The sequence below is a fragment of the Sarcophilus harrisii genome, chromosome 3 (assembly GCF_902635505.1).
Source record: "Sarcophilus harrisii chromosome 3, mSarHar1.11, whole genome shotgun sequence".
NCBI lineage: Eukaryota > Metazoa > Chordata > Mammalia > Dasyuromorphia > Dasyuridae > Sarcophilus > Sarcophilus harrisii.
This window is the reverse complement of record NC_045428.1, coordinates 138209915-138354093: the sequence shown is the minus strand read 5'-3', so window position 1 is coordinate 138354093 and position 144179 is coordinate 138209915. Positions and strand designations below refer to the sequence as shown.

The 144179-nt window shown below is 33.9% G+C and overlaps 1 long non-coding RNA gene across 1 annotated transcript; it reads left to right on the top strand.

The window, feature by feature from the left end:
• The first annotated feature begins 89734 nt into the window (after window positions 1-89734).
• On the top strand, window positions 89735-122217 carry LOC116423015. The gene is made up of 5 exons (XR_004233505.1): window positions 89735-89937; window positions 97962-98021; window positions 116410-116488; window positions 116593-116719; window positions 122064-122217. It is a non-coding gene; the product is annotated as an uncharacterized LOC116423015 (long non-coding RNA).
• The last annotated feature ends 21962 nt before the right edge of the window (window positions 122218-144179 follow it).

The following is a 144179-nucleotide window of genomic DNA, read 5'->3' as shown; positions in this document are numbered from 1 at the left end:
CCTTCTAGTTTCCCTTTTGTTTTTCCTCCTCCTCTCACTTTCCTATCCTGCTCTCTGCTCTTTCTTTCCCTTGACCCCCCTCCTTAATCAAGAGGAAGTTGAGAAATGATGGCACTTTCCAAACAACACTGACTTTATGTCATTTTCCCTCTTGTGCATGTACTCACATTTCAATTTGGGTATATTTAGGGAACAATGCCATTTACCTGAAAGTTAGCTCACCTGTGATTTGTCTTCTGGAGACTGTAAGTTTAAAAAATGGTCTACTAGAATTTATGGATGCATTTTATTTTTCACTTTGCATATATTTGTAAGAGACCAAAATGGCTTATTTTTTCTGTGTATAAGTTTTTAGAAAACATTGCTTCTCTCATACATAGAAAACCTATATTTAAAATATGCCGAGGATGAGTAAGAAAAAATGTTTGATTAAATATTTGAGTGATTTCCAGAGTATAGATTAGTACACTGCCATCAACAAGCATTTGGTAGAAGACATAAGACAGAAATTGCTTGGTTCTCAAATTTCTGTTCTCAAGACTTAAGTAATAAGGTAGCTCTGGACTGTTTCCCCTCCCCCTTTCCTCCTCCTTAAATGTTTTGAGTAATTTAACAGGCCACCTGGAAATCTTCCCCATCATGTGGATTAGATACAGTTATCCCCCCTCATTTTCAGTCATCAGTGGCAATAGGAATTCCCTCTGTCTCAGTTTCCAGCTGTGGTAGAATTTCTTGCAGCCTCTTTGTTTTCTATGTAGATCCACTAAAGTTGCCTAAGACTTTAACTTGTGATTGAATGGGCAGAATCCCAGAAGGCTCTTCACTGGAACGGTCACATTCAGTCAAGCTGGAAATTGTGATTAACCCAGAAGTGCCTACTCTCTGTCCAGATGTTGTTGGAGAAGGGCCAAGTGGACTAAAAAAAAAACAGAATGAAAAATAATCAGCCCAGGAAAAAAATCAGTGAAAGGTTGGTGTGAAATCATCAGCATCAATGAGGCAAAAATAGGCCACCCACTAAACCACATTTCCTCCTTCTTTTCTATATCCACATCACATCACATCCTTTTGTATATTCTCCCTAAGTAGGCAGAGGTATGTAGAGTTTCCTAATCTGGTATTGTTATATCCCTGCTAATTGCCTTTGCCACCTAAGGGAAAAAACAAACAAAAAACCCAAAAGGGCCATTAATCTACAGCCTTTTTTTTTTTTTTTTTTTTTTTTTTACCATGCAAGCAATCCAATGAATCCAATGAAGGTAAAACACGTACAATTCTTCTAAACATATTTCCAGATTCATCATGCTACACAAGAAAAATCAAATCAAAAGATGAAAGGGAAAAATAGAAAAAAAAAACAACAAATAAAAAATACTGTTCTTTAATTTATATTCAGTCTCTATAGTTCTCTCTCTGGATGCGGATGACATTTTACATCTCAAGTCTATTGGAATTGTCTTGGATCATCACACTGCTGAGAAGAACTAAGTCTATCATAGTCGATCACCACACAATCTTGCTGCCACTGTGCAAAATATTTTCCTGGTTCTGCTCACTTTACTCAAAATAAATTCATGTAAGTCTGTCCAGGCTTTTCTGAAATCATTCTGTTGATCATTTCTTATAGAATAATATTCCATTACATTTACATACCATAATTTATTCAACTATTCTCTATTTATAATATTTTTGAGATACAGATCCAGTAGAGACCCTGCTAGATCAAAAGATATGCACAGTTTAATTGTTCTTTGGGCACAGTTTCAAATTGCTTTCCAAAATGGTGGGCTGAATTCATAACTCCATTGATAATGCATTAGTGTTCCAGTTTTCCCACATCCCTTCTAACCTTTATCATTATCTTTTCCTATAATCTTAGCCAATCTGAGAGATATGAAGTATTGTTTTTATTTGCATTTTTCTAATCAATAGGGATTTAGAGCATTTTTTCCTGTGACTAGAAATGACTAATTTCATTGAATGAAAATTATCTATTCATCCTTTGGTCATTTATTATTTGAGGAATTGCTCGTATTCTTCTAAATTTGAGCCAATTCTCTATATATTATAGAAAGAAGGCCTTTATCAGAAACCTTGGATGTAAAACTTTTCCTCTGCTTTCTTCTTTCCTTCTAATCTTGACTGTATTGGTTTTGTTTGTACAAACCTTTTTAAATTTAATGTAATCAAAATTATCCATTTTGCACTTCATAATATTCTTTAGTTTTTCTTTCCTTATAATTTTTTTCTTTCTCCACAGATCTGAGACATAAAATATCTCTCGTTCTTCTAATTTGCTCATAGTATCACACTTTATATCTAAATCATGAACCTATTTTGACCTTATCTTAAGGATGTTAATGTTGGTCAATGTGTAATTTTTCTCTTTCAGTTTTCTCAGCAATTTTTATCAAATAGTGAGTTGTTATATCAGAAACTGGAGTTTTTGAGTTTATCAAATACTGTATTACTATAGTCATTGACTATTGTGTCTTGTGAAGCTAATCTGTTCCACTGATCCACTACTCTATTTCTTAGCTAATACTAAAGAGTTTTGATGACTACTACTTTATAATATAGTTTTAGGTTTGATACAGCTAGGTCACCTTCCTTTGCATTTTTTATGAATTCCCTTGAAATTCTTGACCTTTTGTTATTCCATATGAATTGTTATTTTTTGTAACTCTATAAAGTAATTTCTTAGTAGTTTGTTGAGAGGGATATTTCAACCAACAAACATTCATGAAGTACCGACCACTTGCCAAGCATTATGATATACAAATAGAAAGATTGGAATAATATCTACTTCTTTACATTCTATTAGGGGAATTAACAACCACTTATATAAACATATATGGTATAAATAGTGAATAAAGCAAATCTATGCAAAGTAGTTGAATATATGGTAGCAAATAGATTCCTAGGATTTTAGGAGATCAGGAAAATCTTCATACAGAAATTGGAACCTTTGCTGCATCTTAAAGGAAGAAAAGGACTCTTGAGGCCCAGGTAAAGAAAAAAGGCATTCCATGGGGGATGGCCCAATGTAAAGGAATGGAGAGAAGTGGAGTGCCAGGTATAATAGTACTGGATTGGAACCAGCCTCTAACCTGTGAGTGGCCAGAGCCAAATAAAACAGGTCAGATGCCAGTGAGTTAGGAATCCAGCAGTGGTTTCAGAGGGAACAAAGCAGATTTGCAAATTGAGGTTTCCTTCACATCCCTAATCTTGCCTACGTAGGAAGACTTAATAGAATAAGGGTAGGGCTTATATTCCTGAAAAACCCACAAAAATGTGGAACCCAACATTGTCATCCTTAGGTCTTGAGTGAGCAGTTTCCATGGTTGGCCTGGGTCCTATGGTAACAGTTCCCAAGGTGATTGTGTCAAGTCTTTATCATTGAACCTTGTGATTATTCAGAAGACTCTAGTTTGCTTGTAGCTTTTTCAAGTTGAAGAATTTACCACCAGTGCAGTAGCTAACCTTGATGCCATATTTGTTTTCTTAAAAACAGAAAACATCATGCAGGGGAGCAAGCACACAACCTTGTTTCACTCCTTGCTGACTGGGAAAGTGTGAGAGCATCTTCATTATCCAGAACCCAGGCAAGAATGCCATCACGAAATTGATGTATACAACTTTTCTGGGCAAACAAATTTTTATATAATCTTTCATAAACCCTGATGACTAACAGTATCAAAGTTTTTGATCTGATCTATCAATGTTGTATACAGATCTTTATTATGCCTCTGATATTTCTTTTGGAATTGTCAGGCAACAGATACCATATAAACTATTTCTCAGCCCCTTCTGAAGTGATATTGGTTCTCAGGTAGATGATCATCTTCCAGGTGAAGAATCAGCCTATTAAGAAGGACTCTGGCAACAATCTTGCCAGCAATGATTAACAGAGAGATGGGACATGGGGGACCGTGGTACAGAATTGCCCAACATGGTGTGCATCATCAGACAAGGTGGCTGTGTTTTATGAGCAAAGCCAAATTGAAGTAGCTCAAAAGAAACATGAGATGCTCCAAGTTAGAGTATCAATCTCAAATGTTCATATGGACCATTTGTACCTATCCAGTGAGAGCATTCCAAGCTCCTATTGTTCTGAACAGTCATAGTTGGACACATTGTAACTTGACTTCAACATAGTGATGACATTTTGTTCTTTTTCAAGAATGCAAGACAATCACCACCACACAGAATCAGAGTTAGTGTGGAGGGAACAGGAATATTCTCTTTCGTTTGGTTCACTTAGCAGTTCCAAGCTTGCAAATTGTTATAATGTCAGGAGATTTGATTTATCACTTTCTGCTGCAGCATGTCAGCTGCTTTTGGCTCTCAGGTCCCTGGGAAAAATAGGGAAGCTCCAACAAATCTAAATAGTTATCGATTAATATGAAAATCGTAAATCCCTCAGAGAACACCTGGTGCTGGTCAAAGCAATATATTTTGTCACAAGGTGAGATCATCCAGAGGGTGAGCACAAATAGTTGTTTCACCAAGCTCAGGGCACAGCCTACTTGGCTGGGCTTTAGCTGTGGATAACAGGGTGCCTCCAAATATCTGACAGTAAGTGAAAAAGAAAGCCCATCTGTATTAAAGAGAGGAGATACAATTCGATGAGGCTTAAGGGTAAATTGTGGTCAAATTCTGTAAGGCAATAGGAAACCATTGGAGTTGGTTGGGGTGAGGGGGAGAGGAGGGCAATCACAGGGTTAGATCTGACCCTAGGAAAATTACTTGGGTAGCATTATGTAGAATTCATATTGGAGTAGTGAGAGACTTCAGACAGAACAATCAAGAAGTCATGGCAAGATTTGACAACTGGCTGAATGTGAGTGAGGGAGAGAGGAGAATCATGGTTATGAATTTAGGACACTGGAAGGATAGTAGTATCTTTGATAAAAATAGAAATATAAAAGATAACAAAATTGACAGCAGATTCTGTTGATGTGTTTTCTATTTAAGAGGACATTACAAATGTAAGATTTATTGGCTTATTACTGTTCCTTACTACTTTTTCTTCCCATAAAACTTTAGGTAGTAATATAAATTCATACCATCCTTCTGCCTAATGTCTGCTTTCAAACTGTCATTTCCAAACTATGGATTAAAAGCTGATTTTTCTTGCCACTGCAAACCATTGTAGGAAACAATTATTAGGAAGAACTATTTTCTAAAAGCTAGGATTACCAAGTCTTGTAGGACTTAAACATGTGAAGTGACATCCCAGCTAGTTGATCATGACCCAGGATATTAAATTCATGAACCTTAAATGACCCAATACTGGTTTTTCTCCTACTTGTACGCAATTCATCTATTCTTCTATACACTACCTCTTTTCACTTAGTCTGAGAATTTTATGAGACCCAAAGGGCTTGCTACTTGAATCAGTGTCAAGTAAATTCCCAGACAGGAATCAAAGAATATCAATCCTAAAATCTAGTCCACCCTCTTGTTTTCAAAGATGAGGAAATGAAGGCCCACAGATGTGAAATGATTTGATTTAGATAACACAACTTCTTAATAGCAGAGCTGGGGGAAAAAAAAAAAAAACAACTCTTCCTCATAGTACAGTATATTTTTATCTGAAGGATTGTAAACATTAGAGAATGTGAGTTCACAATTTAATTACATTATATATAGAATCTTTATCCAAAAAATATTGCTTACTTGATAACAAAATGCATTGTTAACATCACTATTTTACATTTTGATACCTGACCCAATTTACCTGTTATTGATCTGGTAGGAAAAAGCTGAGGGAAGAAGGAAAAAAGGATTAGAAAAAAACAGGAAGGGAAGTGTTATGGTTATATTCAGGGCTTATTGTGTGTGCCAAAAGGAAGAACACTTTTTAATAGGAGAAAGTAGATGAGATATTTAGGTTATTAATATTATTTTTATTTTCTTTTGTATCTAAGTGACTCACAATTCAGAATGATGGGTGATCATCAAATTTCATTGGTTTTCACTTCATAGTTTATTATATATTGCTTACCTGAATATAAACCCTGGAAGATGATATCTATTTTACTCTACCCACAATTATACTTCCCTGTCTTTAATTCAGATTTTTTTTTTTGGACTAGGAGAAAGAGGTAGTTCTTTGTTTCAATTGCTATCTAGCTTAATCACTGAATGGATGTGGTCTTAGTCAAAATGAGACCTATTAAAGACCTTAGCTTAAAAAAGCTGAGGACTCCCATATCATCCTGAGTCATCTCCAGGCTTCTTGATCTATATTTGGTTATTGGACGCAAATGACTCAGGAGGGGAAAGTGAGGTACACAATCAGGTACCGTGGGTTGTAAACTTTTAGGGTTAGAAAGGACTGGAGAGATCACTAGCAGATCCTGTTATTTTTAAGATGGTGAAATCTCAACTCAGAGAAATCATTAAGTAAATATTAATTAAGCTTTTACTATGTGCTAGTCATGAAAAGGATACAGGATGCAAAGAAAAAAAAAATAAAAAAAAAAAAAACCATCCTGCTTTTAAACGGCTTATATTCTAATAGTGGAGACAATGCATGTAAATCAGTACCAAAATAAATATAACATTGATGGAAAGTAACCTTGGAGAGACGGGACTAATATCTGGGAAAAGTAGAAAAGGCCTCCTAAAAAAGTTTCATTTCATGAACTAAAGCTTGAAGGAAGCTACCAAAGATTCTATAAGTCTGGGTATGGAGAATTGCTAGGGCAAAGAATCAGAAGTAGTGTCATGATTAAAAAATTGTAGCTAATCAATATGGCTTGATTGTAGAGTATGTGAATTGGATCAAAATGTTTGATCCAATGAATGGATCAAAACTAGAAAGATAGAAAGATAGAAAGTGCTTTCAGGGGCAAAGCACTTTATATTTGATATCAGAATTTATTGGTGGGGGAGCAGTGGCATTGAATGAAATGATATCTATGCTTTAGGAAAAATTACTCTGGTAGCCAAATGTAGTAAAAAGAGATTTAAAATCCTTACAATAATTCAAGGCAGAAGTGATGAAGACTTGAACGAAGATGGTGGCTACTCAAGGGGAGACAAGAGGATGTATTCAAAAGACAGGGCAGCTAGAGAGTGCAGTGGATAGAGACAGGAAAACTTATCTTCCCTAGTTTAAATCTGGCCTCAAACACTTATTAGTTTTGTGACTCTAAGTCAGCCATTTAACCCAATTTGTCTCAGTTTTCTAATTTATAAAATGAGCTGAAGAAAATTATTAAAAAAGCAACAAAACAAAAAACTAGAGTATCTTTGCCAAGAAAATCCCAAATGGGGTCATAAAGAATTAGACAACTGAAAAGGACTTAAAAAATTCAAGAAATATTGTATATATAGAATTAGCAACAATTAACGATTCTGAAGAGAGAGCTGGAGGATGATATGTAGAAGAGATCATTAATTTTGGCAAATAAGATCATTACCTTCAATGTTACCCTCAATGGAGTAATAAGGTTGAAAACCAGATTGAAAAACAAGTGGAGGCACCGATTTTAGAAAACCTTTTCAGTGAATTTGAGGAGAGGAGAGATATGGGACAATAGTTAACATGTAGAATTAATGAGCTATTTTTTGTTGTTTTATTTTTTAAAGCAATAGATGGTTGAGTAGGGTATGTCTTACTGTCATCAGTAATGTCATACATTACTGTAGGAACCAGTAAATAAAGAGAGAATACTGTTTAAAGAGAGAGGGGATGCTGATGATGGAAGGAGAGTGATCTGCTAGATTAAGATGGTAGGAGATAGGATCCAGGGTAGATATAAGGGTTGGCCTGTGGAGCAGAAAGTCCATCTCACCAGAGGCTGGAACAGAGGAAGAGATAATGAAGAATGACATATATATATATATATATATATATATATATATATCTTATTTTAATAGCCTTTTATTTACAGGTTATATGTATGGGTAACTTTACAGCATTGACATTTGCCAAACCTCTTGTTCCAATTTTTCCCCTCCTTTCCCCCACCCCTTCCCCCAGATGGCAGGATGACCAATAGATGTTAAATATATTAAAATATAAATTAGATACACAATAAGTATACATGACCAAACTGTTATTTTGCTATACAAAAAGAATCGGACTCTGAAATATTGTACAATTAATCTGTGAAGGAAATTAAAAATGCAGGTGAGCAAAAATATAGGGATTGGGAATTCAATGTAATGGTTTTTAGTCATCTCCCAGAGTTCTTTCACTGGGCATAGCTGGTTCAGTTTATTACTATTCCATTGGAACTGATTTGGTTCATCTCATTGCTGAGGATGGCCAGGTCCATCAGAATTGGTCATCATATAGTATTGTTGTTGAAGTATATAATGATCTCCTGGCCCTGCTCGGTTCACTCAGCATCAGTTCATGTAAGTCTCTCCAGGCCTTTCTGAAATCATCCTGTTTGTCATTTCTTACCGAACAATAATATTCCATAATATTCATATACCACAATTTATTCAGACATTCTCCAATTGATGGGCATCATCTCAATTTCCAGTTTCTGGCCACTACAAAGAGGGCTGATGAGGAATGATATTGAGAGAATGAGAGATGAGGAAGAATAAAGGAGAGATTGACTAAACATCAAACAATAAGGTAAGTGAACCAGGCTTCTAATGCCATTCATTTCTTTCCTACTCTGTTCTTGCTTTCTTCTTTATCAAAACAAGCTTCAAAGATTTTTCTTATGCTACCTGGATAATCTTAACCTATTCCCCATCTCCCACACATACATGCCTTTATAGGAAGACATGTTTGCCTGCTGTCTTCTATAAAATGCCTTCAAAAGCCAAGCAAAGACATCAGGACTTGACTGCCTAATTAAGAAAAACAAAAGCTTCCTTTAGGGAAAGCTATAAGAAATAAAAAAAAAAAAAATCTCATTAATTAGGTATTAAATTAAAAAAATGCCCCACTCAACCTTCCCCTTGACAAAGACTAAGAAGTTTTAACTTTATGTAAAATAAGATTAATGGAGCAAATGATAGCAAACACAGCTCCCCCCCTCAAGTACCTAGCAATGACTTCAGGGCTCTTTTATTCTAGCTTTATAGCCTTTCATTCCTAACTAACTGATGGAATCAGTCACTTTCTGGCAATTAACAGCAGGAATTATATATAAGCAGTCAGAGATTCCTTTGAGGAACTCTTAATTGCTAATTGCTGGCTGATGCCTGGGGACCTCTGTTAGCTGACAATCCATTTTTAACCCTTGATTTGCTGGTCATTATTCATTCAGTTTTGCCATCTTTGAAACTCCCTTACTCCTCCTCCCCCCCCCCCCATTCAAAATTAACGAAAAAACAATCCCACCAAAAAATCTGGCAAATCAGAATTGTAAGAACAATGTGTACTATGACATAGTCTGTAGGAGTAGTATAATATACCCCAATCACCCAAATGACTATACCTTGTATGATATTGAACATGTGTGTTTTTGCTGATTTTGTTTTGTTTCTATACTGAAAAGAAAAAAAAGATTCATTTTATGTCTGAGACTTTTACTTTTGAAAAATATGCTATTTTGACTATTTTGAAGAATTAATCGAGATATTTCAAAGTATTTTGGTATGTGTATCATTTCTTTAAAAATAATTTAATCTAATAAATATTTCATATAGTAAAAAATAAATTTAATTATACTACTCAATGCACTACCATATTGGCTTTGCAAATGTTAATAACAATAGTCTAGCAGGTTAATGACATTTAGAGGTTGTGCTATGAAAAGGCATTAAAAATCTTTACCTGCAGTGTTATTGAAAATACCTTACTTATTATTATTGACTATCTAATTACATGTGTGTGAATGGCCTGCTCAATGGGGTGCAAGAAATGAGGTCTCTGATGAGAATCTTTATGTGTATATAACAGAAGTATGGTGGGTTCATAATATTATAGTAAATGATAGTTTGAAGAGAAGATTAAATTTAAATTAAAAGAAAATAATTTTCATGGTAAAGTCAAGAGAATTCCAAATACTTATAAATAAATTATAAGGTGATAATTTACAATAAAGAAAAACGTTATTTTGAGTGGAGAGTGATTTCAGGGTAGTAAGAGTAATATCCTCCCTCCCCCCATCACCAACTTTTAAATCTGTTTTAAATTCTACACATTTCTTCTTAATTTTTTGATTTTAGTAGCCTGACAGATTTAGCCTGTTCTATTAAGAACTTCCAGGATATTATGTTGTGAATTGAATTCTTTATCACTTATTTAAGCATTGAAAAAACTAATTGTATTCTCCTTCATTACCATTCCAACATCTCTCCCTTCTTCCCCCAGAATTCACTATATAGGAAGAAGATACAATTAGCTGCTCTTTTATGGCTGGTTAGTTCATTTAGTTAGTGTACAATACTAATAAGACCTGGTTGGTGATTTCAAGCCCTAAGTGCTCTAAGTAGGTTTGGTCTTTTCCTAGAGGTGAAAGTACCCTCAAGCAGTTGTATACTAATGTATGGAGTTGGTCTTGGAGAGAGCAGACTAGGTTGGCACTTAGTTGATAATTACTAAAAAACTTCCTAAAAGTACATTTCATAATGCTGAAAAATTAATGATGTTATTTTTACATGTGACCAACAAGAAATCTATTGGGAATTCTTCAGAACATAAACTCTCTTATTTGTTAACTTCATGACCATTGACTTTCCATGTAGTCATTTTTTTGCTGTAATAATCATACTCAGTGTATTTAAAAAATGAGCTGTTTAGATCCCTCATTTGAGCATAACTTCTAGGAAATTAAGACTCAAGTTTTTGGGAATTACAAAATTATTTAAAGAAAAATGAAAATGGAGATCCTTCAAATGAAGAAAATGACTTGTTTTAAATCTTCCTTCTCAGAAAGACTACTTTAAAACTCTCCTGATATAAGAATTTAACATTCTAAGAAATAGAAGAAAAATGAAAATGTTTTTTGGCATGTGAAAAGTGTTAGGCAATTACAGCATAGACTTTTAACATCTTGGTTAACAGAGATGGTTAAAGCTGACAGTACCTTTAAAATCCGTAGTAAAGCAGGATTCAGTGAATATAATTAGTATTTAAAAAGAGGTGTTGACAAAATGGTTGAAAGTGATGTCTTAAGACAATTTAAAAACTTATATTTCCTTCCTTGTTATATGGAAATCATTACATTTGTTAGGATTTAAACCTTTATGTCAATATTCCAAAACCACTTGCAAGATAGGCTGTGCATGAATTTTGTTAGCATATTGATTGTTGTTGGGTTTTTAAGTGACCAAATAAATAGAACATGAAAGAGCTATATTTTTCAGCTTAGTTATAGGATCATACATTTATAGTTGAAAGAGATTTCAGAAGTCATCTCAGAAATGTAGAGAGATCTTCTCACTTTAGTGATCAGGAAATTGAGAATACTGTGAAATAATTCTGTAAAGATTCTTTGTTGAAAACATATTTTGATAGCGTGTAGGGGTAGGCAGCTCAGGTCAAGTTATGAGGATATTGACAAGTACCTGAAGTGGTAGGTGGGGAACACTCAGAAAAAACAGGACATTCTGAAGACAAACTTTGTCTACCCTACAATTTTGCCCAGAACTTGGCCTGTTACACATTTTAGTCTATAGAAATTGAGGAACACTGCAAGAATAGGTAGAATCAATCTGCTAAAAAGAAAAAAAAAAAATCTTAACTCAATGATTAACTCATTTTTCCACTAAATTAATTGCTGTTTTGCCAAAGTGGTTATTCCGATAACCCCAAGTCTTTGTCTGCTTATCCTGTACTGCAAAAGCAGCGTATTGAATGTGTCAGGAATAAAATCCTAATCAGTTCCTTACTCCCCTAGCTAGTCTTTTTCTAAATCTAGCACCTTATTCATTTCTCCCCCTACATGACTTTTTCAGATGTCATGATAGTGCAGTCATCTCATCTGACAATTCTGTGTTAGGCCTACATTTTATTATTCAGAAGGACTTGTTCCAGGAAGAAAACAAGCCTCTAGGTTTAGGAAGAATAAGGATTGTGGGTATTTGACCATGAGGTCAAGGATGTGCCTTTCTCCATGGAAATGTATGTCCTACAGCTGGGGCTTCTAAAGGTGAGATTTTCTTTTCTTAAAATTTGGCAGTCATTACCTAAAGTGAATTTATACTTCTAATTTACAATTCCTGAGACTTACCTAGTTTATGAGTTTTCCTGCTAACTGCTACTATTAAAAGAAGGGTATAAGACCATTACTGTCATAATTGGTAGAGGTTTTTGATGTGCAAAATTGTATACCTATAAATTTCAAAAAACTGCAAATTGCAATAGAATCTTCCTGGCATGTTCAGCTCTTAGCCACAGCACATTAAGTAGCAATTTCCTTTTGTATTTAATTTCTTTTGAATGTCACAGAGACTATCCTGTGGGTTTTTAGAAGCTTTCAAATTTACAAGTATCTGGGGTTTTTTTTTTTTTTTTTATTGTTTTGTTTTGATGTGTTACTAGCAGGGTTTTATTTTTGAGGTGTTTACAACTCTTGTTTTTGATCTACTAATGTTACAGAATTAATTACATAAGAAATAGAAACATTAGGTCATTTATCCTTTTACCCTGTAAATGAAAGAATTATTCTCAAAGGTATGTATATATTTTTAAACAATGAAAGGAATGTAATTACGTGATTCTTCTATGACTGAAAGTCAGCCATTTATTTTCTGCTTTTCTACTTGTTCAGAACATGATTTTCATAGGTCATCTTTAACTTTGTATGTCCTTATCGCTAATAATAGGTTATGATAATTTGCTCTGGGCCTGGCTCCTGTGAGGTTATCTTAAAGCATTAGCCCCTCAACCTTACGGTTGTATAATTAATATATCAGGATTTAAACTACCAAGCCTCCTTATCATTGGCCACTGGCATCCTTCCCCGACCTGTCCTTTCCCCAACTGATTTGGTATCAGACCTTGATCATACTAAAACCTTTTGACTAGGGGTCAGGGAAATCCTCCTGTAGGGCCCATACTCTGCTGCCCCTTTTTACAAGATGACCTTCTTTTCCCTATCCATGATGTTTTGGGTCTTTATGCTGTTTTTGTATTTTACCTGCTTTTTGCTTACACTGTTCTTATGTGCCTCATTGTCCCTTTAACAAAGGGACAATGCCTCTGGCTTTGTGTAAGATACTCTGAACCCAGCCCCTCCCTACTCCTAACCTTATAAGCAGAGCCAGTAGGGATGGGACAATGGGGGGATATATGGATCTGACTTCATTGAGGTATTACAAGATTGCTTTCAAAGAACCTACTGGAATGAGATACAGATGAATGAAGAGCAGGGAGAGATGAGGAAAGACTAGGTGAGAAAAAGAGAGATATACAGAGAGAAATTGAGATTGAGGGTTGGGACAGGGGAACACTTGGGAAGTTGAGTGATAAGTCTAGAACAAAAAAAAAGGCTTTTTTAGGTAAATGGATTAAATAAAATTTAATCAAATTTACTTTTGTTTTTTTCTGGTTATAGACTCCCCACCTGAACAGATTGGACTCCCTTTCTCCATAGAGAATAGATTTAGATATTGATAAAAGAAGGATTAGTTCTTTTCTTTACTGTTGTAGAAAGGGAAATAGTCTAGGTTACTTGATAACTTATACAACAATTCTAAAATGTTAATTCAAACTGAATTTTTATATAACGCTATTGTTTTCTTGTTCAAATCCAGTTGTTATTGAAATTTTCTTGAGGAAGTGAATCATGCCAGATGAAGTATGCAATGAGGTCAGTAATGACTCTGCCAGTTTGGACACCTCTCTTTCCAAAGGAGAAATGGCTTGAATATTGATTTATCTTAAATCAGATAATCTTTTGTTCCTTTGGCAGTTGAGCCTAAAAACATAGAACACAGAAGTGTTAGTATTAATAATAGTAGTTCTTCTTTGATGCAAAGTACTTCTTCACAACATGCATGTGATCTCATCGAGTTCAAGTATATTTATCAATCCAATTTTAAACCAAGTTACAGAGAAGCAAAATCCTGGTTTGGAACTAGATTCAAATGCTAATTTTGCCACCTATATATATCATAGAGAATAACTATTCTTTGACCTTTTTTTCCCCTTATTTATGACATATGGGGGGCTTGGAATAGATGATCTACATCTTCTAGTTCTAAATCTATGTTCCTATGACTTGTTTACTGTCATATAACTAGTAAATGACAGAACTTGAATTTGAATCCAACTCTTTTAATCCCCAAGGCCAGTGCTTGTTCCAATGAGCCACACTGTCCAATTTCATAGAACTACATATGCCATCCCCAAAACTGAATTTTTAATGTAGCAAGTAAAAGAGAGAATAACAATTTTTCTTTTTTTTTTCTTTTTTTTTTTTTTGGTCAATGCATATTCAACCTTAATAATAGATTCTCCTTTCCCCAAATTAAATTCTCCCTGAATTGTCCTTATTTATTGACATTTTATAACCTATATATGTATATGTGTATACATATATGTACATATATGTATACACATATATTTATATACATATATATGTATATACAAACATACATATATATATTTATACACATACACATACATATATAATCAGCTCTAATCTATCTTCCCACGCAGAAAGTTGTTTTGCTAGTTCTGGAGGAGGAAAAAGTTGAATTTAGTTGATTGAACTGTGTGAGTGTGTTTATATGATACCCAACAGCTGCTTTGCTTTGGCGTCATGTAGACATAGTGAAATAATTTTAAAATATGCTATCAATTCTTCTTTACTTTGTCATGTATAGCACTAGTGTAACAGTTGTTATGAGCAAGAAAATTCATACTCTCCCTATCCCAAAGACCATTCCTTTGGAACAAAGACACTTTCTATGTGTTGAAAGGCTTTTAAGTCTTACAGTTAAGGCAGAATAATGAAAACAGAGATCAGAACAGTTGTTCTATGGATATATTGCCCAAAGAATGTGGTGGGTGAATACTGAAGGAAATTCAATATTCTTGTTGCTAGAGCATATCTTTAAAAAAATACAAATGTGAATTATATCAAAACCAAGTGTCATCTTTCTGAACTCTGAGTGTTTTTAAAAGGAAAAAATATTAAATTTCTCTTGTGAAGTTATTGTCATAAATTCAGAGAATTCTATCCCTTAAGGGGAACTTAATAATCATCTGATGTGATTCTTTTGGTTTACAGATGAGGAAACTGAAGCTAAGAGATTTACTGATTTGTGTAAAATCACTTGGGTAGTTACTAGCAATTCTAGGCTCCAAGGTTTTTTATTCTCAAAGCAATGATTTTCCCATGACTTAAGCTTTCTCTTTCTTTTTCTGTCTTTATTAGTAGCATATACTACTAATTTGATCCATTCAATTTCATTTTTGACTGTTAAGTGCCTACTATGTGCAAGATATTATGCCAGGATACCAAGAAGAAAGACACAATCTTTATATTTACAAAGTTTGTAATCTAATAGTGAAGGTTCAACATATGCAAATAAGTTTTATACACGATATACTATTAGGGGGAAAGGAAAAATCCAGACTTGTATAGAGTATTAAAGGAGGGAGAACTTATTTATAGTTTAAGGAAGCTTAATGAAATAATAATCCTAAGATGAATTTTTTTGTTTAAATTATATTTTATTTTTCCAAATACATGCAAAGATAGTTTTCAACATTCATTTTTGAAAAATCTAGTGTTCCAAATTTTTCTCTCTCTCCACCCAACCCTTCTCATATATAGCAAGCAATCAGATATAGGTTAATAAGCAATTCTTCTAAACGTATTTCTATATTTGTCATGCTACACAAGAAAAATCAGATCAAAAAAAGGAAAAAAAAAACATGAGGAAGAAAAAACAAACAAATAAGTAAGCAAACAACAACAAAATAAAGGAGAAAATACTATGCTTCAATTCACATTCAGTCTCCATAATTCTCTCTCTGGATGCAGAAGGCTCTATGACAAATTTATTAGAATTGTCTTGAATCATCTCTCTGTTGAAAAGAGCCAAATCCATTACAGTTGATCATCACATAATCTTGTTGCTGTGTACAGTGTTCTCTTGAGATGAATATTAAAGGAAGTTAATAATCTCAACAGGCAGAAATGAGAACGAAATGTGTTACAAGTACATGGGATAGCCTCTGTGAATTCACAGAGATGTGGAGGACAGTATGAAAGAAAAATTATTAGTACAGTTTGGTTGGGAGATACAGTGTGTGAAATAATTATGGGAAAGTAGGTAGAATTGATATTTCTATCCTAGAGGCAAAAATGAGTTACAGTTTTTTGAGCAAAGGAAGGTTATATTCAGGCTTACACATTAGGAAAAGTCTTTACACACTTGTGTTGAGGATGAATTGGAGATGGCAGACCCTGAAACTTGAAACACTAATTAAGAGACTCATAATGTTTATAGGGAAAGGTAATGGTGTCTTGAAATAGGTAGGTGGAATTATAAATGAGAAGGATTGAAGTTGTGACGGTATAAATGATAATTTAGAAATGGGAAGACAATGTGATAAAGAGTTTTAGGATTTTGAGCTAATTTGTTGTTTAGTCATTTCAGTTGTTACCCTTTTTTGGGGTTTTTGTGGCAAAAGATGTTTTAATGATTTATTATTTTCTTTTGCAGCTCATTTTAAGAGATTAGAAACTGAGGCAAACATGGTTGAAAGTGACTTGGCCAAGATTACACAACTAGTTAAAGTGTTTGAAATCAAATTTGATTTCATGAAGATGTTTCCCTGAGTCCAAACTTGGTACTCTATCCACTATGCTTCCTAGCTGAGCTGGAGTGATAGGGAAAAAGGTCAATAGAAAAGAGACATAATCTGAAAAAGCAGATTTCTTGACTTTTACCTGCCAGGATCTATAGAAATCTGAGCATCTATGATCCCCTGCTAAAAGGGCAGGTGGGATTCATTTGCTTTTATTTCATTGTTAGAGAAATGAAGGTACCAAGAAACTTCAATAATAGAACTATGAAAATTTTTTTCAGTGAGAAAGTTATGAAATTTTTATGATTGAGCTGGTATTTGATATATGAAAAGTCAATTAAATCTTTACATGGATTAAACATTTGAATACCTTCAATTGATTGACAAATTAATCCTCTTTTTTTCGTCACTTTCTTCCACTAAAAATCTAGAAAAATCTGAAATGGTTTTAGTTGTTTACTTATTGAATTTAGATACTTAATCTAAAACTATATTTCATAGAGTTGGTCAATTAGTGTGTTTTACAAACATTATCCATCACTGCTAAGAGATTGTCAGGAAATCAGAAAAGAAAGTATTAAGATGTTTAAGCCAGATTTATATTTTCAAAGGGGAGAATTGAGATGGCTATCCAGATAATTACAGGGGTAAAAAAGCCCTGAAACCTTTTTCTTTAATTTAGATTTCTGGTAAAGTCAATCCTTCCCTCTACCCCCTTCCCCTTGCTCCTTAGCATCATTTGTAAAATTGTATTTAACCTTAACTTCACTTTGATAATGTGAACATAACTTTTGTGAAACTTTATACATATAAATCATAACCAAATCTGAGAGAAAGAGAGGTATTTTGAAAAAAAAATGATTTTTTAAAGGATAAAAAAATTCAGTATATTTTGTACTGCCTATTTGATTTTTAAAAATCATTATTAACCTGCTTTTTCTTTTGTTTATCATAAAATTCAAGTAGTTGTGGGTTCTATGAGTTTGTAGGTTCAGTGAGTTTATACAATGAATGCTAAGCTATTAGATTCTACTCAAGTGTGAAATGAATAATAGTTTGGTTAGCTGTGTGGCCTCTCCTAGAGCACTTCCAAAATAGGGAAAAAAAGTTAGAATTATGATTTCTATTAAAATATGTTTGGGAGGAATTTGTACAATGCCCAAGTTTTACTGTGAGACAAATGCAACGGAGACAAAGAGGAATTGTTTTTTTCTGTTCTTTTTCTTCTTCTTTTTTTTTTTTTGTACTGAGTTTCACCTTGGAGAATCGTTGCAAAGACATATTGATTGTAATGTATCCAGCACTATAACTGCTATACACCTGTGGTGCTTATTGTTAAAGAATTCAGGGGCCTAGAAAACAAAGAAGAACATTGGAATTGTAATTCACCAGTGGGAATAGGACTCTTCTAAACTTCTAGAAAATTCATCTCTTTCTAAGGGCTGGAAGAGAACACCGTGACTTGCTATTCATTTTATAGGTACACACCTTTCTAAGTGACTGTCAACTCCTCCTCTCTCTTCTATTGTTTGGAATTCCAAATAAATCCTTTTATGTACTACAAAACTTTCATTGATATTACTGACTTACTATTTCAAAGATACATAAAATTATCCATGTTGCTGCTTCCTGCTAATCTAAACTGCTTATTCTTTTGCAGTTTATTCTCTATTCTTTTAAAGGTTTGAAGAAATGGGGTTTATGAACTTGATTTGTTGTATTGTTGAGTATATTAGCTCTCTACATTTCAACATTTCAATTCCCATGTATTTCATTTTGTGCATTTAAAAATTTTATTTGATCTATGGTTTACAAAATTACCAAAGGAATCCTTGGGAAAAGAAAGGTTGAGAACCTTAGTAATTTGTTTTTATGAATTACTTTGGCTGAAAAAAAATATTCCTATAGGTCAACTTTCTTGAAATAAGCCTCTCCATTCTTAGATTCTTAGATAGACTAGTCCTTCGATGATATATATAGTCTGTCTCCATGTTTGATTTTTTCTAGCTTAAAAAGAGCTATCTGATCTTTGCTAACATAGACTTTTAGAACTTTAGAATATCTTTTAGTCCATGAGGCTTTTAAAAGGATTTAATGCCTATTATGTAAGAATATTAGAAATCCTAGAAATATACACCACCTGAATAAAATGCAGAAAAAGAAGAAAAAGCTAATAACCAAACTTGTTCACATTTCTTTAATTGTAATATATTTAAAAAATAGAATAAAATCATTTCAGAGGCATAGTGGAAAGAATTGAACTGAGTCTGGAAGAGGTAGCCAATTCCATTCAACTCTTATTTGTAACATGAAGTGATTATCATTAATCTTTTTGTTTCTCTGGGAATTTTTTAGTACTTTTTTGCACAACATGTTTACATCTGATTTGCTAAAAAGGAATCCATGTACCAAGAGTTTCCAACACCAGTGAAATCATAGGTCTTGCTTTAAAAAAAGTAAAGTTGAAGCAAATCTGTCTTCAAAACTCTCCTGGATATTTTGTGTTAGGTATTTCCCAAGCAAGAGCTTCTTTAGTGTTTTATTTTTAGATCTTTCCAATCAGGGACTTAATAGGAAGGAAACATTTTACTTGAGCTTCCTCTATCTTTGAAGGGTCATTTAAAATTCTATCCCTACAAATGGCTTTGCTGACAAAACTGACTTAAATTATGACTCAGAAATAATGTTTTGGTTTTGTGTGTTATTTTGTTTTTTCTTTCTTTTCTGTTATTCCTTTGATCTAGTGCCATCTAGTGTCTTAACTTTTTTTTTTTTCCAGAGAAGACTATTGAAGAATGATTCATCTTAAGTGCAAAAGATAATTGGTCTTTTTTGTCAAGGGTCAATCACGTGAACAATCTCATTTCTGCATTGGCAAATTAAGTGGTATCACACTTTCATTGTTTTACAATGACTCCAGAAGAAATACAGAGTACGATTCTTTAGTTTGATACACTCTATTTTCACCAGAGCAGATGTAGTTAATTAGTTAAGTGGCTCATCACATTTTGTAGTCTTTAAATTTTCTAGACTACTTCCTTGGCTCTCCACAGATATCTGAAATTCCATCATTAATGTTTCATTTTTTAGCTGAAGATTTTGATTTTTTTTTTTTTTTTGTTTTAGTTGCTACTTTTTTATCTTTAAAGAAGAAGCCCTGCGAAAACATCTTGAAAATGTGCTAATGTAACATTTCTGGTAGGGACTGATATCCTTTCTGCAGGATACTCCCTAATACAGTTCAACAATGCATTCTTAATAGTGTTATTATTATTATTATTAGTCGTAGTAGTGAAATCAGTGAAATGATATAGATTTGTGTGTATTTCACCAAGGCAAATTAAAAAATTTCTCATTGTGTTTTCGTGGCTGAGATGGAATAAGATGGCATATGTGAAAATACAAATACATGGATTTTTGGCTGATTGAATAATTGTGTTAAGTAGAGTGATTACTCTTGGAGCCCATTTGGAGAACAATCTTTGATGCATGTTATATTTGATACATTCAGTGTTTTCCAAAGGACAGAAAGTTGAATATTTGTAAATTGAATTACATTTTTCTATTAATTTCCATTTCATTTTTAGATGTGTTGAAGTAGAAAAGTTTTAGCCATCATAAATTAAAGATAATGCTTAATTTGATCTATATTTTAACAAAAATCCCTCTGGAAGAAGTGACACCTTAAGTTTTTATCCATCATTTATGCTTATTATCAGAGTTTTGGATTCTTTCTAGCCTTATCTCATACTATTTCTCTCTGAATTGTTACCACAATTCCGGAAGGAAAGACAGTTTATCTTAGGGGGAAGGAAAGGAAGGCCATAGTTGTCAATAGTCCTAGAAGGCATTAGCCACTTTCTCTTTCTCTGGCTGTTTGTAGGCTTTAGATAAAAACAGACCTTTTGACTTGTTTAACAAATGGTTAAATTGTGTGTGTTTGAAGAAAGGGGAAAGCAAGAAGGGAATATGTGTCTTTTTGCAACTCTGGAGAGTTAGGCTACATGGGTGATTTCCTTTAAGGGTCTATGTTTTGAATTTCTCTAAGTTGTATGTGTTCCAGCAAGTCTTGCATTTTATCTTTTGAGTACTTCACTATTGTCCTAGAGACACCTGTGACCTCTGATCTTGAATGTCCCTGGTGATAGGACTTGGCACAGACTGTACTTTCCAAGCACATTTTGCTGCTTATTATTCACTAATATAGTTCAACAGTAAACCCTTAATAGTTTTAGGAGTAGTAATAATAGTAATAGTAATTTATGATGTTATCAATATATGATGTAGAGATATAAATACAAAAATATGAGTGATGAAGGGATAGGACTTCATAAACAGATGAAAAAGCTATTAAACATACCAAATACAAGTTTTATCTTCATCCCATTTTTCCTAGGATCAACTCTGAGTCTTAAGACTTAAATAAGAGTAGAAAACTAATGTGAATAATTTTATTAAGCAGGTGATTTCACCCTCTTGTATAGACTGTTAATGAAGAAATATTTCATTGCTCTGCTCTTGGCAGAGTTTTCTAGACAGAAACAAAAAGAGTTTTCTAGAGTTCTGGAAAATTTAAGATCTCTAAAATTAATGTCATTCTACTATGTGGAGCTTCTGTTTTTCTTTTAGAACAAATGTGAGGAATTCAGAGAAACAAAGGAAGATTTGTTACATGGGGAAAACGGATGCAAAAATAAATAAGAACAACCATGAAAACAATATGCATCTCATGATTATAACAATGGAAATGAAAGCATTACTAAAATAAATTGAACGTGCAATAATTGAAGAGCCAATTAAAGTCTAAGAGAACAGATAATAAAATACTTTTGCCTTCTTATAGCAGAAAGGTAGGTGACTACTTGGGATAGAATCCATTGTCAAATGTGATTACTGTCTCAATGTTTTGCTCCTTTTATTTGTTTGTGTTTTGTTTTGTTTTGCTTTTTGGTCTCAATGGAGGCTTTAGTTTATAATTGGGAGAAAGATGAAGTAACTTAAATTTGTTTAAAAGGTGTTGAAAATTATTATTAAAAATCTAATAAGAAGCATTGCTTTCAAAAGCAGTTAATTTGTGGGGGTTCACTTTGAGTCTTCCTTAGATGAGCTTCCTAGATGGGAAAGGTAAGAGAAAATGTTCCTATCTGGTTTTTATCCTGCTTAATAATCTTTATTTCTACTTCAGATGGAGATGATCATGATTTAATATGTATTAAAATTAAATGACATTTATATAGCACTTTTAAAAACATCAAGAAATTTTATATATATATGTTTATTATATTTGAACCTCACAACTACCATGTGAGGTAAGTATCACACATATTATACCTATTCTATGGATGAAGAAATTGAATTAAAGATCAGTTAAATGACTTGCTCAAGTTGACAAAGCTGGTAAATGTCAGAGGCAAGATTCACAACTGGATTTTTCTGCTTTTACCCCAGCATGCTTTCAAGGATATGCCTCCTCCTACTTCTAATATGTATCTCTTAAATAGGAAAAGGTTAGAAGTGATTTTTAAGTGTTGGCTAATTACTCAGAATAGTATAGCTACTGGTTTACCCATAGAGATCTTCAAGTTGAGGCATAACTGTCTTGATAAGTTATTTGTATTGTCATATTTTCATCATATTTTTATGCATCAATAACAACATTTATCCCAACCCACCCATTTGCTTTATGAGCTAGATGTAATGTAATATATAGTTTACAGAAAGCAAATGGAGAAACAAGTATTCTCTCTTAATACAGAAATATTGCTTAGGAACATCTGTGAATTTACCATATTCAGCTGCTCCAGTTAGAACAATAATTCTTTTAACAGTCTAACACCTGTCTCTTATTCTATGTGAGATAAATTGTTAACTTCTTTTAATTCCCAATCCCTTCTCTATCATTTACACGGTTTTATTTCTCTGATGCCCATTTACATGGTCTATTACATTAATTCTTTCATTTAATCTTGAGAACCCCTAAAATTATTAGAAAGCTAATTGCCCAGGAATGGGAGGGTTTTTCTCCATTACAGCATAACTTAGTTAAATGAAATAGTTTGTCTTGGCTTCTTGCTGACACTAGAGAAAATACAAAGGATTCTCTAAAATGAAGAGTTCAATTACTTTCACAGTGCTAATCATCTATCATTATAGAAAAAAACATGAATTCTACATCCTCAAACCATTGCCCAACACACACAGCGGTAGTAACAGAGGCATTACAAGCTCTTGACACCATGGTTCAATGTAGCATGCAGGTAATAACTGAAGAATAAAGTAATTGGATTTACTTGACTATGTCCTTTATTACTTGTTATCAATAATGAACTGTGTTCTATAACTTTCTATTTCTTGACAAGATTTTCTCAGAATTGACATGTGATAGATTTTTCTTGATCTCAGAGATATTTTACAATGTTTTCCATCATATGTAACCTTACCATAGGCAAAAGCATAATTGCCTTTCAATAAAAACAGAATATGAAATTAGTAGGCAACCACTTCCCGAAGAAACTTTCCCACTGCAATAGAACCTCCTTTGTTACAAAGAAGTATAGTAAAGTAAAATGATAAACATGACTCATTTAACATCTGGAATTCATCATCTGTCTAATGAGATGTAGGAACCATCCCTCATGATAAGACCACTGAGGTGACAATTGACCATTGAAATGATCAGAATTTAATCTTTTAGCATTATTATAGCATTATCATTATCATTGTGCAAATTTTTCCTTTTTTTCTGATTTTGACCTATATCAGTTCACATAAGTCTTCCCAAATTTTTGTGAATTCTTTTTTTTTTTTTTAATGATTTCTTATGGCACAAAAATATATCTTTACTAATTTTGTAATACTAGTTTGTTCAATCATTTCTTAATCAAAATACTTTGTAGTTCTTGTTTTTATACACAAAACTATTATAAATTTTGTTGTTTCTCAGGACCACCTCCCATTAACAAACATTTATTTTCTCTCTCTTTTGCCTCTCTGCTCATTGAGGGTCATGATAGGATGGGGGATTGGTAATACAAACTCCTATAAAAATATTCATAGTTAAGTAAAACAAATGTTATATTGGATTTGTTAAAAAAAAATCTTTAAGGATATAGGTAGTATGCATCATCATCTATCTTCTGATTATTGTTGATCATTATGTTGATTAGACCATTATGTTGATTTCAAAGCTGTTTTTCTTCACAATATTATTGTTATTATTTAAATTGTTCTAATTTTACTCTGCATCATATCATATAGTTCCTCCTAGGTTTCTCTGAAATGATCCATTTCTATTGGCTCAAATTATTAGCCATTCTCTAGTAGATGGGCACTTCCTTATTTCCTAGTTTTTTCTACTATAAAAATGTGCTACACTAAATATATTTAAATACAAATGTGGGCTTTTTTCTCTTTCTTTGATCTCCTTGAAGCACAAGCCTAGTAGTATTGGGATTATATCAAAAGGTATGAATAATTTATTGATTTTTTGGCAATTTTTCTTTTCCAGAATGACTGGACCAATTTATAACCTCACAATTATACATCAGGATGCCTCTTAAATTGCCAGTCTGATGAACACGAAGTAGAAACTGAGTTGCTTTAGTTTGTATTTCTCTAATTATTAGTGATTTGAGTACTTTATCATATGATTATACATAGTTTGGATTTCTTCCCTTTCTAACCTCCTATTCAAATCTTTTGACCATTTTTTCATTAGAAAATGGCTATATCTATATATCTGCTACATTTATTCTGTCTTTGGGGCATATGGCTAATAATGGTTTCTTTGAAGCAAAGTGTATTTATAACTTTTCCAGTATAACCTCTATTATTTTTCAGTACAAAAATGACAGTGTATTGCCCTGTCTTTCCACAGTTCTACCAACATTTACCTTTTTTATCCTTTATAATTTTTGCTAATCCAATGCATCTGAGATGAGATCTCAGATGCTTTTAAATTGAAATTTGTCTTATTATTCATGATGTGGGAAATTCTTTCATGTAACTACTGACATTCTTCCTTTGAAAACTACCCAATCATTCTAAGAGTACGCAACAATGACATTGCTAGAAATTTTATAAATAGATGAAATTGTAGCAACTATCACCATTTCTCCAACAAAATATTTTCTATGCATTAAATTGGAGTCTTGGCATTTTGCATTTGGGATTTCCTACTGTATTCCTAGTATGCCATCTGCTGAAGTGGAAATAACAATTAAGGAACAAAGATGAGCAGAATATAACTAAGAAAATAGTAGACACAATTTTGAAAGTGTAGAAGAATAAGATAAATAAAAGAAAGATGCCAAAATATATCAAATAAGGCAAGATTCTAAGAAATTAGGGAAAAAATCTCAGATGCTATTACTCTTTAAAAAAGTTGTTTCAGAGGATACCAATAACTACTAACCTATACTACCTTTCTCATCTTCATAAAACATCTATGGGAATGACTTATATAGGTATAAACAATGTCCTTGATAAAGAAAACACTAATTCACTAATTATACTCTATATAATCCATCACAAAAGATTTGCTGTAAAATTCTACTTTGTTTATTATTTTTATATTAAAATTAAGTAAATTTATTTCACAAAGTCATGATTAGTTAATTTTCTTAATGGATTCTTTTGAGTTAATAAATCTATGAAAATCCATATTACTTGATCACTGAATCCACTCTCTCATTTGATCTAGGATATTGGGAATATTGCCACAATTTTAGGACATTGATGGTTTGACAGAAGGCTATGAATCAGCTCATCCAAATCTTACCTGAGGTATGAATTTCTTTTACAAATTCCTGACATGTATTCATGCAGCCTTTATGAGATAGCCTTCAGGGCCAGAAATCTCATTAACTTCCAAGAAAACCTGTTCCTGTTTTGAAACTTTAGTTGTCAAGAAATGTTCTTCCTAATAATTAGCCAAAATTTGTCTCTTCATAACTTCACTACATCGATCTGAGTTCTAACCTTTAGGGCTAAGGAAAAAATAAGAACAATGAATGCTTCTTTGTTATAACCCTTAAAATAAGGCAACACGCTTCTTCCTCTTCCTAAGTCTTTTCTTCAAGCTAAACACCTCTAGTTTTTTTTTTTTTTTTTTTAATTTCTATGCCTAGCACAAAGTAGGTGCTTAATATTGATTGATTGATTGATTATGACAGTTCAATTTTCTTTACTCTTTTTGTTATCTTGCTCAGGATTTGTTCTAGCTTGTTAATACACCTTATGAAATGTGGTGCTCAGAGGCAGATGTAATTACTTAGATAGGACTTTTCATAGGAACACCATGAATCTGAAGTGAAACATAAGGTCAAATTTGTTTTGGATTCTGTAGTTTGTGGTTTACCCTTTTCTTTTAAGATCCATACTTATCGCTTTCATATGAATGTGTAATTTTCAAAGGGCAAATGTGAGCAAAAAAGACACTATGCAACATCTAATATATTTAGATTGTTAAAAATCTACATTATTCCATTTTCTCTTACATATTCGGTTAAAACTATTTCTCTCCAGTTTTTGAAGAAGGAATTGCATCTGAAGGAAAATGGTGTTTATTTTATGGCAGGAAAATGGTTATTTCAGCGCACCAGCTAATTATATCAAAAACTGAATTAAAAAGATTTTATCAATCAAAGCTTTAGTCAAAAAGTCAATAACTGTTGTTTTGTATTTCTCACGTGTAAAATGTCCTAAACTTTTTTTTGTATTCTATGTGTTATATTTTTTGGAACTTGAACTTTTCTACTGTTATTGGATTTTTATTTCCAATGAAGAATAATTTCTAATACATTTTTTTAATGTCAGGAAGGGTGGTCCTGTCATCTCAGAAAACTTACATGGACAAATGCCGTTTATATTTATAGAGACTAGGCTTATAAATATCAAATGTTTTAAATGACATAACTTCATAATGACATAGCTTTTAATGACATGCTTAAGTTCAAGACAGAATTAATCCTATTTTATGATAGTGTCATTGGTCTTATATTTCTTTTCTTGGCATATAAATTAATAATTTGTAAAAGTTTAAGTTTAGAAAAATTTTCTGTTAATGGGTTCTGTATTTTTATCCCAGTCACTAGAAAAGTCAGAAGTATGGCTTTATTTTGAGAAACTTGATTCTTAGTAGGAAATTCCCTCCCTAAAGTTACTGACCCTTTTATATGCCCCTTAATTAGTCCTGAGCCTCTGTTAGCATAAAAATATCATACACATAGCCAAGTCTTTATGTATTATTAGATTTAAGGTTTTTTTTTCTATTTAATGCATGATGTAATGGAAAACATAATGGTCTTATTCAGAAGATCCAAGTTCATATCACAGCTCTGTTATTTATCAGCTTTGTGATGCAGGGTAAACTCATTTACCTTTTTTAAGGTTCTATTTCATCATCTGTCATATGGAGATAACAACATTTGAATTACTCATTTCCGAGTTCACTTGTTAGGAAATGTCTTTCTAACTATTGTAGGCTAGAGATAATGAAGTAACATAAAACTCTTTGCAAATCTTAAAGCATTGTACAAATGCTGGCTATCAGAAATACTTAATCTGAGATTTCTTTAGTATAGGGAATGGCCAAATGAGGAAATATTCTAAAATATTCTCTATGTTTTCAAGTTGGCACTATTCCTATAATTAATAGTGATAATGTTACCTAAGACAGTGAAAGGTTAAGTCCTTTGTCCAATCACTGTTACAACTAATATATATCAGCAGCAGGACTTGACCTTCAGGTCTTTCATGCTTAGCAGCTCTGGACTGGAGTCAAGAAGACTCATCTTCCTGAATTCAAAACTAGCCTCAGAAATTTACTGACTGTACAAACTTGGGAAAGTCACTTAATTCTGTTTGCCTCGGTTTCTATATCTATAAATAAGCTAAGGAAGAAAATGATTAGCCACTCTAGGATCTTTGCCATGAAAACCTCAAATGGGGTCATGAAGACTTGGATACAACCAAAAAATAACTGAATTGCAAGAAAATAAATTTCTGTACTTGAGTCAGCTACTCCACACTGCCTTCTTTAACCTTTGAAGTAGTATATAAATGTGATAATTCTTTTTTTTTCTCAATAGTATTTTTTCCAATTACATGTAAATTTCAACAGTCGTTTTTGTAAGATTTTGATTTCCAAATTTTTTTCCCTTCCTCCTTTCCCTCCCCTCTCTCTCTTCTCCAGCACAACAAGCAATTAGATATAGATTATGCATGTACAATCATTTTAAGCATTTTTCCATATTAGTCATGTTGTGAAAGAAAAATTAGAACAAAAGGGAAAAACCATGAGAATGAAAAAACAAACAATAGCAACAAAAAGGTGAAAATAAAAAGGTGAAAATAGTACTTTAATCTGCATTCAGTCTTCATACTTGTTTCTTTGGATGCAGATGTCATTTTTCACATGATTCATTTTTAAAGATATCATCACATAGTACAACAGAGTTCTTAATTGTTGTCATATTCAACAACTTTTTTTCCTAGAGTATGTAAAAAAAAGAGAGAATCATCCTAATGCAGGAGACAGAGGGCTGGCTTTGAAGTTCAGAAGACATATATCCCAGCCCCCATCTTTTTTTATATGCTAGCTGGATGACCATGAACAAGCCATATTAGCATGCACCAAGATTTGTCTGGTAGGCCTTCAGATCCTGGGATGAGAATTACAATTGATTTTTCCCTTGAGGGAATTTCCCTGCCAGATTTAGGTTTGTTATGATGTTAAGTTGGCTTCAGGGCAACATTTAGTAGTTATTGATATTCTTTTGAGTGCCCTGCTGAGCAGTGATATAGCTTATGAATTTTTTTTCTTTTGTCTAGGTATCATTCCCTATCCAAGACAGCTTGAAAATGATTTGTTAATGCTTTCAAAAATACATTTCTTTTAGTATAAATGTTCTCTGTATGTACTTAGCTTGGTGTAGTCACTCACTTTTTTGATCTTTTTAAATGTTTTGAAGGTCCAAATGTGGTGGCTTTTCTGTCATTGATAAAAAAAAATCAACAAATGAAGTGTTCTGAGATATGTTGCATTTTCTATTTATTTGTTGTCCTCTTGCCAATTTTCTCTGTATGTGCACTTATGTTTATCTAGGTTAGTAAGACCTGTTACCAATAATAACTAACATTTATACAGCACTTTAAATATTACAAAATGCTTTCTTCCCAATAATTCTATAAGATAGGTGGTCCAAGTCTTATCATATCCATTTGAAAGATGAGGAAATTGAGACTCAAGGATATAGAGTCAGTCAGTCAGGTAGCACTCATTAAGTACCCAGTATATTTCAGGCATTGAATTGGAGATCTACAGAGCCATTGTGCTGATATCATTGTTATAGACCTGTGAAACAGTATACCAGCACTAGGCCAAGAAACTGAATCACTTCCATTTGAATTGTTTTAGGAAGACCCTGAAGATCAACTGGCAAGATAAGGTACCAGATGCTGAGGTTATTTCTTGAGCTAAACGGCAGAGAATTCTAACTCTACTGCAGAGTGCAACCCCAATGGACTGGCCATGTTTTCAAATGTCAAATGTTCATTGCCCTAAAAGACTAGTTGATGAAGAACTTACACAAGGCAAGTTCTCACATAGAGATCAGAAGTGATATAAGGACACTCTCAAGATCTCTCTGAAGAACTTTGCAATTGATTTTAAAACATGGGAAACACTGACAAAGAAGCATGTCAGGTCTACATCAAAGAAAGCATTGTACCTTATGAGCAAAGTAGAATAGTAAAAGCACAAAGAAAATGAGCAAAAGGTTGGCCAAATTATTTTGTCACATTAATCCCAACTTCTATGGGACAGGCAAAAAGGAGATCCAGTGTTTTCTTAGATTGTAATTTGGTTCAAAAGGATCAGTTCTAAAAGGAACAAGACCAAAAGAAGTTGTAACTTTACAAATGACATGTAGTAAGAAGTTCAGGATTCTGGAACAGATTCTTTGACTCAAAATCCACTGCTTCTCTCCCCCCCCTACCCCCAGCCAATGAAGAATTTTGCTTTGGTCAAGAGGGCAAAAAGATGCACAATGATAAAGAAACTATAAGTATTGCAAGGCAAAAACCAAGTTGATTAATAAAAATGGAATCATGATGAGACTAGTAAAAGAAAGCAAGAAAAATCATAAACCTTATAGACAACCTCCCCCCCCCCAAAAAAAAAAACAACAAAAAAACAGAAGCTAAAGCTGTGTATAGCAAGACTTAGACCAAAACAGAACTCAGAAGACAAAGGCCATGTTTTTTTTAAATGTCAGGCAAGAAGAGGAAGTCAAGATATCCCATGAAGAGGCAATTTGAGCTGCTAAGCAGAAGCAGTTTGACTTGTTTTTTAAGCCAGAAAAGACAGGTCTGCCTCTAGCTTCTCATTCTGCTTCCCTTGGTGCAGCTGGGCTTGAATTATTTACACAACAGTCATGGAGAGGTTAAGTCACTCATCTAGATACTCTCTTTATCTGCTTAGGAAAGTATTAAAGTCAGAAGCCTCACTATTTCCAAATATTTGCTTTTATATTCTAATGGCACTTAAACGGAAGTTTCATATATTAAAAACCCAATTATTTGTTAGTGAGTTATTTTCACACCTTTACTTATCTCTAACACCAGCTTTATAAAACTGACAGTTTTGAAAGTAAAAAAGGATGTTTGAAGAAAAACATCCTAAATTACCAGTTGAATGTAGACACAACCTTAAAAATGACTTTAAAAGGAAGAGCAGGTAAAGAATACAAAATGTTATTAAGAAAAGAAATAAAAGAGGGATAATAAAACAAGGTGAGAATAATGGCTAAGAGGCTGTCAGATGAGAACAGGCTAAGAAGATTACCACCTACTATTTGGGGATATGATCAAGTTATGTGTTACAGAGGGAAAAGTTGAATTTACAGGTAAGAGATGGATTCAAATACAGTCTCTTATGCTTACTCAGTGTTCCTCACACAGAACATAGTCTTTTGACACATGGTATTTTCATTTATTGTCCCACATTCCTGGAATACCCTCCCTCTTCATTTGGGACTTTTGGCTTCCCTGACAGGCTTCAAGTTTTCGTTAAAACCCTACTTTCTATAAGAAGATTTTCCCAGAGCTCCTTAATTCTACCCTCAATTTATCCCTGTTTACATCTTATTTGTACATAGCTGTCTGCATATTGTCTTCTCTATTGTACTGTGAGCTACTGAAAAGCAGAAACAATTTTTCCCTCTTTCCTTGTGTTCTCTGCACTTAGCACAAGGCCTTGGCATATTGGTTGTTCTCCTTTCAAAACCTACTAGCAGGTCTGTCAGGTAAAAAACAGAGATTAAAGAAGAGTAAACTTTTTAGATTTTTTCTTGTAATGTAATTTTAAATATTTTGAATGTTTGTTTCAATTTTTAGAATTTTTTGGGTCTTAGTTGGGGATTGATAAGTGACAGAGCAAATAGAGTGTTAGAATTAGTGTCAGGGAATCCCGAGTTCAAATCCTATCTCAGTTTCCTCATTTGAGTTGGAGAAGGAAATGGGAAAGCACTTCAGTATTTTTGCCAAAAAAAACACAGATCACAAAGAGTCAAACCAACTGAAGCAGCTAAATGAACAACAACAAATGAAGTAGAGGCTGATTTGGGAGCAATTTATGAAAATCAGTATTGTAGACACAGATTTCTTTAATTTGGAAGATAATTTTAAAATTATTTAGTCTAAAGTGATAATTTTATAAATTAGAAAACTGAAGATCAATAGAAGTAAATAATTTACTGATGGTAAATCATTAGTTAGTCCTGAGATTGGAGACTTGATTTTCTGAATCTGAGCGTTTCCACTGCATCAGCTCCTACATTTATTAGATTTGTGCCTTGGGCAAATTACTTAACATTCTTGAACTTTAGATTCCTATTTTTTGAAGACTCAATCCTCTGAGACTCTTGAATATCTATTTAATTCATATTCTGCTATGATCTTGAAATAGTCTTGCCAATTATTTAGACCAGAATGCAGCTTAGATCAGTACTATGCTTTCCCCACAATGGATCTAATCTCACTCACTCAGGTAATTTAATTCTCTCCTTCCAATATGATTTATATTAACAAATTTAATCAAATTAAGTTTCACAGATAAAAATTTATGAGTGATTCCCTGGACTTAAAAGAATATTAGTTTGCAGAGATGTAAAAATTTAAAGTGCCATAATAAAAATAATTATCATCTTGAATGTGTGGATCCCTACACTCAAACTGATGATAATAGGCACCTTTCTTATAAATTTGTTCTCAGATCTTGGGACTTACTCTTCCATTAAGTAGAAAAGAAACTATTGAAGCTCCTGGAAATAAAGTATTTAATCTAGTTAACATTGCCTAGTGGAAAAATTCGTGAAAAATATTTCCATTAGAGAATTTTCTATTCAACTTGGGCCAGTATACATACTATTGTTGAGGTCAGGAACCGAATGTTGAGGTGTAGACCACATGTTGAGGTCTACATTTGGGGTACCTAAATGAAATTAGGGTTTAGTTAAGGTCTAGTGGCAGGTTTGGGGTACAGAGAGTCAAACAGAGTTCCCCTGCAACCCCCTTGGATTCGGCGCAAGAATACGGCGGTACATGAGGTCTAGAAGCATCACGGATTCCCAATAAAAGCATTTATTAGCCCAGAGAGCTAGATTAATAAAAGAGGTTTATTATTGAGTTTAGAAGTAGGAGATAGGTGAAAGTAGAGATAAAGAGGGCACTGGACAGAGGGTCCAGTGGACAGAGGGTCCTCACATGGCGACCATGTTTGGAATCTCTGCAAAGAGGGGTTCCCGGTGTGGTCCTTTTAAGGTGGAGACTTAGCTCGAGGGGCTTTGGGGTGTAGCCCCAAAGTTGGCTCAGATCCGGGTGGGGCTGGGATAGGTCCGGGACCTTCTATTGGAATTCAAAGGGACCAGGATTTGTGAGTCAAAGGGTAATTTACATTAGCTAGGAGGGTTGGGAATCAAAGATTGGAATCTTTCCGGCATCACTATCAAATATATGAAGTCTTATTTCATTAAGTGTGACTTATTTCCTTGGTAAGATGGTAGTCAAGTGCCAAACTGCCTGGATATAGGAATAGTTTAAGTGAAGAGGAAAAATATAAAAGAACTGGCTAGTGAGTTTTTTGAAATTTAGTCAATATCCAGGAAAGAAAGCTGGGATCCTAGAAAAGTCACATGACTTCATCAGAAAGAAATTGAACCTTACCAACTTTTATTTCCTTTTATGACAGGGTTACTAAACTGGTAGATCATTAAAATACTAATGATAGAATTTATGTAAATTTCTATCAAAACATTATTATGTCTCATCTTTTTTTTCATGTGTAGAAAAGATGGATTTGTATTACATACAAAGTATGTAAAGATGATTCAGAACTGGTTAAATGCCCGGAATAAAAGACTAAACATTAATTGTTCAATGTCATTTTTAAAGGAGATCTTGAGTGGAATGCACCAGGGATCTGGACCAGGCTTTGTGCCATTTGGCATTTTTTGTCAATGATTTGAATAAAGGCACAGATGGAGTGCTTATCAAATTTGCAGCTGACACAAATCTGGGAGGGAGAACTAAGGAGACCATCAGATACCAGAGAGATCTTTGAAGATATAGTGCTGCAAATATCAAAGATAAGTACTTAATTCAGGAAGTAATAAATACAAAAGCCTAGAGGAAATAAGATGAGACCAACCAGAGGGAATCACCCCACCCAAAATCATGATACTAGGTAGAATCTAGTTTTGGCACAAAAGTCCCAAGATGTAATCTTGAGTAATTAAAGAATACACCATCTAGGATAAAATATCATTGCAAACATAATTCTATAAGTCACAAGCAGAGATTCAAAAGAAAAAAAAAAAGGAAAATCAGATTTTTCACAATAGCTACATGAATAATCCCTCCCCCCCAGCCAAAAAAAGAAAAAGAAAAGATGTTCTTGAGGAAAGACTTGAAAGGGAAATATGTGACTTAAAAGAAAAAAAAAAAACTTTACTCAAGAAAAGTTGCAAGACTTTACCTGAAAACTAAAATAAAAAAAAAAAAAATGAATGAATGAATCTGGTTGGGGAAGACCTTCAGGGTTTCTGGCTAAATAGAAATGACTAGTATTTATATTCAATCTCAGTCAATCAGGATCCCAGATAATGAGCAAATGGGGCTTGACCTAGGATTTGTTGGTGGCAAATGAGAATCAGAGTGGTTTGGGTTTGAGGCCTAGTTCTTAAGGAAGAAATCTAGCCAGAAAACTCCAAGATATTTTGGGAGGGTTCAGAGGTGCAAAAAAGAAAACAAATGTTTTTAGGACATCTGTGGGTAAGGGTATGATACCCAATGTGGACAGAGGAAGAGAAGAAAGGAAGGAAGGAAGGAAGGAAGGAAGGAAGGAAGGAAGGAAGGAAGGAAGGAAGGAAGGAAAGAAGGAAGGAAGAGAAGGAAGGAGGAAGGAAGGAAGGAAGGGAGGGAAGGGAAGGGAAGGGAGAGAGGAAAAAAAAGGAAAGAAAGGAGGGAAGGAGAGAGGAAGGCGTTTTCCAACTGACCAATTGCAGGCCAGCTTTACTTATAGAGGTTGTTGTTTGTCCTTAGAGAATTGACCAAACAGAAACCAATGACTAACTTCATGAAATAAGAACAAAATTTAAATATATATATGTACATATATATATATATATATATTTAAAATAGAATTATAAAATATCTGATATTAAAAAAAAACAGACTACACAGGTAGAGTCAAGATGGCAGAGAGAAGCTAGGACATTGACTAAGATCTTCCCAGTATTCCTCAGGTTCAGTGCTAGATCAAACCTCTGATAGGATTCTGGAGTGACAGATCCCACAATAATTCAAAATTAAAAAAAAAAAATTCTAGCTTAAGATGTCTTGGAAAAACATCAGACAAATGAGACAATATCTGTCTTATTTAAGCAGGATGGAACTCAGCCCAGCATAGGCACAACATGGGGACTCTAGCTAGAGGCTCTTAACCAAAGTACAGAGCCTCAGTGTTAGCCCCTTTATCCTGGCATGGCCAGTGTTGCAGGAAGCCAGATATGAGAACTTCAATACAAGCACAGAAGGCAAATTGCAAGCCCCCAAATCCTGGAAGAATATGTAAAACTAGGCTAGGCCAAACCAGCATAGTAGGAAAGCTAGCTGCACAACTGGCCCTAACAGGAAAGTCACATACAAGTGCCCCTGCAAAAGAAGCTTGAGACAATCTCCCCTGTGTTCTAAGAGCAGAGCTCAACTTTTTAACATGAACAAAAAAAAGCAAAAAGAGCTTTGACCTTAGAAAGCTACTATGGCAACATATCTAGAAGATAGCAATGGCAAAATGCCTACATGTAAAGGGAGTTATGAATTGGTCTCAAGTGCAAAAGGTTCTCTTGAAAGAGCTCAAAAAAGATTTTAAAAATCAAGTAAGTGAGATAATGAGAGATATGCAGGAAAATTATGAAAAAACCCAACAGCTTAGAAAAAAGAAGCACAAAAATTTACTGAAGAAAAGAATTCCTTAAAAACTAATATTGATGAAATGGGAAAAAAAATTCATGGAAGAAAACAACTGTAAAAGTATAATTGGCTAAATGAAAAGGTGGTTTTAAAAAACTAACTGAAGAAAATAATTAATTAGAGTTACAATTGAACAATTGAAAGTGAATGATTCAATGAGACATCAAGAACCAGACAAACAAAATTTTAATAAATGAAAAAAATAGAAGAAAATGTAAAGTAACTTCATTGAAAAACAACCAACTTGGATAATAGATCCAGAAGCAATAATTTAAGAATTATTGGACTATATGAAAGCCATGATAAAAAAAAAAAAAGAGAGAGAGATTGTACAAAATCTTTAAAGAAATCATCTATGAAAACTGCCCTGAAATCTTTAGGATTTTACCAAATAGGGTTCTCAAAGAGATCCTCTAAATCAAAATTCAAGTACTATTCTAGTTAAGTTCCAGAATTATCAAATCAAAGAGAATATATACTGCAGACAGCTGGAATGAAATAATTTAAATAAATTTAAATATCAAAGAACCACAATCAGAATTGCGTAGGAACTACCAGTTTCTACATTAAAGGATTGGAGGGCCTGGAATATGATGATCTGGAAGGCAGAGGCGCTTGGACTACAAGCAAGAAACATTTATTCAGTAAAATTGAGCATTATCTTTCAGAGGGAAAGATGGACATTAACTGAAAGAGAAGATTTCAATCATTTCTAATGAAAAGAGAAAACAGAAAATTTGATCTTCTAATTTAAGATTCAAGAGAAGCATAAAAAGGTAAATAGAAAAGAAAAAAATATGATTTTTAAAAGTTAAACTCTTCATCTCTATATGAGAAGATGATATTTGTAACTCTTGAGAACTATCTTTGTCAGAACAGTTGGGGTATATACAGACAAAAAGTATTAATTTAAGTTGATTTTAATGTGATAATATAAAAAATAAATTATGGGATGGAAAAAGGATTGTACTGGGAGAAGAAGAAAGGGGAGGTAGAATGGATAAATTACATCACAAATGAAGAGGCACAAAAGACCTATTATAGGAGAGGGAAATAAGGTACGGGGGGGTGAACACCATTTGAATCTTAATTTCATTCAATTTGGCTCAAAAAGAGAATAACATACATACTTAGTTCGGTATTGAAATTTGTCTATTTGTCCCCTAAATTGCCCCCTAAAGGGAAGTAGGAGAGAAATTGTCCCCTAAAGGGAATAAGGAGAGAAAAGGGGAAAGAAATGGGGGAGGCTGATAGAAGTGAGGACAGAAGTAGAAGGAGAAAGGGGTAATAAAAGGGAGGCTAATAAACGGGATGACAAATGAGGGAGGTAGGGGTCAGAAGCAAAACATTGGTGAGGAAGAAAAGGATGAAAGGAAAAAAATATGAACAGGAAAAATTAAGAAGGAGAAAAACACAGATTTAATAATTAGTGAATGGGATGACCTTTCCCATACATTAGAAGCAGATAGCAGAGTAGATTAAAAGCCAGAATCATACAATTTGTTGGTTTATAAGAACACATTTAAAGCAGAGAGATACATACAGAATAAAGATAAAAGATGGGAGCTTCAGCAGAAGTAAAAAAAAAAAAGCAAAAAACAAAAATTGATTTAATTAAAAGAAATAAAGAAGGAAATAAGTTTAATTAAAAGAAATAAAGAAGGAAATTCTATCATAGTAAAAGGTTCCATAGATAATGAAGTAATATCAAAATAATTTTATATATATATATATATATATATATATATATATATATATATATATATACATATCATGTGGTATAGACTCAAAGTCTTAGAGGAAAAAGCAAGTTCATTGCAGGAAGAAATAGGCAGCAAAACTATCTAGTGGGAAACTCAACCTCCCTCTCTAAGAACTAGATACATGTAACCACAAAATAAACAAAAAGTTGAGGTGAATAGAATTAATAGATCTCTGGAGAAAACTAAATGGGGATAGAAATGAATATATATTTTTACTCAGTGGTATATGGTAACTACATGAAATTGGCCATATATCAGGGCATAAACATCTCACAGTAAAATGCAGAAAGACAGAAATATAAAATGTATCTTTTTCAGATCATGATGCAATAAAAATTATGGATTTAAAGGGCCATGGAAAAATAGATAAAAATTAATTGGAAACTCAACAATTTAATCCTAAAGAATGTGTCAACCAGCTCATCCAAGAGAATGACAATAATGAGGCAATATACCAAAATTTATGGGATGCAGCCAAAGCAATTCTTAGGAGGAAACTTAACTGAGAAAGAAGAGATCAATGAATTGGGCATGCAACTAAAAAAAAGCTAAAACAAATTAAAAATTCCAATTAAATAGCAAATAGATATTTTGAAAACAAAGAAGATATTAATAAAAATCAAAGTAAGAAAACATTTGAACTAATAAATAAGAGTAAGACAACACTTTATTTAATTTGATCAGAAAAAAGGAAAGAAAAAATCAAATTACCAGTATCAAAAATGAAAAGGGTGAATCGACCACAAATGAAGAGAAAAGCAAAGCAATAATTAGGAGGTATTTTGTCTAATTGTTTGCCAATAAATATGACAATCTAAGGATTAATATTTATAAAAATATAATTTGCACGCATTGACAGAAGAGGAAATAAAATACGTAAATAGCCTCATTTTGGTAAAAGAAATTGAACAAGCTATCAATAAATTCCCTAAGAAAAAATCTCCAAGGCCAGATGGATTTACGAGTGAATTCTACCAAACATTTAAAATACAATTTATTGCAATCTTTCATAAACTATGAGAAAAAATGGGCAAAGAAGTAGTCCTGCTAAATTCTTTCTATAACACAGATATGGTGCTGATATCTCAACCAGGAAGAGGTAAAACAGAGAAATAAAATTGTAGATCAATTTCCATAATTAATATTGATGCAAATGTCCATAATTAATATTGATTGAAAAGAGATCATAGCAATTTATCATCACGCTGACATACTATGACCAAGTAAGATTTATACCAGGAATAAAGGTCTAGTTCAATATCAGGAGAACAATTAACATAATTGACCATATCAATAACAAAACTAACAGAAAGCACATTTATCTCAATAAATGCAGAAAAAGCATTTGGCAAAATACAGCATGCATTCCTAATAAAAACTGGTGGAGAGCATAGGAATAAATGGAGTTTTCCTTAAAATAATAAGTAGCATTTATCTAAAATTATTAGCAAGAAGTTATGTAATGGGTATAAGCTAGAAACAATCCCAATAAAGTCAGGGATGAAATAAGTATGCCTATTATTACCTCAATTACTTAATACTATACTAAAATGTTAGCTTTAGCAATAAAAGAAAAAAAAGAAATTGAAGGAATTAGAGTAAGTAATGAGGAAACAAAATTATCACTCCTTCCAGATGATAAAATAGTTTCTTTAGAGCATCCTAGAGAATAAACTAAAAAAAAAACTACTTGAAACAATGAACTTTATCAAAATTGCTTGATATAAAACAAGCCCACACAAATCATTGTCATTTCTATATATTACAAACAAAGGTTAGTATCAAGAGATAGAAGGAGAAATCCCATTTAAAATAACTTAGACAATATAAAATATTTGGGAGTCTACCTGTCACGATAAAGCCAGACACTATGTGAACACAATTACAAAACACTTTCCACAGAAATAAAGTCAGATCTAAACAATTGGAAAAATATCAATTGCTCATAGGCAGGATGAACTAATATAATAAAAATAATAATTCTACCTAAATTAATTTACTTATTCAGTGCCAAAACACACTACCAAAAATGTGCTTTATAAAGCTAAAAAAATAGCAAAGTTCATCTGGAAGAAGTAAAGGGCCCAAATATCAAGAGAATTAATGAAAAAAATGCAAAGGAAGCTTGCTTAGCTGTACCAGACCTAGAAGTATATTATAAAGTAGCAGTCATCAAAAACATTTGGTACTGACTAAGAAACAGAGTGTTGGATTAATGTAATAGGTTAGGTACACAAGACATGTGACTATGCTAATCTAGTATTTGGTAGACCCCAAAACTCCAACTTCTGGGGTAAGAACTCATTATTTGACAAAAAATTTCTTGGAAAATTGGAAAATGGTGTGACATAAATTAGGCATAGACCAACATCTCACACCAAAGAAGATAACATTGAAATGCGTTTAAGATTAGGCATAAAGGGTGATAATATAAACAAATTAGGAGGATAAAGAATAGTCCACCCATCAGATCTTTGGAGAAGGGAGGGATGTATGGCCAAAAAAAACCTAGAGAACATTAAGAAATGCAAAATGGATAACTTCAATTACAGCAAATTAAAGTTTTTGCACAAACAAAACCAATACATCCAATATTAGAAATGAAGCAGAAAACTGGGAAGTGATTTTTTACAGCCAATGTTTCTGATATAGGCTTCATTTCTGATATACATACATACATACATACATACATATATATATGTATGTCTATATATATATGTAGTTATATATGACTGAAATTTATAAGAATACAACCCATTCCTCAATTGATAGTCAAAGTATGAAGACAATTTTCAGACAATGAAATTCAAGTCATTTCTAGTCATATGAAAAATGCTCTAAGTGTTGAATAGAGAATTGCAAATTAAGATAACTCTTCATACCTCTCAGATTGTTTAAGATTACGGGAAAAGATAATGACAACTGTTGGAGGAGTTGTGGAAAAACTGGAAAACTAATGCATTGTAGATGGAGTTATGAACTGATGCAACCATTCTGGAAAGCAATCTGGAATTATGCCCAAAAGGCTATAAAACTGCAAACCCTTTGATCGAGCAGTGTCACTACTGGGTCTATATCCCACAGAAATCAGAAAAGGGGGGGAAAGGTCCCACATTTGCAAAAATGTTTGTGGCAGCTCTTTTTGAGGTAGCAAGGAACTAAAAACTGAATGGATGCCTATCAGTTGTGGAATGGCTGAATAAATTATGGTATATAAATGTAATGGAATGTTATGTTCTATAAGATATGATGAACAGGCTGATTTCAGAAATGCCTAGCAAGACTTAACATGAAATGATTCTGAATGAAGTGAGCAGAACCAGGAGAACATTTCTACAGTGACAGCAAGATTATATGATGATCAAATATGATAGTTCTTCTCAGCAATGTGATGATCCAAGACAATTCCAATAGTCTTGGGATAAAAAATGCTATCCACATCTAGAGAGAGAATTATAGAGACTGAATGTGGATATTTTCGTGTTTGTTTGTTTCTTTGTTTGATTTTTTTCATGTATTTTTTTCTCCCTTTTTGAATTTTTCATTTACAAAATGACAAATATCCAAATAAGTTTTAAAATATTATGCATGTATAATTTATATCAGATTGCTTGCTGTTTTGGGGATGAGGGAGGCAAGTGGGAAGGAGAAAAATATTTGGAACACAAAATCTTATTAAAATGAATGTTGAAAACTATCTTTACATATATATGGAAAAATAAAATACTATCAAGGCAAAAAATAAAAATAACAGCTGAAAAACACTATTGTCTGTCTAAAAGAGATAACTTAAAAATCATTTGATTATCTGAAAACTGATTAAAAAATCCTGTAAACTATATTTCAAAAAAAATTAGAAATGAAAAATATGTACACCTATTAGAACCAGAATGTTCCAGAACCAGAAAAATATGTACACCAGAATTAGAACCAGTGAAATATAGAATCCAGCAATCATTTCTTGAAATGAGCCCTCAAAGCAGAAGTCACAGGAATATGTTATCTAAAATGCAGAATTTACACATCATATAAAAATACTACAAATATCTCAAAAGACACAGTTCAAATACCATTAAGTATGGTAAGATTCACACAAGATTTTGCAGTTATTACTAAAATCCAGGGCAATGTTTGGAATATAGTATTCTAAAAGGCAAAAGATAAGGTTTATAACTAAGAATAACTTGCCCAGAAAAATTTTTAAAAGTACTGTTCTTCTGGACCCTTGAAAAATTTTATTGTCTGTCATTTTGAATTTTTAAATTTGACTAGTTTTAATTTTTTTTTAAATTTTTTCTGTAGGAGATCTGTAAAATTGGTGTCTTGTTTTCTCTGTTTGGAAAAATATTATGCATCATTTCTTGCACTATGGTGGAAAACCTAGGATCCTTAAGTTGTCTCTGCATCCAGTCTTTGACATCAATGTCTTTTGTTTCTAGAGAGATCATGCTTTTTAAAATGATATTGCTTTTTATTTCCTTATTTTCCTAGATTGTCCTTCACTTCTGTGCAATTGTATTCACAATGAGTTGTTTTCTCTTTTGTTTTTCTGAAGACCTGCTACCATGGATTGAAGTTTTGCTGTTCTGCCAATTATTTCTGCTGTGCAGGCCACAAATTTTGCTTTCATGAGTCTTATTTTTCTCTTAAGACACTGTGTTAACTCCCTGCTATCTTTGCATGATCTCTTGGGAATCCAAAGAATCCTCCTCTTCATTACATATTGATTTGTTTTCCTTTGTCTTAAAATTAAGAAATGTTTGACCTTATCTTTTTTTCTATCTTCCCTATTGATTTATATGATTTTGCTTAGGGGATTTAAACTGAATTTTATTCCTCTCCCCCCCCACCCCCCTTATATTCCCCTGTCATTGATTCCTTTCTCTCTGATAGTGAATCCCCTGAGGGTTGTACTTAAAGTTGATTTAGGCTTCTCCCATGCTGAAGAATTAACATTATATTAGGCTCAGTTCCTACCTTAGTTGACTTCAGAGGGGACAGAACTGAGTACATGCTATTCACTTTTTCTTCAAAACTGGTTGATATCCTTTTCCTCAGTTTCTTTTATTCTTAATTCTCTGGTTGAGCACTGATGATTCACATGTTGGTTTGTTTTTTTTTTTTACTATTTCCACCTTTGGAGAAGGTGTTCTAAAGAATGGTAGGATAAGTATAAGGGTAGAGTTTGTTGGAACAGCAGTAAGTAAAATTGTAGAATAGATCCTAAATCAAAGACCAAAAGACCAGAGGTTGGTGGGAAAGGTAGTCCTAATGTTGAGGTCAGGAACCGAATGTTGAGGTGTAGACCATGTGTTGAGGTCTACATTTGGGTACCTAAATGAAATTAGGGTTTAGTTGAGGTCTAGTGGCAGGTTTGGGGTACAGAGAATCAAACAGAGTTCCCCTGCAACCCCCTTGGATTTGGCACAAGGATACGGCGGTATATGAGTGGCGCAGAATTCCCAATAAAAGCATTTATTGGCCCAGAGAGCTAGATTAATAAAAGAGGTTTATTACTGAGTTTAGAAGTAGGAGATAGGTGAAGGTAGAGATAAGGAGGGCACTGGACAGAGGGTCCAGTGGACAGAGGGTCCTCACATGGCAACCATGTTTGGAATCTCTGCAAAGAGGGGTTCCCGGTGTGGTCCTTTTAAGGTGGAGACTTAGCTCGAGGGGCTTTGGGGTGTAGCCCCAAAGTTGGCTCAGATGCGGGTGGGGCTGGGACAGGTCCAGACCTTCTATTGGAATTCAAAGGGACCAGGATTTGTGAGTCAAAGGGTAATTTACATTAGCTAGGGGGGGGTTGGGAATCAAAGATTGGAATCTTTCCCGCATCACTAATTGAGTGATGGTGAAGAAAGATTACTTTTCTCTGTTGTTAATTCATTAAGTAATTATCTCATTGGACTTAGTGTCTTTATTTGTGGAAATAGCTGTGATTATCTTACCTCCTGTGCATGATTTTTTAGTGGGGGGAATTTTGAAATTTAGATGATTGGAGAAAATGTCTTATTGTCCATGTTGTCCATGTCTTATTGTCAAAATGGACCATGAAAGAGAGCACTCTTAAGCATTTCTGATTAAAAATAAGAACTAAGCAGAAACTTTGAAATGCAAATACAGGAGTAAAGAGAAACTTAAACAATAAATTTATTTGCTAAATTAGAAGGGACTGTCTGAAAATGTATTATAGCATTCTAGTCTGTGTGTGCATAGAGTGATGGTGGTGTTATGAATGGATGGGAATGAACTAGTATTTCAACAGAATCTTAAAGCCTTAAACTGGTATTGAAGAAGCTAAAGAAAAGTTGAGCCTTTCCTGGGGTATTTGAGAAGGGAAAAAGAAGAGAAGGTAAATAATAGAATATAATAGTGTGGAAAAGAGTAAAAAGAAAAAGCTTCTACATCTCATGTTTGGGTTTACTGAGACTATATCAGCATGGACATAGGAATGTGAGGAGTGAGCATCAGCTGACTCCCTACTCATGAAATGGACAGAGAGTTGAATACACATACAGAGTTGAAGTACATTACATTTCATTACATTACATAAATAAATTAAGCTCAAGAAAGAAACAAAGAGCAGGGATAGAGAGATAAAGATAAGAAGGAAGATAATGTAGCCAGAAAAACACCAGCAAAACAAAGTTCTTGATTGTAAAGACAAAATTCAAAGGAAAGAGTAAAAACAAAAAGAACTAGAATCAAAGAGCTGGTTTAGATTGCCTCTTAGACAATTGGTGAATGCCTGAATAAATTGCCTACAAATATAATAGAATATTATCATACCCTAAGAAATGAAAAAAGAGATTATTTCAAAGAATACTGAATAGTATGAACTGACAACAATGAAGTAACCAGAACTAGAACATTATTCAATGGTAATAGTATTATTAAAAATCAAAATGAAAAAAACAATTTAAAAACAGATCATTAATTAATAAAGACTCCAGAAAACCAGTGTTATTGCCTATGGAGGTATAATGGATTCAAGATGTAGAGACATGTTTTTGGATATGGCACTATACAGATTAATTTTGCTTTGATTGTAGTTATTTGTTAGAACTTTTCTTACTCTTGGTTAAGCATTGTGTGTGTGTGTGTGTGTGTGTGTGTGTGTGTGTATGTATATGGGAGAGTAATATTGTAGTATTTTTTTAAATGCCCAAAAGAAAACAAAAGGAAATTCAAAAGGAAGCACAAACAGGACACTTTTGAACGCTACATGTAGAAATTACAGAGTTTTAAAAAGTAAGCATATGTAAAAAAGAGATGAGAGTTTTAGGATTCTTTTGTGTACTTGTGTTTTCCTATGTTTATGGGAAAGCTGTACTTTTGGAATCAAAAATAGAATAGTAATAAAAGGAGTATCAAGGCATTCTGTAATAAAGACATATGCTTTATACTTTGCCCTATATTTATCATACATAGAATTTTGAATTTAGTTCTGGGTAGCATAATTTAAGAATAACTTTAAAGTAAGAAAATGTCCATAGGAGGGAAAGCAGGATGCTAAGGGATTCTAAGATAATGTCACGAAAATACCATTTAAAGGAACTGGGAATGTTTAACTTTGAAAAGACTAAAAGAGAGGTGACCATTTTCTTCATATATGAAAGGACAAAAAAATCTATTTGACTTTGGGGAGAGGGTGTAGGATCAAAAGTAATGGTAGAAGTAAAGGAGGTATGAGGAAAAATAGTTATTGCTAATCAAAAGTAGAATGGACTGATTAAGAAAATGGTGGATTCCCTCTTACTGCAAATGTTCCAACAAAAGCTAGATGACTACTTATAGAGCATGCTGTGGAGGACAGTTATTTTAAGGTATGAATTAGATGGTCACTGGTCCTGTGAATTTCTTTTGTTAGAGGGCTAAGAAAATGCTTTTAAAAACAGATCCTTGATTATTATATTTTTTCATGTAGAGAATTTTCCCTGAGTTTATGTGCACTTTCTGATAATTTATTTCCCCATGACACTGCCCAAGTTCTTGGCATCTAGATGCTTGGTTAATTTCTACCACAGGTTCTAGCAGATTCCATGATTTATGAAATTCTGACTAATTCAGATTTTCAGTAACTTCACTGTTTTTAATGCCTAGCTTGTCTGTTATAGGGATTCCTAGCTGTTATCCTCTGAAGCAGTGGGAGGACTTCTAAGAGCTACCCTTACCATATCCTAGGGCAAGGGTCCTCAAACTACGGCCTGCGGGTCAGATGCGGCAGCTGAGGACATTTATCCCCCTCACCCAGGGCTATGAAGTTTCTTTATTTAAAGGCCCACAAAACAAAGATTTTGTTTTTGCTATAGTCTGGCCCTCCAACAGTCTGAGGGACAGTGAACTGGCCCCTTATTTAAAAAGTTTGAGAGCCCCTTTTGTGGATTATTCTACACAAACAAAAAGAAGACAGTTTGGTTAGAATAGTGCTTTTTAAAGATTTTCCACTTGCAACCCCTTTTCACCTGAGAAATTTTTACACAATCCCAGGCATAAAGGTATATAAAATAGATATAAAAATCAAACAGTTACTGATAATAAATTATATTTTTATAACCCCCATATTCAGTTTGCAACCTCATATGGGATCACAACTCTCAGTTTAAGAATCTTTGGATTAGATCATAGAATGGGGGAAGTAGTGGAATGTATAAAGAGGCCAGAAATCTACATTGAGACCAGGCTGTAAATGACAGATGCCAAATAAAGGAGTCAGTGTACTTTATTGAAAAGGGGAATAACTTGTTCAGACTTGTGCTTAAGGAAAATCATTTTTGCAATTGTTGTGAGGATAAATAAGTGTAGAATGATCTAGATGAGAGGTTAGGAGGCTTGCATTCATCTTAAGTAAGAAGTGATAAGAACTTGAATTGAGATTGTGATGTGTATATCATGAGAAGGGGACAATGTGAGAGATGTGCCCTAAATTAAGTTTATACCTGGGTAAGTAGTGAGAAGGGGATAATGTGTGAGTTGTAGCACTGAGATTAAGAAAAGGAAGCACAGATAACAGTGGTACAGAAATGATACAAATAGGTAATGTGGGTTAGGGCTCATTAAGAGTATTCTTGTAAATGGTTTTGCCTCCTCTGTGTGCATTGCCTAGTGGAAAGTCTTACATTTTAACTTTTTGGAATTTGTTTTTAAAAGTAGATCAGGAAAGGAAGGAGGAAAGAAAAAGATGAACCAGTGATAGAATCCAGAAAACCACAAAAAAAGTAGCAAAGATGCTTTACATTTTAGGGATCCTACAATATTAGTAAAGTACATTTACCTTCTGGATACCTATCTTTATTCCTCGTTGACCATATATAAACTTTAAGAACTTAGAGGCCGCCTCTGTTGGACAGATCACTTAGCAAAGCCTTGGTATTTTCAGTCATGACAATACTGGCCACACTAACTGGTTACATGACAAAGAATCAATTGAGTAGATAAGGCTACAGTATGAATGTGGAGGTCTTGAAGGATTAAGTTTATAAAACTTTGCCAAAATGGTGAAAAAAAAAAATGACCTAATTCTCTTTCTGCTGCTTCCATTAGAACTGAAATGTGATATATATATATATATATATATATATAAGGGTACTTCCTTGGGAAATACCTTATATTTTTTGAGTGTAATGGGGAAGTAGAATGTCCTTTTTTTTTTTTTTGGGTGGACCTTATTCCAACTCATCCAGCAGATCTGAGAGCAGGGGCATGGGATTTTTGATCTAAGATCATAATGAACTCAGTATCCAAGCAAGCATAGCATATCTTACATTACTTATTTTTAATGATATAAGAAAGACAGATTTTTACTGGTCCACAGTGGTTGTGGGTAATTTGCAGGGTACTTCCTTGGGAAATACCTTATATTTTTTGAGTGTAATGGGGAAGTAGAATGTCCTTTTTTTCTGTGCTAATCTCATAATGTTGGTCAATTAGTCAATAAATATTTATTAAAGACCTACTGTGTATCAGGCATTGTGCTAAACCCTGGGGATATAAAGAGAGTAAAAGTAAATCCTGTTCTTGAGGAGCTTACAGTCTAATTGGGGAGACAACATACAAATAAGTTTTATATAGGATGTAATCATGGAAGGCTTTTAGAATTAAAGGCTATTAGGAAGCCCAACACCAATGGGAGGAGCAAGAAGCTTTTTAAGTTGTCCCCTTGGTTATCAGCTTGTTTTACCAGAGAGCTAGTTTCAAAAGTCATTACTCTTAAAAGATTCAAGTGTACACAGGTTTTCTTGATGATCATAGTCAAAGGAAGAGAAGTAGAAGGTGGGGTAGAAGATAGAGTACTGGACTTAAGAGAGTCAGAAAGTTCAAAGTTTAAACTTAGACATTTAGTAGCTCTGTGTGACCCTGGGCAAATCAACCTCGAGATGTCTCATATAGTTCATCTGTAAAACGGGAATAATAATAGTACTTACTTCATAGGGTTGTTGTAAGGATCAAATGAGGTGATATGTATAAAACATTTTCAAATCTTAATTTGCTACTTAAATGCCAATTATAAGGGTCATAGCTCTGAGGCATGATCCAAATCCTACAGTCCTTTTCTCTTAGGCCAAAATATGTTTTAATCTTCTGGAGCCATGACTTCTTCTAGTATTCTTTCCATCATTTTATTTATCATTTTTATTTTTTTTTATTACTTTATTTTGAGTTAAGATTAGTAAAAATAACATATATGATATAGTGGAAGGAAGGAGAGAAAAAAGGGAAAGGGGGGTGACATTTATTCAGTACTTGTAATGTGTCAGACACTGTGTAAAGTGATGTGATTTGAAAGAGTATTGATTGGACCATGTTAAGAAATCTGGCTTCTAGTCTAGGCTTTGCTATTAACTAGTTTACATTCATTAGGAAGTCACTTTATGGTTCTGGTTCTCAGTTTCCTCAATGGTAAAACAGAAGATGATGACCTTTAGGGACTCTTTCAGAGTCTATGATAAAACATAATCTCTTTCTACTGTCCTTAGGAAAATGTGAGTTAAGGGGAAAAGGGAGCAATTATTTCCTAGATTTTATTGATGCTTCATTTCTTAAATTTCCTTTTTCAGATATGTAAAACTTGTTCCTTTTCTGCTAAAAGCAACCTGTTCCCAAGCTCTGCTACTTTGTCTTCATTATCACCAGTTTTTTATTCAGTTACAGAGTTTATTAGTCAAACTAATAACCATGAATTGTAGTTCATTAATTGAATCTGGATGGCTTTAATAAAAAGGTTCATATTGACTTCTTTAATTATCTTCAGCTATAGTTAATTTCTTTACAAAGTATATTTGTTATTTTCTCCCTATCTTTCTATTCACAATGTTAATGAAGGATTTATTATTAATAACCAAGAAATTGTAAAATTCCTAGTGCTGCTATGCCTGGAAAGTTGAGTTTGCATTATTACTAAGGTAGATAATAACAAAGTGTTACATTTTAGTGTATGGGAAACTTTGACAGAGCTTTTTCTTCCAGGAAAATGCATTTAGAACTAGCATAGAAACAGATTTGAATCAGCATTTCCTAAAATCTCAAAATTTCTTTACTTCTCTGTGATTAAATAGTAAGAAGATAATGGCCAAATTTGTGGGTTTTTACTTTTTAAATGATCTAGATTTATTTTTTTCTAAAATATTTGATTGTTATACTATTTATAAGAGATTCTTCTTTTACTTATATAACCTGTCACAATTACTATAACAAGGAGGTGAGGAGCAGGAAGAAAAGAAAGAAAAAGAAATGAAGGAAAAAAGAAGAGGAACTCAGTGGAAAGAATCACAGTGCTTTTGGTGAGATACAAGTGAATACTATAATAAGGAAATTAATTATTTCTACTCATTAAATCATTATGAATTCTGCCAATAAGGTGCCAGACTCTGGACAAGGTCCTAGTAATACCAAGATGAAAATAAAATAGTCACTGGTTTTAATGAGTTTACAATGTAACAGAGGCAATGTATATGTAAAGCTACATATAAAATAAATACAAGATAATTTGGGGAGAGGTCATTAGCAGCTAATTTTCTATTTGAAATATTGATGATATAGGTCAGCAAATCATATCTTTATGAATTTCAATTGTCTTTTGGAGCACCTTTTGTACAGCTTTTTTTTTTTTTTTTTTTTTAATAAGCATTTATTAAGCACCTGCTAGGTACCAGGCATTGTGCTAAATTAATATTACCTCATTTTATCAACAGCTTTGTTTTAAATTAAGAAGCTCTTAAAAAAAGGTTAATCTTAGATTTACAGAGTTTAAAACACTTTATAATGAATTAGACTCTACTGAGCTCCCCTGCATTTATCATGGTTTAGCAAATTTTATGATTCCGTACTTAGTCTTCACACAATGCATGCAACAGCAGGGAGCAACCCCTGAGAGCAGAAATCACAGCTGGGAGCAATTAAGACTGATTAGCTTGTGGGGAAGAAATCGAAAAATGGAAAAGAGAAACTCTGGAGGGAAGGTGATAGCTGAGCTCCCAAGGAAGAGTATCCAGTTTTTTAGAGTGGTTTTGAATTCACATAGGGACTTAAGACAGAGAGAGATTGTGAATTTCAAATTTTTAGAGTCTGCAGGTTTCCTCAACCTATTTTCTATATAATCACTTTGTGCTGACTCCATTTGACATTTATTAAGTATTGGAAACCTTGGCAAAAGTCCTCGTCAATTTTCCCCATTTCACTACTTTCTTATAATTTTCAGAAGTTTTCCTGACATTTTCAATTGGTACTGCAAATGAAATGTAAAAGTTTGTATAGATCATTTCAGAACCTTCTTTGTACTCACTCTGCAGAGATTGGTTCGGCTGCGGTTTCTGAGAATCAGACAATGCTCATAAATATCAGCTCCCTTAAAAGCCAGGCATACTGTTGTGTGTATATCGTTAGTCTGAATTATTCTTTAGAAACTGGTAAAATGGCCCAGTTGGAATTCTAAGAAACTAATTCCCAGAAATGTTATGCATAATTCCTGAAAATGCTTATCGGAGATGAAGAATTGGTTATTAAGGAACCAGATAAGTACAAAGTGAATATAGGAATGTAACTCCACAGATAGAACATAAAATGATAGTTGAATTAAGATTTTCAGCAAGAAAGTTTCTTTTGATTTGTATTTGAATGACAGAGAAGAAAACAGAGAGAGACAGAGACAGAGAAAGACTGAAACAAAGAGACCAAGCTAGAGATAGAGAATTGAAAAAAAAAATGTATTATCTTTCCAGGACAGTAAGCTAATGGATCACTATGCAAATATGAATTGATTTTCAATAAAATACTTTTTAATTTGTTCCTCTGTTTACACTCTTCAGAAAACCCTTATTTCTCAGTTCTCTTTAGGTAGTTTATAACAACTTTGATGTTTATGTTGAGTGTGGACATGATGAGATGTTAACTCTTCAGTTACAAAATTATTGTCATTTCATTAGCAGGTAAGAAAAATAAAATCAGTTTCAGGATTCTAATTTGCCATCAATTATCAGATTTGGTGAACTCTTTAATGAGCAATATATAACTCAGATTAGATTATCTTGACCCTCAATTTTTTCATGTTAATCTTTTTATTAACATCTTTATATTTGCAGGATGCCACTTTAGCACTGCTAAGAGTCTCATATATCAAAGTGAATGTCAAATGTTAAAACATATTACAAATACATTACTTTGAAAAGCTAATGTTTCAAAAGGATAGTCAAAATGGGAGATGAACATCATAATTAGTTGTAAAAGATGGAGTCTGGTCTATTGAAGAAGCATTTAAATAAAAAAGGTTCCTAAATTTTATTTCTAGATTGACTAGTTTCTGTACATAATTTCAGCCAAATCTCTTAACCCCTATTTTTTTTCTCTCTCTCAACTACTCAGTCTCTAAAATAGAGGATATTTGATGTTAGATGCTTTCAGTAAAGCCATGTATTTTAAAAAGTTATTAATGTTTATAATTCCAATAGTAATCCATTTGGGAAAGTTTTATTATAAGCTCAGCTATAGTTAGTTAGTCCTAGTTTCTCTCCTGAATTGTAATCCTTTATTTGCAACTCCCTATTAAGTACACATGTACACACACACACACACACACACACACACAGACACACACATACACACACAAAAATACGAATGTTCCAGTGAAATCTCAAACACAAAACAGAAGTCCTTAATTTTCCACTGGATCCACTCCTTTTCTGAAATTACTATTGATATTACTGACAAAGGTACCACTATTCTTTCAGTCATCCAGGTTTACAACCTTCATGCTATTCTCAACTCTTCATTCTCACTTATTCTATATCCAATCAATTTCCAACAGTTGGATATAGATATAGAACATATCTCTACAACATTTCTCTCATATGTCTTCTTTCTACTTAACCATCACTTTGATTCAAGTTTTCACCGCCTATTTCTTAGACTATTGCAAGAGACTTCCAATTAGTCTTCCTGCCTCAGACCCTTCTGTACTATAATACATCCTGCACATGGTTACTAATGTATTTTTCCTAAAAGTGCAGATTTGACCATCACACTTTTCCTTTCCCACCAATTCAACAAACTCTAGTGGTTGCCTGTTATCTCCAAGATCAAATTAAAATTCCTCAGCATTTAAAATTCTTTATAAAATTGATCCTTCATATCTTTCTAGTCGATTTATACAAGATTTCCCCCTGCAATCTGCAGTTACAGAAGATATTCCATCTCTCTCTGTACTGGTCATTTCTCATTAAAAGAATGCATTCACTTCTGACTCATTTCTGCCTATTAGATTCTCTGGCTTCCTTTAAAACTCCTGCAAAAGATCTTCTTCAGTTCTCTCAGCTGCTAGTGTCTTCTTATGCAAGATTACTTTGTATCTGCTTTGTATGTTACTTATATATCCATATATATGTGTATGTTTTTGCCTCCAAAGAATATAAACTACTTGATATCAAGGACTGTATCTTTTTGTCTTTGTATCATAATGCTTGGCTCATAGTAAGTGTTTAATAAGTAATTGTGGTATGGACTTTAAGGAGATTTTATTTTCAAAGAAATCCTGAAAGGTTTGTTGTTCACTAGATTTAGAAAATTATTTAGCCTGTATGACACTGCATGAGACTAACTAAAAAGTTATCAAGGAATTATGCAGAAAATCTATAGTCTTCTCAAAGTATTTATTCAGGCTATGTTCCACTTAACTGGATTCATAAACTACTGAGTTTAATGTAATTCAAAATAAGTGTGCTTTAGTTGTCTTGAGCCCCCATTCCTAATTCTGTAGACTTTGATAAACAAGATAGAAAAGGCTTAGGGAAACATATCTACACAGGCATTCTACAGTGAGTGTAAACTCATATCCAATTTCCAGTAATCTGAGAAAACTAAATTTCTATGACTCATAAAGGAATGGGGGAGTTTTTGAATAGTAAAAAAATATATATGGAGCTCAAAATGTAGGGACCTTAAAGATAGGTCCAATTATCTTTGTGGCTGGGAACAAACAAAAACCTAGGAAAATATCTTCTAGAATACTGAAGCTTGGTTGTAGAAGCAAATCTCTCTCTCTCTCTCTCTATCTCTCTCTCTCTCTCTCTCTCTCTCTCTCTTTTTAATTTAATAGCCTTTTATTTACAGGTTATATGTATGGGTAACTTTACAGCATTAACAATTGCCAAACCTCTTGTTCCAATTTTTCACCTCTTACCCCCCCACCCCCTCCCCCAGATGGCAGGATGACCAGTAGATGTTAAATATATTAAAATATAAATTAGATACACAATAAGTATACATGACCAAAACGTTATTTTGCTGTACAAAAAGAATCAGACTCTGAAATATTGTACAATTAGCTTGTGAAGGAAATCAAAAATGCAGGTGGGCATAAATATAGGGATTGGGAATTCAATGTAATGGTTTTTAGTCATCTCCCAGAGTTCTTTCTCTGGGCGTAGCTGGTTCAGTTCATTACTGCTCCATGGGAAAGGATTTGGTTGATCTCATTGCTAAGGATGGCCAGGTCCATCAGAACTGGTCATCATATAGTATTGTTGTTGAAGTATATAATGATCTCCTGGTCCTGCTCATTTCACTCAGCATCAGTTCGTGTAAGTCTCTCCAGGCCTTTCTGAAATCATCCTGTTGGTCATTTCTTACAGAACAATAATATTCCATAGTATTCATATACCACAATTTATTCAGCCATTCTCCAACTGATGGGCATTCACTCAGTTTCCAGTTTATAGCCACTACAAAGAGGGCTGCCACAAACATTCGTGCACATACAGGTCCCTTTCCCTTCTTTATGATCTCTTTAGGATATAAGCCCAGTAGTAACACTGCTGGATCAAAGGGTATGCACAGTTTGATAACTTTTTGAGCATAGTTCCAAACTACTCTCCAGAATGGTTGGATTCGTTCACAACTCCACCAACAATGCATCAATGTCCCAGTTTTCCCGCATCCCCTCCAACAATCATCATTATTTTTCCTGTCATCTTAGCATCGACAGGTGTGTGAGTATTTAGAGTTGTCTTAATTTGCATTTCTCTGATTAATAATGACTTGGAGCATCTTTTCATATGACTAGAAATAGTTTCAATTTCTTCATCTGAGAATTGTCTGTTCATATCCTTTGACCATTTTTCAATTGGAGAATGGCTTGATTTTTTAATAAATTAGAGTTAATTCTCTATATATTTTGGAAATGAGGCCTTTATCAGAACCTTTGAGTGTAAAAATATTTTTCCCAGTTTATTGCTTCCCTTCTAATCTTTTCTGCATTAGTTTGTTTGTACAAAACTTTTCAGTTTAGTATAGTTAAATTTTCTATTTTGTGATCAGTAATGATCTCTAGTTCTTCTTTGGTCATAGATTCCTTCCCTTCCACAGGTCTGAGAGGTAAACTATCCTGTGTTCCTCTAATTTATTAATAATTTCATTATTTATGCCTAGGTCATGAACCCATTTTGACCTTATCTTGGTGTACAGTGTTAAGTGTTGATCAATGCCTAGTTTCTGCCATATTAGTTTCTAATTTTCCCAGCAATTTTTATCAAACAGTAAGTTCTTATCCCCAAACCTGGGGTCTTTGGGTTTGTAAAAGACTAGGTTGCTATAGTTGTTGACTGTTTTGTCCCTTGAACCTAACCTATTCCACTGATCAACTAATCTATTCCTTAGCCAATACCAAATGGTTTTGGTAACTGCTGCTCTATAATATAATTTTTAGATCTGGTACAGCTAAAGCCACCTTCATTTGATTTTTTTTCATTAATTCCCTTGAAATTCTTGACCTTTTGTTTTCCATATGAATTTTGTTTGTTAATTTTTCTAGGTCATTAAAATAGTTTTTGAGTCTGATTGGTATAGCCTAAATAAATAGATTAGTTTAGGTAATATTTCATCTTTATTGTATTTGCTCGCCTATCCAAGGCATTTTATTTTTCAATTGGTTAGAACAGACTTAATTTTGTGAAAAGTGGTCTGTAATTTTCTCATAAAGTTCTGATTTTCCTTGGCAGATAGATTCCTAAATATTTTATATTATCAGTAGTTACTTTAAATGGAATTTCTCTTTGTAACTCTGACTGTTAGATTTGTTAGTGATATATAAGAATGCTGATGACTTGTGTGGGTTTATTTTATAACCAGCAACTTTGCTAAAGTTGTGGATTATTTCTAATAACTTTTTAGTAGAATCTCTGGGGTTCTCCAAGTATACCATCATATTGTTGGCAAAGAGTGATAATTTGGTTTCTTCATTGCCTATTCTTATTCCTTTAATCTCTTTCTCAGCTCTTATTGCTATAGCTAGCGTTTCTAATACAATATTAAATAGTAACGGTGATATGGGCACCTTGTTTCCTCCAGATCTTATTGGGAATGGTTGCAGTTTGTCTCCATTACATATGATGCTTACTGATGGTTTAAATAGATGCTGCTGATTATTTTTAAGGAAAAGTCCATTTATTCCTATCTCTCAAGTGTTTTAATAGGAATGGATGTTGGATTTTTGTCAAATGCTTTTCTGCATCTATTGAGATGATCCTATGGTTTTGTTAATTTGGTTAATATGGCCAATTATATTGATAGTTTTCCTAATATTGAACCAGCCCTACATTCCTGGTATAAATCCTACTTGATCATAGTGTATTATCCTGGAGATGATTTTCTGTAGTCTTTTTGCTAATATCTTATTTAAGATTTTAGCATCCATATTCATTAGGGAGATTGGTGTATAATTTTCTTTCTCTGTTTTCAACCTCCCTGGTTTAGGCATCAGTACCATGTCTGTGTCATAGAAGGAATTTGGTAGGACTCTTTCATTCCCTATTTTATCAAATAATTTATATAGCACTGGGGCCAATTGTTCTTTAAATGTTTGGTAGAATTCACATGTAAATCCATCTGGTCCTGGGGATTTTTTCTTAGGGAGTTATTTAATTGCCTGTTCTATTTCTTTTCTGAAATGGGACTATTCAAGCAATTTACTTCCTCCTCTGTTAGTCTGGGAAGTATATTTTTGGAGGTAGTCATCCATTTCACTTAGGTTATCAAATTTATTGGCATAAAGTTGAGCAAAATAACTCCTTATTATTTTTCCCTAATTTCCTCTTCATTGGTGGAAAGTTCTCCCTTTTCATTTTTATGACTACTAATTTCATTCCTCCCCTCCTTTTCTAATCAGATTTCAAAGGCTTATCTATTTTATTGCTTTTCATAGAACCAACTCTTAGTTTTATTAATTAGTTCAATAGTTTTTTTTTTTTTACTTTCAATATTTTTAATTTTTCCTTTTAATTTTAGAATTTCAAATTTAGTATTTGACTGGGGGTTTTTAATTTGGTCTTTTTTTAGTTTTTTTAGTTGCAAGCCCAATTCATTGATCTTTTCTTTCTCTGTTTTATTCAAGTAAGCCTCTAAGGATATAAAATTCCCTCTTATTACTGCTTTGGCTGCATCCCACAAATTTTGGTATGACATCTCATCATTGTCATTATCTTGAGTGAAATTATTAATTGTATCTATAATTTGCTGCTTCACCCAATCATTCTTTAAGATGAGATTGTTTATTTCCAATAACTTTTTGGTCTATTTTCCCCTAACTTTTTGTTGAATGTAGTTTTTATTGCATCATGATCTGAAAAGAAAGCATTTACTATTTCTGCTTTTTTGCATTTAATTTTGAGGTCTTTATGTCCTAATATATGGTGAATTTTTGAATAGGTTCCATGAACTGCTGAGAAGAAAGTATATTCCTTTCTATCTCCATTCAGTTTTCTTCAAAGATCTAACATACCTAATTTTTCTAATATTCTATTTACTTCTTTAATTTCTTTCTTATTTGTTTTGTGGTTTGATTTGTCTAATTCTCAGAGTGCAAGGTTGAGATCTCCCACTATTACAGGTTTGTTGTCTATTTCTTCTTGCAACTCTCTTAACTTCTCCTTTAGAAAGTTGGATGCCATACCACTTGGTGCATATATGTTTAATATTGATATTGCTTCGTTGTTTATGCTACCCTTTAGCAGGATGTAGTTTCCTTCCTTATTTCTTTTAATTAGATCAATTTTGCTTTTGCTGATCTGAGATAAGGATGGCTACCCTGCTTTTTGACTTCACCTGAAGCATAATAGATTTTGCTCCAGCCTTTTACCTTTACTCTATATGTTCTCCTGCTTTAAATGTGTTTCTTGTAAACAACATATTGTAGGGTTCTGACTTTTGATCCAGTCTGCTATCTGCCTCCTCTTTATGGGGGAGTTCATCCCATTCACATTTACGGTTAGAATTACTAATTCTGTATTTCCTGCCATCCTAATAACCCAGAATATGCTTTACTTTTTCTTGCCTTCCCCAACCCTCTTTCCCCTTTTTGAACTTATGTACCCCACTTGTGTCACGATGCTTACCCTCTTTCAATCCTCCCTCCCCTTTGAGTCTTTCCCCTTCCTTCCCTTATTACTCTTTTTCTTTCCCTTTCCTCTCCCCCCGTTTTTAATGAGGCGAGAGAGAATTTTCTCTAAAACAAATGTCAATTATTTTCTCTTTGAGCCAACTCTGATGAGAGTAAGATTCACACAATGTTCCTCCCCCTCTCTAAATTCCCTCAGATATGATAAGTTTCCTTTGCCTCTTTGTGAGATGTGGTTTCCCTCTTTTTATCCCTCCTTCCCACCTTATTCTGCCAGCATCCCTTTTCCATATCTACTTCCCTTTTTTATGTTACATCAGTAAAATCAAATTATACATGTATTCTTTTGTATATCCACAACAGAAATACAATTCTCAAAGGTTCTTTTACCTTTTCTGCATCTCTTGAGTTCTATTCTTGGAGATCAAATTTTTTGTTTAGTTCTGGTTTTTCCTTAGAAACAAATGGAATTCATTTGTTTCATTAAATTCCATCTTCTTCCCTGGAAGAAAATGCTCACAGCTGGGTAGTTTATTCTTGGCCATTCAGTTCTTTGCCTTTCGGAATATCAGATTCCAGGCCCTTCAATCCTTTAATGTGGAGGCAGCCAGATCTTGGGTGATCCTTATTGGGGCACCTCGGTATTTAAATTGGTTTTTTTTGGGCTGCTTGTAAAATTTTTTCCTTAATCTGATATTCTGAAATTTGGCCACAATATTCCTTGGGATTTTTATTTTTGGGTCTCTTTCAGAAGGTGTTCGATGAATTCTTTCAATGCCTATTTTACCTTCTGATTCTATTACTTCTGGGCAGTTCTCTTTGATGATTTCTTGTAAAATGGTATCTAGGCTCTTTTTTTCATCATACTTTTCAGAAAGTCCAATAATCCTCAGATTATCTCTCTTAGATCTATTTTCTAAGTCTGTCATTTTGCAAGTAGATAATTCATGGTTTTTTCCAGTTTGTCATTTTTTTGGTTTTGCTTGACTGATTCTTGCTGTCTCAATGAATCATTAGTTTCTATTTGTTCAGTTCTAATTTTTTAAAGACTTATTTTTCTTCATTCTTTTTTACTTCTTTTGTATTTGTCAATTGGTTTTTAAATGTATTGTTTTGCTCTTTAATTTTTATTTCACTAATTTCTTTTTTTTTTAGTGAATTATTTTCTTTTCAATTCACAGATCCTACTTTCTTGGAGTTCTTTGTCTTTTTCAATTCTCCTACTTTCTAGTGAATTCTTTACTTTTTCAATTCACAATTCTTACTTTCCGAATTTTTTACTTTTTCTAATTCCAAATTTTGTTTCCCCACTTTAAGATTTTTTCTTTTCAATTTTTTTGGAAGTTGTTGCTCACTTTAAGGCTTTTTTCCTTTCCCATTTATCTTCTAACTCTTTTTGAGTTTTAATTTCTTCTGGAGCATCATGTAAAAGGGCGGTGACATTCCTTTGGGGATTGTCTGGTGCCTGCTTTTAAGTCTCTTCAGATTTGCTGACCTTCTCTTTTTCTGCATAGAAGCGTTAAGTTCTTTTCATCTTTTTTATTCATGTTTTAAAGCCTTTGGGTATGCCTCTAGGCAAGGGGGTTTTCCAACTTCCTGTGCAGAACAGGAGAGTAAACTGGTTTCTGGCTTGGGGTATGGGGTGCTCTGAGTGAGGCCCCTTCCCCAACAGGAGGTGGATTCAGCACTGGCTGAGTATCAAAGTGCCGTTGGGGCTGTGTGGGTTAGTGATTGCCCTAGGCTAGAGACTAAGGGGTGAAAATGTCACTGCCCCAGGCCAGAGCCTCTTGTGGGGCTGTGGGTATTAGCAACCACAGACTTCAGATTGTACCGAAAGTCTGCCCGGGAACTCTGCCCCAAACGTCTCTGCCTGATGCAAATCGGCCCTGCAAAAGCTTTATGGCCCCAACCGGGGTCCCCTGCCAGTTAGGGCAACCGGGCTGTTCCTCCTCTTGCAGGTTCCCAACTCCCCGGAAAAACCCCGTACGGGGTTGGGCTCGCTTATGCTGAGATCTTGCTTTCCTTTTGGTTTGAGGCTCTTCTCAGAAACTAATTTTCTCAATCTTCCTATCTCCCCTCTAGCCCCCAAAAAACCTTTTTGGGAGACTGCGTTTTCTTGCGGTGGTTGTTCTCTTCTTATCTTTCAATTGTAGCATAAGCTATTTTTAGGGCTCAATATAATATTGTAAAATAAGAAAACTTGAAAATCGGTGTGCCTTTATTTTCCGCCCCCAGGAAATCTCTTTTAATGTTTCTTCTAAGGTCAAACAAATGCTTATCAATCCTATTCTTGAAGAGCCTGGATTTCTGCTAGGTTCATACCCCCATTCTCATCATCTCTCTTAAAAAAAATCAAGAAAAATCAAACATTACTCTTGATTAGAAAAAATTCAAATTAAAATAACTCTGATGTACTATCTCACACCTCTCAAATTGTCTACAGTGACAGGAAAAGATGATAATAAGTGGAGGAGATATGGGAAACCTGGGATATTAATGCATTGTTGATAGAATTGTGACATGATCTGAGCAATTTGGAACTATGGCCAAAGAGCTATACAATTGTGCCTACCCTTTGACCCCGCAATGTCTCTACTGGGTTTATATCCCAAGGAAATTGTAAAGTAAGGAAAAGGGCCCACATGTGCAAAAAATGTTTGTAGCCACTCTTTTTATGGTAGCAAAGAATTGGAAAATGAGTAGATGCCCATTAATTGGGGGATGGCTGAACAAGTTGTGGTATATGAAGATAATGGAATATTAATGTTCTATAAAAAATGATGAACAAGCTGATTTTAGAAAGGTCTGCAAAGATTTCCATGAACTGATGCTGAGAGAAACAAGCAGAACCAGGCATACATTGTACATAGTAACAGCAAGAAGGTGTTGATGATCAACTATGAAAGACTTGATTTTTCTCAGTGATTCAGTGATCAAGGCAATCTCAATAAACATTGGACAGAAAATGCCATCTGTATCTAGAAATAGAACTAAGAAGATTAAACGTAAATCAATACATGCTGTTTTCACTTCTTTTTGTTGTTTTTCTTTTCTCTCCCATGGTTTTTCCCTTTTGTTCTGATTTTTCTCTTACAACATGATTCAAAAGGAATATGTATTTAAAAATTTTTAAAAAGCTAAAAACATATATACATATATAACATATAATATTATAATATTTGTGTATTATTATAATATCTAACATTTGTATAGTGCCTACTATGTGCCAAACATTGTGTGCTATGTTTTATAATTATTATTTCATTTAATCATCAAAAACAATGCAGAAAGATAGGTGTTGTTTTTCTTCCTATTTTAGGTTTGAAGAAGCTGACGAAAGCATCAGTTAAAGGGTTTGTTCAAAGTCACACAGCCAATAAGTATCTGAGGCAGGTTTGGAACTCAGGTTTTTCCTGACTCTAGACCCAGCAATCTATTCCCTGAATCACTTGCCATTATGTACAGTATGGTATATATTACATGTAATATATGATTATTACATATTATCATGCTACTATATGACATTATATTTATTATATAATATAAAATATGCATACTATAGTTATTAATATATATATATATATATATATATATATATATATATATATATTCCTTCTTGTCTTCAAGGGATCTCAGCTTGCTAAGGTGGCTGTGTTGTCTCCTGTATTGAATGCCTTATTGGCTGCTTTACCACTCAGCTATCCTTTTTCCTTTAGCACTAAAGTTTCCAGTCTTCCTGCTGTCTTTACTGTATTGTGCCCAGCAGAGAAAGAATTTTGTGTCTGATATTGCAGAGATATGGTAGAGCTCCTAGCTCTGAAGAGCTATTTCTAAGAAAGAAAGTGAATTCTCAATTTACCAACTTGCAGCCTGTCCAAAAATCACATTTCTTTTACCAAAGGTCCCATTCTTTCTGCAAGTTCTGGACCCAGGACTTCCAGTTCACTAAAGGGTAACATTCTTCTCTCTTCAAGGTCACCACTAGTACTATTCAGCAAAATTATTCACAGTGAGGAGGAAAATGAGTTGACCCTAGTCTTTTAAAAAAAATTTGAAGTTCAGTTTATTTTATTGTTTGCATTTAATGAATCTTTAAACCAAGTGTATGTATATTGGATTTGGGGGTATACTCAGGGTTATGAAGGAACTGATTGTTAAATATTCAGTGTGAATATACTTCAGAAATTGGCAGGTTCTATAAATCAGGTTTTGATTTATTAAGTGATGGAGAAAATGATAATTAATATTAAAAGTGCATTGTATGTACAGATTTGGAGAGCCCTTTATTAAGCATTTACTAGGAAACTAGGGCAATAAAGAATTAAAGGATTTGCCCACTCACAGAAATTTGAACTCAGAACTTCCCAACTTAAGGCCCAGTGCTGTCTCTCCATTGGCTATTAAGCTCATTTTTAATAAGTTTCTTATTTGTGTTAAATTATTTTACTTTTTACACAATTTTCTGGTTACTACTTCAGGAAGTGGTTCCAGAGTGGTTGTGTGCCCAATTCTTTGTTTTTCAAAACTGAGGAGATGTAATCATGTGCATTCAAATAAGATGAAAAGGGTCAAAGGTATAGAAAAAATAGAGAAAGGAAAAAAGGGGGGAAATCCTTAGAATGTTAGAAATTTTGTAGAGTTTCTGAAGTTAGAAGGTGTGAGGCTTTGAGATGTAAAGAGTCTAGGTCACCCTTCCTGTAGTACTCTTCATCTAATTTGTATTTATCCCTCTTCAAGAGACAGCCTTAAGTAGCCAGTTAGGGAAAGTCCTAGGCTTGTAATTAGAGGATCTGGTTTCACATCTTGCTCCTGATACGAGCTATGAAGCCGTGGACAAGTCATTTAATTCCATCTATCAAGTGAAGCTAATAATATTTATATTGCCTATCTTGCTAGGGTATGAACCTTGAATTGCTATAGAAAATCAGTTATGATTATCCCATTTCTACTACTGCCATTATATATATATATATATATATATATATATATACTTTTTTCCCTTCACCCTACCTGAATTATGATCATAGTTTCTGGCATTTGCCTTTTTCAGTCCTATTATGTTCCATTACTATTACATTTGAGATATGGAAGGTTTGGAAATGAGGTGGATAATCCAGTAATAATTATAAAATAAATATGACTTGGCAAGTTTTGATTCATACAACAGAAGGGTAGAGAGCTTTAGGACTTCATATACCTCTCTTACAGTGGCCAAGGAAGATGTCTTCAGGATAATGAATGTATCTGGGTCTTAATCACGGGGGGGGGGGGGGGGGGAAAAACAAAGCTATAACTACTAGGTCTGAGTAATCAGAGTAGGTGGGAGTCACTGGGCCTTGAATGGGGAGAACTCAGGAGAAATGTTTTTCAGGCCATAGCAACATGAGGAAGACACTCCTTTTAGAGGATGTGAGCTTGAGTTCTAGTTTACATTAGATTCTTGTCATTGTTCCTGATTCATTGAAGGGATATCTATGAGTAATCATATGGCTTTATATAGTTTTATTTTATTTTGTTTTGTTTTTATGGGGAGAAATAGGGTCTTTTCTAGGAGTGTTTGAGTGCCATCACTTCTGTTGGCACAAATATTTAGATGATACAGATTAGTGAGGAATACAGATTACTACAGCATAGGACTGATCTTTTCCAGCATAATTTTTTTAAGCATGGAAGATTCTAGATATGATCAAATAAACAAAATTTACAACAGCAGCATTAACAAACTCAAACCAACATCATGAAAACTTTTACTACTAATTTCTACTTTCTTCCTGCCCAGATCTGAAAATGTCACTCTTTTGCTCAATATTATTCAATAGCTTCATTTTGGCTAGAAATATCTCTCCAGAGAGACCAAGAGAGTCTCACATTCACTACTCTTCATGACTGTATGGGGCACCAACCTATCATTCTAGCTTTTTTTTTTTTCTCTCTATTCTGTTTTATGATCTAGACCAAAGCTTCTTAAACTGTGGGTTGCAACCTCATGTAGGATCATGTACCTGAATGTGAGGGTTGTGAAATTATGATTTATTATCAGTAAATGTTTAATATTTATACCTATTTTATATACCTATATCTGTTGGGCCATGTAAAAATTTCTTGGGGAAAAAAGGGGTCACTAATAGAAAAAGTTTAAGAAGCCCTGCTTCTTATCTTCTTATTCCTTATCTGATATCCCTGATGCATGCCTTGCTGTTTTCATAGCTTTTCTCATACTGATTCAAGATCTTTTCTCATACTTCAAATCTAAGTTATTCTCCCCATTTCTTAATCTCTGTTATAGTCATCCCTAAAGGCCTAGGTTAAATGTCACCCCTCCCCTAAACCTTCCTTAATTATCTCTTTTCTTAAAATCTTTCCCTTCTCAGTTCTTATATAAGTTTTCATATGCTTTATATTCTCAGATAAATAATGATTTTGTGCTATAATTATTGGTGTTTGTGCTATATCTTCCTATCTACTTGGGAACAGTAAGGTACCCTGTTACTTTGTAAAATACATATTTTTTCTAACTCATGTAAAAATAATTTTTTACATTAGTTTTTTTTTTTTTTTAAATTGAGTTACAAATTCTCTTCCTTCCTTCCTCCTCTCATCGCCTCTTAAGAAAGCCACCAATTTGATTTGGGTTACACATATGTAGTCATGAAAAAAATAGTTTCTTTTTCAATTATATTTTATTATATTTTTATATCTGCAAAATTTTTTTCATACTCCTACGTCAACCTTTCTGTCCCAGTTAAGAACCAAAGAAAAACAAAATCCATTACAAACATGTATAGTCAAGCAAAACAAATTTCTACATTTGCAATGTCCTCAAACAAATTTATCTCATTCTATACTCTGAGCCTTTTATCTTTGTTTTTTATATAGTATTTTATTTTTTTCCAATTACATATAAAGATAGTTTTCAATGTTCATTTTTTGTAGCTTTTTATTTTTCAAAATAAATGCAAAGATATTTTCAACATTCACCTTTGCAAAACCTTGTTTTCCAAATTTTTTTTCCTTTCTTCTCTCACCTCCTCCCCTAGACAGCAAGTAATCCAATATATAGTAAATATGTACAATTCTTCTACACATATTTCCACATTTATCATACTGCACAAGAAAAGTTAGATCAAAAAGAAAAAAATTGAGAAAGAAAACAAAAAGCAAGCAAACAAAAACAAAAAGGTGAAAAAAACAATGTTGTAATTCACATTTAGTCCTGACAGTCCTCTTTCTGGGTGCAGATGGTTCCCTCCATCACAACACTATTGGAATTGGCCTGAATAATCTAAATGTTGAAAAGAGCCACATCCATCAGAATTGATCATCGCATAATATTGTTGTTGCTTTGTACACTGTTCTCTTAGTTCTATTCATTTTACTACTATTCACTTCAGCATCAGTTCATACAAGTCTCTCAGGCCTGTCTGAAATCATCCTGCTCGGCATTTCTTATACCACAATACTATTCCATAACATTCATATACCATAACTTATTCAGCCATTCCCCAACTGATGGGCATCCACTCAGTTTCCAGTTCCTTGCTGCTACAAAAAGGGCTGCTTATAAACATTTTTTTGAACATGTAGGTACTTTTCCCTTTTGTTATGATCTCTTTGGGATATAGGCCCAGCAGAGACATTACTGGATCAAAGGGAATGCACAGTTTGATAATCCTTTGGGAACTATTGCTCCAGCATGGTTTAATCAGTTCATAACTCCACCAACAATGCATTAGTGTCCCCAATGTTAATTTTTAAAATAAAAGTCCATTCTTTTTTCCTCTTTCCCTTTCCTAAGATGACAAGCAATCTGCTATAGATTATACATGTGCAATCATGTTAAACTTATTTCCACATTAGTCATGTTGTGAAAGAAGAAACAAAACAAAAGGGAAAAAAACCGTAAAAAAGAAAAAAAAGTGTAAATAGTTTGATTCAACCTACATTCAAATTGTATAGATATTTCTCTAGATGTAGATACATGAAAAGTATTTTCCTATTAGCCAGGTTACAAAAGAAAGCAGACCAAAAAAACCCAAGAAAAAAACGAAAGTTAAAAAATGTTTGCTTAGATCTGCATTCAGACTCCATCATTTCTTTCTCTGGAGGTGAATGGCACTTTTTATTATAAGTTTTTTAAAATTATCTTAGATAGGTATACTGTTAAGAATACCTAAGTGATTCACAGTTGATTATCATGCAATATCACTGTGTATAATGCTTCCCCAAAGGAATATATTCTGAAGGAAATGTTCTTCTAGTTCTACTCACTTCATTTTGCGTTAGTTCATATAAGTCTTTCCAAGTTTTTCTGAAATCATCCTGCTTGTCATTTCTTATTGCACAATAACACTCCATCACAATAATGTTGTAATTTGTTTAGTCATTGCCCAATTAATAGGCATCTTTCAATTTCCAATTCTTTGCCAACACATAAAAATAGAGCTACTAAATAATTCTGTGTAGGTCCTTTTCCTTTTTCTTTTTTTGAATCTCTTTGGTATACTAGCCCTTTGAGTATAGGTCCAAATTGCTTTCCAGAATAATTGGAGCAGTTCACAGTTCACCAGTAGTGCTTTAGTGTCCTAATTTTCCCACATCCCATCCAACATTTGTCATTTTCGTTTTCTGCTATATTAGCCAATTGACTCTGTTTTATTTTTTTATTTTTTATTTTTGTTTCCCTTGGCTTCTAATGTCTAACACAATGATCTGTATGCAGTAGGAACTTAATTAAATGAAATTGATTATTGAATTATAGTTATTGGGTTTAGGTGTTGCATAAAACATGGCTAAAAATTAACAGGATTAAAAAATAACAAATACATTAGAATTTAGGCATTTAAGTGAGAATTGCTCTCTTTAGCATAATCATATTAGGAGGGTTTTCTCATAATGGGATGTTCCTGCCTAATTCTCAACACTTCTTGGGACTTTGCCTTTGGAGCCTGAGGCTATTTTGAATATTCTTAGTGCTGGCAGATTTTGAGGATGGATTTGATTTTTAGAAATAACCAAAAGTCATTTACAGTAAAGCCTACTAAATTAGATGGGTGATTAAGCTGAAAAATAAAACATTTCTTTTGTTCTAAAAACTGAAATAATATCTTTAAAGCACTGAACCTGTTTTCATATGCTAGTAAATTGGCTTTGAAACTCACACTATTACTATTAATATTAACACTAACAACATCATCAACAACACATATAGTGCTTTAAAATTTATAATGCATTTTACATGCCTTACCTCATTCCAAAAGAGTTAAAAACTATTTGGGCAATAGCATGATTGTTAAAATAAGTGTTTTGCCTCCCCAAAGGAACTTACCCTGAAGGAAAGTACTCTTTTGGATGTAGTGAACCTAACATAGATTTTTTTTTTTTTTTTAAAAAGCTTTTAAATTTCATGAGAGCAGAAGCCATGTTATTTTTTGCATCTTCTGTAGTGCTTTGTATATACTATGTGTTTCAGAAAAATTGAGGCTAAATGAATAAAATGTATATTTCTTTATATCCAGAATTAGTCAATAAAACTTAACAATTTCAACCATATAAGATAAACCACATGCAGTACAATAAGTTTTATTTCACAAAAACTCAAGACAAGAAAGCACAGATATCAATCCATATAGCTAGTAGGAGGAAGATACTTATAAAAGAAACCCTAAGGGGAAATGTCAGATTTATCCCTGGTTCAATCATTTCTAGTACCAGGGAAGGAATGGAGGTTGCCAGGAGAATGATTTCCAGGCTATTAGCAGACAGATTTACCTGGTGACTCCTCTTTCAAAAAAAATCTATTCTTTTTAAATTCAGTTCCCACCCCAATTACCTTATTGCACTTATTTCCTTTCTCTACTCCCTTCCTTAAAAAAAAAAAAAAAGAAAGAAAAACAAAACCCTTGTAAAAAATATGCATTGTCAAACAAAACAAATTCTTATATTGACTATGTAAAAATGGGAATCTTTTTCTGCATCTTGAATCCATTACCCTCATTTATCAGGAAATAGTAGCATGTATAATCATGAGCCCTCTTGAATTATATTTGTTTTCATTGAATTAATTAGTTTCTTGATTTCCCCCCACTTCCCTTTTATAACAAAGGTGGTGGGAAGGAAGGTAGGAAATAAGCATTTATATAAATGTCTACTCTGTGCTAGACATTGTGCTAAGTGCTTCAGAAAATATTATCTCAAATGGAGTATTTTGATTATAAAATTTAAAAGTTTTTGCACAAAAGAAATCAAGTAGAACTAGAAGTGAAACAGGTGGTATAATGCCAGACAAACTGAGGCATGATAGAAATTAGATTTTTTATTTTTTATTTTAATATTTTTATATTATTTGATAATTTTATATTTTAATATTTTATTTGAATTTCTGAGAGGGAGAGATTGTCCAGGGGCAGGGCAGAATCCATATTTTTCCCCAGCCCTGAATTGGATTTTTGCCTCAAAGAATTCAACATTGAATGTGAGATTCCATGGATTTTTATAGGGAAAGACAGGGGTGTGGGGGGTAGAGTAAGCATTGGTGAGCGGGAATTTCCAGGAATGGACCATCAATCCGTATCTGACAGGTTGGGGGGTGAGGACCATAAATTCTTAATAAGTTATGAGGACTTAGGAGCCTGGCCAGGATGTCTGAAATAGAAGATCTCCCCCTTATCTGAGATTAAACATTTACAGTTTATGACCCTAGAGTAGCCATCCCTAAGTAATATCAATCCTAATAGTCAGGAAGGGGGTGTTTGAAACCAGGGGAATTGAGGCAGAACAATTCAGGTAAACAGAGGCAGAACAATTTAGGGAAACTGAGGCAGTAAAATTTAGGGAAACTGAGGCAGAAAAATAAAAGGAGAGTGGTACAACAGTAACTGGAAGAAAAATATAGCAAGTTTCTTTGTATAAAGGTCTCATTTCCAAGTTATATAATATGTAAGATATATTATTGATTGAAATTATGAAACTAAGAACTATTTTCCAATAGATAAATAGTGAAATAATACTGAATGACATAGACAGGCAGTTTTCACTGGAAGAAATCCAAGCATTAATGATGCTTTAAACGACTAGAATTACAGAAATGCAAATTAAATAAAAAAATTTTACCTCACACTGGGCAAATTGACAAAGTTGACAAAAAAGGAAAATACTGAAGGGTCTAAAGAAAAACTGACATAATAATGCATCATTATTGGAACTTTTACTTAATAAAATCAATACTTTTTCATTCTTGAAAACAACAACAAAAAAGAAGTTACATATTATCTCACTGACCATAATAACAACTCTTTGAGGTAGATTCTGTTATTCTCTTTTTACAGTTCAGGAAACTGAGCAAATAGAAGTTAAATGACATAAGTTTATGAGACTAGAAATTTACTCGTCTTTTTTTATTCCAGGCCCTCTATATTCACTCTATATCCACTACACCAACTGAGGTGTATACTTGGCACTATTGCTCTAAGTTTGAATGCATTTAGTTTCTCCTTCCCAGGCCCTCTTTTTCACTTGTCTAGTATCTAATCACAGGTTTCCCCTTTCTTTCTCACCTTTTAAACTTTACTTTGAAGTCTAACCTTAGTGGTTAGGATTTGTTTTGTTTAGGACTAATTTATTGTTCTACATTCCTTCTTCCTTCTCATGGTTTACTCCTATTTCCCTTTTGAATGAAATGTATTTATATATTGTAATCTTCCCTCCTTTGACAAATTCAAGTAAAAAGAGGTTCAAAGTACACTCCTTTTTTCCTTATTTGTATAGTTTTCTACTTGAGGACCCAAATCATGACATAATTTCTTCTTGAGTAATAAAGGTACAAAGAAAGGCAAAACAACAACACAAAAATTCCCTCAAAACCAAATAATCCCTGATCTCAAGGAGTTCTTCCAGTCTAATCAGAGAAAAACATATAAATAACTATGTGAAAACATACTATATACTATGATAAATTGCAAATAATTAACAAAGAGAAATCACTAACATTAAAGTGGATCAGGAGAGGCCTTTTAGAGCACAGAGGGAACCAGGTGGATAAAACTCTAAACTCCTCTTCCTGAATTAAAATCTCATATCAGACACTTATTATCTGTGTGACCCTGGCAAGTGACTTCACTCTGTTTGCCTCATTTTTCTGACTTGTAAAATGAGCTGGAGAAGGAAATGGCAAACCACTCCAGTATCTTTGCCAAGAAATCCGAAATAGGGAGTCCCAGAATTGGACATGTCTGAAAATGATCGAGCAACAATGAAAACAAAGGCCTCTTGAGGAAGATGGAAAGGACAAAGCATGTATTGATATTTGTAATAAAAATGATTCAAATAAAAACATATACCATGATCTTCAGAAAATTATTCTGAAGGGTAATTTTCTTTTTTTACCTATGATTCCATATTCAATTTGGCAATTTTGCATTATCATCTATACATATGTCCACCATGGCCAAAGCATTTGGCATTACAAATAGGCTTAAGCTATTAAAAATCACATAATTCTAAAGAACTTAAAATCTTCAGTGGAAGGAACTTGTGATTCTAAGAAGTAACTGCTCTTCCTCCAAATGAAACATGTAAAATATAAACTAAATCTATAGATCTCATATATAAATAAAATAATAATATAATTGTGCTTTAGTATTTGTTTCTCTTATCAATTGTGAATCTGAATTTTTCTGTGACTTCTTTGAATTCATGGTGGCAATTCTCTCTTAGGATATGTATCCTTGGTATGTTATGGTAGGGTAGGTTTGTTGTTATTATTGTTATTAAGTCAATTTTCAACAATATCTGATTATTTGTGACCCCTTATGAGTTTTCTTGGTAAATATACTGGAGGAGTTACCCGTTTCCTTCTCCAGCTCATCTTACAGATGAGTAATGGAGGCAAATAGGATTAAATGATTTGCCAGAATTATGCAGCAAGTGTCTGAAGTCAGTTTTGAACTCAGGAATATATGTTCCTGATTCTAAGCCTAGTACTCTATTTAATGTACCACTTATTTGCCCTAGTGTCTAGGTTAATAGATCTTAATAATTGCCTGTTACATGGAAAGCTCTATCTCGTACTGAGTAGGAAATCCTAATTGACCCAGTGATAATAATCAAAACTTAGCATATGTATTTTATTGATGTGGTGCTTATAACATTAAAATATTCACTTTTACCAATAGAGGAATTCCATTCGGACATTTATCCATCACTCCCCTTTTATCAACAGCCCCATGGCACATCAACCAGCAACTCTACATTATACAAATCAGGATTCTGCAAGGGCAGGTTAATCTGTTCCACAAATGGAAAAATTGCAATGTTTTAAAGGATTATTTGTCACAGCCTCCTAGAATGTTATAAATATTCAACTCTATAGCAGCTTCATGAAGTTGTTTAGTCAATGATCTCTAATCTGTGTAATTCTGATCTGTATAGCTTTAGCTGAAAACTTAGAGACCATCAGCTTAAATTTGAGCACACATTTTATAATCCTTAATGTGTATAGCTATGTATTTTATGTGTATACATGTATATTTTGAGGGTCCCTAAATAAGCGTTTTTGTTATTTGGGGGAAAAAAGGATGTCTTCCTGACTCTAGGTCTTGCACTGAACTCACTGTATTACCTAGCTGCCCAATAGTTAGTTACTTCATCTTTAAAGTGAAGGGGTTGGTAATATGTTTTCTAAGATACTTTCCAGCTCTTAAGCCAATAAGAAGGGTCTATTGTACTTTGGGTTACAGGTCTAGACCTATAGAAACAAAATTGGATTGGAAAGATTGGGGCACAGAAGGAGAGAAAGCATAAACAAAAGGATATGGCGATGGAGTAATTCTAGAAAATGACATATTTGATATTCAATTCAATAGTTTTGATAGCTGGAGACTAAAAATTTGATTATTGAAAAAAATCCAATTTGAAGTTTCTAAGAAACCAAAATATTCTTTTTTAGAAGCTTCATGAGAAAGTAGGAAAAAATGCTAATACATTTTTAGGTGGAATAGGAGTCTTTTTTCAAGCTGAAGTTGAATTTGTTGAATGCTTCCAGTGAATGTCTAGATTTCCATTCAACATATGAAGCACTTTAAGGGGCTTTTCTTGAATACTATCAACTTGCTCTGAAGGATAATAGTCATTCAAATTTGATCATTGAAGTTCACAAGAATAGGCTTCACTAAGTTTTTTTTTAGTAAATAGGGATTGTACAAGACATTCAATTTCTTTTTCTGTACTGATATGGTGAAGAAGTTTGGAATAATCACAAATAAGATCAGCCTGATGGACAATCTTATAGTCTGGAATTTGTGTCCAGTTTTTCAAACTTTGAATAAAAGGAATTAGGGACCTTATTCCAGGATTTAAACCCCATCTCTATATTGTTTCTTTATTGTCATTATCACATAAGTGCAAAAGCAGTTTCTAAGTCTTCCAGCTGATGAACTTGATTTTTGACACTGCCTACCAAGTCCTCCTCTGTCAGGTTTGCATTTTTTTGAAAACTGTATAAGTTAGCAATGAGAAGGAGGAGAAACATGTAATGATAATTAGTAGGTGTTGCTGTATCAAATAATCATTTTTTGAGGATGGGGAAGAAATAGATATGTTTGTAGGCAATAGGGAATAGTTTGTAGGCACTAGACAGGGAGAAGTTGAAGATATATGAGAAAGGGTTGATAGAGAAGACAGTCTATTTAAAAACATTATTTGGAATGTTATTACTTGTATATACAGAAGGGTTTGCCTTGGTAAGAAGAAGGGCTCTCTCTTCTTATGAAAAGCAATGAAGAAGATAAAGTCAGAAGATATATTTCTAATATGAGATGGGAAAGATGAAAAAGGGAGAAGACAATTCTTCATGAATCATTTTATAAAAAAATAAGAGTCCAGGTTCTCAGCTAAGAATGTAAGAGGAGAGAGGCTTAAGAAAGTTGAAAAGATTATAAACCAAAAAACAAACAAACAAAACATTCTAGATTATGAGGTAGTTGATTAGAGATTGATCAAAGGATTGCCTTTCTACTTTGGGAGCCTAATTATGTAACAAATTTGTAGTGGATAGAGTCAGCATATTTTCATGATTTTCTTGATCTTTGTTCACTGGCATGTGAATAAGAGGCAATAGTTCATAAGTGTAATTACTAAGGCTGGAATTTTGCTGGATAAAATTTTATTTAAAATAAAGGGATAGGGACTTAAGAGAAGAAAATCTAGATTTGAACTGGTTCATTAAAGGATCACGATTGAGCATAGCCAGTGATGGACTGGGAAAAAAGGACAGGTAAAGGATTGGAGGTCATGATAAAAAATGAAGAACAGGATTTAGAGTTATAAGACAGAAGGTAAAGTGGAATGACAACTGATTATGATGAAATAAGGAATTTCAGAATTTATGAATATGGTTGTGGAATACTTGAGGATGATTTAAGAGCAAAGATATGACCATCTCTGTGTGTAGCTTTAGTGGAGTGGAAGAGTAGGTCACCAGAAATCAGGATTTTGCATAATTGGGAGTTTGAAGTAGTATGAATATGTATATTGAATTCCCTACTATGAGGATAAGATTTGGTGTCCTAGAGGCCAATAGAATCTTCATGGGGGGATAAATATAGAATAAATGAACCTCAGTAGAGGATATGCTTATTGAATGAGGGTAGTAGAGAAAGAACCTGTAAATAGCAAAGCTGTGTTGCTGGGAGGGCAGATAGCAAGGAGTATTCCAATTCCTCAGGCAATTTGCCTAGAGAAAAGTCCTAGGGAAGAGGTGTCAAAACATTGTTCACTACACTACCTAGTACAGTCAAACCAAATTAAGATATAATTGGGAAATATTTAGCAAAATAAATAAAAACAATCAAAAATAGATAATGCTGTCTTTTAAAATTAAGTCAGTCTGACTTGCAGAGATCTTTATTTCACTCTATTGTCTTAAACAACTCTTTAGACTATAAACTTAAGAGAATGTGCCAATTTGCATTGGAAGAACAACTTTTGCTCAGGGATGACCTTAATAACAACAAAAACAATATTTCCATATCTAGAAAATTTGATGCTTATTTTTCCTCAAAAGGATACTGGAAACAAATCCACTCTTATACCCATACTAGTACAGAATAGCTACTAAGTCTACAATGAAACAAGTCAGGAATAAATGTCATAGGGAGGAATAGCCCTCATAGGGAGGGCTCAATCACAAATTTAGTTTCCTTGCTTCTGATGTTACAAAGAGGCAATCATGAATTAGCAAGGCTGAGCACCCTATTGTTGAGCCCTGGTAATAAGCCATAGCCACCCCCTTCCCTTGCAATTAGGACTGGGAAAATTTAGTTTAGAAAAGAGCCCAGGAGAACCTTGAATCTCCGATTCCCTTGTGTCATAAATGTTATCCAATTCTTGCTAGGATAATTCCTTCTCCTTTTAAGTATTGCCCCATGCCATGTCTCCTGTTCTGATATCCCTCTCCTGTCAGGTTTAGTTATGATCCTTTCCTGGAATTATGGCTTATCTATCTTCCCAGTATCCTCCCCCCACCCCATCTACCTTTGTTTCCCCTAAAGCTGCAATATATTAGGATAAAATAGGACACTCAGTATTATACACTCTGTTTACAAACCCCAGTTAGCTAAAAACTTATATAAGTTCTCTGCCTGTGTTTATCTGCACCAAATGCCCTATTTGGTCAGCTAGCTTAAACTTTCCACATTAAAATTAAAATCCAATCTCTACTTGCCTCAGTTTCTCTGATATTACATTATAAGATATGCAAGATTTCAAGGCATAGAATTCCAGAAAAAAGTGGTGAATAAGGATATTATACAGAAAAAAGGGATTGTCCCATCAGTAAATATTTGTTAAGCATCTACTATGTAGATTAGTTGAGGTTGTCCTTCATTCTCAAAGAGCACATAGTGATGTAACAGTGGTTAGAGTTAGTTGAGTTACAGTGCATCCAACTATGACTGATCAGACCAATATGAGCTTGGAATGTTCTGCAACAGGTCGGACACAAATAGTCCATGTGAACATTTGAAGTTGCTTTTCTAATTTTGCCCATCTTGCATTTCTTCTGGGCTAATTTAACTCTGTTTTGCTCATAGAACATGACACCTTCTCTGATGAGGGCATACCATGCTTGACAATCCTGTACCAGTGATTCCCATTGTAATACTGAAGAAACAGTCAAGACAGAGATTGGTTTTTAATATTTTAACAGTGGAGAGTTTTGAACTAGCCAAGGCTAGCAGGCTGCATGGGACTCTTGTCTCAAATCATTCAGCAGCAAGCAATTAATGCAGGAGACTTTTATAGGGCTCCAGCTATAGGGGAAACAAAGGCAGAGGGGATGATACTGGGTGAGCAGACAAGCCATAGTTCCAGGAAAGGATCATAACTTAGTCTTGACAGGATGAGGGTCAAGATAAGAAGGTCAAGGGCAGGAGACAGTGAGGCGAGGGGCAATACTCAAATAAAGGGGGAATTATCCCAATAAGCATTTGAGATAAGACACCTGGAGTTTTATGACTCAATGGTATTTCAGGTCTCCAGTACTAATGGCAGGGAACAAAGGAGTAGGGCTATAATAATTTTATTCAGGGCATAATAGTTCAGGGAAACTGAGGCATTACACCATGCATACAATTGATTCTAAAGTTCTTAAGAGATACCTTGAGAGTATCCTTGTATTGCCTTTGCTTGCCTTGTATGAGTTCTTAATAAAATAATTTTTTAGGTGTCATGCATTATACTAATTGCTAAGGATACAAATTAAGGCAAAAGGCAGTCCCTGCCTTCAAAGAATTTATAATATAATAGGGGAACTGAAAAGGGTGTAGGGAATGGTTCTTGAAGGTTCATGTTGGAGAAGTTGGTCGGAGAAGTCTCAAAGTGGTGGGGCCAGATAAGAAATGAGATGATTGACCTGCAACAGAGAGTCTGTAACAAGAAAAACTAGAATCTCTTTAGGAAATAGTCTCTTCTGATAAGGTTACCACCGAATAATGGGGTCAACATAGCAATTCCTAATTTAAAGTATGTGCAACACATATATTGTATCTAGGATATACTGTGACATATTCAACATATATAAGACTGCTTGCCATATAGGGGAGGGGGGGAGGGAGAGAGGGGAAAAATCAGAACAGAAGTGAGTGCAAGGGATAATGTAAAAAATTACCTTGGTATGGGTTCTGTCAATAAAAAGTTATTATTAAAAAAAAAAGTATGTGCAAGACACATGTAGCAAATTCACAAGGACATTCTCTTTGCCAAAAGGTATCTTTATTTATGAGAAGAAGTTATGGACAAAATGAAGAGGTAAAATAGATACCAGGAATAGTAAATATGGGATGAGTAGGGAGAGCATATACTTAGCAAAAAAAAAAAAAAAAAAAAAAAGGAGTTTTTAAACAATTGACAAGGGACCTTTCCCAGGTCTCAGTTTGTCTGAGGCAATACCCATTCAGTGATTTAAGATTAGGAAAGAAATTAAACAAAAGATGGCCTAATTTGCCTCCAAAAAGAAAAAAGAAAAAAGAAAAGAAAAAGAAAATCAAACTGAGAGAGGAAGACCCTCAGGGTTTCTGGATGAAAGGAAAACAATTACTATTTACACTCTCTCTGGGTCATCAAAGCCCAAACAATGATCTAGAGAGGCTTGAGCTAGGACCAATTATTGGCCAATCAGAGTGATTTGGGTTTAAGGCTTAGTCATATAGCTCCGTTTGAATTCCAGATTTTATCAAAGTCTGGTTTTCCAAACCCCTATTTCAAGAAATCATAAATGAAACTACATGGAACAAAGGATTAAATTGTCCCAAATTTTAAAATTAACTAAACTGTGTTAATAAGACCCCTCAGTAATGGTCCAAAGCATCTTTCTCTAAACACTCCTCCCTCCCCTACCTATTTAGAATTCTTTTTGTCCATCTTCTCTAATGCCTACCTTCATTTCCTTTTGTGAGTCTCTCCCTATCACAAGATTTACTTGTTTTGCCTTTTTTTTCCCTGCTCTTGTCTTATGTTTGTCTGCTAGTTGCTCTGCTAGTCTAACAAATTTTCTCCATGGAAGCATCAGCTACTTCCCATGGCTGTGGACAATCTTCATAGCTGAATCTATATCATACATTTCTTCTTCCTCTCAGAAAGCAGGCTTATGGCTAAGGATCATGCCTCAAACTATGGGTCTCTTTGGATTTTTTCTCTGTTGACATAAATGTCAGATGACAGTTAGTTGACAGATAAGGGAGAGTGGTGTCTTTCATTTTGGTCTCTTTTAGGTTTCCTTACATCTTCCTAAACCTGTATTTAGATACTCCCTTACACCTAACCCAGAATTTTCTGAATTGTCATAAGTTTATTAATAGAAGTATCAAGAGAATTAATGGATAACTTCCTTTTTTCTTTCCCTCCCTCATAAGAGCTCCATGTTACTCTTTCAAAGTCCCAGTGGTAAAATACAGGAGGAGGGACACTGGACTACTTCATTTTTGAGATTATTATTCAGGTATTCTATCAGTGTCTCTCATTTCTTATAGTATGATAGCTGCTTCTAGTTCTTGATTTTTTTTTTTTTTTAACAATTTACAGGTATTAAAGGTACTATCCAGATTAGCCACAGTGTTAAAAGCTCTAATTGTGTAGCAGAAAAAACCAGAGTCCTGACTTTTCACTCTGCTCAAAACTTTTCATATCAGTCAAGAAGAAATTCCCACCCCGCCTTTTATGCTACTAGAAGTCTCATAATATGGAGAGTGACCTGATTTTTTTTTCTTTTTTCTTTTGGTTATAGCCCTAAAAACAATAAAAAGCTCCATACAGTATCTTATACATCTTGAAATTGAAAATAAAATGGTTGCTTTAAAATAATATTGATAACTTTTGAATAAGGGATGGACTTAGAGTCAGGAATAGTAAATTTCAAACTGAGCTTCAGACACTTAACTAGTTGTGACAAATTCTTTAATTTCCCTCAGTCTCAGTTTTCTTATCTGTAAAATGGGGACAGTAATAACACTCGCCTTCTAGGTTGTTTTGAGAATAGTTATAAAGTACTTTGCAAATCTTAAAGTGTTATGTAAGTGCGAATTATTTTAAAAGAAAGGCCCAAAACTTGAATGAGAGAAGTTTGTTTCCCCCATTACATCCTTTACGTTTTTAGATGTCCAGGTAGGAGGAGTACTCTCAATGGCATCCCATTTTGTAATGCCTATCCAAAAAAGGCCTTCCTCTCACTATCAAACTTCCCTGTCCTATGCTCCATTTCCTCAGGACTTCCCTAGTGGTCCTGCCTAGTTAATCTGATAAATTAAAGATTTTAATGGCTGGTAATAATATAAGCTTCAGTCTCTCCTAGGTAACATTTGGCTTTTAACAAAACTGTCAGTGCCTTAAGGGAAATAAGTGGGTGGGAATTTAAGGCAGAATGTCAGGACTAAATGGGGGATATGTTTTGGCAGGCAAGAACTTTCCCAGGCCTCCACAAATTGAATTTATTTCAATTCAATAAACATTTATTAAATATTTACTATGTGTAAAGCATTGTGCTAGGCCCAGGAGAACCAGAAATGAAAAATGGCATAGTTCCTTGGATTAAGGAATTTGTAGTTGACTATGGGGAACATCATATGCTAACAAATATATATTCTATGAAGTAGAAGGTAATAAGCAAAAAGGAAAGATTCAATGAATAATGTAAAATAATTTTTTTTAAAGTAAGAAAGAGCTTTTTAAAATAAGGGTGGATGGATTGGTGGAATCAAGACAATCATGAAAGAATTGGCTGCAGTTGAACCAAGCCTTGAAGGAATACAATGATTTCAATTGGTAGAGAATTTTATGGAGTTTGTTATACTGCTTTTAATTCTCTCTCTCTCTCTCTCTCTCTCTCTCTCTCTCTGTATATATGTATATAGATAGATATAGATATGTATTTATTTTATTTGTTTGTTTATTTATTTGTTTATACTGAGGCAATCGTGAAGGAAGCTAAAACAGTATTTCAAATTTTAAATTTGTGAAAAACAAAAAGATAAACATACTAAAACTGTATACAAATGTTAAGGAGTGATATTGATGGGGCAGTAGAGTTTCAGTAGGATAATATTTTGTTCTCACTTAGAGTAGTTAGTTGCTTAGATTTTCACCATTTCTCTACCCATCCACTAACTATAGAGTGGCATAAGGAAAACATACATAATTTTCAAAAGAACAAAAGAGCTGCAGTGAAGATCTGATATCTGTAATAGAATGGTTCCTACTTCTTCTCAAAATAGTGTTTACAAAGTATATTTTAAAATTTAAAACATACTCCCTGATTTTTTGACTGACCCATAAGATGTAAGAGAAAAAACAAAATTTTGCTCATTTATTTATAATTAATTAAAAGTTTGACTTTTAGAGGGTAATTTCCACTAATCAAAAGGATGTTTTTCAAAATTCATTAGAAGTTTTCACTTAGAATTTGCCATCTTTCAGGGTACATGCATTCAGACTGATTATTTTGAATGGAAAAAAAAAGTAGATGCTTTAAGACAATACTCTTTGTAAAAAGAACAACTAGAAACCGTCCAACAATTGATAGTTTTAACTTACTATGAACTGCAAGGCTCAAAATGATCCTTATGGAATAAGTATTATCCCTTCTCATTTACAGTTTTTGAACAGAGTATGAAAATAACTTTTTAAGCAAACATTTTGCCATAGTTCACAATGCACAAGCAATGTACTATCTCCAGTCTTTTTCTCACCAATATTTTCATATCTTAGCAGTAGAATTAATTCAAATTTATTATAGTTGGGACATAATATGAACCAAATTACACTTTGGATTGTGAATAAAGCATTTATCCACATGAGGTTTTACGCATTCTTCAGTTTTTTGGTCTTGTTTGACTCCTCCTAATCACATTTTGAGGATTTTCTTGGCAAAGATGCTGGAGTTTGTCATTTCCTTCTAAAGCTCATTCTATTGATGAGAAACTGAGGCAAATGCAGCTAAGTGATTTGCTCAAGGACACACAGCTAGGAAGTGTCTAAAGCCAATTTTGAACCCGCAAAAATGAATCTTCCTGACACTAGGTCTAGCAGTCTATCCATTATGTATTGGGACATATAAATTTATTATCTGCCACAACGATAGGTACTTAATAAATACTTGTTTAATAAGATTAAGCTAAGAACAAACATTAAAATAATTGTTTATTCTACAGGAAAAATGTTGCTTTTTCTTAAACTAGCTTATTCTAAATTGAGAAATTGTTTGGGAATTAAAAGCAGGAAAGCTCATGTTTCTTCTCCAGGCTATGCAAAACAGGAAAGGAGGGTAGCATGTTTTAAGTTTTTCATGTTGACCTTACTAACATTCATGTAAATTGTTTTATTTTTTAAAAAATGGATGTACTTGTGCTGGTCAAAAACCATTTTTTGTTGAACCAAAGTCATCCAAAATGATCTAAAATACATAGTTATCAAAATTTTAAAAAAGACAACAAACCTTACATTTCTACTTCAGTTGATGGTAATTTGCTGCAAAATGGCAAAATGTCTCCTATGCTAATCAGTGATTAGAACGGGAATGGATGCCTATTCAATGATGTTACAAATACCCACTTTTTTCAATTAACATTGATCAATGTCTTTTGTATCCTTAGAATATTAGTATACAGCAGTGCCTTTTTCCTCACTGTAAAAAAGGCACCAGAACTCTCCAGCACTCTTTCTTTTCTTCCCTCTCTCACAACGACCCATACTCCCTCTACTATTCCCAGTTATAATCCATTCTGTATATCCTTGCTAGATTAATGCTTGGATTTAAAATATATAATTTCAATGGTTTCCTGATGCGAACCTTTGCTTCTACTAATCTTCTTTCCTGCAATGCCTTACTCACTACTTACACCTATCCTGGCCTCCTTACTCTTCCTTAAACAAGATATTCCATCTCTCAGTTCTGTGCATTGTCCTTATGTATTGATCTTCCATGGTTTCCTTTTAGTCCTACCTAAATTACCATTTTCTACAGGCAGCCTTTCCCAGAAACTCTTAATTCTAGTGTCTTCCTTCTTCAAAGAATGTGCTAGTTCATATTTCTATTCATTTCTTCACTTATGCTTTCATTTAATTGTGAGCTCCTTGAGGACAGATTATATCTTTTGTCTCTTATTGTATCTCCAATATTTGGCACACTGTCTGGTATAAAGTAGGTGCTTAATAAATGGTTATTAACTATTGACTATTAAAGTTTTCTGCTTCTTAAAGGTCCACATCTGTGCAAGAAATAGTATCAAAGTCAGATTATTATTATTATCATTTTTATTATTGACTTTGGACAAATCACTTAATTGTTTTTCTCATTATCCCAGAAAGTAGCACTTACTAGGAATTTCTTCCATGAGAATTAACTTCATATAAATGAAATCACAGGGCTGGGAAAATTATGTAAATTAGATCTTTTTATAGCATTCCAAGAACTTTACTAGGACAAATTCAACTTGATTTTACATGTTAATCATTTTGTCAAATTTAGTGAAATAACTCCTGCTCAGGAAACTTTAGTTGCTGCCTGTTGAATTTAGTAAATAAAGAAATTAAAACATTTCAATGGGCATTTAAAGCCCTTCACTCTCCAGGTTATTTTTTGGGCGATGATTCTACGTATATTTTCTTCAATACCAAAGTCCCAAAGTCAGTATATGTTAGAAGTGGGGCTTAGATTCAGGTCTTTCTCACTTTGAGATCAACTCTTTAAATATTATCTATTCTGTTAAAATGGACTATGAACTGTCCCTTGTACACAGTGTTCTACTTCATATCTCTCTAACTTTGCACAGGCTCTTAATGCTCTCCTTACCTTTATCTTTAAACCTTAAGTTTATTCAGATCTTGGATAAAGTTTCTCTTCCCAGAAGAGACCTTTCCTAGTTCCCCCAGTTTTTAATTTTTTTTCCAATCACTTAGAATTTATTTGTATCTATAATGTATTTACTCATTCGTGAACATAGTGCATGTCCCAGTATCACATAAGCTATATAAATGCAAATACTAGCTTTTATATTTGTACTTCCAAATCTTAGTTTATAACAGGTACTTAACAAAGCAATGTTCATTGATTGATAGAAATACTGAAAGTTGAAATGAAAATGAGGTTGCCATGAAGCTAGTAAGAGTGACTTAAAAATAAGTGTAAGTATAAGTAAGTAAATACTTTCCTCCAAACCCCAGACTTTTGTAATCATTAACAGCTAAGAAACAATTAGACTTTGTATTGTCTCCTCTCACTCTGAACTATCTCCTCTGGCACAAATTATATCAATTACATACACATTACTTCCTGTTGTTAATCACTGCACCAGTTAGTATTCTTTAAATAGCCATTTGGAGTGGGATCCACCCTGTTTCATTTCTGAAAAAAGGAAAACTGAAATAGTACATTAATGGGGCAGGAAATTCCCTAATATCCTCAGGATGTGCATAGAAGCCCATCAAGGCTAAATAGAAGAGGAACTCAGATCTCACAGGGATGTCTATTTAATAAAACATGTCTAAACTCTAGTGGCAAATATATAGTCTTTTAAAAAATGCTTAATTACTATGATCCATTTAGTCTAAATAAGTGACCCTTAAATATTCCAGATTTTTCTTTTGCAACTCCCCCATGGTAATGAATTAAAGCCAGCTTGTTAAAAAGGCATCAAGACAATCAATTTATTTATTCATCTTTATAACTCCTAGTGAATGAACCTCAGAGAGGAGAAATCATAATTTTTCTTCTAAGATCAAAGGAACTCTCTTCTGTGAATGATTCTTCAAATAAAAAGGAAAACTTTAATTTAGCTCATTAGTAGATTGAGATTTGCAACAGTAGCAACTTGCTGTTAGTATTAATTATAGTAATGGAGAGATGAAAATGAATGTTTAAATAATGAGAACATGAATTAAATTTGCAAAAGTAAGGAAATTGCATTTTTATGTCCATTGTGCTTATTAAGTCAAAGCCACATAGTTACCCCCAAACAATTAATCAAATAGGAAAGAAAGAATGTTTTAAAATGTCAATATAATGAAGACTTGCTGAAAAATAATCTGCTGTAGGCTAAAACTGAGTATAACAGAGGGTCATTCAATGTAGTTAGTTACCAGAGGTACAGAAGGGAAAAACAAACTCTTTTTTTGGTGATATATAAAAGTTTTCTTCCTATTATTTTCCTGCATCCTCCATTTTTGCCAGAAACCTTTATTTCACCAAAATATGCTTTGTCCATTTTTGTCTTGCTAACATTTGTTCAGGTCATTCTCTTGGAATGTCCTCTGGAATGGCATGCTTCCCCCTCCCACCCCCATATATCTGAATTATTCTTCTTATTCAAATTCTAGTTTCTATGAAACTTTTCTGACTGCCCCAAAACATAAACTTTTAATGAATTTCTATAAATTTTCCTAGGCAATTATAATTCTTAGCACTATACATTGTTACTTAACTTCTTTTTTGTTTGCTTTTAATGTATACGTGTCTTATCTCCCAACTAGATTGTAAGGTTATTGAGAAAAGGTTTTGTTTCTTTCTTGCCAGCTCTTTGTATATGTTCAATAATTAATCTCTTTGGGTGATTGGTTTCATTTATAACTTGCTTTCACAGCATAGGCATCAGAGATCAGGTATAACACATTATATATGAATGTGAATTGTTGCAGAAATAAATGTATTCAATCAACTACAGAGATGTAAATAAAATGTTTGAGTAATCAGAGTGATCTAGAATAAAAACAAGGGTTGTAATTATGACAAATCTAGAAAGGTTTGTGAAGAAAATGGGTCTTATAATTATTCTGGAAGAAAGGCAGAGATAAGAGTTTGTAATGAGAAAAGAATTACTTGTAAATTGGAAGTACTATAAGGAATGATAAATTTGTATGGCTGGAAAAGAGACTGGCAATAATAAAACAAGGGAAGTTGATAAATTAATCAATGTTTTTCAGAATTATGATTAAGAGCTTTAAATTTTTTGGAGATTTTGGGGGGGAGGTTAAGGGTCAAAGAATAGGATTGTTTTCTTTGGTAATTTCCTGCCATTTGTGGAACAGATTGGAGGGGGAAATTAAAGTCATGGAGACTAATGACAAGGGTCTTAGGATAGATCAAAGATCATGGACCATAAACCTAAGATCTGCATGATACTTCAGAAACCATTTATTTAACCATTTAGTATTTCTCCTCATTTTATAGTTGAGGAAACTCAGGTAGGAGAAATAGAAGTGAATTGCCCTAGTCACATAGGTAAGTAAGCATCAGAGGCAGGATCAATCAATCAATGAGTATTTATTAAAAGTAGATTATATATCAAAAACCCTGTTAGGTGCTGGGGATACATCTGTATTTAATAAAACAATCCCTGCCCAGAAGGGGCATATATCTGAATAGGGACTGTAGTAGGCAGGTAGATGGATGGAGGTGGGTAACCAGGGTATATATAAATATTGCAAAATAAAAAATAAATCAAATAAATACAAAATAATTAAACTAAGGGAATTTGAGAGTAAAGGCCCCAGAAGCTAAGGAGGTCAGGCAAAACTTCATGTATGTTTACTGACTTGGCTCAAATGCCATGCTCAGAATGAATGTTGGGAAGAAATAAGGCACTTTGAGCACTGAGCATTAAATATAAGGTTGGTTACTTTGCCCTAATGCTGCAAAGATATTTAGTAAGGATTCGGTGGCACCTTTAAGCTACATATAGAAATAAAAACACTCAACAAGGCAGAGTAAAGTTTATTTATATGAAGCTTTAGATATCCACCAAGTTTTGGCTGGGACTTTTTATGTCCTTACACCAAAAAGCTTTCTCAGGAAAGATGGAATCAGTCACATCCCAGGGTCAGTTTTGTTCTGGGGGGAATTACAAAATGTTGCCCTAGGGGGGTATATGGGATTTGGTATGGGAAGCTAGGGCAATTCATAAAGGTTTATGAGATACCATTTTTTTTTTTTTTTTTTGGGTAAAGTCTCCCCATACTGTGGGTGGGAGGAAAGTGATGCTTGATTGGTTGTTCATTTGTCCTTCATTTTAGAAGGGGACCAATGATATTTTTGCTTTCTTGACTTGCAATGTGAATCATATTTAAATTATGCAGAACTGCACAAAGGTCATCATCCTCACTCTCTCCCCAAGTTCGCTAGTCTGAATGTAGTGGATCTTCTGATTGTGAGGGTAAAAAAAAAAAATTGATGTAAAAATCTTTGCCGGTCTTTTTTATCTTTTATCTGTTTGTTAATCTTCCAGTTTCATTGTTTAATGCCTTTGGGGTGTCTCATTAGTTAGATCCCTTGCCTAGTTTTCAATAAACTGTTTTTCAGCAAATAAGTCAGCAAAATTTCAAGATATAAAATAAATATATTCAAGTCTGCCTTCCTTTCATTAGGTTTGTAATTTGAACAACAAAATCCAACAAAAAGAATTAGAAAGAGGAATTTCATTCGAAAATAATTGCAGAAGGTATAAAATAGCAGTATACCTTTCACGATACACCAGAAACCATACATTGTTAAGAGACTGTAGAAATGTAGACAGGGCTAAATAATTATTTTAAAATATAATTATTCATGGGTAGATTGAAATAATATGATAAAATCTTGCCTAAATTAATTTATTCAATATAATACAATACAAAGGAAGAAACTTTAGAAGGCTATAGATAGTGGGGGAATTCTGGGTGAGTTATAAGATCTTCCATTCCAGCCAGGGAACCTGCTGACATGTCTGATTTGGCTCTTCATCCCCCTTGGGGGCATCTCAGCCTTCCTGAGAAGTCAGGGGGAGTGACAACCTGTGTTGTAATTAAAGCAGAGTGATACCAAGTGACAAAGAGACATCTACATACAATAGCAAGCTATTTATGTGGTTCCACATACATAGTCTATAATTAGCACATGCACAGTGTGCTATAGTCATGTAAGGGTATTAGGATATGTAAGGCTGAGGGAATATGGACTCTATGTTTGACCATCCATGTGAGTTTCACCTCTTCACTCCTCTCCTATGATCAAGGACTCGGGCTGGTACCGAGATTGGACTGGTACTGACAGTGAGCTAGTCTGGACATTACAAGAAACTATTAATATATTATTTTAAAGATATTGAAGAAGTAATAATGGAATTCATATGAAGGAAACAAAGCTAAAAAATCACAAAGGGAATAAGGAAAAAAAGTGAGAAGGAATGAGGTCTAGTAGGATCAGATCTTAACCTTTACTATAAATCAATAATCATTAAAAATGATTTGGAACTATTTAAAAATTAAATTCAGATCCTTCTGGAGGTAGAGCCAAGATGGCGGAGTAAAACCAGGGAGCTGCTCGAGCTCTCCCAATTATCCTCAAAAACTACATGAAACCAAGCCCCAAAACAGTGTCTATTGGAATGAAACCCCTCTCCAGCTCAAGATAGAGTGAAAAAACTCCAAGAAAAGTCAGTCTCACTAGGGTGAAAAGGCTGTTTAGCACATCTCAGACAGAGTCTGGGAAAGCCCATGACAGGGTCTTAATCCCAGCAAATCAGCAACTAGGACCCTTAATCCTGATTCAGTAGAGAAGCACAGCTTCCAGTCCCAGCTCAGAAGGCAAACTCTGGGAAACCAGGCTGTTTCCTGAAAAGAGCAGGCAAAGCTGTGCCCTGCAACCACAAGGGCAGTTCTACTCAAAGCCAAGACTCACAACTGCACAGGAAGCTTGGGACAACTCCCTCCTATATCCCAGAAGCAGAGCTCAACCATAAAAGAAAAACAAAATAAAACAAAATAAAGAGGAAATACCTAAAGAAAAGAAAAGAAAATGAGCAAGAAATAAAAGCTTGACCATAGAAAGCTACTGTGATTACAGGGAAGATCAAAATGCAAACTCAAATGAGGACAAAATGTCCACAGAAGAAATCTCAAAGAGCGAGATAAATTGGTCTCAAGCCCAGAGGGGTTTCTTAGAAGAGTTCATAAAAAAAAACTTTAAAAGGTAAATAAAAGAGGCAGAAATAAAAATGGAAAAGAAATGAGAGATATGCAAGAGAGAGGCAATAGCTTAGAAAAAGAAGGAAAAAATTGACTGAGGAAAGCAACTTAGTGGCAGCTAGATGGTGCAGCATGTAGAGTACCAATCCTCAAGCCAGGAGGACCTGAGTTCAAATCTAGCCTCAGACACTTAACACTTCCTAGCTGTGTGACCCCAGGGCAAGTCACTTAACCCCAATTACGTAAAGAAAAAAAAGAAAGAAAAGAAAAGAAAAAAGAAAACTTGTTAAAAAGTAGAATTAACCAAATGGAAAAAGAAACGCAAAGGCTAAATGAAGAAAATCACACATTAAAAACTAGAAGAGGGCAAATGGAAGCTAATGAGTGTGACAGCAAAAAACAGTCAAACTAAAAAGAATGAAAAAAATGGAAGAAAATGTGAAATACCTCATTGGAAAAACAGCTGACCTGGAAAATGCATTCAGAAGAGACAATTTAAAATTATTGACCTACCTGAAGGCAATGATCAAAAAAAGAGCCTGGATAGCATTCTTCAAGAGATGATTAAGGAAAATTGCTCTAATATTCTAGAAACAGAGTGGGAAATATTCATTAAAAGAATCCATTGATCACCCTTGGAAAGTGATCTCACAAAGAAAACCCTAAGGTACATTATTGCAAAATTCCAGAACTACAACCTCAGGAGGAAAAATATTACAAGCTGCCAGAGAAAAACAATTCAAATATCAAGTTTGGAGCAACAGTCAGGATCTGGCATTTTCGAAAATAAAGGAACAGAGGGCCTGGAATACCATATTTTTGAAGGTAAAAATTAAGTTGATCAGGTAATAGATCAGGTATGTTAATATATAGAAGCAAGGAGACATTGTAGCATGGTGCTCCAAAAAAATACTCCCAGTTACTCTCTTGGCTTTGGGAAATTTAAATTAACTTTCATATTTAGATAAGGAGATAGAATGAGAAACAAAAGCAAACCAATAAAACTCAACATCAACACCTTCATAAAGTTCTGATTTTCACTCTTGGGAGAGCAATTCAAGCACATTTTCTTGGAACTAGTAGAATTCTCTGGAAAGATCCATATCCATATCAATTAACTATTATCTCTTAAGTAGGAATTGTTCCTTGCTTTCTTTTGTTTTCTTCTCTGAAACTACCAGAAGTCTTCCTTCTACTCCCATTTTCATCTTCATAGAAGAAAATCTATCTGGGCCCAAATAGCTCCAGACTATCTGGTATTATAGATAAGATCAATAATGTCTCCCTTTTTAGCTAAGTTTGAATAAAACAGAAAGATTCTAAGTCTCATATTCTTCTTTCCCTCAACTATTGATTGTATTTAAAGATAACCTTGCATGTGGCAAGTGGCAATGAGATGGTGTAGGCCAGTCCCAATGATCTTGTGATGATGAGAGCCATCTACATCCAGAGAGAGAACAGTAGAAACTGAGTGTGAATCATAACATAACATTTTCACTTCTTTTGTTGTTTGCTTGAATTTTATTTTCTTTCTCATGTTTTTCCTTTTTGATTTGATTTTCCTTGTGCAGCAAGATAACTGTATACATATATATATTTTTAAATATATATAAAATATATAAAGATATATATTTTTTACCATGTTTAACATATATTGGATTACTTACCAAATAGAGGAGAGGGTAGGGTAAAAGGGGAGAAAAATTGAAACACAAGGTTTTGCAAGGGTCAATGTTGAAAAATTTTCCTTGCATATATTTTGAAAATAAAAAGCTTCAATTAAAAAGAAAATAATAAAGATCACCTTGCCTATCATACTGCCTTTGAAATCCCTTCTGCCTCTATTATTTGTGAATAATTTAGATAGGGAAGGGGCAATAGACAGAAGTTCTTGAAGACAACAACTTCCTTTGCCCTATCCCCATCCCCCAAATGTCTGGGCTAGCTCTCTGGAGGGCTTCAGAGTTAGTTCAGTTAGAGTTAGTTCAGATCAGTTAGAGTCAGGATCAGTCAAAATTCTTGGTCTTTAGGAGGAGAAGTGAAGGAGGCAGGCAAGCTGCCATGTGGCTTTCCAAAAAATGAATCCTGGACTCTGGAGTCTCTCCTCAGCATCCAGTGATAGAGAGGGTCTGACACTTTCCCTCAGCCTTCCAATCCTTGCCTCTGATTACCTCATCACGACATTCAGCAAGTGCCAATCCTGAGGAGAGCCATCACATCACCATATGTTTATAAAACCATTATCACACCTTGAGTAGGTAATTAGCCTTAAGTGCTCTGCTGTCTTAAATTCAAATACAACCTTTCAGAGTTCCAGTCCTCTACACCCCAATAAAGCAAAACATAATATAGTTTCTTACCAATAATCCAAACTGTCTTGAAATTCTGACAGGCCTTTCTATTTTTAATTATTTGTTTTGCTTTGGAGAAATAATGCTTCATTTTTTTTTTTGCTAATAGGAGACAATTAAAATACAATCATCATAACAGTTTGTTTTTTAAAATTTTTCATTCATATTTTTATTTTTAAAGCTCATATACAGTGTTTTTTCTTTTAAAAACAGATTCACTAATATAGAAAACTGTATTTGGAGTCAGAGAACCAGTATTTGAATTTTAGCTCTATTGTTTATTTCTAGTAGGAATTTTCTAAATCTTTTCCCTCACATGTCAAATGAGAGGGTAGTAAGTCCTTTTCAGCCTTTGATTTTAAAAGTTAGAATTTCTTAGGTCTAATATCCTTAGATAAAGAGAAATAAAGGACAACAGTAAATCTGTAACTGTGAATTATACATGTATTTTTTGAGCATTTTAAACATGTTGTGAGGTCTCTTTCATGCCCTGCTATAGGCTTTCAGTATGAAATTTGGACAGCTGAGTTGCATACTGGTTAGAATGCCTGGACTGGAGTCAAGACAATGCATCTTCATGAGTTCAAATCTGGCCTTAGACATGCATTAGCTATGTGACCCTGGGCAAGTCACTTAACCATGTTTGCCTCAGTTTTTTCCTCTGCAAAATGAGCCAGAGAAGTATATAGCAACTTACTCGATTAACTTTGCCAAGAAAACCCCAAGTGATGTCATGAAGAGTTGGGCATGACTAAAAAGCAACTGAAGAACATCCAAATCAAAAATAATTGCAATGACTCCAAATTAAGCATAAATAGAAATTCTAAACTTGCTTTGCGCCCTCTGCTGGCATATTGATAATAATATAAAATTATACAAGACTTTAAACTTAGGCAAATAGTGTTTTCTCTACTTTTTAAGCTCTAAAAATATTTTAATAACTCTATGATATCTAGAATGTTTAATATGAAAAATGAAATCAATTAGGAATTTGCATTTCTAAATATTAATATGAAAAGACATATTTTTGGAGAACATGTTAAATTGCTATTTAAGATATAAACCTCTGTTTTCTCAAGTATCTGTGCATGCTATACTGTATTAGATTATAATGTTTCTACTTGGTCTGGTCTTATGATTTCATTGCAGTAGGGAGTTCCCACTGAGGTAACTTCCTCTACAAAAGCTGATCCAGAACTATTCTTCAAAATGTGGTCTTGTCTTAGAGAGAGGGACACTAGAGATGAAGTAATTTGCCCAGAATCATACAGCCAGTGGGTAGTAGACAGATAGAGAGCTTGAACTCTGGTTATATTTACTAAAATCTGACCTGTCTACTCTGTTTCTTTAAGTCAGGAGATCAGAGATAGATAACCTACTTAAATTATTTATTTTATTTCTGTCCTTATCAAAGATATTCATCCATTGAAGTTATATAGTTTAGTAAAGCAAATGCTTAATTCAATATTTTATGGAGTTATATTTTATCAGTATGGGCATATTCTTTCATAATTGTGATTGAAACTCCTTTATGCTTTAGGAAATAGGTGCATAAGTTGCCCTGAAAGAAGAAGAAAGAGGAAGAAGGAGGAGGAGAAGGAAGAGGAGGAGAAGAGAAAAAGTCATTTACTGAGGAATATTCTGATAATATATTGTAAAACTTTACAGCTTTCTTAAACCTACTAGAATTTGTGCAGAATTCAGTTATAACTGCCTCTTACCAGCTTATTATGATAAAATTTGGTGAGAAAACACTATCAGCTCTTTAAGCAAATTAAATTGATGGAAATAGTAGATATATTTCATTGATAATTCTTATTTTTCATGTCTAGTACGAATTAATATTAAATCCTTTCCCTTCCTCTTCTCCTCTCCCCAACAATTTTGATGCATTTTAGTTTCCTGACATTTAAGAGACTTTTTTTTCTCATTATGATGTAGTATTAGTGAATTCAGCTACCAAATGAATCTCTCAAACATGAAAATTAAAGTATAGGAAATTAGAGTTTAAGGACTGATCCTGTTGCTGACTTGCTGTGGGCCAGTTAATATCAAAAAGATTCTGTTTTCTTGTTAGAGTCATATCCTGCCAATCCTCATTCTTTCATTATTTCTACCATCTGCTGCCTTCACTTCTGCCCATGTGTATCTGAGCAAAGCTGGAGAAAATAATAAAACCATGCTAACTATATTCAATACAAACTTATGTTATATCATTTCAACTGGCTCCTGTGTCAAGGCAGTTCTTTTGCCCTTACATTTAATTGATTTACTATCTTATTCACTACCATGGTTTTTCTGAACTTTTTCATTCCTAATAGTTTCCCCTCCCTTCACCATCTCAGCTGAGAACCTTGACATATTTTAGTGAAAAAATTGAATTCATTCATTGAGAACTCCCTCTTCTCCCCACTTCCTCATCTTATCCTTTAGTGGCTCCCACATCCTTTTTCTTTTGCCCCTGTCTCACATAAAGATGTCATCCTTCTTGACATAGCAGATCCTTCTATATGTACTTGTGATTCCAATCTATCTAGCCTTCTACAGGTAATTGCCCCTTTTTATTATCTTCATTCTCTCCCTTATCTTCAATCTGTCATTATCTATTAGTTGCTTCCCTGCTGCCTACAAACATTCCCATATCTCAAAAGACCCTTTTGTCCATTCTTGATATCTATCATCTAATATTTCTCCTTCTTTTTATGGTTAATAAGTCCTCTACAATGGCTGCCTTTTTTACAATCTGAATTCTGATCTCATAATACAACTGAAACTGCTTTTTCTAAAGTTATCAGTGATTTCTTATTTGTCAGATCTAATAATCTTCTAAATTTTAACCTCTTACTCTTTCTTGAAGCCTTTAACATTGTTAATTGCATTGATACGCTTTACTCTGTATTTTATGTAACGCTAATCTATCCTATTTTTCTTACCTATCTGATAAATACTTTTTGGTCTTCTTTGCTGCATTTTTGACTGGTACATTTCTGCTAACAGTGCGTGACCCTTTGGGTTCTATCCTGGGTTTTCTCATTTTCTTCCTCTGTGCCATTTCACTTGGTAGTCTCATCTCCATGGATTCAATTATTATCTCTATGCTGAAGATTTTTAAATCTACCTATCTTTTCCTAACCTTTAGTCTTGCACGTTAGAACTGCTGATTGAACATCTAGAATCAGATGTGAATCATCTAGAATCAGACTCCGAAACTCAATATTTCCAAAACTGAACTCATAATTTTTCTTGTTTCCCAATCCTTTCCTTCTCCCTGACTTCCCTCTTATTATAGAAGGTTCTACCTAAACTTGCAACTTAGATGTCATCCACAACTACTCATTCTTTCTCACTGACTATATCCAATCTATTGCTACATCCTGTTGATTTTACTTTTATAACATTGTATGTATATATATATATATATATATATATATATATATATTCTCTTCTCCCCTTTGACACTATCATGATCTTGTTACAGGCCTTCATCATCAAACCTGGACTATTGAAATATTCTCCTAGTTAGTGTTCTTGACTCATAACTCTTTCCATTCCAGTCCCTTTTCCACTCAGCTGTCAAATTTATTTTTCTACAGTACATAGGTCAGAACATGTCACCTCTCACCCCTTATTATATAAATCTAAAATCCTTTGCTTGACATTTAAAATCCCTCATAACCTGGCCCCTTTGGTTTTCTACTTTAATTACATTAGAGAAATCTGGCTCCCACAAACTCTGAAGAGATAAGACAAATTTGAAAAAAAAAAAAAAGAATATTTCACCTACTGTATTTCTACTCCATTTATAAACCTATCAGAAAAGTGTCAGTGTGTCAGGAGTGAAAAGATTGGGATATAGAATCAATTCAGCCTTGAACTTAGCTGTAATAACATGGACAAGTAACAACAAAATGGGCATCACTTCATCTGTGAAAACTAGAGTTTGACCATGTAATTTCTAAGGTATCTTTAACTCTAAAATGTTATGAATCAAAAATTAGGTGACAGACATTATCTTAAGCGAAAAGATTGATTTCTACAATCAGCCTGAAATTGGACCTGGATATATTTGAAAGGGTTAGCTGGGTCAGTAAGATTTTCAAACAAATGTTGATATTATGTAGATTTATCCTTTTTTTCTCTGCATAGTTTGTCTTTTTTCCTTAGGCATCTTTAATCCTCTTGCCTGCTGGGGATATTCCATTAGTTTGAATAATCAATGGACTGGAATTTTCACTTTCTCATTTCAGAAGTCTTTCTTAAATTCATTTATCCTACAAATAACTTTGACTTTTCATGCTAAATCATGTTATTTGTTTCCTTGGGAAGTAAATTTATCAAGAAATGACTTTTGTTTATTATCATATTATATTTGGTAGACAAAACCTTGTATTGCAAAGGTAAAGGATAGAAGTTGTAGAAACCCAGTAGGTAAAAGTGACCTCCTCTTCCCCACCCCCAAAAAAAAAAAAAAACTTTTACAAAATTATATGTAAAGAGAATATTTTAGACATAACAAATATATGATAAATGTATTCGATAAGAAATAGCAAGCAGGTGGAAGAAGATAATGAATTAGATTTGCTGTTTCAAAATCAGAAAAAGAAAGTTCTTTCAAATAAAATAAAGAATGCCCAAAGTCATTATTAAAGATAAGGGATATCAGCTGAAATTCTTGGTTAGGAAATGCCCAGGTTTTCATAAATATCTTCTCACCTTAATGATCTGTCTTCATTTTCCTATTCTTTATTACATCATTCATTTTCCACCTTCTAATTCTGTCTATCCAACAGGTTTTTCTTAGGTTATTTTCTTTCTTCTCAATATAGTTATTCCTTCTGTGTGGTGAGGACTACAGTGTCCCCTGTGGAAAATATTCATAAAAGTTTTTGGCTCATCCTTTGTATCAGAGAAGTCTGATTTTTTTTTTCTTTTATGGGATGTTTATAGTACCTATTTTAAACTTTGGGTTATGTATTTGGTCATAAGCTATATTATAAAATACTACACATATATTTTATGCATTTTTGAGTTTCTAACTTTTTTCTACCATCTGTTGGTTTTTGTTATCTGTGACTTCTATAAAACTTTCCCATAATTCCAAGCTATTAAAAAGAAGAGAAGATTTAATTTTTATGTAGACCTATGAGATATTAAAAATGCAAAAAGGAAAATTGTGATGTGAAAGGGATAACTGTGCATTTTTTTCTTTTGGGTAATTTTATCAGTTTCTATTGGTCAATTATTATTTCTATGCAGAGGACTCCTACATTTTATTTCTAGCTCCAGTCTTTCTTTTGAGAAATAGAGCTCATCTCTATTGTTCTCAAGAGTATTTTCTTTTATTTAATATTTTATTTCCCCCCAGTTACATGTAAAATTTTTTAAACATGTTTTTGAAACTCTGAGTTCCAGATTTTCTTCTTCCCTTCTGCCTCCCCAATTGAGAAGGTACATATGAAGTTATACAAAATATTCCCATAAAAGCCATGTTGTAAAAGGAAACACATATTTCTCCCTCCTCCCCAAAGAAAACAACTTCAAGAAAAGTAAAATTTAAAAATAGTATGCTTCAATCAGTATTCAGATACAATCAATCCTCTCTCTGGGTATGGATAGTATTTTTCATTGTCAGTCCTTCAAAGTAGTCTTGAATCGTTGTTTTTCTGAGAATAACAAAGTCATTCACAGTTTATCATCTCAAAATGTTGGTGTTACTCTTGTGCTCAGTACATTTCATTTTGCATGAGCTCATGGAAGACTTTCTAGATTTTTTTGAGAGCATCCTGATCATTTCTTATAGAACAATAACATTCCATTCTAATAACATACCACAATTTATTTAGCCATTCCCCAGTTGATGGGCATCCCCTTAATGTTTAAGTTTTTGCCTCGAGAAAAGAGCTGCTATAAAGATTTTTGTACATATAAATCCTTTTCTTTAAAAAAAATCTCTTTTGAAATACATGCCTAGCAATGTTATTATTAGGTGCATGGTTTTATAGTTCCTTTGGATATAGTTCCAAACTAGTGTCCAGAATGGTTGAATCAATTCACAATTTCACCAACATTGCATTCATGTGTCATTTTCCTCACATTCTCTCCAACATTTGTCATTTTCCTTTTCTGGCCCATTAGCTAATCTAATAGGTATGAAGTAATAGCTCAGAATTGTTTTAATTTGCATTTCTCCAATCAATAGTGTATTAGAGTATTTTTATATGATTATAAATAGTTTGATTGATTCATCTGAAAACCGTTCATATCTTTTGATCATTTACCAATCGGAGAATGTGAACTCTTATTGCAAACTGCTAGACATCTGCAATGGGATATTCAACAGACCTCTAAAATTTAAGAAATACAAAATAGAACATCATTTTTCACTTGGCTGTTTTCCTTGACTCCATCATCTCCAGACTCTCATATTCCAAAGATATCCTTTCAAGGATACTCCATCCTATCACCATACTCCATATGCATTGTCTCTCCATATCCTGAGCCTCTCCTTCTGATTGGAAAGGATAGGAGGTGGACATTGGAGAATTCCTCCCAAATTGTCCTAGACTGCCTGGGGTAGCCATCTCATAATTTGCTATTGCTGGACTTCATGCCTTCTCTCCCAACACTTGCCTGCCATGTTTTTTTTTTTTTTTTTTTTATTCTCCAGTGATTTTTTTTTAATGCTTCAATACTGCGAGAAAGTTCCTTTTCTCCCAGTACATTTCTTTCTCACTCATTTTTTTAGATATTATTTCCTTATATTCACACCTGTGCCCTCTGTCTATACAAACTCCTTCTAATTGCCATGATAATCACAACGTTCTAATGAGTTTCAAGTATCATCCTGCCATGTATGAATATAAACAGATAAACCTTATTAAGTTCCCTATGATATTTTCCTGATTACCTCCTTATGTTTCTCCTAAGTTCTATGTCTCAAAATCAAATTTTCCATTTAGCTTTAGTTTTTTTCATCATGAATGCTTGAAAACCTCCTATTTCATTGAATTTCCACTTTTTCTCCTGAAGAATTATACTCAGTTTTGTTGGGTAGGTGATTCTTGGTTGTAATCCCAGTATCACTGCTCTCTGGGATATCATATTCCAAGTCCTCAGGTCCTTTAATGTAGAAGCTGCTAGATCTTGTGTTATCCTCACTGTGTATCACTATACTTGAATTGTTTCTTTCTGAGTTCTTGCAATATTTTCTCCTTATCCTTGAAATTCTGGAATTTGGATATTATATTCCTGGGAGTATTCATTTTGGGATCATCTTTGGAATTGATGGATTCTTTCCATTTCTATTTTATTCTCTAGTTCTAGAATATCAGGACAGTTTTCCTTGATAATTTCTTAAAATATGATGTCCAAGATCTTTTTTTCATCATGACTTTCAGGTAGACAAATAATTTTAAAATTATCTCTCCTGGTTATATTTTCCAGGTCAGTTGTTTTTTCAATGAGATATTTTACATTTTTCCTAATTTTTTTTTTCATCTTTTGATTTTGCTTTAATGTATCTTAATTTTTCATGAAGTCATTAGCTTCCATTTTTTTCTATTCTAATTTTTAAGGAATTGTTTTCCTCAGTGACCTTTTGTACCTCCTTTCCCATTTTACCAATTTTGACTTTTTATGACATATTTCTCTTCATTAACTTTTTTAAAATTTCTTTTTGTGCCACTCTCAGTTCTTTTACTATTTTTTCTTTTATCTCTCTTACTTGATTTTCAAAATCTCTTTTGAGTTCCTCCATGGCTTGAGTCCAATCCTTATTTTTCTTGGAGGCTTTATATGTAAGAGCTTTGACTTGTTATATTCTTCTGAGTGTGTGTGTTTTGATATTATTTTTCACATTAGTAAATTTCTATAGACAGAATCTTTTTCTGTTGTCTGCTTATTTCCCTAGCCTATCAATCTTTAACTCTTTGTTAATTTAGGGCTTTGTTTCCAGGGTGGAGGTGCACTGTCCCAAGCTTCTGGGGGTTTGTGTAGTTGTTTTCAGAGATCTTTAGAGGGACTTGATCACAAGCACTTTTTTTGTCCTGTAGCTTTTAGGAGTGCCCTGGTCCCACTGTAGTTTGTTCTAATATGCTAAGGCAACAACAATCCTTCCTCAGTGCTAGTAAAGAGAGATCTTGTGAGAAGAGGCTTTTGGAAGCTGCCACCTCTACCACTGCCCAAGTCCATTATTGGTTTGCTCATTTCCCAGGCCCTCTTACCCATGTGATAAAGATTTTCTGCCAACCTTCCAAGTTGCCTTGGTATTGATAGGTCCAGAAACCTCCAGTGTTGCTGCTGCTGAATCAAAGATCTCTATGACAATTCCTCTTCTGCTGGCACTGGGGCAGGGACTGTACTGGTATGGTCTGCACCAGGATTGCATGTTGGACTTCCACCCTGTTGCCACAGACCTTTCCTGCTGACCTTCTAAATTGTGTTAGGCTGGAAAATTGCTCTACTCGGTATTGTTCTAACACTCTAAAATTTGTTTAGGTCGTTATTTAAAAGAATTTGGAGTGGTTTGTGGGAGACCATAGCAATTTCCTGCCTTTATTGCCTCTGCCTCCCAGGAAAATGATTGAGAAGCAAAATTGTTCTTTTGTAAACTATTAATACTGGTTATATTTGTATATTATTACATATTTCTTTTGATGATTCTATCATTTTTAGTAATGTGGTTACTTCATTTGGAAGGGTCTCTCCCCCCTACATGGCTTATCATCTGTGCAAATATTATCTATGTCTTCTTAAATTCTCCATTGAGCAACTATCCAAATGCAATGGGGGCTTACTTTTGCTCTTTTAGTATTTTAATATATCACATGGCTTGTTTGTATGTTGCCTCTCAATATTGCCACATAACCAGGATACCTCCTTTTTTAATCATCTCTATTTTTGCTAATGTTATTTTACACTGCTTCTTGCATGTTAGTCTTTGTTGGGAATGCACTTATGCCCACATTATAAATTTCTATTTTAATATAACTCATTTGTAATATTATTTTGTGATTTCTATATTCCATTGTTCTTAGGCATTTGATAAAAAGTCCCTTGGACATTGTTGGTGTTAAAAATATGGGAAGGATTGGGCAGTTTATGGGTTATTGAGAATTCTTTATGGCTTCCCAAATACAATTCAGTTCATTTTCTTCTTCCAAGTCAATTCAGACTTAGATCATTATTTATCCATCTATAAGATTTCTCTAAGATACTTATGTTGATGCAATCATTTTACCTGCTGATTTTCCAACAGCATGCCATTATCTGAGCAATATATATTTTTCATCCAGTTAGGGTGGTTGCTGTTGTTGTTTTTCGTTAATGTGGATTATACTAGATCTTAAAGTATTTTTGAGTTCTCCATTAATAGAAAATCAGCATTTTCTTCAGAAAGAAATCCCTTATGCATGACACTGCTGATAACACCTGTGCCTTTGGAAAAATAAATGCATGTTTAATATTTTCCTTGATTCTGGTACTCAGTGGATCCTTGAATAAAGTAATTCCCATAGTGAGTTTGTAAAGGATCCCTATTATATGATTTTGACTATACATGAGAAGAATCTAATTTGAAGAAATTTTTTAAAAATTGCATTTTATTCTTTTGAGTTCAACAGTTCCTTAAAATCAAGTAATATAATGGGATCTCATATTTTCTCAACCTCTTAGTTGTATAATTGGAGGAGTTTGTTCCACTGTAGGAAATTACTTGTAAAAGCCTTTCTCTCTCTCTCAATTTGTCTATCTGTCTGTCTTCCCTCTAGGACATCCTTTACGTAAAGATTGTTTAACCTCAAGTGGATTTCATGGAAATGAAAAAATAGGTATGTAGATCAGTAATTGATGATTTGTTTTTGTTAGTTTTTTGTTTTTTTCCCCTGCTTCAGATAAAATAGAATCCATGTTGTCCATTTGCGCACGTGCGTGTGTGTGTGTTTGTGTGTGTGTGTGTGTGTTGTATTTCTCCTTCTTTATAACAGCTTGAGTCCTTGCTTATTTTTTTAATTAAATGATTTTTTTGTTACATTCTGAACTGTCTCCCTCCTTTCCTGCCCACCTTAAAAAAGGCTACACACAAATACATATACATACACACACATGCATATACATATGTATATAAAACCATACTAAACATAATTCTATTTATTGATTCTTTCTCTGAAGTGGATAGCATATTCCCTCACAGGTCTCTTATGCTGATTTAATATTTATGATACTCAGAATTGCTTAGTTCTTCACAATTATTTTTTTATAATATTGTTGCTGTATACAATGTTCTCGATTCTACTGATTTTAGTTTGCATTTGCATGCGAGTTTTTCCATCAATCTGCTCACCATTTCTTAAAAGCACAGTGATATTTTATCAAAATCATATACCACAATTTGCTTGACTGTTCCCCAATTCATGGACATTCCCTCAATTTCTACTTCTTTTCCATTGAGGCAATTATTTTAAAATTATATCATCCCCAACACTTTTTTGGTGTGTATATTTCGTGAGACCCAGTTGCTTTCTCAACTTTTATCTTCTTGAATGCCCGATGCCAGTTCTTTACATATATACTTCAAATTCAAAATACAAAAATTGTTCTTGCACTTTTGTTGCATATACTTGTGTGTGTGTGTGTGTTTGTGTGTATGTATGTATGTAAGTTCCTATTAATCTTTTAAAGAGAGTTAACTTCTGAACAGAAAACATGTGCTGGAATTGAAAAAGAACATAAGCTTTTTAAGGGCAAAATTATTTTTCCTTGTTTGTTTTTGTAATCTAAGTATCTAACAATACCTTGTACGTAGAAGGTAATTCATAAATATTGGTTGAGTTACTTAATTTAATTGAACAGTGGGAAATTAGGAATAGCCTATCTCAGCTGAACACTTTATAAAGCAAGACTTATCTCAATTTATTTTTTAATTTTTCATGCATCCATTAATATGTGTGTGTACAAACCTGCATGTTTAGATATGTAGAACTGTGAAGATAACGTATTTTAAAATCAGCCAGAGTCAGGAATTCAGGTTAGGGGAAAATCGTCAGTCTTTATTCTTGGTGAAGAAAGATCAGAGGTGGAAAAGAATGGGCAATAGCAATGTGTGTAGCTGAGTCAAGAAGCTAGCTAGACCAGCAGCCACACGACCAGCAGCTAGGTGTATGGAACCCAGGCCCAATCTCTCCCAGCTTCTCTTCCTGTCTCTCTCTGCCTCCACCCACCCAAAATCGTCATTTCCTATTCACCACATCAGGACTTGCACAGAGAGTAGGCAGGGACCATTCTTTATCCAATCATGTATATTAATAGAGTATAGCCCAATTACTATTTAGCCTCACGTACTTGGGACCTCAGTGCATTAACTCAAACCTCAGCCTATTACATAAAACCATGGCTGATTTTTACCATTTATAGAAAAAGATGACTTTAGACTTTTCACAATAGAAAATCTCTTTTCTCAAACTTTGGTTGAAAAGGAAAAAAGGAAGACAAAATGACAAATATTTCCAAATGGAATATATACTTTAAGCTTGTTTTTAACTACCTACTGTAGAAAATGAAGCATCTAAATGTTATCAGCACATTTTCTGCAATGTGATAAAAAGCCTGCTATGTAATCATTTCCTTTCCAACAAGGAGAGAAAACTCATAAATTATTATTTCTACTAAGTCTCTAAACCTCGTTACTCTCTAGCACTTGAAGTTGGGAAAAGGTGGGACATAGAATGAAGTGAAATTATCAACAGTTTGGTTTTTGTTCTAGAATTCTTCTTCTAGAAATTCATCATGCCTAAATGAAAACCAAAGAGTTAGTATACTACTTCATTTTAACCTGATATTTGATCTTAAAAATGTAGAAAGACTTGCCTGATCATAGATATTTCACTCATTTAAAATACCCACCAATATCATAATTCTTAAAGACTTTCTTCAATATATCTATATAGCTATCTAGGGATATCTATATACATCTTAATTATTGTAAGGATTTTTAACAGGAGTGATTTATTATTAGACAGTTAACATCTTAGTAGAGATTAAGAGGTTAATCTAATATCATCCATTTTCTGGACAACAAAGACCTAAAAGATTAAGATATAGGATGTCACTTTTGATGAAGGGAAGAAATAAGTAGTGGTACAACTATAGAAAATCTTATGCATTAAGGATAGCATGGAAACCTTTAAGGGGCATCCAAAGGAGACAATTGTCATTTTTCTTCATTTTATCTAAGGTTGACTCTAAGAATGAATAGGACACATCCTTTAATATGTGTTTCTCTTTGTGATGTATGCCTTTTCAGAATAAACACTAAGTATACAGAATTAACATTTTTCTTCTGATAAAACCCTTAAAATGAAAACTTTAGTATTCTCTATTTGTCTTCTGGTTTACTAATTAATAATTAATGACATAAAACCCATTTAGCCTATTCTTGATCGAGAGATTCTCTATATAGTTCTTCACTGGTTTCATCCAAAGTTCAAACCTATCTAAGAAAACGTTTTTTTAATAGGCACAGGAAAATCTTCTCAAACTTTATTCACTTCAAATATAGTTTAATACAGAGTCTTTTATTGAAATCTTGTTTATAGTCTTACTGATGATAAGGAAGTTATATGCTTATATATATTTTGAGCTTACATATTTAGTTTCATTTAGATATTGTCAAACATGAAATACCTTGATTATCAAATTCTAAAATAATATATTATCAAGTGACTAATGGCTAATAAATTCAGCATTTCAATTGTACTAGTAAGTATTCAAACAATATGCAATATTATAAAAATATTATGTACAGTCATAGATGTTTCCTTCACAAAAGAGAAGAGAATAGGAGTTAAATGCTTCAGTTCTTTTTTTTTTTCTTTTTTGCTGAGGCAATTGGGGTTGAGTGATTTGCCCAGATTCACACAACTAGGAAGTGTTAATTGTTTAAGGCCAGATTTAAACTCAGGTCCTCCTGACTCCTTAGGACTTTAGGCCAGGTGCTCTATCCACTGCACCACCTAGCTACCCCATTGCTTCAGTTCTAATGTCTTTAGAAAATTTGAAATTGTTCCTCTCAATTGCCTCAAAAGATCTCATGGTTCTGAAGGCAAGTTTGTGATTGTACATGTCCAGAGATTTGTGTAGGACTTACTATACTATGGATATTTTGCTTGATCTTTATGAAGTATGGGCTAGCTCTCTGGAGAGCTTCAAGGTCAGTTAGAGTTAGGATAAATCAAAGCCCTTGATCTTTAGGGGGAGAAATGAAAGAGGCAATTAAGCAGAATCCTGGATTCTCGAGTCCAGAGCCACCAGCCTTTCTCCTCCTCATCTTGTTGCAAAGTGTACCTCTCACAACTTTCTCTCTGTCCTCCAATCCTTGTCCTATGATTATCTTAACACCAAACATTTAGCAAGCACCCAACAGTCAGAAGAGTCATTTTTCCAAACATGTGCTAATACAGTCATTATCTCACATCAAAGAGGTAATTAGCCTTAAGTGCTCTGTTATTTGATTCAAGCACACCTTTTTCAGAGTTTCAGCCCTCTACATCTCCTGCTTTCTTTTATTTTAGAACACAGTTGGTCACATCTTCCCTGATTTCTCAGGAAGGTGAGAACCCCAAAAAGGAGGTGATCCCATCATCCCTGACTTCTCAGGAAAGGAGGAGAAAACACCAAAAAGGAGGTGATCACCCCCCCTTCCCCTTCTCAGGAAGAAATAAGAAAAACATCAAAGGGAAACTTGTTAGCAAGTTTCTGGGCTGAAACAACTATACACAAACTAGAAACAGCTATACACAAACCCATCAGCATGGGAGGTATTACACAAGCACATAGCAATAAAGCATAGGCTAGCAGTGATGACTCTCCCTATAGCTGGTGGAGACTCAATGTGGTGTAACAAACATGAATTGGATATGCAAGTAGTGTTATAACAACCAATATGAATCAACATGGTGTTGTAAAAGATTTCCAGAAGTCCTAGAAGGAGGGTATATAAATAACAATCACACATAACGCCTCCTGCTACAACCAAGAGATAGTCCAAAACCAATCTATTGTCCATTACTTCATGTGTCAGGGAATACAATGATCCTTGTAAGTGTTTGAAGTTCTGCAACAGTCTGTTTATGTGTTAGGGAAACCAATGATTCCTGCAGATTTTGAAGTCTTGCAAAAGTTTTATCATGAATCAGAGAATCCAGTGATTCCTGAGGGTTTTCAAGTCCTACAACAGTCTTGTCATGTTTCAAAGAATCCAATGATTCCTGAGGGTTTTGAAGTCCTGAATCAGTAACAGTTTTTGATGTCCATGACTCAATTGCCATAACTATCATGCTCTTTCAGTGGTGGGCATAATCAGTGATGGAATCACCTGATGTTTCTTGGATCTTCTCCTTCATTTCAAGGGTCTGCTCTGTCTTTCTCCAATGGACAAGATGAATAGGGCTCATGGGCACCCATCTGATTCCTTCTCCATCAGTAGAGGTACAAGAAAACCCTCTCCCCCAAGCAGTTAACCTATCTGGTCCCTTCCATTCACCACTTTCTGGATCTCTCCACATCACCTGGTGATTATCTAAAGATAGTGGAGCTGTTACTGGACATGACCCTTCCGGTGGGTTATAAAAGCTGTCTGCTGGAGCCAGTGTATCTTTGTCAAAAATCAAGAAGTTAATTGTATAAAGAGCTAAATTTAGAAGTTCTCTAGGGTTACCTGTGGCTCCCCCTTTCTTTTGTTTTTGGAGGAGTGTCTTAGTGTCTCTGTTTCTTCTCTCTACTATTGCCTGTCCTTGAGGATTAAAAAGTATGCCAGTGATGGGTAAAATCTTATACTGCACACAAAAGTGTGCAAAATGTTTAGAAGTATATGCAGGGGACAGCTGGTTGGTGAAGTGGATAGAGCACCAGCCTTGAAGTCAGGAAGACCGGTGTTCAAATCTGGTCTCAGACCACTTAACACTTCCTGGTTGTGTGAGCCTGGGCAAGTCACTTAATCCCAATTGCCTCAACAAAATAAATAAATAAATAAACAAAATAAACTTAGAAGTATATGCAGGTTGATTATCTGTTTTTATTGCTTGTGGCACACCCATAATTGCAAATGCTTGTATAAGGAATTCAGTGACCACTCTGACGTCTCTTTTGCTGCTGGTATTACAAAAGTGAATTCTGAAAAGGTGTCTACCACAATGTGGATAAAAGACAGACAGTCAAAAGATTTATCATGGGTCACATCCATTTGCCAAATTTCAATGGGTCTCAAACCACAAGGGTTCTTCCCTGGAGGGAATGTAGGAGTGTGGAAAGGAAGGCAAGCTGTACAGGCTTTTCCTATGCTCCTCTTTTCCTCTCTTATTATCCCAAATTGGAAACATAAAGCTCGAGCAGCCTGATGATATTTAGAATGAGGTTCTTGGGCTTCCTGAAATAAAGGTGTATTGAATGACATGGTTAGAAGGCTATCTGCCTTTGAATTACCATCAAAAATAGGACCTGAATATCCACTTTGAGAGTGGATGTCCAAGATATAAATCTTACCTGGATGCTTGTTCACTTGCTCTTGAAGTTCCTTAAAGAGCTGATATATATTAGAGGCTACACATTTTATTTGGCCTGTAGCAATGCTTTGTGCCACACCTACTGAATAGGCTGAATCAGATATTATATTTATATCTCCTGTATAATAAGAGCTAGAATGATTGCATACAGTTCATTCTGCAGAGTGTATTGAAAAGGAGTTCTGACTACTCTATTTATAGATAAGTCATAAGAGTATACAACACAAATATTATGTTTGGATGCATCTGTAAAGATAGTTGGTCCTTTAAGAGGAACCTTAGAAACCTTTTCTTCAAGAATCCGTGGCCAATTATGTAGTAGTCTGGTTATCTTTAATGGAGACCTGTGTGTAAAATTTGGAGCCGTGGCCAATACAATTTGCCACTCTAGGATGGTTTCACAGCATACATTAATTTGTGCATTGGTATAAAAGGTATAGATTTTGTCAAATCTTATCCCAGATAATTGCACTGCTTGCTTAATGGCCTTTAATAAAATTCTAGACACAAGCACTGGGTAAGGCTTTGTTCTGTTTGTGCTAGGAAGTTCACTTACTCTGTCACACTGTCTCCTTGATGAAGGACTGCTGTGGATGCCTCTTTTGTAGCAAAAACTGCTATTTCCAAAGGTTTTTGAGTGAGTCTTTCAACCACATTGGATAAAGCCAGTTCAACTTCTCTCAAAGCCTCTTGAGCTTCTTTTGTAAGCTGGTGTGGGGAGTTTAAAGCACCGTCTCCCCTTAAAATGTCATACAATAGTTGCAATTGATAGGTAGTCAAGCCTAATACTTGATGTATCCATTGGGTATCTCCTATTAATTTCTGAAAGTCATTTAAAGTGTTTAGCTTCTCTGTTCTTAAGGAAAGTTTTTGTACTGTAAGTACCTTAGGGTATACTTCATATCCTAAATATTGAAAAGGAGCATATCTTTGAATTTTTTCTGGATCTATTTGCAATTTGTAGTTCCTTAGTGTTTCTATGATCTTTTGTAGACATATTTCTAACATTTGCTCCTTAGATACACATCTCAATATACCATCCATATATTGTAATAACATTATTTTTGGAAGTGCTTTTCTTACTGGAGTAAGAGCAGCAGCAGCATACATTTGACACATAGTAGAGACATTTTTCATTCCCTGTGGCAAAACTGTCCATTCATATGTTTTATAAGGCTCAGCTAAGTTAACGCTGGTCACTGAAAAGGCAAATCTTTTCATATCCTCTTTATCTAGAGGGATAGAATAGAAACAATCCTTAATGTCTATAACAAAGAGTCCATTCCTAGGCAATTGAATAGGAGATAGAAGTCCAGGCTGAAGAGTTCCCATAGTTTCCATCAGTTCATTACTTTTCTTAAATCAGTCAACATCCTCCATTTTCCAGATTTCTTTCTTACAACAAATGCAGGGGAATTCCAAGGACTTAGAGGAGGTTGTAAGTGTCCTTGGTCAAGTTTCTCCTGAACTATATCTAATGAGGGCTGAATTTTATCACTAGCTAAGGGCCACTGTTCTATCCACACTGGTGTATCAGTGTTCCATTAGTTAGGAGCAGGTGAAAGTGTGGGCAGGCCTTCAACAACTGCCCTGCCTAAAAAAATGAAGTACTCATTTGTAATCCTAATTGTTATAAAATGTCTCTTCCCCACAGATTGATGGGGATTTTTTCAATTATTCAAAGGAGTAAATTCAAAGGATTGAAATCCTTCAAAAATCCATCTCAAAGGGGTAGCACTAACTTTAGCTGCTATTGATCCTCCTATCCTAGACATGTAGTTGTCTGCCTTAATCTCTGGCCAGTTACTGGACCAGTTGACACTTCTAATGACTGTACAATCTGCACCTGTCTACCAACCCTTCCAAAGGTATGTCATTTATATAGTGAGCATAGGATGATCAGCTGTAATTGCTGCAGTCCAGAATATTCCTGGATTCTGTTGCTTGGAGTTAGATTCTGGGCAACTATCACCAGATTGCCTATTAGGAGTCTGTATCAGTAAATCTGATGCTACTACTGATTCTGGTTGATAAGTCACACATTGTCTACCTGTATTAATGACTGGGATATTATCTACTCATTCCCCAGTTTCCCACATCAGTGTATGGATGAACGCTGTTTTGTAAGTATTCTCAGAAGGTGAAATGGGAAGCCTACTGTGTCTTGAGGCAAGGGATCCATAGATTGGAGAGGAACAGATTTCACCTTTCCAGGGGGTATCTTAATAGTCCTAGCTACATACAACTCTCTTCTCCCCAATTGTAATTCCTTTCTCTCATCAGGTTGCTTCCTGCCTGATTGATTATGTAATCCCTTTCTCCCATCAGATTGCTTCTTGGCTGATTGGTCATGTCTAAGTACTGAACTGATAAAGACTCTCTGGGTGTAACATCATCTGCCATCATGCCCCAAGTGTTTTTTGTTTTAGGCTCTGGGGCTGAGCCCCTCATCCCATTTCCCTGAATCAGTCTACATTCTGATGCCCAGTGCAAAACCTCTGTTACATTTTGGACATGGGGTTTTGGGTCTTGTTCTCCTACCCTGTTTTCTCACCTCTGTCTCTATGCCAACATTGAAAACATCTGAAAAGATGCCCTACTTTACCACATTGAAATTATTGATGAGTCTCTCTGGAAGTCCTTTGCCAAAAGGGACTCTGTCTTCCCATGTTCAGATCTTGGGAAGTCTTCATTACAGCCTGGGTATAAAAGGTATTTGTGCTCACTGTGGCACAGTGTCTTATGATCTCCTCTAAAGGAGCATCCTTGTGTAGTCCTAGTATAATTCTTTTACAAAGCTCATTAGCATTTTCCTTAGCAAGTTGCCTTATCATAATTTCTGTTGCTGCATTTTCACCAATAGTTTGTATGACAGCTGTCTGCAGATGTCCCACAAAATCAGCAAAGGGTTCATTTGGCCCTTGTGCTATTTTCGTGAAGGCCTCTCCTCTGTCCTGTTTACTTGAAAGAAAACCCCATGCTTTGATAGCAGCAGAAGCAATTTGCTCATATGCTGCTATGGTGTAATTAATCTGTGCTGAAGTGTCTGCATAAGAATCTTCACCTGTTAGTTGGTCACAGGCGATTTGAGTATTAACTCTAGTTTGCCTATTTTGTTGGGCTTGTATCCTACAGAGTTCACTATATTCAGAAAGCCACAACAAGTTTTGTCAAGGTTCTAAGCATGTCCTTGCTATAGATTTCCTGTCACTAGGGGTTAAAATTTCATAAGCCAAATTTTGTAATAACATTTTAATATAAGCTGATGTAGCTCCATAAAGAGTGCAAGCCTTTTTCAGGTCTTTGATGATTTATAGATTAAAAGGAGTGTATCTTCTCATTTCTTGACCTGAAGAGTTAAGATGTTTAATCACAGGGTACATTTCTATTCTCCAATCAGCTATATTCTGCCCTTCCTCTTTGGCTTTAAGTAGTACCTTTTGCAATCAAGTCATAGGAGGACCATATTAATTTGAGGGTAGGTAGATCCCATTTAATTTTTTATATCCAAAACAAATTTAAACACACATGTTGTCCTTTAGACATACTAAAATATCCACAATAGGAGGAAATAAATTTATCAATTCAATTAATGAACAGCTTTCTTCCTAAGGCTTCCCCTAGTTTATAGCAAAGAAGATTTTATTTTTTTTTTAACTCGTTAGGTATTTTTATATTTTGTCCTATTTGGTGTTCATAAATATGCCAAAATTTTCTTTTTTTGAAGTACAATAAACCAATGAAATATTTAAAAAATTATTCCAGTTTCTCTTGGTCTTATATGAACTTATATGAACTAGCTTGTTCAGGGCATATCTGGGAAGAATCAAACTTCCTTGACTTTCTCTATTTCAGGTTTGAGTCAGGCTTAAATTCAGTATTTGTGGAGGAAACTTATGACTTTTCCTTCTTTCTCACTCATATTAATTTGGTTAGATTTTGCCTAATTGTGACTTGAGATTTCACAGTAACATTATAGTTCTTGCTACTCACTTCTAGCTAGAGAGCTTGACCTATTCTGTCTGTTGTGATTCAGCTTTTGGCTAATTCAGAAGATGAGCACTTTGCCACATCAAGACCCATTGTTTTGATATACTAAAAGCTAACTAGAGATAGTCCCAGGAAGAAGACAGGTGGTTTGTCTTCAATTTTTCCTTTCTGTGTCCTTCCCATCCTTAATTGGGCTTCCCCCCACCCCCCATTACTCAACTACAGGCTTCCAATTTCCTTTTTCTCTTCTTTCTTTTGCTCTCTCAAAACTTATTCTCAGAAAATGATCTGAACAATTTAGTCATATGAAGATTTAGCGTATCCACCACTTCCCGGGATATTTGAATTACAAAGTAAATAGACATAACATTAATTGTGTGGAATTGCAAGTATAAAAAGCATAAGAGATTTGGGATTTTTTTGAGTGGTGGATACCTTAAATTATAAATAGCTTACTTATTGACTTTCTTATTCAAGACTAAAAAGAACTTACTCTTCAAATATTAGGGCCAGCCCTCTTGATAATTTGTGTCATAAAAATTAATAGCCTTTTTAATGTAGAGAACTGTCATTATATTTTAATTAAAATTTTCTTTTTTATTTTTCCAAATTCATGTAAAAATTATAAACATTCTTTTTTAAAAATTTGAGTTCCAAATTCTTTCTCTCCTTCCATCTTTACACTTCTTTAGGAAGGTAAGCAATTTGATATAGATTATACATATGTAGTCATGCAAAACATATTTCCATATTAGCCCTGTTGTAAAAGAAAACAGACTCCATTACTTCTTTCTCTGGAAATGGATGGCATTTTTCATCATAAATCTCTTGGAATTATCTTGGATCAATCATTGTATTACTGAGAATAACTAAGTTATTGCTGTTACTGTGTACATTATTCTTCTGGTTCTGCTCATTTCACTTTGCATTAGTTCATATAGGTCTCCCCAGGTTTTTTTAAACCATCTTCCTCATCATTTCTTATAACAAAATAGTATTAATTAATGTAATTAATAACCACAATTGTGTATCACAATTTACTCAGTCGTTCTCTAATTGAGAGACATTCCCTCAATTTCCACTTCTTTGACATTACAAAAAGAGCTGCTATAATTTTTTCTACATATAGTCATTTTCTTTTTTATTTTTAAAAATCTCTTTGGGATACAGACTTAAGAGTGGTATTGCTGGTTCAAAGAGTATGCAGAATTTTATAGCCCTTTGGGTATAGCTCTAAATTGTTTTTTTCTGAATAGTTAGATCAGTTCTCAGTTCTACCAGTAGTGCACCAATGCCCTATTTTCCCACATCTCCAACCTTTATCATTTTCCCTTTCTGACATATTAGCCAGTTTAATAGGTATAAAGTGGTATAAAGTGGTACCTCTTAATCATAGTGATTTAGAGCATTTTATTTTTACAAATGACTATAGATAGCTTGGATTTCTATTTTTGAAAACTGCTTATTCATATTATCTGACCATTTATCAATTGGAAAATGACTTGTGTTCATTTAAATTTAACTCAGTTCTCTATATAATTGAGAAATGAAGCTTTTACTGGAGAAACTTGCTGTAAAAATCTCTCCCCATCCCTACCTCCCATTTTGCTACTTTTCTTTTAATTTTGGCTATATTGACTTTGTTTGTGTGAAAAAAAAATAATGGGGGGGGGCAAGAAAATGGGGATTTAACAACTTTCCTGCAGTTACACAGATAGTTTAAGTGTTAAGTGTCTAATACTAGATTTGAACTCGGATCCTCCTGAATCCAAGACCAGTGCTCTATCAACTGCGCATCTAGTTGCCCCCTGCAACTTTTTTTTTTTTTTTTAATGAAATCTTTCTGTAATTTCCTGTTTTTCTTATTTGGTCATAAACACCTTATCAATAGATCTGACAGGTAAATTTTTCCATATCCTCCTTTCCCCAATTTTCTTATAATATTGCCCTTTATGTAGTCATGTGCCCTTTTCAACCTTATCTTGATATATGGTGTGAAATGTTTTTCTATACCTAGTTTTAGCCAAACTGCCTTCTAGTTTTCTCAGCAATTTTTGCTAGATAGTGAATTCTTGTTCCAAAAGTTTGCATCACTGTATTTAGAAAACACTAGATTAATTCTGTTATTTATTAGTGTGTATTATGTATCTAATCTAGAAAATGGATAATATATTGGTGATACTGTATATGGTTATTCAGTTTTGGTCATCATCTATCCATTTGGAACATGTTTGGGTTGAGCTTACCATCTCTGGGTTGCTATGGTGGTATCACTTTGCCAATGATATATGCTTAATTGAAGCCCTCCAGTTAGAGACTACTTAATTTTTAGAATCTCTTAGCTCCTTTATTGTCCCTGTAAAGTTTTGATATATTTTGGGAAAGCTCATGTTTCTTTTTTTTTTCCCCAATGGAGCAGCAGCTTTTATTTTTCCACAATGAATTGTTTATAGCTGTGTTCTTTAGCAAAAAGGAAGTTATCTTGGGTACTTGGATAAGGATTGCAAAAGTCAAACATTCCTTCTTCCCCTCAATTTTGATCCTTTCATCTCAGTCTCCAGTTCAACTGAACAAATCCTTTATCTCAAAGAAGGCAATTCACCCTTTCTTTCTTCTACCTATCTGTAGATAGGTAAAAGACATCAAACCCTTTGAGGTTTTGTTAGCCAATAGTGTTATCTCATTTCAAAACTAAGAAATAAATGTAAAAATCTTGAGAAAAATAGAAAAAATTCAGGAGGCCAGAAGGGATGGATTGAAAGGGAAAGAGAGAGTGAGGAATATATGTATGTATACACACATAGATGTGTATACACACTTATGTGTGTGTGTATATATATATGTGTGTGTGTGTGTATGTATTTATATAAGGAGGCACTTTGTGTGTGTGTGTGTGTGTGTGTATGTGTGTGTGTATCACCTAGAATACTCAGCTCTCTACTGGAGAGAGGGAAGGTGGAAAGACCAAGACATTTCCATCTCACTTCCCTGCTCATACGTGACCAATACTGCAGAATTTACTAAGCATGATTCACCTTTGGATTGTCTCTGTTTTTGCTGTTGTTATTGTTTATTAGTTTGATTGTTTGGCTCTGGATAAGCACTGGGCTTACACCGACAATAATAATTACTCCTTCAGCCATTTCACTATGTTTCTTTTGATATCTTCCTTGCCAAGGCTTTCTCCTTTTTACCAGTTACTGCTGAGTAGCCTGTCAAAGAAGAGTCCAAAGAGGCTAAAGACTGAGAAATTTTAAAAATACTGACTGGCAGAACTTTGGCTATTATTCAAATCTGTAGCTTTTTTGGGAAGGACCCCTAAATCGGGCCTATTATAATAGTTACTGTAATAAATGTAATGATGTGTAGTCTTCAAGTGCACTTTCAGCAACAGTTTCAAGCAGGGCCAGTGTGACTGAATTCCCTGAGGAAAGATAGTACAAAATGTAACCACTCTATTTATTCTCTGTTGTATCTGTCAATGTAGCTTTATTAGTAAGGTACAGAACTACAAGAAACTCAGTTTGATAAATAGCTATGTATAAATAGTCTAGGACAGGTAGATAAATAATCTAACAGGGGTCCTCAAACTTTTAAAATAGGAGGCCAGTTCACTGTCCCTCAGACTGTTGGAGGGCCGGACTATAGTAAAAACAAAAACTTTGTTTTGTGGGCCTTTAAATAAAGAAACTTCATAGCCCTGGGTGAGGGGGATAATCGTCCTCAACTACTGCATGTGGCCCGTGGGCCATAGTTTGAGAACCCCTGGCCAGATCTCCTGATCCTAGGTCAGATAGGTCTAATATAGGTTTTGTCCTCATATCAGTTGTCCCCTTAATAAAGAGATTTAAGTTGATTACATAGTCAAAATACCTGATAATGAACTTGATTTAAGGGAGTAGGTAAATAGCAGACAGAGAGAGAGAGACAGACAGACAGACAGACAGACACACACACACACACACACACACAGACAAAGAGACAGAGACAGACAAAGACCGAGTCAGACAGACAGACAGATGGAGACAGGCAGAGACAGAGAAAGATGAAAACAGAAAGACAGAGACAGAGAGAGACAGAGACCAACATTCGACAGAACGAAAGAGATACAATAAGACAAAGACAGAGAGAGACAGAAACAGAGAGATACAAAGAGCAAGAGCGACAGAGAGACAAAGAGATGGACATAGACACAGAGACAGACCCAGAGAAAGGGAAGAACAGGGGAAGAGGCAAATACAGAGGGAATTAAGACAGGAGCAGAAAGAGAGAATGATAGCAAGCATTTTTTTATACTCCATGTTATAGAAATTTTAAGAATAGAAATGAGGGAAGTAATACGACTTGAAAGTCATCATACTCAAAGGTGGGAAGGGAGTTACCTTTTGCATTCAGATAAAGAATAGTCTTTCCTTGCTGAGAGTTTTAGAGGTGGAAAGTAGGTTCCTAGGTCATAAGCTAAGGTCAAGATAAAGTATTTTATACAATGATTCCTTTGGAGGTCAGTAGGAAGAAATCCTTTGCCTAAGCCACTGAACTGCTGCACCATATAATTGAAGACCAGGAAAATAAATTCCAGAGCTTTAATGCAGCTCAGAGTAGTCAAGTTCATAAAAGAGTAAAACTAAGTTATTATGAAAGTTTAAGTCAGGCAGAAGAAAATGAACCAGGAGAGAATCTTAGCAGAATAAGCTGAATGTTCTGTGTTTGATGCTTAGGAGAAGGTTTAAACTGTAAGAATCTGCCAGGTTTCATTATTTTACCCTTTTCTATCAATTAATTTCTGACCCTTTTCTTCCATTTTATCTTTCCCCTTAGTGTTTTGTGGTAATTTAAATCCAAGTAGTTAAAAATGAATAAACTATCCTCCAGGCTAGTGACAGATATGGCAGATTTTAATACTGAATTTGGTGCAGTGATTTTTGAAAGATGATTGAGAATAGGATAAGATACCAAAGTGATGGAGAAAAACAAATATCCTACTTTAAAAAATAAAAGGAAAGGCATGTGCAACCATAGGCAAGTGAGCTAAACAGAGATTTCTGGTAAAGTTTTACAACATATTATTAAAGGACAGAGAGGATTTGTGAGCATTTAGAAGCAATGTTATACTGTAAATAGAGAACTAGACTTAAAATCAGGAAAATTTAATGCAACTCGGACAGTCAGTAGCTGTCTAATATTGAATGAATTATTTACCCACTCTGAGCCGCAATTTCTTCATCTGTAAAATGAGATAGATGAACTTGATACTTTTTTTGCTACCTTCCAGTTGTCTGGCTTTAAGTAGAGGCAATCACTAAATAATAGTTGACCTAACTTCAGTAAAGCCTTTGACAAAGTTTCTAATGATACCCTTGTAGTCCCAAAAAGGAGAGATGGAAGCTGGATGAAAGCACAGTCTGGTATATTTATCATCATTTAAATAAAATATCTGGTTCTAAGAAATCTGGATCTATTTCATGGATCAGTGTCAATGTAAAAGGAGATCTCTAATGGAGGGTTATAGAGATAGGTCCTTGGTCCTGTCATTCTGTCAATGACTTGAATAAATACATTGTTGATAGCTATTTTATTAATTAGATTTACAGATGACACAAGATTGAATGGGATAGCTAATTAGACCATGGAGTCAAAAGTGACTCAACAGGCTAGGAAGATAGAATGAATCTAAGAAGGTAAAGTTCAACAGAAACAAATATGAAATACTTTACTTGGATTTAAAAATTTGACCTGCTTGTGTACATAGCTGGGTAATAGTTTATATGAAATCTCGGGATTTCAATATTGTGATGTGGCAGCTAAAAGTTGAGACAATTTTAGGTTGTATTAAGATGTAGGGAAGCTAGGTAGTATAATGGAAAGACCAACAGGCCTGGATTCAGGAAAACCTCAAATAACTACTTCCTATTTGACTCTGAGTAAGTTACTTAACCCTGTTTGCCTCAGTTTTCTCATCTGTAAAATGATCTGGAGAAGGAAATGGAAAATTACTCCAGCATCTTTGTCAAGAAAACCCTGTGGGGTCAACAAAGAGACAGACACAACCAAAAAATAATAACAAAGAAGGTATGATTTCAGAACCAGGGAAGATGTTATATATAGTATATTAATATTAGCAATATTAATAATTAAGAATATAGAATATAAGACATAGTATAATAAAACTAGTTAGAACACATCTGAAATATTGTATTGAGTTCTGTACACTATATTTTAGGAAGAAAAATGATAAACAACAGTTCATCCAGAGGAGTGCAACCAATTTGGTGAACAGACCTGAGAACAAACCTGGCTTTTTTCTCCTTTTGGCCCAAGTACAAAACTAAGAAGAATGAATAGAAGTCTCAAATGGCAAATTTTAGATCAATGTAAAGAAAAACTTCCTCACAATTACAGCTATAAAAAAAGTTGGAAGAGAATGGCTTTCTCTTCATTGTAATCTATCTACCTAAGAGTGGATGATTACTTATTTTTTTATTTAATAGCCTTTTATTTACAGGTCATATGTATGGGTAACTTTATAGCATTAACAATTGCCAAACCTCTTGTTCCAATTTTTCACCTCTTACCCCCCACCCTCTCCCCCAGATGGCAGGATGACCAGTAGATGTTATATATATTAAAATATAAATTAGATACACAATAAGTATACATGACTAAACCGTTATTTTGCTGTACAAAAAGAATCAGACTCTGAAATATTGTACAATTAGCTTGTGAAGGAAATAAAAAATGCAGGTGGGCAAATATAGGGATTGGGAATTCAATGTAATGGTTTTTAGTCATCTCCCAGAGTTCTTTCTCTGGGCGTAGCTGGTTCAGTTCATTACTGCTCCATTGGAGATGATTTGGTTGATCTCATTGCTTAGGATGGCCAGGTCCATCAGAACTGGTCATCATATAGTATTGTTGTTGAAGTATATAATGATCTCCTGGTCCTGCTCATTTCACTCAGCATCAGTTCGTGTAAGTCTCTCCAGGCCTTTCTGAAATCATCCTGTTGGTCATTTCTTACAGAACAATAATATTCCATAATATTCATATGCCATAATTTGTTCAGCCATTCTCCAACTGATGGGCATCCACTCAGTTTCCAGTTTCTAGCCACTACAAAGAGGGCTGCCACAAACATTCGTGCACATACAGTTCCCTTTCCCTTCTTTAGTATCTCTTTGGGATATAAGCCCAGTAGTAACACTGCTGGATTAAAGGGTATGCATAGATTGATAACTTTTTGAGTATAGTTCCAAATTACTCTCCAGAATGGTTGGATTCGTTCACAACTCCACCAACAATGCATCAGTGTCCCAGTTTTCCCGCATCCCCTCCAACACGGATGATTACTTATTAAGGATACTCTAGTCAGGATTGCTGTTAAGATACCATTTGGACTAGGTGATCTAATTTCTATTCAAGCTTAGAGTTTTTTGTGATTTCTTTTTAAAACCTCAAAGAAGATGGGATTTTTATTATTGGAGAATAAGAGAAAATAATTAACATAGTCCTTCCCTTATAACAGGTCTCATGTTTAGGAAATTTCTAAAAGCCAGGAAACATCTGAGCACTAATTTTGTTAGAAAACGTCCCTATCTTATTCTTTTTTTTTTTTTTTCATTGTCCCTATCTTCATGAAGGATACAATTTAGTGATTTTTCATGATGATAATTTGTTCCTTGTATAATTGGAAAAGACAGTGATACTTAATGGTAAAAAAGGCAGCATTAAAAGATTTGCATTTGATCACTGATATGATACTTAATATCTGTGTGACCAAAAGCAAGTTAGTTTTCTCATCTGTAAAATGGAAGTAATGATAACTATGTAAGTAATTATGACTATGCTATAGGATTAAATGTGAGGATAGATAATACTTAGTAAACTTTAAATAAGCATGAATCCTAAATAACCATGAAATAGTAACATTTTGGTTTTGCTTCTTATCAATAATTTTATTTTATAAGGAATTTCCTCCATCAAATTGTAGCATTAAGGAAAACTTGATTCTAAAACAAAATATCAGGAAAAACATGCAACATTTGTTATCTGTTCTCAAAACCAAAAGACTTTAAGGCACAAATAAATCATAAAGACCTCCATTAATATTCATAATATATTAAACTAACACAGATAAGTTAAATTCCATATTTATTATGGTATTTTATAAATACATTCATTATGCTATGATAAACTATATTTAGAGCAAGGGTGTGCCTCTGAAGCAGAACTTGTTTCCCCAGAATTATAAAGTTTACTTTCTTATATAAACAAGAAAAACAGTATACTTAATAAAAAGTTTGCTGCCTTCAGAGGCAAAAGTCAACAACCTGTATAACTAAGTATGAAGGTTAAAAACAGTTTTTCAGGTAGAACTATATTTAAATTGTATAGAATTAGCACACAATTAACAGAATACTCAAAAAATAATTTTAAATGGCATATGCTTTCTTTCTTGGAAAGCTGTTCTTAATTTTTAATTAATACTGTGAAACATCCTTGAGAGAATTCATAATGAATCCTTAAAACTTTAAATGTTTTCTTGGCATGGATGCAATGTGAGAAAAGCAAATTTAGAATGGATCCCTAATGAGTTGCCTTTCCTTGCATTTTTAACCAAAACTATGCTTTTGAAAGCTTATTATTTCCTAACTCCATATATTAATTCTTGCAGAAACGCAGCTTAATAAGATGGCTTGAACATAGACTACCAGAGTTACCAGATACCTTAGAGGTCTAATTGCCTATCTAAGGTAGGAATCCCATCAATATTTTTTTCTGAAGGAAAAAGGAAAAACGACTGTGCTCCCATTAAGGGAGAACTCACTTTCTGAACTTTTCCATTTTTTATCTACAGCTATGATTTCCAGATGACCGCATCTTGGGACCAACTTTTCTGATTAGTGAGTTTCTCATTCCCACTGCCACTTTATGAAGTGTCTCTAATCGTCTCTTTCTACTCTTCAAACTTCAACCCTTCCTTGGTAAGACCCTTGCCGCTTGAGACACCTCTGCCTTCTAAACCTTTCCCCTTTCCAACTTTTCTATAGAATGTAAGTTCCTTGAGGCGGGTTATTTTTTGGAATTTGTATAGTCAGCATTTAACACAGTGGTTAGTTAGCACCTAGTAAGTCCTTAATAAAAACTTTTATCTATTATTTATAGCTCTTTTTATCTGCAGAAAAATCCTATTATCATCATATAAATGCTATATTGTTGCTACTAATAGCTAGCTTTCTATAGTGCTTTGAGGTTTGCAAAATTTTAATGTTTAGGAAACATTTTACATGTAGGCTCTAAATTGAACTATGCAACAACTGTGTCCATTAGGTGCTATTATTCTCTCCACTTTACAGAAAAGAAAATTGAGGTTGAGAGAGATTGTGACTCAAGTATGGGCACATATTTAGTAAATATTTGAAGTAGGATTCAAACTCAGATCTTCCTGATTCCAAGTCTAGCATTCTATCTACTACTTTAAACCTATGACTATGTTTGAAGAACTTTTTGACATTGTGAACTGGGTTACAGAAGGAAGCCTTCCTTTGAGAAGGCATCTTACCAATTAAGACTGTTGTCTTCTGCAAATTTTCCTAGTGCCCATTAGATTTCTCTTTTTAAATTCTATCACAATCTATTTACTTATCTGTATATATGCCATATCAACCCTACACCCTCAATAGAATGTAAACTTTTTAAGATTAAGGATTCGTTTAAAATATTTATAGTCTTGGTACTTAATACAGTGCCTTGAGATAGTACAGGATTAATAAATGTTTATTGAATGGAATGATGATTTGTTGGGCCCAATTCATGTCAGTAATCTTAGCTCTATAGGTCAGCTGGGAACTAGATAATTCTCTTAGTCTAGAAACTGGAAAAATATAGAAGGACCATTAAAGGACATGGATTTTGAAAAGTAGTCATTTCTTCTGGTGGGCATAGGCTCAAGAAAATCATGGTGAGAAACATTTCTAACCACATGCTCTCTAGGGCAGAATCAGGTCTAACTGCCCATCTAGGCAGCAATGATGCACTGCTTTACTTCATGTAAAGGAAGAAGTAGCCTTAATAGCCAGCTAGTAAATCAGCTTCAGGCATAGCAACTAAAGAGCTTTATTTATTGTTATGACCTCTGTTGTAATGAAAATTTACAAAGCTGTAGATTTCAATTCAACATGGGGAAAAACCTTCCTCCTAAAAATTAGACCTATTCAATAATGGAATGAGATGCCTTGGGGAATTAGTGCCTTGCCCAGGGTCACCCAGTCTGTATATCTCAAAGGCAAGACTTTAACCAAGGTCTTCCTGGCTTTATGGCTGGCACTTATTCACACACACACCCCACTGAATAAATACAAACCAATTTCTAGAGGGTGGTAGAACACTGACAATTGGGGAATCTGAAAGGGCTTCATATAGACGATGGCATATAAAGTGAGGCTTGAATAGCATTATCTAGTTTAAGAGATTTAATTCAGAAGAAAGAAAACCCCACTTTTGGAGGGAAATCAGGGCAAAAGGGAGGAAACAGGAAACAGAATGTCATATATGTACAGAATAGCAGATTGCTTGAAACATCAAGTGCACAAGAGGGACTAAAATCAGGCTAGAAAAACAGATTGAAGCCAGATTTGAAAGAGCTTTAAATGCTAGAAAACTTACAAGAATATAGGTCCTTTTTTCTTCAAATAGCTGTAATGTTTAAAAAAAAGAAAGGAAGAAATAAAAACATGTGGATGTTCAAATGTTAAGCATAATGGACTTGATAGTAAGAGTCTCAGATCTTAGTCTCATGTCTACTTAAGAGTATATTAAATATAAACTCCATCCTAACAAGATAAGGTATGTCTGAGCAAATTAGGCAAGGAAGATAAAATACTACTTATCTATCCTGACATCACTTTACACTGATAAGAGCCTTTGTAGCCTTAAGCAGCTGTTACTGAGGTACATTAAGCATGGGCTGAAAGAACATCAGGCCCCAGTGAGATTGTAGCATTGGTGTTTGGTGGTAGGTCAAATTCATTTATAATTTTATGGAGTGAATTCTTTAAGATATTTTCCATAATCTGGTTATAAGAATGATAGACAAGTGACCCATTGGGCTCCAAATACAGTGATAAAACTGTAAAAACTCTCTTTGAGGACTTGGAAAAAGTCATTGTGCAGTTAGAATACAGAAAGATTAGTCAAAGTTGTGTGATGGGAATTAAATGTAGATATCACTGTTCCTTCTCCAGTGTCTGATCCTTGGTCTTAATTCTAAAATGACACAGTATTCTTTTGTTATCTTCTAGTCTTGGATGTCTATCAGTCCCTTCCCTAAAATATAGCATCTGCTTAGATTAAAGTACTTTCCTCATGATCCTCTTTCTCTCCCCTAGTCAAAAATGTTTATAGGCATTATATATCATGCAAATGATAACATTGTTTTGACATGAGTGCCAGCACCAAATTAAAAGCAAAAGCTATGAATAAAAAAAAGAAAAATAGCCATTGCCCTTAAGGAACTTACAATCTAATGAAAAAAGCAATATAGGAAAGGAAGCCGAAGTGTATTTGGGTGGGAGAGGGCTTTTTGCTCTAAAGAATAATATTCCTGGAGTTGGAAAACAGGCAGAGCAGCAGCTGGTTTTCCCAAGGAGAAAAAGAAAAAGTAGAATCTCAATTTTGGATAATTACTTATCTATCTCTATGTTTCAGTTTCTCTATCTATAAAATAAGGATAATTGTATATGTCTACTTGTGAGAATAAAATGAGATTATGTGAAATTATTTTTTAATGGAAAAAGTGTAATGGGATGATGCTTACAAAAAGTGAGCAGAATGATATGGTGGCAAGAGTGTCAGACATAGATCTTCAGATCTACTGAGCTAAAAACAAACACAATAGAAAGAGGGAGAATCTGCAAATGTTAATTCCATAATGTCAAAATGACTAGTATTCTAGAGTGGAAACAGGAGGTGATCTTGGGGTTCATCCCTCATTTTAAAAGTGAAGAAATTGAGAAATAGAGAGAGAGAAAGTAGCGTGTTCAAAGTAGTGAAAGTTATAAGTATCAGATTTGGTTGTCTGATTTTATATCCAGTATTCATTTCAGAACAGTGGGTCATGAGACCACCAAATTCTGTTCAAGTACAGAACTCAATAGTAGGGGCCAATGACCATTCTTACTGAAAGCATTAATAACAATCTGGAGCTATATGGAATGGCCTGTTGATGATAATGATGATGAAGAAAGGAATAAAGTTTTTATCATTTCAGTCTTTCCTCTTTTGTTCAACCTTTTCCCCCTTCGAGTACTTTCCTTTTCCATTTCCTAATCCAGGTACCAAGAGTTCCTTCATAATATGTTTCTTCACCATATATGAAAATTTCATTCAGATTCATATTTAAAAAATTTAATACAATGTTTATTTTGCATATTTAAAAAGGATCTACAGAGAGAGAAAGAAAAAAAGATGATAAATGATGGGATTTCAGGTATCCATATTCTTTCTTTTACAAGAGGATGGAAAATCTTTTTAGGACTCCTTAAATAATACTGGATATGTGACAGTCTACTCTAGGCTGGTTCAAGAAATTTATTTTTAAAAAAGACTTGATACATGTAGGCCTAATTATTATTTTGCTTTTTAATTATGTATTGAAATTGCACTATATTATTCTTCCAATAGATGGCAGTGTTATACTATCTACTCTGGATTTGAGAAGCAAGTATATTTTAAGTCTGAGCAAATGATATTAACCTATTTTTAAAATCTGCCTTTCTTATGTTTGGGGCATTGTGAATGTAAAGCAAATTGTAGCATTCCATCAGAAAGAGTCCCAGTTCAAGCAGTTTTCACTGGTACGGTGCAAAAGAGGGGAAAAATAGCATGTTAAAAAGAAGGAACAAGATATAGAATTGAGTCATGTCCATGGTGCTAACCTGGTAGTGAAGTAATTTTTTTTTTTTCTTTTTGAAATCATACAAAATAAAATATGGAAATATTTTTAATTAAATGAAAGACATATGGCATTTTGTAATTATAACTCATGAAGTTCAGTAATTTAAACAGCAGAATTCAGCTATGGGATTTAAAAAAAAAACAGCCAAAAGATGCTATACTAAAAGCAATTTATATTCAGTGCTGTTTTTCAGTTTTGTTGTACCAGTGTTTTTCAAAGAACACAAATTCTATGGCACTCACTATAGCCCAGAAAATACAGTACCTTGAGAATCCCTTCCTCATTCTTGACTCTACAACACTGTGGAACTAACCAAGGACATTGGGTAGTATTATGATTGTAACTGCTGAAAATAAAGGATAAGGAAATCAGTATTCATGAAAGAGTGCTCATATTTAGACAGAATTATAATTTTCCCTTTTCTTTTCATGATGAAATAGGAGATATTTTTGATAGAATAATTTCAAAACGTTGAGTAAGTAATGGATTGAAGGAATGTCTAGTATGGTATCTTTGTATTTTGAGTGTGATAAAGCAGCAGCATGATATAATATGCCAGGAGTATAAGCAACCTTTGATGACTCTAGCACCATTTCTTCATTAGCCCATCTTGCCTAGACCGTAAAATCTTTTTACATATATGGAGGAGCTTTTATACTTTGCAAACATAGTGGCCAGAATATTGTTTTCCATCTTATCTTTTTATAGATATAAGGGACATCAACTATATGTAGGCAGAAATGTTTTAATTCATGTTTTCTAAATGTTTTCTAAACTCACACACAGGATATATTTGCCTAAATTTTTCTTCTACTTGAGTTTCCAAATAATGAAAAATAAAAGAAAACTCAAGTTGTATTAAATTAGTCAAGCCATCTAGTCCAGTATTCTATCTCACTGAGAAAAGTATCTATGAGATTGCATGGTTGACTTATATGGCATCAATTTAAAAAATCAGGCTTCATTTGTGGTTATCTCACTCAAAATTAGTCAGATTCTATTTAAAATTATTCAAATTTCTAACCTCTTTTCATAAGGAATTCCATGAATTTACTATGTGCTACTTAATATAAAATTTTTGCTTCAAAATTATTTTTGTCCAAGTTTCAAGAGTAGTGTATAGTTCTAATATTTTAGAATTTTATAAAATTCATGATGCTTCATTTATTTCCTTTATGATTCTGTAGTCTATCCTTTATGATACTGTAGTCTATCTTTCATACTGCCTCTTAGCTCTCATTTTTCTAGACTAGTGGATTGATTTGTACAGTTTGTCTTCATTCTCAAGTCCTTTTATCCATCTCCTTGATTATTTTAGTTCCTTTTCCATACTGAATGCTCTCCAGTTTCATTATATTTTTCTTGCTATTTAGGGACCAGAACTCTTCACCCAATTCCAAAGGCAGATGAACACTGGTTTTGACTTTTTTTAAAGTAAGAAAATACTTTATGTTCTTTTTCTTATGATGCTTGGCATTTATTAGTGGTTTTGGCCATATCTATTTATAGGGTTCATCTTGCAGAAATAGTCTATATTATTCTTTGGTCAGGTTCATAAGCTTTGTTGATAATTACAGGTTTGTCATTGTATTTGTATGCTTGGATTATTTTTCCTTCAATGTATGTAAAACTCATTTGTCATTTTTTTGGTCTATTCCCACTTTTTTTCCTTCAGAATTTCTGTACAATTTTACCCTTTTACATTAGCATTTCATTGAAAGTGGATCAGTAGAAGAGGTTAGAGACACGAGACATAATAGTCAATAACTATAGCAATCTAGAGTTTGGTAACCCAAAGACTCCAGATTTTGGGATAAGAAATCATGATTTGACAGAAATTGCTTGGAAAATAGCATGGCAGAAAACCAAGCATTGAGCAACATATAACACCATATACCTAAATGAGGTCAAAATGGGTACACAATTTAGATATAACGAGTGATAATGATAAGCAAATTAGCAGAGTATAGGATAGTTTACCTGGCAGGTCTGTGGTGAAGGGAAGAATTTATGCCAAAGAAGAACTAGAGAACATTATGAAATGCAAAATGGTTAATTTTGATTACATTAAGTTAAAAAAAGTTTTGCATAAACAAAGCCAAATGCAGCCAAAATTACAAGGGAAGCAGAGAGCTGGGGAAAAAAAATTATAGTCAATGTTTCTGATAAAGGCTTCATTTCTAAAATATGTGAAGAACTGACTAAAATTTCCAAAAATACAAATCATTCTCCAATTGATAACTGGTCAAAGGATATGAACAGACAATTTTCAGATGAAGAAATTAAAGCCATTTCTAGTCATATGAAAAAATACTCCAAATTATTATTGATTAGAGAAGCAAATTAAGGTAACTCTGAGGTACCATTGCAAATCTCTCAGATTAGCTAAGAAGACAGGAAAAGATAATAATAAATGTTGGAAGGGAAGTGGGAAAACTGAGACATTAATGCATTGTTGGTAGTGTTGTGAAATGATCCAACCATTCTGCAGAGCAATATGCAACTAAGCTCAAAGAACTATCAAACTGTTCACATCCTTTGATCCAGCAGTCTCACATTGTTACTATGTGATGATCAACTGTGATAAACTTAGCTCTTTTCAACAATGCAGTGATTCAAGGCAATTTCGATAGACTTGGGATGAAAAATGCTGTGCACATTCTGAAAGAAAACTATGGAATCAGAATATGGAATGAAGCATAGAATTTTCACCTTTTTGTTGTTGTTATTGTTTTTTCTCTCTCATGTTTTTTTCCCCCTTTGGTCTGTTTTTTCTTGCACTACATGACAAATATGGAAATATGTTTAAAAGAACTGCGCATATTTAACTTATGTCAGATTACTTGCTGTCTTGAGAGGAGGAAGTAAAGAAAGGAAGGAGAAAAATTTGAAAGACAGTGTCTTACAAAAATGAATGTTAAAAGCTATCTTTGCATGTATTTGAACAAATAAAATATTGAAAATTAAATTTTTTGGCATTTCATTATTTATAAGCATTTAGAGCCTCCTACACATAATGAATGCTTAATAAATGTTTCAAATAATTGGATTTAATGAAATCTGCAGATAGATTTTACTTTATTCCCCCCCCCATATTTTTAGTATAAATACTAAATAGTTAGTGCCAGCAAAGATTTCTGACACAAATTATTATTTCTATCTTTTCTTCTTAAGAAGTATTCATTTATTTTAAAGATAGTTCTCTAATTAAATTTGTAAGATACATTAAAGGAGATAATAATTGTAAAGCACTTAGCACAGTGCTTGGTATAAATTAAGTACAATATAAATGTTAGTTATTATTATCATAATTATTAATATTAGGTATTAAACTGGATTATTTTAAATCATAATTTTCTATAATTAGAATAATTTGATTACATAGTTCAACTGACTTTGCATTTAACTTAGCACCTGAAAAATACATTTGGTATTTTCAATTTTGAGAACTTCTAATATAGTAGAATGAGTACTAGATGTAGACTTATACCAAATCCTGATTCTGCTAATTATTACATTGAACTTTGAACAAATCATTTCCCCACCCTGATTCTTAGTTTACTTATCTATAAAATAGATCTCTAAGGTCCCTTCCAGTTCCATTTTTTAGGGAACATTGTTTTTAGCAAAAATTAAGCTCCTTAAAGATAAGGATATATATATATATATATATATTTTTTTTTTTCTTTGTAACTTTGATGCCTAGTACTCATGCCTATTGAATGGTCTAATAAATGTTATCTAGAACATCCAAAATGTAACAAATTTAATTTTAATTTTTGTTTTACATGGTGGCCAATTTAACAAATACTAGCTCTGAAATTTATAGATTTAGTCAATTTCTTTGGGGATTTAAAGGTTAAGTAATCTGCTTAGGGTCATATTGCTAGTATGTGTTTCAATCAAGACAACACCCTTGTGTTGATCCACAGTAAGCAAACATAAATACTATGAAGCAAAAAGCAAAACAAGACAATGATTATAATTGATATTAAATAACAGCAAGTCTCTTTCTATCCTTAACCTATCTATTCCCCATGTCCATTTAATTATCATATTTTATCTTGAGAACCAGACATCCCATATAGTTTTCTGGAACTTGGAAATAGTCTCTTGGATATTCTTTTAACAGACCTCATTTTCAGGCAATATCTGAAGATGGCTCTGCTTCTCCGGTTCCAGATCACTCTATGAGTGATTCTACTAAAATATTCACTAAGAAGACAATACAATTTAACAGAACATACTACATTGGTTTTCCAATTACTAATTAAACCAGTTTTAGCCTTAATGCTTTAATCCTATTAAATAATATTAAGTTAGTAACTCATAATATACTTAAAATTCAGAGAATTTCAGCTTTTCCAAATCATTTGCTATTATTTTTTTTCACCTAAAACCTATAAACTAAAACTAAACACATTCTGTGGTTTCAGATATAAAGCAAATTCCCAGTAATTGATTAATGCTAATGTATTGGAGTTATATCTTTAAAATATCTTATACATTTTCATAATTTTTATAAGTGATAGCCAAAATTTTTCCAATGAAAAATCACTCTTCATTGTAGTAATTAAGTAGTGGAAAAAGAGATCCTATTTTCTCAGTTCTAGTTCTTAAATTACATTATTTTAGATTTTGTAATATACAGTTAGTAGCGCTGCTGAGATCTTACTCTTGAATATAAAGTCTCAGGGGACCTAACAAATAAAAATATTTTATAAGGTCTGTGTACTTTCCTTCCAAATAGTAAATAATGATATGTTTTAAATCAAATTATTATATTAAATGTTAAATAATATATTAAAATATTGAAATAATATGGTTTTCAAATATCTATTTTGATAACATTTTAATAGGTCAATTCATAATCTAATTGCATCATGATTTTTTTTTAATACAAATTGTTTTTCTAATAGCATTTCTGATACAATGATTTTGTATATTTCCCAACATAATTTTTTTTTAGAAATTCAATAATAGCATACATTAGAAATTCAAGCAATAGCATACAATAATAGCAACATGAAGCAAAGCTTGTTACCAATTAGATGACATCAGTGCAACCTATTTCCAATTGTATAAAGCTCAATATAGAATAATTTAGCATGGAGCAGCCATGTTTAATTAAGAGAAATGTAATTGCTCCATACTGAACCACTTCATCCAGTACAGAATTGTCACATTATGCAACTGAAGAAGCAATAACAATAGTTAACATTTATATAATGCTTATGATATGTCAGTCATTGTGTAAAGTACTTCACAAACATTATATGATTTTGAATTTCAAAACAATCTTGGGAAGTAGATTCTAATCTTATTCCATTTACAGATTATCTCTGTCTGGCTCACTAAAAACTGTGATGGGTGAAATCTGAAATAACTAGGGAAAAAAAGGTTCAAGTTTTTGAGTATATCAATTTATTAAGCAATGTATGGCAATTCTGAAGAGAATGAGAACCAGGCTTCCTCAGCATGGCATTGGAACCTGAGTGAAGGAAGAGACAAATTTTTATGCCTTAAAAGAAAACAATGAACAGGATATAAAGTTGGATAAAAAATTAAGTGATCTGATTTCTAATTGGAGAAAAGATCAAGTTTTGTGAATTGCAAGGGGATGAGTAAGTTTTGAGAATTGGGAGGTGGGGAAATAAGCAGATATGTTTTCTAGATGTGCAACAGGAAGTTATTCAATTATTATCAATTGGGGAAATTTAAAGGAAAATACTCCAAATGGAATCGGTTTTACAAGATGGAGTCAATTTGGTTTACGTAATTCCCACAATTCTCTCAACAATTAAAAGTTCAAACAAGAATATGGCTTGTCCATAAAATCAAGTAGAATATAAAGCAAGAGGTTTTTTTTTTGTTTGTTTGTTTGTTTGTTTTTTGTTTTAAGGTCATGGTATGAATGAAATGAGAACTCTAGAGAAAAAATATAGGGAGAAAAAAGATGAACTTTAGATGAAAGACTTGGAATAAGAACTAACATGTTAGAGCTACAAAACCTGGTCTAAATAGAGGATTCCCTGAGAGTTGGTCTAGATCAGGACTTCTTAAACTTTTTCCATTCATGATCCCTTTTCCCCTGCCCAAGAAATTTTTATGTGACCCTGGATAGATAGACATATAAAATAGGTATCCAAACAAACATTTAGTGATAATAACTCATAAAGAAATTTATTTTAAAGTAATCCTTTGGTACATATATATATATAATTTTACCATTTATTAAAGACAAAAGCAAATTTGCATACTAATGAAATTGATTGCTTATTTATTTTTACATAAAGCATTAAATCTTGGCAGAATATTTTATACTTTTAACTGTTACCAAATTTTTCACAACCTCCACATTCACTTATTCAACCCCATATGGGTTCGTGACCCACAGTTTAAGAAACTGGACTAGATGAACTCTAAAGATTCTTATAGCTCTAAAATTTTAGAATACTGTTAATAACAAACACACAGAACATTATGCATTTGAATATTCTGTTCTCATCACCCTAAATGCTACTAGTATCACTTTCTATATGCAAATTTCTGAACAGGAACAGGGTATGGTAATAAAATCGAAATTATGCAGGTTAAGTTAAAATTTGGAGAGATTCTCAACATTTTTCTCATTGAAAACTATTACTAGTCCTGCAGGTCTTGGGAAAGAGTTGGGCAGAGAAAGAAGGCATTAAATAAGAGTATGACTAAATCCAAGAGAAAGATTATAGAATCTCTAGACTATATTTACTCCTTCCTAGGTATTATCAAATTAGAGTTTTTCTCCTTAGAGTTTCTTACATATCTAGATTCTGTTCTGGCTTCAGAAGAAAGCGGTCACACACATATACCTTGAATAAAAAACACTGAGAAAGGCCCACCAAACAAAAACCAACTATTTCTCATGACTACGTCAATTATCTAAGATCATGCCATTAGAAATTCATTCCATTAAATTTCAGCTTTCTTCATATATTTTTTAAACTGAAAATATTCATAGGTAGTCACCTAGGAATGGACAATAGAGGTTAGGAGTTCAAGGAAGCACTTTGCTAATTAATGCCTTACTGTAAGTAAGTTCAATATATTGCTTTCTTTCCTGACAGTGTAAACCCAAGTATTACAGAACTTTTGCATCTGTATTTAAGGGGAAAATCCTAAATTGAGGATGGGGAAGAAGGAAAATTTAGAAAGAAATAAAAAAGAAACTTAAAAAAGAAACCACTTATTTTTCTCTCTTTTTTTTTTTTTTTTAAATAATAGCTTTTTATTCATAAGTTGTATGTATGGGTAATTTTACAGCATTGACAACTGCCAAACCTTTTGTTCCAATTTTTCCCCTCCTTCCCCCACCCCTTCCCCTAGATGGCAGGATGACCAGTATGTGTTAAATATATTAAAGTATACATTAAATACAAAATAAGTTTACGTGTCCAAACTGTTATTTTGCTGTACAAAAAGAATCAGACTCTGAAATATTATACAATTAGCCTGTGAAGGAAATCCAAAATGCAGGTGGGCAAAAATATAGGGATTGGGAATTCAATGTAATGGTTCTTAATCATCTTCCAGAGTTCTTTCTCTGGGCATAGCTGGTTCAGTTCATTACTGCTCTATTGGAACTGATTTGGTTCATCTCATTGCTGAAGATGGCCAGGTCCATCAGAATTGATCATCATATAGTATTGTTGTTGAAGTATATAATGATCTCCTGGCCCTGCTCGAAACCACTTATTTTTCAATTTTGCCTTGAGTCTACCCAAATTCTACATGGCCTATGTACTTCTTCTTTTAGGAGATCTTGATTTTGTGTCAATAAAATATAAAAAAAGTAGAGATTTGGTTAGAATTAATTATTCTAGCTGTCTACAAGATTTCCAAATAATTGCCATTTTAACTGCCTGGATCTAGTAATTTTTAATTTAATTATTTTCTCTAACTCACAAACCTTAAACCTTCTGCTGAGGTAAGAGAACTTAGCTTTTGAACAGTAATTCAGATTGCTTCCCTACAATGACCATCTTTGCCAGATCAACATTTGCCTTTTTTCTCCTCCTGCTGTCAAATAAATTGTGATTTTGAAGATGTATATTTGTATTTTTTACATCTACTTTAAAATGTATACAAAGTTTTCAAGTTGATCCATATTTTTTATGCATGTTTGCAAATTCAATATGTTATTGTTAAGGGTGAATGAAAAGGCTTTTATTTTGAGAGACTAATTTTCTGACCTACTTTTGGCAATATCAGCTGCCTGATTATTTTATAGAATGAAGTAGGGGGAGCCCTAAGCTTTTGAAGATAGCTATTGTTACCACTCACTAAGTGACTATATGAATATCCTCTAAGCATTTAACTTGAATTGTCAGAGGTGGAAAATATATTTCTATAGGGATTTTGTAATCCTGAGTGAGAGACTGGAGAACAGATTTAAACAATTCAGAGGTTTCAGCTAGATGTCAATGTCTATTTAAAATTAGTCCAAGACTGTAGTTCAGTAGTAGAGAACAAAGATTTCAAAAAGACATTTTTGGGAAACTAAAGCAAGATGCAGGCTTAAAGTCTTATCTTTATGAGTTACTTTTAATCCTACTCCATTTTTTATCCTAGTATTAGTGTATAATATCCTATTTCTGGAAAGTTAGTTAAATACAGTTCATTTTTTCAAGTCACAATCCAAGCTTGCTTTCTTTTCCTCTAGAGGCAGTGGTCCTTAGCGAACTGAAATAGTTAATGTAGCTTTCAGCCGTGCCAATTTGTATCCAAAAAAGCCTGTAGTTTATGGACTATGGATGATCCAATCAACATTTATTATGCATAAAACAGTCTGGGAGATATTGTAAAAAATGGGGAGAAAAATATACTTATTATCTTTAATTATCTCTTTTTGTGTGAATAATTGAGGTAGCAAGAGATAAAATGATTTCCTGAAAATTCAGCTAGGATAGAACAGGAATCAACACCACCAAAACCGAATTTGGTAATGTCATCTCTTTTTCACATGGAAATGTAACACTCAGTAGAAAATTGGGAAAAAAAAAAAAAAAAAAAAAAAAAAAAAAAAAAAAAAAAAAAAAAAAAAAGGACATCAAGTTTGTTACTTGGTGTCAAAGAGACCAAAATATATCTCAAGTAGATACCACAAAGGCATAATGAGCTGGGTCCAGAAATGAATAGGAGGAGAATGGGTTAGATTGCCTTTGGGAAAATACAAAGTTCTTTAATGATCATAAACTTCTCCTTTTTAAAAAGGTTCATCTTTTTAATATTAACATTTTCTGACTTATTTTATGAACACTACAGTTTCCAAAGAAGAGAAACTAAAAATCACCTAAAGGATAATGGAAAGTCATGTGGTAGATACAAGTTATAGCATTACTTACAAATAGGAGAAGCAGAACAAAGGGCAACTTCAAAGAAATGAATGAAGGGGGAAAAACTATGAGAGTGAGGGATAGCTATTGGACATGCTGAGTGCTCCATATGCATTCCTAGGCTGTCAAGAGAAATCAAGCAATTTGTTTTGGATGTACTCATTCTGATGAATTTAAGGGAGAACATGGCCAAGAATGGCATAGAATGAGCAGGAATGGATGGGCCTTGGTCTAAATTGTGGGGGTACAAATTTGGGAATGCATAGCTTCATTTATTACTGGAGTAAAGGATCTGTTGAGTACTTGAGTATTTAGCATTTTGGTTTTAAATTGAATTCTTATAATTATGCATGTTGTTGGCATAGTGATGTAAAAGAAAGTTAGCCTATGTTTCCTATCCCAAAAGTAAATTCTTGAATAATAATCAGTTCTCATATTCAAAATATAGCAAAACATTTCAGCTAGTTGTTACTTATTTGTTGTTAATTTACTTATTACTATTGGACCTGAACAGTTAATTAATAGTAACTTTAATAAATAGTAACAGTGACCTAAGTTGATCTAAGATACTAGCCTACCAATGTAGTAACAATTTGTGATGTATGGCCTCCAGGAAGGAAAAAAAAAATTAGTAGTATTGAAGTTCCCTGTACAGGGCCACCAAAATGTTAGGATTATGGGGTACAATAAGATCCTTACCATACCATCGCACCAAAATGGAGTATGGGCTGAGACCCCAAAACTATATTGGGGATTATAAGCCAGTGTCAGAAACCATCTCAAAAGAATTTGTAAGATTAAACATCCTCCAAATCAAGGGGCAAAGATTTTATTATGCTGCTAAAAGGGACCAAATCCATAAGGATTTTTAACAAGGATAAAGGTTTTAGCAATTAACAAGAGGAAAGGCAAGTTCCCTAACAGTAATCAGGAGGAAGATAACCATTAAAGGGAAGATGCCATGAGGAATCATGAGGCAGAAGTACACCATGGCAGGTTAATCCTAGAAAAGAATGTAGCTGTAATAAGGAGTAAGTCAGTCACAAGTTAACCCTGAAAAGGATTTAGCAAAGATCTACTATATGAGCAGGTCTTTTATAAGAGAAATATAAGCTGAGGGTTTGACATTAGAACTTGGCTTTCTAATTGGATAATATAATTCAGGGGAATCAAGAGATTCCCCACCTGGGGTGAGATTGGAATAAAAAATCTACTAGAACAAAAAAGCCTACTGAAGAACAGAAGGTCTAAACAAAATCAGAAAGACCAAACTTATAATTTAATCAGTACCCTTCCCTGCTTGCATCGGGGAGTAGTTAGATTTCCAGACTGTTTAGAGATTCAGGCTTTCTCTACAAAGGCCCAGAACCTCATCGGGTAGTATTTGCCTTTAAAGCATTTTAAAACTACAATTTTATGTGATTTAAAAATATTATTAGTTATCTTTAAATTTCACCTTCAGTCCCCTTGTGTTTTAAGCAATACATATTTCATAGTCCATTTGATTGCTCCAGTAATTATCATCTTGCTCTCATGCATCTTCAATTTCTCTCTCTTCACTAGTTCCTTGCATTTGCCTAGAAACACATTTATACTCATTCTTCCTGTGCCCCAAAAAGACATTCCTCATCCCTTCCATACCATTCAACCATTCAAATATGACTCAGAGTCAAACTTTTGAAAAATATTATCCACCTCTGACTTTTTAATATGGTTTCTGTTCCTACCATTGCTGAAATGGTTTATGAAAGGTTATCAATTACCTTCCAGTCAGTAATTAGTGACCTTTTCCCCCCAAATATAACATTCTAGACCATTCCTTAATACTGTTGATCACAGTTCCCTCTGAATTGTATGTAGCTTTTTGCACACTACATTCTCATGGATTTCTTCTTATTTCCCCAATCACATCTTATATTCATTCTCTTCATGGCCAATTAAGGAGGGCATTTAATTCAGCTGACATTTATTGCATATGATTCTATTTTTTACCCTATTCTCTCTTTTCTCTCTTCCTTTTCTCCCTAGGCAATCTCACTAGCTCTATATTGGATGCTCCCAAATTTAAATTTGAAATCTGGTCCTTTCTTCTAATGTATAGACTCAGATCCCCAATTGCCAGGATTGGAGAATCAATTATTTTTTTATCAGTATGTCTGATCAAGACCTTAAAAATGAATATTTCTGCATTTCCCTCTGTCCCCAATCTTTTCTTCTTGTTTTAGCTATTACTTATAGTAACATCACATTCATCCAGTCTTCCAAAACCTTGGTGCTAAATTTTGTCTTTTTTTTTCCACCTTTCATATCCCATTAGTTACCAGATCCAGGCATTTCTACTTCCATAATGTTTCTTGGATTTGTTCCATTGTTTCTGTTCCCATTCTTATCACCTTAATAGCAGCTCTTATTATCCCTGAAGTGGGCTATTGCTGTAAAGCTCTGAAAAGTCTCTCTACCTCTAATCTCCATCTTTTATCCTCCAATTTTCTTTTGTAGATCTTGTCATCTCAAGCTTCTTTCTGTTCAAAAAAATTCAGTGGCTTTATCTTAGCTCAGTGGCCTAATATACTCTTAATGTTACTCTACTGTTCTATTCTTATCTCATGTAACTTCTTTCCATGTACTTTATGCTCTAGCCAAATTAGATTTTTCATTGTCTCCAATAAGAAACTTTTCCTTGCCTTTGTTTTATGTTGTTAGGAATAATTCTTACTCTATTCTTTTTCCTTGCCTGTTGTCTCCTTATCTCTAACCTTAAAGTACCATTGCTACTTCTTCTGTAAAATTCTTTTTTATTTCTTTCAATTGGTAATGATTTGTTCCTCCTCAGATCTTAGATATTCAAATGTTTATACCTCTCTTAATAATTTTGCCATGATACAGGGACAAGAATATTGACACTGGAGCCAGAAAATGTTTTAAAAGCTGAGCTTTATTACTACCATAAATATAATATTGGCCAACTTCTCTGTCCTTTATGTAGCCTCAATTTCTTCATTTATAAAATATGTGTACTGGATTTAGATGGTTTCCTTGAAATCTATACCCAATTTTGTGTTAGAATTTTATATGTTGTTTCATCTGTTCTATTGCACTATTCAGTACTCTTTGTACAGTAAATGCTTCATAAAAATATATGTTGAATTGGAGAGCAAAATAGAAGTCAATATAAACAAAATTTAAAATGAGATAGTATAGTTAAATTCTATAACTTTCATTGCTTACAAAGCTTTAGAATATCAGTCCCAGCTCTAGCACTTATTAGCCAAGTAACTATTGATTAGCTACAACTTATGTTTTTTCATTTGTCAAATAGATACTAATATTTGTGCCACTTAGTTCATAGAATGGTTTTGAGGGAAATTTAGGGTTAGGGTTAGGGTAAACTTTAAAGAATTATGTAAATGAGAAATGACATTATACTTGCTTGGCTTCACATAACATTTCTTTGATCCTAGACCATCAAGTAGCATTCACACAAATAAATACATACACACACACACACACACACACACACACGCACACATACACACATTCTGCTGAATTGAATTAGCATTCAATGTAGTGAATAGAACATTCAGGTGATATATTCTAGCTGGCTATAAAATAACATAAAGGTTTATTAAGGCTAACTTGAAGATTAAGTGTAAAAGAAAATACTGAGGACAAAGTTGTTGAAATTCTTCCAATTATATATTATTTTGTGTTTCTCTGGTACTAACCGATGAGGTTCTGGATAGCTAGATGGTCAATGACAAAGAGCCTGAATTATAGTAAACAAAATTCCAAGAGGCAAGCAGGAAGGAGCACTGATAGAATTATAAGTAGACTTTTTGATTTTGATTAGTCCTTTTATTCAAGAGGACTTTTATTACTGCCCTACCCCAAATGGAGATCTCTGGTAGAATTCTTAACTAAATTCTTTTCATTAATAAAACCATCATAATTCCACTGTTATTGAATCCAATCAGAAAGCCAATTTATGATATGAAACTTCTGAAGTTATATTTCCTTAATAGAAGACCTACTGTACTGTAATTCCCTTGCTAACTCTTTTTAGAGTGCTAGCTCCTTTTTAGCATTAGCCCTCTAGTCGGTGGTGTACTCCCACCTCATGGCATCTTTTTCCTTGTTTAGCTAGCTCTTTTTATGGTGCTAAATTCCTTTTAGTCTGTGTCCATTAATGGTGCAGTTCCACCTTATGGCCTCTTTCCCCTTGTTAATTGAGTTCTGCTAGGGAACCTCTTTTCCTTCCTAAAAGCTCTTATAGCTTTAGCCTGCTCTTAGCAGCATAGTAAAATCTTTCTCCCATGATTTGGAGGCAGTGTAACTCAGCAAGTTGTTTGTTTTGAAACAATCCACAACACAGCCTACAACCCCAATATACTTTTGGGGTATCACTCCCTATTTCCTCTACATTTTGGTGGGCAACCTCAATATTTTGGTGGCTTTTCATGGGGAGAGTTGAATTCACTCCACAAACTCATCACCACCTAATGGAGCTACAACCAGGCAGGACAGCTATTTGCCACATTCATACATGTTTATCTGCTCAAACAATTTTTCCAGGTCCTTATGGAATCTAAACTTTTTCTTCTAGGCCAGGCTTATTCCTTTAGGGTTTGTCCTCTTTCAAGTGTTAGCTACCTAATGTGTATTAGAGTATTGAAGAATTGACTTAATATTCTGCATCTTTTTAAAAAAATTTTTTTGATTAAGTCAAGGCAGTTTTTTTTGTTATTGTTTGTTTTTATTACTGGTAGCCACAGGAGTTGAACTTTACCATGGACACCTAAACAAATGTAATAAATGTAATGACCATGTTCTTTCAAAATGACCATCACTCATCAATTTATCATCCTTCAAATATTTTAGAAGACAAAAAAAAAATTAAAGCACACCCTCTCTCTATGCAGTGAAGGGGTTAGGAGGCTGATGACTGAGTTGTGATTGGAACATTCTTGGAACAAGCCCTACAAACCAAACAAGAGCTCTCTATTGTTTTGTCTATAGACAGTATATTTTCCTACATGAAAGAAAATTTCTTTGACCAATAGTCTCTTCAAGGAAGCCATACCATGACTACCCATAGGTCTTTGCTGTAATGTGAAGTTCCCTTGAAGCACAACAAAGCTTGACAGGCCTGGAGCCCAGATTCCACAATAGTAATGCATGTAAAAGCAACCTTTCTCCTACAAATGCCTGTGCATTTTAACAAAGGCCTTTTGATTAATTAAGCCTTTACTCCTTTACTCAATATAGTGACTGAAGGGACAAGAATTGAAGGCTATTGAGATATTTTAGGTTATGTTGTGGTTTGTGATGTCCTACATTCCACAAGGTGATATACCACAACTTCACAAATGACTTGCTTTTCTTCCACACTCTTGGTTCTGAAATTTCATAACATTCCCCTTCTGGGGTTCAAATAAAGATGTGATATATATATATATATATATATATATATATATATATATATATGTGGATTAGAATTCCTATTTCTTGCTTCACTCCTAGAATGCATTAATAAGTCCCTTCAAAAATTTTCTGAAGAAAAAATATAAAGGGATGACATCCTATGAAATAAACAGGAGTACTTTCTTATCTTATCTTTGAAGAATTGGCGTTAGAAAATTCAAAGAGATCTGAAGTGATCTTGAACTTTTTCAGTGTATAACACATGCAGGCTATGGCCACTTCTCAACTCTAGATGAAAGTCAAATGTCCAGTCATTTGAATGAAATAGGTTGATCATCTTAAACTCATATTTGTGCATATCAGAAAGCCACTACACATTTGATCACTTAACACTTTGATTGACAATTTGTTCTTGGGAAATATCTTAATTTATAAATGCAGATTAGATTTTCACTTCCTCTTCACTCACCCAAAATTAACCAATTCTTTGTGGCCCAATTCAAATCCTATGCTTTCTTTAATTTTACTCCATAATTCCAATTTATAGACATTTTCTTTTCCTCTGAATTTATAAAATTAGGGAATTATAGATTTGGAACTGCAAGGAACAGAGAAAAAAAGCATTTCATCAACCTTTTTATTTTACAGATGATGAACCCAAGGCTCAGAGAAGGTCACAAAGATACAGTCCCAAAGTGTGACTTCAAATTCATTTATTCATCTATTCATTGAGCACCTGTTATGCATAAACTATGTCCAAGTCATTGTGTTATTTTTTCTGCTTATTGTCTGTACCAAACCAAAAGTGGTTTGGACACTTTTTCTTTTATCATTTTATTTTATCTATGATCATGTTTTGTATTCCTAATGAGACTGTAGGCTTTTTGAGGGAAGAAACCAAGAGCACAGAACAAAGAATGCCCTCAGTCCTAAGATTCTTTGCTAGATAGACATTACCCAGAACAAGACTTTACTTAATAGGCTTTCAATAAATATTTGTTGAAGTTATTGAATGGACTGAATTGACTTTGGATTGTGTCCACACATGGGTTATTATAAGGCTGAGAGAAAACAAGCTGGTGCAGGAGCTTCCTGTATCATTCTTTATTTGAAATACGATAATCTGCCTTTTAGTTTATAGATATTGTTTCCTTCTAATCTGTTATAGAAAATGTTTTTATGTGAAACAAAGTGTCCCTTGCTGGACCCCACCACCTTTTTTCCTTTAGTAACTTGCAAAACCTATAATTTTCTTTTGAACAAGACTATTTTAGTTTATTTTTAGAAAGCATTTACTATTCTGTTGCTATGGTCAGATCTTATATTGCTAAGCATAGTAATGCTTCTGCAAATAAAAGTAGAGGTAACCACAAGTGTACTATGTTATGGAATGTTATATTAAATATTTAAAACTAACTGAACTTTTGAAAATTAATAGGGGGCACAAAAAATAATATGGTGTGATTCTTTTTTTGGGGTATATATATATATATATATGATATATAAAAATATATTTATTTATTTGTTGAAATTCTTCCAATTATATATTATTTTGTGTTTCTCTGGTACTAACCGATGAGGTTCTGGATAGCTAGATGGTCAATGACAAAGAGCCTGAATTATAGTAAACAAAATTCAACAAATAAATTATATATAAATAAATATATATATATATATATATATATATATATATATATAATATATATATATATATATATATAAATATATAAATAAGAATTTAACAAACTTGATGAATTAGCATTACTTGGTAATCAAGTAATGCTAATTCATCAAGTTTGTTAAATTCTTACTGAATTGCTCAATTTCACTAATTTATATCAGAAATTAATGAATTAAATTACTTGATAGCTTCATGGCCTACTACTATAGAGAAGGCCTTGATAGTCATCATTATGATGAATTTGTGTTTGGGGCACAAACTTTAAAATTTCATATAGAATAACAATATTATTATTGACATTCATATTATTGTTTGATGAATTACAAATGTAGCTATCAGAAGGTGTCACCATAAACCATTGAAAAGCAACAAAACAGTAGAATCTAACCACATGAATACAATTAAAACTATGTATTCAATTACTTCCATGAACTGCCTCAAAATTTAAATTTCTACAGTATAGAGACTAGGGGAAAAATGATAGACCACTTTAAAAAACTCTTTACAATTTGCCAAAGGACAGTACATATAAAATCTCATTTGACATTTAGAATCACTTTACAAGATATTAACTTTGCTTTCTAATTGAAGAAACGAGGCTAAATGAGTTAAGTGGAATGTTCATTCCAAAGTTAAGTATGATGTGGCAGAGATTGTTAGGAATTCAGGTTTTCTGACTTCAAATCAACACAATTTCCCCTACATAATGCTACCTCAGGATGACTTATCAAGGTACACTACCAATTAATGATTGGCATTTGTAATCTTCTCTCTAAAATATATTGTTCTCTGTTTCCCAAGAGACTTTGGGGTTTCTATTGGACTCACCCTATCCTTGGTATCCTAAAGTTATATATCAAGTTTTATGTTCAAATGGTTGAATAGGTCATAAAACACATTTGTTCTCTACATTTATTCTGTAGTCTGTATTTCCCTTGTCTTATTTCCTAAATATCTATACCCCAGTGAAGGGGAAATGATTTTGCTGCTGAAAATGGAAGAAATAACATTGAACAGGCTTCCCTCTTGGTCTAAGAAAATGAAGTCTTTCCTGTATTCTCCCCTTGTTTAATTTATTATTTTATTTGTTCATTCATTCATTCATTTGTTTGTTTATTTGTTTATGATCAACAAGGCAGTTGGGGTTAAATTACTTGCTCAGGGTCACACAGCTAGTAAGTGTTGAGTGTTTTATTGTTTCCTTTTATTATTTCTTCAATTCTGTAGAATTCTGGTGGTTTTCAGAATTATCCTCTTGTTACTCACTGTGGCTGTCTTGGACAGTTTTCCATGATACCTACCAAGAACTTTCATTAAAATTTGTATCTCATCTAGTATGATATGTACTTTCTAGAAATGGAACTATACTGTTATAATATCTGGGCTAACTCTCTGGAGGGCCCCAGGATCAGCCAGAATCAGGATCAATCAAAGTTCTTGGTCTTTAGGGGGAGAAGTAAAGGAGGCAGGCAAGCTGCCAAAGATGTAATCTGGATTCTAGAGTCCAGAGTCTCCAGTCTCTCTCCTCCTTGATCTGCAGCCAAGTGACTCTGACCTCTCTCCCCAGCCCTCCAAACCTTGCCTACAATTACCTTACCACCAAACATTCAGCAAGCACAAATGATGAGGAGAGCCATCCCATCATCATCTCATCTAAATATATGTATATAAAGCCATTATCTCACATTGAATAGGTGATTAGCCTTAAGTGCTCTGCTGTCTCATATTCAAGTACACCTTTATAGAGTTTCAGCCCTCTACATTTCCCTCTGTCTTTTGTTTTAGAACACAGGTGGTCATACCCTCCTTGAATTCTCAGAGAGGTGAGAACCACAAAAAGGCGGGGGTGATCATGCCCTCCCTGACTTCTCAGGAAGAGAGATGAAAAACACCAAAGGGAAGTGGGGAGTCAAGCCAGATATGGTTAGCAGGTTGCTGGGCTGAAAGGTCTTATAGAAACAGGTATACACAAATCCATCAGCATGGGAGGTATTGCACAAACACATAGCAATAAAGCACAGGCTAGTAGTGATATAGCAAACAATATGATTCAACATGGTGTTGTAAAAGATTTCCAGAAGTCCTAGAAGGAGGATATGTAAATAACAATCACACATATGCCTCCTTCCAAAACCAAGAGATAGTCCAAAAGCAATCTATTGTCCATTACTTCATATTTCAGGGAATCCAATGATTCCTGAGGGTTTTTATATCTTACAAAAATTTTATCATGTCTCAGGGATTGCAATGATACCTGAGAGTTTTGAAGTCCTGCATCAGTCTCATTGACAATTTTTGATGACCATGCGTCAATTGCCATAACTGCCATGCTCTTTCAGTAGTGGGCACAATCAGTGAAGGGATCACCTGATATTTCTTGGGTTTTCTCCTTTTTTCAAGGGTGTGCTCAGTCTTTTTCCAATGGACAAGACAAATAGGGGTTATGGGCACCCATCTGATTCCTTCTTCATCTGTAGAGATACAAACAAACTCTCTCCCCCAAGCAGTTAACCTGTCTGGTCCCTTCCATTCACCACTTTCTGGATCTCTCCACATCACTTGGCAATTATCTAAAGATAGTGGAACTGTTCGCACTGGACACTGCCCTTCCAGCAGATTATAAAGCCTATCTGCCAGATCCAGTTCATCTTTATCAAAAATCAAGAATTTAGTTGTATAAAGAGCTAAATTTAGAAGTTCTCTAGGGTTACCTGTGGCTCCCCCTTTCTTTTGTTTTTGGAGGAGTGTCTTGATGTCTCTGTTTCTCCTCTCTACTATTGCCTGTCCTTGAGGATTAAAGAGTATGCCAGTAGTGTATAAAATCTTATACTGTGCACAATAGTGTGCAAAATGTTTAGAAGTATATACAGGTCGATTATCTGTTTTTATTGTTTGTAGCATACCCATAATTGCAAATGCTTGTATAAGGAATTCAGTGACTACTAGGGCTGTGTCTTTTGCTGCTGGTATTGCAAAAGTGAATCCTGAAAAGGTATCTACTACAACATGGATTACAATTGAAGAGAATAGAGATGTATGCAGCTGGGACTACTGAGCTATCCCCTGAAGAGGTGAAATCTGTTCCTGTGTGGCCCATAGAACCTTTGCCTCCAGGCACAGTAGACTTGACCATTTCATCTCCTGAGAGTGCTTACAAAACAGTCCATTCATACACTGATTTGGGAAACTGAGGAATGTGTAGATAATATCCCAGCCACTAATACAGATAGACAATGTGTGACTTATCAACCAGGAGAAGTAGTAGCATCAAGTTTACTGATACAGATTCCCAAGAGGCAATCTGGTGATAGTTGCCTAGATTCTGACTTCCTGCAACAGAATCCAGGAATATTCTGGACTGCAGCAGTTACAGCTGACTGTCCTATGCTCCCTATCTATGTAAATGGTATACCATTAGAAGGATTGGTAATCCTTTTATCTCATCAGGTTGCTTCCTGGCTGATTGATTGTATAATCCCCTTCTCTCATATGGCTTCTTGGCTGATTGGTCATGTCTGAGTAATGAACTTCTAAAGATTCTCTGGGTATAGCATTGGCTGCCTTCATTCCCCAAGTATTTTTTTGCCTTGGGCCCTGGGGCTGGGCCCCTAACCTGTTTCCCTGAATCAGTATACATTCTGATGCCTAATGGAATCTTCTGTTACATTTTGGACATGGGGTTTTGGGTCTTATTCTTCCACCCTGTTTTCTCACTCTATCTCTATGCCTACATTGAGCTTTCAGATGCCCTACTTTACTACTTTGAAAGCATTGACAAGTCTCTCTAGAAGTCCTTTGCCAAAAGGAACCCTGTTTTTCCATGTTCGGATCTTGTGAAGTCTGCATCATAGCCTGGGTTTTGTATTTGTGCCCACCTTGGCACAGCATCTTATAATCTCCTCTAAAGGAGCATCCTTGTATAATTCCTACTATAATTCTTAGTCCTAGTATAATTCTTCCGCAAACCTCATCAGCATTTTCTTTAGCAAGTTGTCTTATCATAATATCTGTTGCTGCATTTTCACCAATAGTTCATATGACAGCTGTCTGCAGACATCCCACAAAATCAGCAAAGGGTTCATTTAGACCATGCTATTTTTCATGACGGCTTCCTCTCTGTCTTGATTTCTGGGGAGGGTGCCCCATGCTTTGATAGCAGCAGAAGCAATTTGCTCTTATGCTGCTTTGGTGTAATTAATCTGTCCTGAAGTGCCTGCATAAGGACCTAAACCTGCTAGCTGGTCACAGGTGATTGGCGTATTAACTCCAGGTTGCTTATTTCATTGGGCTTGTATCCTATAGAATTCACTATACTCAGAAAGCCCCAACAAGTTTTGTCCAGCTTCTAAACGTGTCCTTGCTATAGATTTCTAGTCATTAGGGGTTAAAATTTCATAAGGCAAATTTTGTAATAACATCTTAACATAAGCCGATGTAGCCCCATAAAGAGTGCAAGCCTTTTTCAGATCTCTGATAATTTCTAAATTAAAAAGAGTGTATCTTCTCCTTTCTTGGCCTGAAGAGTTAAGATGTTCAATCACAGGATACATTTCTATTCTGAAATCAGCTGTATTCTGCCCTTCTTTTGCTTTAAGCAATGCCATTTGCAATTGAGACATAGAGAGGGGGTTATTGGGGGTAAGGTGCTGGTGATACCACTCCCCCTCCCACTCCTCCTCCTCCCTCCACCCAGGAACATGAAGTTGATGGGGGAGGATCAACAGCCTACTCAGGTATAGGCAGAGGTGAAAATGGGCTGTGAGAGTGGGAAGCACACACCCTTTAAGTTCATTCAACTCCCCATGCCTTTCAGCAATTTTTTCATTACCTCCCCCTTCTCTTCCTCTTTCTCCTCATACTTCCTTGTTTAGCTGTTCTCCTTAAAACTTTTCTTTGTTCTAGAATTTGTGGGATTTTTTTTAAGTCCAATTGTATTTTGTTGGATATATAGAATGTTTCCTTAGAAATTGAATCAGGACCATTATCATTGTAATATTCAATTAGTTGTTCTCCAATTAGTTTCCAATTATCTGCCTCTATTTCTTCTTCCTTGGAGAACCAAGGGGACATGCATTCTAATTTTTCTAAGAGTTGACCAATCTGCTCCCAAGTTACAAGCAAATCTTGCCTTTTTATTAACCTAAGTATGCTTTCTATAGAGTTGCCTCAGGGTGGGGGTGGAGGAAGCTCTTTTCCTGGTATCTGCCCCATTTCAGCCCTTAACAAAGTTTCCTGCTTGTATATTTTAATACTCACCCTACTTCCTGGTCACAGGGACTTCTTCACTGAAATTACAATCCTTAGTCCATGTTGGCGCCAATATATAATATCTTGGCTAGCTCCCTATAGGGCCTCAGGATCAGTCAGAGTCAGGATCAATCAAAGTTCTTGGTCTTTAGGGGGAGAAGTGAAGGAGGCAAGCAAATTGCCACGTGGCTTGCCAAAGATGTATCCTGGATTCTGGAACCCAGAGTCTCCAGCCTCTCTCCTCCTTGATCTGCAGCCAAGTGACTCTGACCTCTCTCCCCAAGCCCTCCAATCCTTGCCTACAATTACCTCACCACCAAACATTCAGCAAGCACCAGTGATGAGGAGAGCCATCACATTATAATCTCATCTAAATATATGTATATAGAACCATTATCTCACATGGAATAGGTATTTAGCCTTAAGTGCTCTGCTTTCTCAGATTCAAGTATACCTTTTCAGATTTTCACTCCTCTCCATATTGTTGCATGTTTTGAATCCTCTATTATACATATGACTTTTTTTTTTGATTTTTTGTTGTTTTAATAAATACGTTTTTTTAAAAAAAGTAATATAAATGTTAAATTATTTCATGTACTATTTATATTTTTGGTCATGGGATCTTTTCAGGTCTCCTTAGATTTTAGTGTTTCTTTGAATTTTGAGCTACCTGTAGGTTTTCATTCTATAAAGTAGAATAAAAAAAGATATTTGAATTTCATTCATGATACTCCTGTTTTTCTTGGTTTTCTTTTCTATTAAATTTTTTCACTACCCATTTCTCTTCCATCCTCTATTTTTGTTTCTCAGGCCCCACATTTCTTAGATCTGGAATTTGAACCAGTTCTTCATGTCTGGCACCCTTTTAATTATGTGATGGAAAAATCCAAGTTCTTTGCATATATCAGATCGAATGGTAAATGGAAAAAAATGAGTGATATAAATTATGACCAGTAGGGGTCAAGAGAGAATCACCCACAGGAACTGATGCCTGATTAAAGCTGAAATACTAAACTCCCATTGGAATCAAAAGATTCCTGCACAGATGGAGGAAAGTCACGAATCATCAAGACAAAGGGTTTGGCTTACCAAGACAAATCTGAAATTTAGATCAGGATTGATCTAGGGAAAACTCAAATAAGTTTAAGGTACATTAAGTTTAAGAATGTGACACTGTCTTCATTCTTGACTTTTGAAGATTTTGAATGACACTTGGTCCTATCTGTTTCTTTGGATGCTGAAGGTTACATCTCTTAACCAATCCAGAATATCTTGTCAGGCCTGAACCCCAACCTCGGGGTTTTTGGTTTCCTGCTTTGCAAAAAAAGAAAGTTGTTCCCCTGGTTTCAAGGTGTCTCTCAAAGGACCAGACATCACCAACTTTAAAGCAGTTGAATCTGGGAAGTGGGGTACAGACTATTATGTAAATGGAAGAGCTGCACTCCAGTAAGATTACTGCTTTTCTTTCAAAATATCCAGTATTGTTGTAGGTTACAGAGTTTAGTACAGTGACAATGCATGGTATATCAAAAGATTCAATCTTGCCAATGATGATAGTCAGGAGATAAGGAGGAAGGAAGAAAAAAGACTGAAATTAAAACAACAACAACAACAACAAAAACAACTGGCATTTACTGAGGAATAAAATAATTTTCCAAATAAGTCAAAGTAATGGATTTATGTCAACCTTAAAGAATGTAGCACCCCAGGAGTTTGTCCTTGCTCTAGTTTCTAGAACTTTTTTTTACTAATGATCTTAAATGAAG